Source organism: Strigops habroptila, chromosome 3 (assembly GCF_004027225.2).
Source record: "Strigops habroptila isolate Jane chromosome 3, bStrHab1.2.pri, whole genome shotgun sequence".
Lineage (NCBI taxonomy): Eukaryota > Metazoa > Chordata > Aves > Psittaciformes > Psittacidae > Strigops > Strigops habroptila.
In genome coordinates this window covers 56453663-56597841 of record NC_044279.2, presented here as the reverse complement: position 1 = coordinate 56597841, position 144179 = coordinate 56453663, and the positions used below count along the sequence as shown (strand labels likewise).

Genomic DNA, 144179 nt, shown 5'->3' with positions numbered 1-144179 from the left:
TATGTCGGCCACAATTGCATTCTGAGATCTCAGGACACAGCAGATCACATGCTGCGAGTTTCTTCTTCATTACAATTAAAGAAATTATGCTGCAGCACACATGAAGGCTCTCAGTACTTTCTTGGAGTGCCTGCCATCTTCCTGTGCCATTTGTATCCTTCTAACTTACTCCTTCCTCCTACATCCTGCTCCTTTTCAGGGATATTTTGAAGAATGCTGTCAGCGTACTACCACATTTGCAATGGCAACTGCGCATCAATGATTTCTAGGACAGATTTCATTCTAACTCAATATAAAAATAACATATGACTAAACAGAGTGAGCACATGAAATGTATCTGGGCTTCACAGCATGGCTGCTTCAGCATCTACTTAGAGCTATGCTTCCTCTAACCTCTAACCTCTAACAGGCATCGTCTTGTATATTGTAGTGTCAGAAAGAGGACAAGAAATACATTCCCATTTTTTTCAGGGCTACAAAGTTCACAACAGTAGTCAATAAGATGAGCATTTTACCTACATTCCCGCTGCACTGTGCTCTTAGTCATATACACTACATACCATTCCAAGATGAGATGTGTTCCAGAAGAGGGTAGATAGATGAAGCTTTTGTGATACTTCTGCATTTCTGCATGAAGTCAGGAAGCTTTCCAAAGCCAAACTTTATTTTTCCAGGGTTAGCAATGTTCATGTGTTTATGTATGTGTATTTTCCTCAATACGTTACCTTCAAACATGACGGGAGCAAAGGATTACCATTGCCTCATTCCCTGTTTTTTGTCCCACTGAAGAAAGAATGCCCCCATGCTGTGAGCAATGAGACATGGCTATTTATTGCCATTTTCACCAAGCTTGGAGGTCTAAATTGCACATATTCTCCTGAAGATGAAAAGGAGACCAATAGCTTGTATCTGTCTAAGGAACTTCCACTTTTGTGTGCTTATGGTTGGAAAGTTTAGCTGCAGTCCCTAACGACAACTGACCCAAATTTTTCCAGACTGATTAGTAGATCATATCTACTCCTCTTTGACCCATTAATAATGATCAAATGAAGGTAAGCCTAACTTTTGCAGTGGGGAGAAGTCAAACCATGTGATGAAAGCAATCAGAGGAGGGTTGGAGTAAAGATGTGGTAGACTAATTAGACTCAGGTTTCCTGATGACAGATCTGCAAGCATATGTGATCTCATGTGTTGAGCTATGGTCTAGAATATGCATAAACAGGTTGGGATGGACAGGTGAGGTCCTGGGTCAGTATCTGTTCTTGCAGGATGTATTTGCAGTGATGCAGCTTCCACCAGAGTCTCTCATGAATGACATATTCATTCTGGTGCCAGGGTTTAGTCTTCCAGAGTGAAACTAGATCTGAGATTTTGTAGCCATTACTAATAGCAAGAATGTTAACATTAGCTACCTAAACACATAATAATAGCAAGGATGAATGTAATCTTCCTATATGCCTTCCCTTTTAAATTTCAATAGGACATGGTATTCTGCCTTTTCAGTAGATGGACTGTTGTATGACATTCAGAAAGCATGCCATATTCCAACCAAGAAATAGCTGTATTTAGCTCTACGGAATGTGTAAAGATTTTTATTGGTTCCTTATGAATTTCTTTAAGATGCTGAGGCATCTTATTGTTTACTGTTTGTGAAAGCCTGTTGAAATCCTGTAAGGAAAGACAATACAGAGAAGTGTTAATTTGTCACATTTGAAAAGATTTTGCTAAATTTAGAGAAAACTGCATCAGTTTGTTTTATTTTTTGTCAATTGCCTGTTTTCTTTAGTATTTATTCTTTCTACATTTCAGAAGAGTATTGTGATTGAATTTTACATATAAACTCACATTTTCTTTGTAAATGACAATCTAAAAAAAAAGAAAGGCAGGAGAAAGTATCTAGAATCTTTTTGGTCTCAATTTTTGGTTTGTTTTCTAGCGCTCTTATAAGAAGAGCTATATTAACAAATCATTCGGCTAGACTGCTTGTGCCAGCTATGTCACATCACTTGTGCAGCTGTGACAGATCTCTGACCATTAACATACATACAGTTCCTCTAGTATAATTTTTTCTTATCCGTGTTCCTAGATCATTTTGTTCATATGAAGCACATTATTTAAATTGTAAACTGTGATATACCTGAAGCAACAAATGGCTTTGCACTTATTAAAACTGGGACAAATTTCTAGCAGAAAGGGTGGGTTCATAGATTCATTGACTAAGAAAGGGTGGGTTCATAGATTCCAGTGAAGGCTACAAATTGTTTTCTCAGACTGCTGGTGCCACCTTGTTCCTATTCTTCCCTTGCCCTCTGTAAAAACATTGTGGATACAAGTGACAAAAGCTGCTGGAGACCCTGGGGAGATGCTGTAGCAGTGGCCTCCTCTGAATGCTGCATTGCTGCGACCAAACTTCTCTCAGAGCCAGAGGTCGATCAGTGTGAAGGTGTCTCCAGTATCTACAAGGTACTGCACGCACTGCGCAGTCATGTCCTTGGCACTGGAGCAGAGAGAAAAGTGTTCACACTGGAGAGAAGCCGTGAAGACCGAGAAGTGGCATGAGGCAGTAGCTCTAAAGAGAAAGTGGAAACATTCAGCTGAAGTTTCTGCAAAAGAAGAACTGTCTCTGCTGCAGATCATTACTACTCCATCTGGGTGAGATGGATGTGGTCTCTCTTTGGAATGCTCGCCGAGAAATACTCGTCTCTACAGCAGAGACAGCTATTTCGATGAGAAAACTGGCCTCTGAGCCACAAAAACCATGAGCATTCAGCAAAGGTGAAGAGGTGTTTCCATCCTAGAGAAGCAACTAAAAGGATGAAAAAATAATGGATTTTCTCATGAGCAATGGAGCCAAGCTAGTGTCACTGTTAAAACATGAAGCATTACAGTTTCTGACTTCCTCTTTTGTCTTGTGGAAAGTGTTCCAGCTGCAGCCACAAATTGGGAGACAAAATAAAGGGGCACAGAGCTTGCAGTATAGGCAAGGCTTAATAGGTCTTTGGGAGAAAAAAAAAAAAAAAAAGAATTCTGAGTGGTTTTTGTTTCAAAAAAAAAAACAAAAAATTTTTAATTGACAAACTTCTTAGTCAGAAATTTATAGATTTTAAATCTCCTTCCATTTTTGTGGATATTCAAAATCAGAGCATTTTACAATAGGGTTTTTTGTACCGTCATAACTCAGAACCACATGTGACTCTCAGAGTCTTCATCAGCAAATATCAGAACATTTTATGCTTGAAACCAGTGTAACTCCTTGGGTTAGAAATAGGCAACTCTCCAGGCTCCAACACAACAGTAGCAGAGCTGGGAAGATTATTGATGTGTCCAGTACCCTGGCCCAGCGCTCTAGGCAGTGTTACGAGTCAGAAAGAATTTTGCTCTGGTTTCATCTCTGGGCATTGCTTCCTTGTATGATGGAAGGCTGAAATAGGAATTGCATCTATGTGTTTGATCTGTAGTGACAGTTATGGGTAGCTGTGACACTCATGGGTAGTTGCCTATGCCCCAGTCATGGTAGGCATTCACAGCTCTCTAGTCCTTCAGTATTTGATCCTTGTATTTTCCTTCCTCTTTTTCTCTTCATTGCTTTCTAGTGGTTAGATTAAACTGAATGTATATTTCATGGATTGCAATAAGTGATAAGGTTAAACTGAATATATATTTCATGGATCATAAGATTTCTATTTATGCCTGTATACATAACTGAAAAGTAAGATTTTGGAGATATTTGCTCATCCATTAGCATACTATGTGCAGCACAGACCTCTTTGCTACTCTTCCCTGATAAGCAAGCCACCAAGGCCTCTTTAGTAACAATGCTCCTACAGGCCACAAGGTATTCATCAAACAATCTTCAATATTGGTCATCTTCCTAGAGGACATCAGCCTAAAGCTTTCTAAAATAAGGTCATTAAAACTGCCAGTTTAGTTTTGTTCTAGCCTTGTGACTGACAATGCCTTAGAGGTGAGAGGACATGACTTAACTCCTACATCCTAGAAAATACTACCCAAAAGCTGTCAGTCTGTCTGTCTTGCAAAACTCTACTGGTTGGCAATTACATCATGTAGGATATGTCGTTGCTTTGTCCACAATGAGTGAGCACTGTAGTAGTCATGGTCACTCCAAGTCCTGGTTCCCAGATATCGGAGAAGAAAAGTAGAGTAACTAAATCACTTGGGCAGTTTTCAGTGGAAAAGAACATTTCTGCTTTGCGTAAAGATCTGCTGAAGACACAGTTGGCCTGCATTTCCCCCACTAGGCTTTGTCTCCAGAATCTTGAATCATTATTTGCTTCTCAGGATATATTCTTCAACTCTAGAAACACTCTAAGGTGTCAAGAGTTATCAGTGCTTTGTCTTTCACAGCTCTTTTGTATGATTTTTGCCCTGTTTGCTTAATTTGTTTCAAACAGTCCAAGAACTCTTGAAAGACAAATAGGCATTTTGACCTACTGGCATGACATCCTGCGCATGAACTCATGAAAATCTGCATTTTAAATGATTCATTCTGACACCTGATATGAAAATGGCATATAACTGGCTTATTTAAGGTTACCAGATAAAACTTATCTTATGCCTCTACAACTGTGTTATTTCTGTGCTGCGTGTAGCTACTAGCAAGAAAGTGGCAATTCTTTTAAGTGGAACATTGACAGCTCAAGTATATACATCAAAGGCACTTGGTGGGAGATGGCTTTTATAAAATCGCTGAGTTATTTACAATAGCTGCTCCTTTCCTCAAATCACATCTTTGACATACTAGTCCGACTTTGGGTGTACAACTTTTTTACAGACACCTCTTTGCTATTTTGACTGGCTCTTCTGACAGCAGTGATCTACATGTATAATCTGCTCTCCTATGTGAGAGATGCCCCCTCTTGCTGAAGTCTTCTTCTTTAGCTTCTGATGAAATGATCTTGCCACCAGTTTGTTGCTATGACTAAGGGTTGCATTTATTTAAACTAATTACATCAGAGCACCTTCATCTGGCGGTTGCTTCAGTCATCACACTTATCTAAGAGACTGTGGAGATGTTGTCAGATAATTCACAAACTCCAACGATCTCTAACTGATTTAGTATCATTAGGTACAGAGAGCTGTTCTGCAGTTTTTAAACTGGGGGGAGAGGGAGAGGAACTAAAATACAACATGTAAAAGTGAGCCAGAATGGCTTTGTTATACATTTGATTGCAATTTTACCTCTTCAGCTGCTGGTTAGTTTCCCAAGCTCTTCTGTGGGAGAAGTTGTACTATGAGCATGACCTTTTGTAGTTTCTGCTCCTTCTTCCCACATTTTTAGACAAGAATGTGATAAATCATGATGCTGATATCTGTGAGACCTATTAACATACCTTCCTGGCAACTCCTGATAGTCTTCTGCTGGCCATTTGATCTCTAAACAACACTCTCAACCATCTGCATGTACTGAGTGGTGTCCAGATTTGATGATATAACACTCTTTGGCATAAACTCCTGGCAATATTCTGGTTTGAGCCAAGTTATGCAATACTCCTTTGACTTTTGGGTATGAGCAACTCAGAGTTGCTTGATCTTTGCAAAGGTGAAGCTTCCTGACCCCTCAATATCTAATATGCTGTTAACATGGGCCATAGCACTTTGGGAATATTTCTAATTATTCCACTGGCCTTATTACTCCCATTACTTTCTTCTTTGCATGTAATTGTTATTTTCAGCAGCAGCTGTTTAACCATCTGAATCATTTTATCCCAGCTGAAACATATTTGGAAACTATCTTCTTCATGCAAAAACATCCTGATAATCTTTTAGCAACTTCTGCAAGGATGTGACAGTGCATTGTCTATTGAGGGCACATGTTTTGGTTTCCCTTGTGCAACCGTTCTATGACTCATTTGTGCCAGTTTCAGTGCCACCAAATTAAAGAATTCACTTACTTCAGCTGTCATCACTAACTTCTGTGTTGTAAGCACTGAGTGAAATCTCAGCCTCTTTTCCAGGTAGTCTGTTTGCAATTTAAACTGCTGTAGGACTACTGGGAGCATTATTTTAGCTTGGTTTGACTTGGATACATTTAATTTTCGTTTGCATTGTGCTGGGGAAGTTTGCAGCTTGATGTGACTACATCTGGACTTTCAGCATCCTGCTTGTTTGCATGCTGCTTCACCATTTCAGCTGCTGAGTATCCCCTGTGCATCATTAGAATGGGCTAAAGGAACAAAGAGCTTTGCCATCTTTGCTATTTTTAACTATTTTTGAAAAATTCCTTTGATATGCTTCATGTAGTTAAAGTTTTTTTCTCTAAGCTGTATTCAGCAATGCACTTTCGTTGAGGGGTGTGCAGTGGGAAAGTCCTTTTGCCTTTCTCTAATTTGGTGCAAGGTTTTACAGCTAAGGGCAACTGCAGAAACCATCCATTTTTAATGTCTAGCATATCCAAGAGTTCAATCTCTCAGTCACTTTCTACCTTAGCATGGTTTGGTAAGCACATAAAGTTTGGAAAATAGTATTTTTAAAGGTATAATTTGCTAAAATACAAGTTTAAATATAAGTGATAAAATATTTGTTAAACTTAAGAAACATTTTATGTGAAATTGAGCTTTTGAAGACTACTTTAGGGAAGTGAAAACAGGAAGTTAGAATTACAGAGTATTTTGCAGTATTAACTATGATGCATTGTTTGTTAATAGCAAGAGTAATAAATCGTATTTGTTTATGAAAGCTTGGTGGTTTTCCAGATCTCATGAACTATGCGACTCTGTAATTTGCTTCAATTTTTACTGTAGTAGTTTAGATTTGGCTTTCAGTTCTGCTGCAATGAATACCTTTATGTAAGCAGAGTAATAGCTTTCTACTCAGCATGTAGTGGAAAGAAAATTTGTCAGAATACAAAGCCTGCTATACTTGAATGCTGTGGCATCAAGAAAATAATTCCTCATGGAAGCTCCTATTTGCTGGGTTACACTGCTCATAACCTTCCAGCTTGTCGTGTTCAAACCCAGTTATCCCCAGGAACTGAGTTTGCATTTTGTGTTTCTATGGAATATAGGAAGGAAAGGGAGGGTTTAGATGTGGAGCATCCTGAGGTTGCTGAGGTGAATTGAGCATTAAAATCATCAGTAGTTCTGAATTTCAGCTAAACAAGTGTTTTTGCTTGATTCATTTTCACAAGTTGTTTTTTTTAGAGCACTTCAAGTTTTCAGGTACATGTAAGTCCCAGAGCCGAAGAAACTGCTTCATGGGTGTGATCTACACTCAAGACATTGTAAAAGTCCGCAAATTCAAAGACGTTCTAGGCATGTTTAATACTTAGAAAGCATTAGTAATCAGTTTGCCACTGATTTTATAAAGGAACCATTTCAAGCTCGTATTTATCAATATATAATGTAAGAAGCAGAAAATGTTCTGTCAGCTCATTTGTAATACTAGACATAACTAGATTTGCAGGTTTACAGGTATGAGGTTTTTACATTGCTTCAGTGCTTTCTCTTAATTCTGTGATCCTGGATCCAAGCAGAAGCTGTTAATCAATCCACAGTAGGCCTGTAGGGAAATGCAGCTGTACCTCTATTCTTTCAGAATTAACATAGCAGAGGAACTGAACAGCTGCTCAAGTGCCCAGTGCTGTCAGGGGAAAAACACCCCTTGATAAGATTTGGAATTTCTTTCTTTTCTGAGCAGGAAGTTTTCTTCTTAGATTAAAAAATATATTCCTTTTTTTACAACATGCAGTCCTACATCAAGCAAGAAGCACAAGCAAATACTATACTAGTTAAACTCAGCAAAAGAATGATTTTGTAGACATCAGGAAGCTGAGGACTATAATGAACATTTTTGGGACAGCATTTTTATTTCTCCTAATTTGATTAATTTTGGCCGCAAGTACTTGAAATGTGGAAGACAGTATGTAATGAGATCCATCTGTCTAGCTTGAGAAAACATAACTTCCCAAAGAGCAATCAGATTGTTTGTGTGATTGTACTTTACTTTTGGGAGGGTGTCCTTATGTATCTAGTGGAGAGGGGGGAAGTAGGAAGAAGGATGGAAGGACAGATGTGGTATGTTCAATGGAACAATCAGCCTCCTTCATCCTATAAGCCACATGCCAAAATTCTCCAAATGGCTAATATCCCCAGGACCTGTGCCATGGACCTGCAAAACTACATCTAGGAGTAATGCACAGGTGGGCAATAGAGACGGCTCACAAAGCATCCTCTATGGAAGGGGGACAGACATGCTGCCCAAATATTTTCCCATTTTTTTCTTTTTCATTCATTTTTTTTTTTTCCTATTTGTACTGTTTTCATCTAAATACTGGTAACTAGTTTCCATCTCAAAACAGACTTTTTTCCCCCTTTGCAGGCTTTTCCCAGCCATACTGACTACTCCAGAAAACTGTTGTGAAGGATTTTATTTCAGCAGTACTAATCTGTCCCTAGTTTATCCATCTGATCCCTAGATCCTCACCATGTAGCATGCAACATCTTTCTGTACACAACAATAGCCATTTCAGCTGGCTGGAGTTGGGAACAATGAATTGAAGCATCAAAGTCTGCTTGCCTTAGAGCAGCATTTTTTTGAAAACCTGGACAAGTCAGATGCTCAGAAGCGTATGCACATTTACCAATTAAAATCATTAGCTGGTGTTATTTCAGAAATGAGTTTCCATAAACACACCAAAAAGTGGATTCTTCTGCCTCAAGGGGCATGAGCAGATATTTTCCATTTCATTCTCTTTATCATTGCATTGGTACTCAGAAGTCTCACCAGTGATGGGAGAAAGGAAATCCACAATTAAAAAGTCTGTGATTTCAAATAACTAATAATATAAAAGCTGGATTGTTTAGGAGAGGTGAATGAGTTGCATGGTGGGAAATGGCTTCACTCAAGTCTCTCAAGACTGGAGAAAGAAACATAATGTCTCCAACAAAAAGTCCCATGCTCTTGTTTCAGGACTATGATAAATGTGCATATGCTTCTGAGTTGCTAAACTTTGTCCCTCTTCCATTCATTTCCTGGTAGAGTCAACAACCATTTCTTCAGGACTGTGTTTGATGGCTGTTTACTGAGACCAGAACAACTGAGGTTTTCTCACTGAGTTTTTGACTAGTAAATAGGAGGTATCTTGAAACTATCTCAGTTTTCTGATTTCAGCAGTACTGTTTTTAGATGCTCTTGATTTAACTAGTTCTGCTACACTGTAATTACCCAACTGCATTGTTGATTTAGTTAGCTAAAAGAGCTATGATTAGTTAAACTCCTCTGAAAAGATGCTATCATCGATTGAAGTAGGAGTAGTGAAGCCAATATTTCATATGAAATAAATGTCACTTTTATTAGCCAGGAAAATACTTTTAAATTAAGCAGAAGCATGTAATACAAGAGTCTGGGTTCTTCAGGTGCCTGATTTATACTAAGAAAACAGAACTGATTTTGTATTTTGGGCTTTCCAAAAGCACACTGAGGGGGGTGAGGGTATGGCATGGCCTATGCTGCACTCAGCCTCTCACACCAAACTCCTCTCAGGGTTAATCCTCTGGCCTGTACCCATTCATGACTTTGGTCATGACTTTCAAGATAGTAGGGGATGCACCCTAAGCAAGAGCGCATGTCCCCCACAGGGGGGCTGGGAGCACTTTTCTGGTGCAGGAGCAGGCTTTCTAGGAGTGACATGGCCCAGGAGAAGGGTTCAGAGGCGGGAAGCCCTCAGCCCCCTCTCCCAGCAAAGGACACCCATAGGACAGAGGATGGTCTCATGGGGAAGGATTCCACTGGTGTTGGGGGATCAAGCCAGATATGACATCCTCAATGGCCTCCCTGTGTCACCAGTGACCTCACTGCCTGCTGTCCCAGAGCTGTTACCAGGGCCTGTGGTGAGAGAGGTCTTACACTACGAGCCAGACAAAGCAGGAGGAAGAGGGTAGATGGGAAAGCTGTCTGGGGCAGCTGTGCCACTCTCCTTGTGGCCACCACTGTCACCACAGAACACATGCACATGGACCTCCCTGAGGATGAGGACAAAGGCACCAGGGCAACCCTGTATCACTTGCTGGCCCACTCCTTGCAGCTCGGCTGCAACATCTACCCATGGGAGACAGAATTAGAGGCACGTCTCTGCCATGGCTCCCCTCCAGCTCCAGATGGGGACTGAGACATCACCCTGGAATGGCTCTCAACACCCATTGCTGCCTCAAAGCCATTTTAACAATTTACTGTATATATTATTATGGAGTAGTTACCAGTTTATGGCTGGTCATAGTTTTCTATGCGTATCACATGCATAGTAAGTTGTATTATTCTTAGCTTGTACTTACTTATTGTGTTCTGACAGCATGCTTGTTCAGGTACCTGCAAGCTAGACATTGTGTCCTGGAATTTGTTATGCACAACATGCATCTGACTTCAATGCGATGCAAGGACAGGTCTTCCCCTGAGGAAGAGTTAACAGCTTTAGAATGAAAGGAAAATGGACTTCAATTTATGGATCAAGTAAGTCTGCAAATACTGTTTGATTCTTTTTTAAATCAGATTGGCTGAGCAGTGGTGTAGAATTGTTTGTCCAGATCATAAGACATATGTGGGAGTGCACAGAAAAGAATGGGACTGCATGCACTGTAAGCACTTTTTGCATTTTAAGAAGCGTTGTTCAGAAGTTTGCAAACCCAAGAATAGATTTTATTATTGTGGATTGCTCTGTTACTAAAAGTGATGATCTTTACCATCAAAAACAATATTTTGTCTTTATATTAATAGTGATAGAGACTCACACTTTTCTCATCAGACCTCTGATAATATTTTTTCATCTTTTTAGTATATTTCCAGTCTGAATGGAATAAATATCCATTTACTTCTGATGTTCAGTAAATAAAAATACCCTGAAATGAATGACACTGGGCCAATTTGTATTGAGGTTGAGTCTTTTCATAATGTGTGACCCAGTCTGAATTAACACCATGTAAGAACTAGGCTTTGGGAATGAAAGGGCTTCCCCAGCCACAGTCATTCACGCCAGGCCACTTCATTGCATCACTTCAGAATAAGGGAAATTTGCAAAAAGGGCTTAAGCAGTATGTTGGTTTTTACCTTGCTGGGAAAAGATAGCCACACCTTGGCGAGAATGGCCCTTGCATGGTTACCCAGAGTGGCAGCCATCCAACACCTAGCTGTTCCAGTGCCTGCCTCTCACTCCAGCAGTAGATAGGCTTGGAAAGAGAGGGGTCCTGCTAGCCTAGTTCTCCTTTGGCCACAGCTCCTCAGCACTTGCTTCCTGACCATTAGGAAAACAGCTGTATGTTTGTGTCACTGCCAAAGGCAGCCCAAATTCAAAAGTCAGACTGCCTTCAGCTCTGCCCATCTTGAAAAATAAAACTGGGGCAGTAGGAAGGAAAAGGAGGAAGACAGAAAATTTAAAAGCACAAGCATATGTGACAAAATGAAATGGCCTGGAGTAATACGATGCTTCACACTGGAACTGGGCATCAGGGAAGGGAAGAAATACTCCTCCTCAGCATCAGGTGCCTTGGTGTCCATGAGCTAGGACGCACCACTGTTCGTCACCAAGCCACATGACCCAAGGCCTCATCCTAAAGAAGACCTTCTCATACCACCTCAGTGGGACTGAGGAAGAGGGACTGGAGCTTCTGGGTCTTTGTGCAGGCTGGTCTGTGTAAAGCAGAAGGCTGTACCATATTAAAGGAAGCCATCAATACCTGCATCAGGCTAAGTGTTCAATGCTTACCACTCAGTCCACCCTAACCTTAACATAAGTAGTCATATGTTTGCTTGTGTGGGGTGAGACATTCAGAGCATTTCTTTCCCTGGTTTTCTTATAATACTGTTACATCCTCTTAGAATCATAGATTCACAGAATAGTTAGGTTTGGAAAGGACCTTAAGATCATCTAGTTCCAACCCCCTTGCCATGGACAGGGACACCTCACACTAAACCATGTCGCCCAAGGCTCTGTCCAACCTCGCCTTGAACACTGCCAGGGATGGAGCATTCACAACTTTCTTGGGCAGCCTCTTCCAGTGCCTCACCACCCTCACTATAAAGAATTTCTTCCTTATACCTAACCTAAACTTCCCCAATTTAAGTTTGAACCCATTACCCCTTGTCCTACCACTACAGACCCTAAGGAAGAGTCCCGTCCAGCATCCTTATAGGCCCCCTTCAGATACTGGAAGGCTGCTATGAGGTCTCCATGCAGCCTTTTCTTCTCCAGGCTGAACAGCCACAACTTCCTCAGCCTGTCTTCACACAGGAGGTGCTCCAGCCCTCTTATCATCCTCGTGGCCCTCCTCTGGACTCGCTCCAACAGCTCCATGTCCTTTTTATGTTGAGGACACCAGAACTGTACACAATACTGCAAGTGGTGCCTCACGAGAGCAGAGTAGAGGGGCAGAATCACCTCCTTCAACATGCTGGTCACGCTTCTTTTGATGCAGCCCAGGGTACTGTTGGCTTTCTGGGCTGCAAGCGCACACTGCCGGCTCATGTTCAGTTTCTCATCAAACAACACCCCCAGGTCCTTCTCTGCAGGGCTGTTCTGAATCTCTTCTCCACCCAACCTGCAGCTGTGCCTGGGATTGCCCTGACCCAGGTGTAGGACCTTGCACTTGGCTTGGTTGAGCTTCATAAGGTTGGCATCGGCCCACCTCACAAGCATGTCCAGGTCCCTCTGGATGGCATCCCTTCCCTCCAGCGTATCAACCGAACCACATGGCTTGGCATTGTTGGCAAACTTGCTGAGGGCGCACTCAATCCCACTGTCCATGTCGCCAACAAAGATGTTGAACAAGACAGGTCCCAACACCGATCCCTGAGGGACACCACTCGTTACTCTTTTTCAACTAGACATCGAGCCATTTACCACAACTCTGCGTGCGGCCATTGAGACAGTTCTTTATCCACCGAGTGGTCCATCTATCAAATTGATGTCTCTCCAATTTAGAGACAAGGATGTCATGCGGGACAGTGTCGAATGCTTTGCACAAGTCCAGGTAGATGACGTCAACTGCTCTGCCGCTGTCCATCAGTTCCGTGGCTCCATCATAGAAGGCCACCAAATTGGTCAGGCAGGATTTGCCCTTAGTGAAGCCATGTTGGCTGTCACCAACCACCTCGTTGTTTTTCACGTGCCTTAGCATGCTTTCCAGGAGAATCTGCTCCAAGATTTTGCCAGGCACAGAGGTGAGACTGACTGCTCTGTAGTTCCCTGGGTCTTTCATTTTCCCCTTCTTGAAAATGGGGGTTATGTTACCCTTTTTCCAATGATCAGGAACTTCACCTGACTGCCATGATTTTTCGAATATGATGGACAGTGTCTTAGCAACTTCATTTGCCAGCTCCTTCAGGACCCACGGATGGATTTCATCAGGTCCCATGGACTTGTGCATGTTCAGGTTTTTAAGATGGTCTTGAACCTGATCCTCTCCTCCAGTGGGCCTAAGGTCTTCATTCTCACAGTCCCTGCAGCTGCCTTCCAAGACTTGGGTGGTGTGGTCAGAGCACTTGCCACTGAAGACTGAGGCAAAGAAGTCATTAAGAACCTCAGCCTTCTCCAAATCCAGGGTAGCCAGTTCTCCCAATAGCTTCCGGAGAGGGACCATGTTGTCCCTAGTCTGTCTTTTATTTGCTACGTACCTACAGAAGCCTTTCCTGTTATCTTTTACATCCCTTGCCAGATTTAATTCTAACTGGGCCTTAGCTTTCCTAACCTGGTCCCTAGCTTCCCAGACAATAGCCCTGTATTCTTCCCAGGCCACCTGTCCTTGCTTCCACTTTTTATAAGCTTCTTTTTTCCCTCTAAGTTTCCTCGGCAGCTCCTTATCCATCTATGGAGGTCTCCTGGCCCTTCTGCTGTACTTCCTTCTAGTTGGGACACAACACTCCTGAGCTTGTAGCAGGTGATCCTTGAATATCAACCAGTCGTCTTGGGCCCCCCTGCCCTCTAGCACTATATCCCAGGGAACCTTACTGAGCAGGCTCCTGAACAGGCCAAAGTCTGCTCTCTTGAAGTCCAGGGCAGTGAGCTTGCTGCATGCTCTTCTCACTGTCCTGAGGATCTGAAACTCGACCATCTCTTGATCGCTGCAGCCAAGGCTGCCCTGGAGCATCACATACCCCACCAGTCCCTCCCTGTTGGTGAGCACGAGGTCAAGCATGGCACCTCTCCTTGTTGGCTCCTCTATTACTTGCAAGACGAAGTTGTCTTCCACACAATTGAGGAACCTCCTGGATTGCTTGTGCTGGGTTGTACCGTCCCTCCAACAGATATCGGGGTGGTTGAAGTCCCCCATGAGGACAAGGGCCTGCAAGCGTGAAGCTGCTCCTACCTGTACATAGAGAGCTTCATCCACAGAGTCCTCTTGATCAAGCGGTCTGTAACAGATCCCTACAGTAATGTCCCCCATTGCTGTTCTCCCTTTGACCCTGACCCACAAGCTCTCTGTTGACTGATCACCTGCCCCCACACAAAGTTCCGTACTCTCCAGCCTATCACTGACATAAACAGCAACACCCCCTCCCCGTCTGCCTGGCCTGTCTTTTCTAAAAAGCCTGTAACCTTCCATTCCAACACTCCAGTCATAGGAGACATCCCACCATGTTTCTGTGATACCAATGATATCATATCCCTGTAGCAGTGCACACATCTTTAATTCCTCATTTTTTCCCCACACTGCAGGTGTTTGTATAGAGGCATCTGAGCAAAGCTCCAAATGAAGCCAAGTCAATGGCTGGAGTAGCTGAAATATCTCTGCATCACTCCAAGCACTTATTACAGGTGCTGGCAACTGACTGGAAGTGTTGGGATGGATTGATGCCCTCCTCCCCCAACACATCTAGTTTAAAGCTTTCTTGACCAGCCTGGCAAGCCTCCTACCAAAACAGCTCTTCCCCTTCGTCGGATCAGCTGCACCAGCCTCCAGTAGACCTGGCCTCCCAAATTGAGTTCCAAGTTCTAAATAGCCAAACCCCTGACTATGGCATCTAACCATTTATTAACCTGCAAAATGCACCTAGCTTTTTTAAGGTCCTCCCCTTTATCCTGGAGAACTGATGAAAAAACTATTTGAGCTCGAGTCCCTAACCACTTCTTACAGGGCTCTGTAGTCCTTCTTAATGTTCTCCAGGCTACTGCTATCTATATCTCTAGCACCCACATGGACCACTAGAAGGGGATAATAGTCAGCAGGACTTACTAGACCAGGCAGCCTCTCTGCAACATCCCTGATCCGAGCCCTTGGCAGGCAACACACCTCCCTCGAGACTGGGTCAGGCCGGCAGATGCGTGCCTCTATGCCCTTCAAAGTAGATTCACCCACTACTATGACCAGCCGCTTTGTTCTGGAAGCACTAATAGTGATCCTCTTTACTGGTGCATCAGCTGGTTGTTCATTTGGTGAGGTGCGTGTTTCCTCATTAGCCCCCTGCAGAACTGCGAAGCCGTTCTGGGTGGGGACATCGGATTTAGGAGGAAGCCCCTTGCTGTCAATTGTCCTCTTCCTCCCCCCCCCCCCCTGTGTTTTGGGGGGGGGGGGGGGGGTTGGGTTTTTTTTTTGTGGTTTTTTTTTTTTTTTTTTTTTTGTTACTAGTTCCCAGCTGCCTGGGTTAATGCCCTCCTTCTCTCCTGTACATGCTATGATGGACGTTTGTGGCCCCTGCACAGTTTGGGGCTGGAGCAAGCAGTGCAGCTCCTTCTCAGCTTCCCTGACAGCTTTTAGCTACTGACAGTGTCCCGCAACTCAGCCCCTGCCGCCGCAGGACCTCCACCAGGGCGCACCGAGTGCGTTTTGTACCCTCACCTCAAGAGACCAGTCCAGGCACTTCCTACACTCCGGGCTCTGCGCTACAGCCTTCCCTCCCCTCGGCTCCGTGTGGTGCCGCTGCTGCCACCGGCGGAGCAGCCAGAGCAGAGCTCCCAGGCCCTAGCCCTGAGGTCGCTCGCGCTCCCTGGGGTGGGTTTTTTCCCCACTGAGGGCTGGTGCCTCCCTCCCGGCGCCGCCCCCGGTGAGTCCCTGCTCACGTCAGCGGAGCTGCGGCTCCTGGGCAAGGCCTGTCGAGGGCTTGAGGCTCCTTCGGTGGCTCCCGCCGCTCCGAACTGAGGCTCCGGGGCGCTGTGCTTTCCCCCGCTCCGGTGGTGAAGGCTCCTCTCTGGAGATACTCACCTCGGCAATTCGAACTCTTTTCCTCTAAGGATTTGCACTGGTTGTCTGTGCAGCTGCAGCAAGTGAGGCAGCTCTGCAGAGGTTTGTACCCTGTCTAATTCACAGTGTTCTTGCCCTGACTTTGCTGTAGTCTCTGCTCTGCTCTGTCCTCTGTTTGAGTTGTGGGTGGACATGGCTCAAGAAGGACCTGAAAGTAACCCAGCTGGTGTGTTGGGCTCTTGTCATGTGCTAAGTCGATGCATTCACCTCCCTGTGTAATAATCAGGACTCAAAGCTGAGGTCTCAGGCTTGGTATGGCCATGAGGCCAGGTGGCTGGCTACATGAGAACAGATGGGCTTGCTGGGGCCATGGCTGGGAAGTATTTCAAACACGAGAGCTGGGCAGTGTCAGCAGTGCATGTTGGGCCAAGGAAAGATGATCCCCAGCCAAGGACAAGGGCTGACATGGGCAGGGGAGTAATAACTAAGAGAAGACCTCAGGAGAGTCTGGACCCCAGTCATAACTGTCCATGATGGCATTCAGCCTGCGGTAGCAACCCATGTGAGATGCTGCCTTGGTTTCCTCTATAGCATGGCAGTTGCCTCACAGTATGGCAGATTGTGCCCTATATTTCCTTAAAGGTAAAAAATCAAAGCTGGGTAGGATGCTGGTGTATTTCAGAGATAACAAAAGGGCCTTAAGAGAACAACATAAGTACTTGGCACGGATGAAGAAACCCATCTCAGTGACAACAGATTTTTGTAGAAAATTGATCAATTTAAGTTAATTTTGGTTTAAAGTCTGGCGATAGTGCACAGAATGGGACAGATTACACCTCCATCCCTGGAGAAAATATTATGGGATTGTTTTATTTTTCCTCTTTTTGTTGGTGTTTGATAGCAAACAGTTCCTTTTGGTTGCTCTCAGCTAGTCTTTCATTTGCTTAACCATGGCAGCCTGTGACTATCATGCTTATTTCTTTTCCTTTGCAGCAAGCAGTGTGTTTTGTAGCTCCCTGGTACTCTGCAGTACCTTGTATTTGTTCAGCAGCATTAGCTATCACACGTAGCAGCTGCGAGTTTATTTCGGACACTGGAAGGGATTTCAAAATGTCTAAGACCTCAAGCCAGAAAGCTGTAAGGTTTTCCCTACTGGCTATATTGTTTCAGTGTTACATCCTGGAGACAGCTATGATACCCTGGTTGACAAAGGCAGGATTTTCACAATGGGATAGGATGGCATGAGCTTGAACCTTACGCATTATGAGATCAAAGATGGGTTTAGGCTGTTGCAGAAGGTACCTCTGTAAAATTGTAATGACAATAGCTCATATTTCTGTCTTTGGCACTAGCACTTGCTTTCTTATGTTTACATTGTAATAGCTTGTGCAGGTGAGTTATCCCAAGGCAAATACAGCTAAGACAATCCTGGTTTTATTCAATACTGCTTCCAGAAAAATAGAATCAAGGCAAAGGCACAGACTGATGTCAAAGATTTGTCTTGTATCACAGTGAGGCAATGGTCTTCCCAGGACGGGAGGGAGAACCCCACCTGATGATTCTCTGTGATCAGTTATTCCTGAACCCTTTAACCCATCACATAAAGTGACAAAAGAAGCCATGCCAAGAGCCAAACTCTTCCACACATTTATGCTCAACCTTCTGTTCCTTCCAGTTTGTAGTGCGTGAGAACAAGCTCAATAAGAGTGACCACATTTAAAAGCATACACATGACCCAGACCCTTGTTTGGTACTTAAGGAAAATCCAGAAAAAAATTAACATTCCTGTGGATCTTTTATGGTCTATAATGACTGTCACTTCCTAAGCCTTTGTTTTAATATTTCCACTTCCGGACAGAAAGCACTTCTGAACCCATGAATAGATTATCCATCTTTCCCTGGAAATCACCTTTATTCTCCTTACAATCCTATTAGGCATTTCAGTGGAGTGCTACCTTCAGCAATGTGTTTGCTGAGTTTGTTTAGTAAATGGTTTGAGCTCTGTGACCTGATCTTTCTGACATCCTTTTTCAAGTATGTTTAACATTCCTAGGAGTGAAATTATTCCTCTTCACTGCCTTTCTCATTCATTTGCTTTTTCCCAGTTTGCTGAAACACTTCAGTCTGGACCAAAGACTTGATTTTCTTACTTCAGTGCCCTATTTTTACATTTAAGCGTGGCTGTACCTATTTTGGTCAAATATAGACTATAAAAGATCTTGGGAAAAACTCAGCATTCCTCACCATTGAACCATGATGTCTTTTTCAGGTATAGACCCTCCTTCCTTTTTCTCACTTTCAGTAATTCTTTCACTTTTCCTGAAAGGACAGGCTTGCACATCTAACTGTGCCCAGAAGAACCATCTGAGAAGCCTAGATCTCAGCAGCTAAGGTAAAGGAGATCATAGCTCCTCAAGATACTAGAGAGGAAAAATGTGTTGGTTAGGACAGAACCACAAAGTCAGGACCAGTGAACAAAATTAGAGAGGTCAGACTTGAGTATACAGACTGAATGCACCAGAATCACACCTGATAGCTGAAGGTAAGCAGACCTAGATCTTGAATGAAAGACCTTCCCTCGAAATCTTTGGACCCAGAGCGTTAGCTAAGAAACTTGGCAAATGCCACACCACACAAATAAAATCTGTTGGACCAGTATTGAGCTGCTGTGGTAAAAAGGCGAGGGGACTTCTTGACTGCCTACCTTCAGCTGGGAAAAGTAGATCTAATCCAGAGTTATATAATGATATACATCCGGTTTTGTCACAGCCATATATCTTTGGCTGCTTTGCATCTGAGTTACTTTCATCACCAGTAGGAATTCATTTGGTACTTCTCATGGCCCTTGCCTACAAAATAATACACTCAACATTTCAATGACTGTTAAACTGTTGTTTGAAATTTGGTATAAAAATAGCAATTGGAATTAAACAAAACTTTGAAGTAGAATTCCAATGAGACAAAAAAAAATGGGTAATCCTTTTGGTAAGAAGTTGAATACTTTCGCTTACTAGCTCTGCTGCTCCCTTTAGCTTCAATTAGCTTTCATTCCAAAGCTTTTTATGCAATTCCATATGAATGGCAAAAATTCATATTAAAAGATCTCAGGCTTCTCCTTCCACTCACCTGGACCTCAACCCACAGACTGGCTTCTCCTGGCTTGACCTGGGACCTGCCTTGTCTCTGTGGATCTGCCACTGGAGATGCTCCTGGGAGAGATGGGCTAGCAGAATAAGGAGTGAGCAGCACAGAAGAAACAGCTCACACCACCAGACCTCGGATCAGGTCTCAATACCAACTGACACTTGATAGTCCCAGCCTGTAGAGCAGTTCCCACAGGTAGAATTGGGAAAGAAAACTTCTTGATCACAGCAGCTGTCTTTCCAGAGAAAAGAGCTCTGGGACACTTACAGCTGCACTTGAGAAATTAAGTGTTGTGCATCAGCCTGTTTGGTCTCTCTGAGGGCATGAGGGATAGGACTGGCTCTTGAATAAAAAGTGAAATCACTAGAAGTAGAACGTTTAGTTTAGCTTCTCCAGATCTCTGGATGCGACTTGAGCCAGTGTCGTATTAGTGATACTTTAAAACCTGATCTGCAGCTGTTGCCTCTAATGAAGTGCTGGCAAAAAGCCTGTAGAAGTGTACTAAGAGAGCATCTTAAAAAACTTAATCTACAATTGACTTTCCTTCAGGGGAAGTATTTAAAGAGTGACTGTTGTAAGTTTTCAAAAAATTTATATAGGAAAGCATGGCCAGAGGTGTTAAGGGTGGTTAGATGCCAGACATCTCAGGGGCAATAAAGCAAATGCAAATTGAGTATATAGCCCCTACTTATCTCTTATAAACTCTCCAGCTGATGGTACTGTGTTCTAACCAGCCTGTGTTCTCTTTCTGCAACTAATTCCTACCTTTGTGTAGGGAAAGGCTGTGGAGAATCAGCCAATGTGATACTCCTGATGTTTATGCAGAGTGATGGATTTGTCAGGTGTTTTCACTGTTATAGCTTCATCTTGCTCCCTTCCCACACCTATTTCTTCTCCAGCCAACTCTACTGAGTAGTGCTGACTAACTCTTATATGGGTGACTCAGAAGAACTCATTCTGGTTCAATATTTCCCTGTGTAATTATAGGGTACCAGAGTTGTTATTAATGTTGGTACAATGCAAAGATATTATCTTCATTCTCCATATGTTCTGTCAGAACAAATGTTATTGCTTCAAATGACATTTCCGTACCAACTCATGCAAACGTAGCTGTTTTCTTCTGCTACTGCTGTTCATTTTTACCTTCCAAATAACTGTTTATACTTTAGAAGATGAATTGAATCCATCTGTGTTTTGCAAGTAACAGGACCATGTGTCTGGTAGAGGTCAGCTGTAGACATTATGTGAAATCATGGGAATCAAGAAAAGCAGTTAAAACAGCAGCCACCGCACTGTCTTAACGATGACAGACGTCTAATTTGATGTTTAGCCAAATGCTTGTTCCAGACATTTTTGGAAGGAAGTGCCAATGACTGCCAGAGACCTCCTCAGAAAGGCAGAATGCTCCATTCAGCCAAATGCTGGGAACATTTGATTACTTGCTGTAAATATGTGAGTAAAGGGAGTGCTAAAGGAGGTAAGTGAAATGAGCAAAAGGATGAGGCAGAACCACTGCTTTGACACTTGTGCTGTGTTGCAGGACTCTAAATTTGGCACCAATAAAGTCCAGATTTTCTTCTCCTCTCCTCTAGACAGAAGTCTATTTTCATTTAGTAGGACTATAACTGAACTTCTCCATTCCTCACTTTCTCCAAGTTGAGTCAGGCATCTTGATTCAATCATCCATTCATGATCCAAGTGTTGCATTTCTTTTGGCTTTTGTCTTAGGGGCTTACTGAGCCTATGGCCAAACTTTCAGTTCTAATATCTTTGTTCTGTGCTTCCAAACAGGGGGGCTAAATGATTTTTAGCCCACTGTTCCTTTACACAGTACAAAGTAACATTTGCAACTTCAACAGGGGGCTACATGCCACCAGCTGACTCTAACACTTCCATCCGCAGCCTGATTGTCTTCACTGAGCATCTAGAAACTGCAAAATATTTGAGGTAAAAATGAGAATTTGAGGTCTCTTGAGTACGAATCACTAGTCAAAATGCAATGCATCAGGTTTACCCTCAGAACATCTCATATATAATCTACGGCCTTTTCATATTGCCATGGTGGTTCTAGCAGTTCTGGTATTCACAGCCAACTCCTTTTCATGGATACAGACACAGGAAAGATGTGTCAGTGGTAATCTCATGTACTTGATGCAATCACAGCTATGCTGACATGCTATTCATACCTTACCATGTCCTTATGGTGTAGTATCATCATGGTGTGGCATGCAGGCAGACCACCGATTTCAAAATTCATCTGAATTTCAGCCAAGGCAGTAAAATTGAATTACTCATGGATACTTGTCACCAGAGTTGCTTTTTTCTCATAGGTGGGGTTTGGGGTTTTTTTTGGTTTGTTTTGTTTGGTTTTGGTTGTTTGGATTTCTTTTGGAAGAAAAGAGGATGAAGTCTCTTTGTCTTCTTCAGAGCTCTAACTTTGGGCAGCTCGAAATCTTCCAGAGCAAATCAACAACGGCCAATGCAAAGTGAATTAGTGCAAGTCACAGATTAGTTAATCACGCAGAATTTATTAGGTACATATGGGTGTTTATTGTTAGGTGCCTCTGTGCTTATATAAGAATTTCCAGACTGTCCTGATATGAACTGTTAGAAAAATCAGTCTGAAAAGAAAAAGGCATTTCTAGAAAGGTTTTTAATAAAAGAAAAATAACTGCATATATTACATGCAAGTCACTCATAAAACAGGTATAGCAATTCATTTTTAATGCACCTCTTTGGAAATGGACTGAACACATAATTCTGCATTTCAGTTTATAGATGAATGATGAAGAAATTTATCCTCAATAATACAGATTTGTTACAACCATTATTTCTGCAACCCAAAACAGGGTATTGGTCTTCATTGGTGTATTTGCTAGGCGTGCTGTAGCTCAGAGTAGCAGCCTGCTGAACACTGGTTTTGATCACAGACTGCAGTTTAACAAAAAACCTTCATAATATGTGTATCAGCAAGTACATGCATACATGTATCCCTATTCACCGTGGCCCCTGCCAAATCAAGGTTGCGTAAAGTATATCTCTTTTCTTTTTAGAGAGCACATTGTATGAAATCCAGATTTTATATAGAATTTCATCCCAAGCAGGGAACAGAAGACTTTCTTCATGTTGTAGAAAGTGATCCTTTCTTTTGCAATTCTTGAAAGTTTTGTATCAGCAAGTGTTATTGTTGCTGTTATAATCTAGACTCGTACCTAGATTTCATTTATCTCAAAAACTTTCCTCTCTTCAGATAAGTAGGTATACCCTCAAGTCATCTAAGTGTTCCCGAGGGATGAACAGTGCAACCTTGCAAGCAGATCAAAGTCAGTGTTCCCATTCACGATCATATTTCTTCTTTGCTTTTCTTGGTTTGTTTTTTGCTTAGTGTAGTGACAAACAGCTCAGGTGAAGAATACATTGACTTAGCAGAGCTTGGAGGAGCCCTGTATGAAGTGATGTAAGTCTCCTAAAAATATATCTTCTTCCTTTCATCTACAAATCTTTCTAAAAGAGGCAAGTTGGAAATGAGGCTGCCTCAGAGAGAAATCCTATGAACACAAGAAAAAGCAAAAAAGCTGGCACATGTAAAAGGCTAGTAAGTGTAGCAAAGATTTAGGAATGTCACTTGCCGTATGTGTGTGCTGAGTAAAGAAACACAGTGAAGTGCTTCAGCCTCGTTAGCTATGGGGTTTTTTTGGGACAAATACCTTTATTGTCTTCTCTTCTGGTGCATTTGTGTTTTCAACCATGTCAATTTTTTTTCTGTAGCAAATGATTTATGAAGCCCATTGCCCTCACTGATTACTTGTCTCCTTCCTTAGCAGAAACAAATGCAGGTAACTGTGGAGCAAACAATTATTATTTCGCTGAAATATCGTTAGAATTTCTACTCTGGCTGCAGATGGTTTCAGGTCTTGCAGCCAAGCAGAATAGCCTATTTTTTTTACAATAAGAGGACGGATCAAAAGGCCTCACTATTTTTCAAGTTCACAGTTACTATTTATATAACCTACAGCTGCTTCTCCTATTTATTTTTTTTTCAGTTTGTGAAAAGCATGCTGTCCTCAGACTAGCAGAAGGAAAAAACGTAGCAAACCTACCCCGTACATGCAACACGATTCTTTCTGAGGCCAAAAAGATGTAAAGATTACATGTTATGAATCCCAGCCAGGAATGTGTCTTCATCTTGTGCCCAGAATTCCCTGATGAGCTAAAGATGTTGCTTCTTGGCTAGGCTCATGTTTGCCCTAGGAATATTTCTGAATGAGCCTGGCCCTCCCTGTGCTATTCAACTAGGCAAGGCTCCAGGCCTGCCCTGGTTACCCCCTTCCCTCCCAGTTTCCCATTTATTTTTCTGACATGCTTTCTGTGTTCTCCCCCCCTGCACTCCCCATTATTGTTCTATTTTTACATGTGTGTTAGTGTGGTGCCTATGTAGCTTTCTTCCGCTGTAAGCCTAATTAAATCTAATTGCATTGCTTGGGTAGCCTTCTACAGAGCTTTTTCTGCAACATCCCATTTGGTTTAGCGCAAATGTTAACTAAATGTGCACATGTCTTTCTTAAAGCATGTCAAATGAGACAGAGCCTAGGCTATATAAAGCAAGCGTGGTTCTAGCATGTTCAGCTTAATAGCAGATAACAAGGAATAAAATGGAACACCATAGCTGCTCCCTCTTTAACCTCTCCTTAGCTGGGAATTGTAAATGCAAGCAAATATTTTGCAATTTTAGTATGTTTGTCAGAGTTTTTTTACTGTGTAGGGACTCACGTAGATTCCTGAAGGGAGGTGGGGGCTATGATGAAGTGAGAGAAAAAGCCCTTCAGAGTTCAAGAGGTGAGGATTAAAAGGTTGCAAGTGCTGGAGCAAGGTGAGAGCTCAGTTAATGCTACAGGACATGGGGCAAGCTCCAGGAAAGCTGCACCCTTCAGCATGTCTCTTTACTTATGGGGAGAGGCTCATGCACAGTGTTCACCATCCATTTAGGCCTGGACAATGCTGTGGTGGATTTATGAGCTTACTAGTATCTCTACTAGTAACATTAATCTTTGAACTAAGATAATGGTTTTTTATGCTAAGATACAATGAATAGTTTAAACTGGTTTGATGTTCTTGCCTGTTTTACAGGGACAAGGTGCATGCAAAGTTTGCAGTAGGTATTAAGATAATATTAATCCAAATTATCTAGCTGACCAGAGCAAGGGGTGGAGTGTATAACAAATAGATTTATGTTCAGATTGTGCCCACCCCTAGAAAGAAGAGAAGGTCTTAAGTGTTGACACTCCTTTTTCCCTCTCAAATTAATTACATAAATTAATGATCTGAAGTTTGTGTTAATAGGCAATACATAGAATGAAATAAAAATTCCCTGAGTTGAGACTTTTGCCTGTGACCTCTCTGAAGGACGAGATATACTTAAGTGAAATGGAAGAACAATCAAAGGGTCACAAGAAAAGCTTTGAGTAGGAGGCCCTGGCTATCCAGGGGCCCTAGGTCCAAACTAAAGAACACATGAGAGAGCAAAGTTGAGGCAAGGACATTTACTGAGCTTACTCTTTTGCTTAGACCATTTCTTGTATTCCTTGGCTAGAGTCTAGAAAAGCAGTAGTCTTGTGAGATTCACGTGGCATTTCTGTGTATGTGCCTATGTGACTGCGTGCGTATGTTTACACCTATAACACATCCAGAAAGTTAATTGTAGGCCAAACAAATCACATCTCAGTCATGTGTTTGGGGTTGGAGTATGCTCTGGTCACTGCACAGTGGGGACCTGGGAGGTGATGTCAATGCAGTAGTTCCCTAATTGGTCACCATTTTACTGGTGTGATATGTCAAAAAAAGACAAATGTCTTTTGTTTGGCTCTGAACTTTTTTAGCTTCCAATCAATGCATCTTGTAGCACTATTTGCTACTAGTTTAATTATCCTTCTAGTATCACAAATCTTTTCTGTATGGAGCTTGTTAGGAGATCATTATCAGGTCTCTTCAAGTGTTTATCTTGTGTAATGGAACGAAGGCAGGCTTTCCAGCCCTTAAGCCATCCATCTTATCCTTACACCTTCTGTTTTGACTTTTCTAAAATATGGACACTGGCAGATAATCTGCTGACATGTACTTTGGAAAGGGAAAAGTCAAGACACACTGATCTTTGAGCCTTTTCATTTTTTGCCATTGAATTTGTCTTTTCCTTTCACACAGGAATCTGGGTAATTGGATAATACCAGAGTTAGGCTAGAAATATCCATGGTTCTTAGATTTACTTGTGTCTCTGTGTGATACAATGCAGATATGTTTTTCTAAGAACATTTCTGATAGTGGATAAGTTCTTCCTCCAAATGCCAGGACCTGTCTATATCTATTCAGTGTCATGAAAGATCCTGGTCCTTCACAGAACTTTAGTTAAATGTTTTTGGGAAAGGCTAACCAAATCACCTCCTTTTGGCATTAAACCTCAGTGCTTTGAATCATCCCTTCCCCCCACCAGGAAATATAGCTTCTGTTACTCAGTAGCTACACGGGCAGCATAAGCATTACTCTGAAAATGAAGGAACTTAAGCTAAATGCCTAAAGAAGCTGGTGTGAATTTTCCCTTTGGCTATATCTGCAAGGCATGGTGCAGTGCTGCATAGATATTCTTATTTCCATGCAGAGTCCCATTGAAGTCGGTGGTTCTGTATTTACAGACTGTTTGCAGCATCAGGTCCTCAGTTTTGGTTGTTAAAATGTATAGATAAGGCACTGTAGCCTAGGCTGAAACGAGATTGATATTTTTGATATGTGCATAATGATGCAGCTACAGTTCACTCTTCTGAATTCTTCTACGTGTAGACATTTCTTTGTCAGTATGACCTACAACAGAAACACACTGAAGTGACTGCAGAGCATGAAAATATTACAGATATATGTCAAATAATACATTTCTATCACAAAGCTTTAATACATTACGTGGTGTGTAATTGGGGGAAGAAAAGTACTGTGGTATTGTGATTTAAGGCCTATCCCATTGAAGTTAAATTGCTGGGGGAAAGAAGAAAAGAATTGAGAATGCAGAATTAAAATTGCTTTTGTGGAGCTCTTCTGAGTTGGAATGTGTATCAGCAATATGATACCTGGAGCACAGAATTGCTATGATCTTCCTTGTTGAAGGAGAGAAGCTTCATCCAAAATATCTCTCATGAATGTCACAAAAGTCGCATTTACTATTCTGGTATATTGTCATGGATGTGTCTTAGATGCAAAAATTATATTTGATCTCTCTACTTTCTCTGCAGATTCACTGTAGTGGGAGTAGGATCAGGCTTTCGTTAGATATGTTGTTCTGCACTCTGTCTATCTGTCTGCACCTCCCTCTCTTGCACTCTCTTTAATCTTTCTGAGCAATTTTCTCTCTTCCTGCAGGGGTGATTGAAATGATCCTTTGAAGCAACCAGCTTTGACATTTGGAAAAAAAAAGAATAAAAAATGAAAGAATGCTCTGATTAGGCAAAACATCAGTTAAAGCTCAAGTAAAAATATAAGATTCTGCTCAGTCCTTTCATGTATGCTTAAACCACATTGGTTAGCAGAGGGGCTCATTAGAGAGTGCTTCCAGAAAGTCCAGATGATTGAGCACACACACGAGTGTCCAAGACTACATAGGAAAATTAAATATTCACCACCCTTCACATAAGACGTTGTGACCTACTGCCCAAGCAGCTCAGGAAGAGAAACCTTTTGTTTACACTGAGGCTATTATATACTGTTCTAGAAGTGAAAAGAGGCTCAGAAGGATGTGTATATTCTCCACTGTTGGTTTCACTGAGAACTGAGCCCTCTGGGTCCAGGCGCTTGCACATGTGTGTGCTTAATTGTACCTGTGTGATTTAGCAAATATATGGCAAGATTGAGAAAAAGATCTTTTTAAGGCCATGGTCTTTTGTTCTTCTACAGTGTTGTCCCCATCGTAGGTGCGTGATAGGTTGAGAAAGTTCTGAGAGTAAAGCTTCACCTTGTATCCCCATGTCTTATGGCCTTCTGATATAAAAAGCTGAATTTGGATGTTGTGAGAGCTGACGCTGGCACTTCTGCACACAAAGCACCCACAGGTCATTGTTTCAGTTGTAATGCCGTTGATAAGACAGCGGTTCCTTTTGTTGTGAAAATCACACACACAATACAATGAGATGTTCTGAGTTTAACCTCAGAAGAGACTCTCAGTGAGGCAGGGCTGGGGAGGATGTCGGGGGCCAGCAGGTTCAGCCTCACAGTGCCAGTTCGCAGAATCCACTTCATAACAGTAGTGAGATACAGCTTAAAAATGAATAATTGTGGCATGCCCACACACCGCCCTTTGAAAAGCTGTTTAAGTGGAGCGATATAAATCGTTCACATTGTTTTACTCACTTTCCTTTTCTTTTTTTGCTGAGCAAGGAATAATTTTCTGCAGTGAGGTTGTGTGCTGCTGAGGTTTTTCCCAAAGCTTTCTCAACTCATTTAGTGTTGTTGGGTGAAAATGCTGGAGGAACAAGATGTGGAACTCACAAAAGCCCCCAGTTTCAGCTTCCCTGAGTTTCAGGTGTGCCCAGTTCCTGGTATGGATGGTTTTCATTTAGTTATGGAGGTTTTTGCTCCAGGCCTGCAGACTGTTGAATGGCTTCTTAAAAGTACCACCACAGGTCCTCCCGTTGGAAAGCTGTACACCCACAGGAGGCAAAATGCATGAAATGGGCACAGTGGCAGGAGGAAGGTCACATCACTTTGGCAGGACTGGGTGTTTACTGCCTGCATTAATAACACTCTAGCACAGGAGAAATAAATTTTGCGAACTGACTGCATGTGGAGGTGCTGCTATGGTGTGAAGACTTTTCCCTCAAGAATCTACAGCCTTTACCTTGCAGTGGCCACTTGTCACCAAACACTGTCCTACGGGACTGGGCACCTTTAGCCTGTCTGCTTCAGGTGATATTCTCCAGACTTTGCTGATGTTTCATGGCTATCAGCATGGGTATAATGCTCTTTTCCCATGGTCTGCAGAAGGAGCCTACTCAGCTTAGAAAGGCATCCAAGCATTAGGGGGGCAGTCCATGCAAGGATGCTAACAGGTTCTTGTGTCTTGTTGCTCTCCCAAGAGCATCTTGCAGGAGTCTCACTGCTGGCACTGGGCAAGAACCTCTTCCCTCAGGCAACAAGAACTGTTTATGAACAGGGTTTACTGAGGGACAGGGGTGCTTTTCTAGGGCCAACAGACTAGAGAGTTCCTGACCACTCTGGTCAGTCTCAGTTTCAACATGAGACAACACAGTGCTTGTGTATGTGGATCTGCTTCTACACGCTTTGCAGTCATCATGGTGGTGCTCCAGAGATCTTTGTAGTGTAGTTAAGAGTTGGCAAAGAGGTGGATGCCTGGGTGGGAATTACTTCCTCATGCACAAGTACAGTATAGGTTAAAAAGAAAAAAAGTGCTTTTTGGAAAAAATGGGCTCAGAAGTACTAAAATCTTGAACTGTTGTCAGAACAAGGAAGAGCCTGTTCTTTACTCCTTCAGTCATCAGACTTTTGTTGACAATTATTTTGGCATGCATAACACACACACACAACATTTGACCATACATTTATGCAACCTCCTGAAAAAAAAAAGACGATTGTGCTGGTGTTTGGTTCTGCAGCCTTCTCTTAACGTCCAATGTGACAGAAAATAACATCTAATAGAATAAGTCTTGTATTTCTTTACATTTAAATACATGTATTTTCGTTTTCTATCACTCTCTGAGAACACTTACTGGCAACAGATATGGTGCTACCATTTTAAAGTTGACTCCTTTGATAGCTTCAATCAGATCTGACAAGGAGTCTGTTCCCAACAGATATTTGTTGGGGCTTCTTGGCTAAAGCATCTTCCCAATCTTTTGACAAATTCAGTGTCTCAACACTGTGAATCTCACACCCACCACCCCCAAAATACTGTCAGAGCAAGCGGCTTTCTTTAGAAATGTCCTCTTTCCAAGTTTCGCATGCTGAAAGTTCCTCTTCAGATTTACGAAGTCTAGCTTGTGGGAGGATCTGATGACGTCTTCTCTTTTTATCTTCATCTGCATCATATCCGTTGTTCCTGCCCTGCAGACTTGAGGGCTGATTCCGAACCACATGCACCCCACTAGCCTGCCTGAGTGTAGTAAAGAGGCTAGAAAGCACAGTTCTCGGTGCTGGTCCTTGGAGCAGGTCCTTTGTGCTGAGGCACCTTTAGGTGCTACCACAAGCAAAGGCCAGAAAGTGAAGTCGTGCCACCAGATCACCCAGCACAGTTCAGAGAGTAACAAATATTGATTGCCATCTGCTGACTAACAGTGACAGCTATTCATGATGGACAGTATCTATTTTTCTTGCTCTTGCTTCATAGATTATCTCCCTGTAAGAGACCTCTGGGAGCAGAAAGGACGCTCCTTCCCTTAGGGAGCAATTTAATCTGCCCAGAGGAAGGAGACATCTGGATTATGGGGTGGATCAGAGGGAGCAGCAGCAAGGCTTTAGCAAGGCAGCAATTTGCAGCACAGCAAGGAAGCAAGAGAGCACTGAGGGACACAGCGAGCACACTTTGAGCTCCATGCGTATGTAAGAGAAAACTTCTTAGAGAGCTGAGGAGGCTCGGCAGATAGTTGCAACCCACCAAAAAGCTCCAAAAGATATCTTGAGAGCAATGGCCTAACTTTCTGGGATACAATGGGCAGGGGCAGATTTGTTTATAAATCTTTTAAACTATTCCTCTGTTTAACTATCTTACCTAGTCATTTGGCATTTTCTATTCTAACAGGTTTTTGGTCTAATAAAGACTGTCTTTTTCTAAATTTTAATGCCTTCTAGGTTGTCTTTGAGCTCCCTGTGAAAGAAAAGATCTTGAGATTCGTATCAAAGCTTGGACTATTCTGGGATTCCATCACACAATATGGTGGTTTTCATAGAATGAGTTAGCAATCTGACCTGATTTGAATCGAATCACATAGTAGTAAATGACACTTTGTTCTCATGTTACCAGACTTAACAGAAAATCCTGAGACTGAATCATCAGATCACCATGAGATAAGGTGCTTTTCCATCTGCTGTGCCTGGTCTCTGCAGATCTGCTCTGAGGTGCATGGTCGGGCTGCCTCTGCCTGGCTGCAGGGACTTAACCTTTGCAGAGTAGTGGATGTTTCAATTCCCTCCTTCATCAGGGTATTGTACATCTCTAACACTGAGAAACTGCCTCCCCAATATGTATCTTCAAATTTTGCAATGCTCTGGAGTAGGTTGTGCCTTCCTCTGTCCTGGGGGTAGAGGGCACTGGCAGGGGCCAGGAGTAGATTTAAAAATAACACTCCCTTGCATGGCTTTTTTTCTGCCCACCTCTGTTCAGCTGTCATCCCTTGGGGCAGGAACTGTCTGACCCTGCATGACTGTACGAAGCACCTTGATGGTTTTGCATCTTTGCTGGAAGATGCTCTGAAGAGGAAAAAGGAGCGATTCTTTTCTCTGACTTTGGCAGATCAGGTGAACTGCTGTTGTGCTGCCCCGGGTAGGCCAGGTGGATGCATTAGTCGTATTGCCTCTCTCAGATGCTCACCAGCAAATCAACCCTGTGCGGCAGGAATGAATGTTAAACCTCTCCGAAGGCTGGTTCAGCAGCTCTGTTCTCCCCTTCTCCACAGTTCTATATGAACTGAACCTGCCCTCTCTGGGTTTAGGCTTATGCTTTGGCAAAGGCAGAGGAAAATTTCCTGGGGAGGAGCAAGTTCTTTTCTGCCCAATATTCACCAACATGCAGGTGTGTATTAAGTCCATACTGTCCATGTGACAAAGAAGCACATTAAAAAGAGAATAGGTACCTTCCACAGGAAAAAAAAGCATCATCAGCGTGCATCTGAACTTGAAAAAAAGGTTATACGATACCACTCTGAAACTCTTCAGTAGGTTTGCAGCTGGTCTAACCAGTCTTTTACATCATGGAATCTTCCCCTACATATTATTCATTAAACGAAGGTATTTATTAGAGCAGAAACTGCAGCACATAGCATAGATAACATCTCTAATGCAAGGGGAAAAAAGCTCTAATCATTCTTTAGAACACACCTTGCTTTTGCATGAATGGCAGGTAATGCTCCTTCAGTGGCAGGCATAACATATTCCTGAGCAGTACATGGAGGATTTACACTGTCAGAGCAGTTGGGAGCCAGCAAATACCCTACTACTGCTTCCACCCACCTCGTTCATCTAAGACTGTTGCTTTTAGTATGCTTTTCTACCTTGTTTTTCTGCGTGTTCCATGCAGCAAGATTCCAGCTGCTCCTAAGGGGCAGCCTTTTTAATTGGTGCCTTTTGTTTTTTCTGTGTGTGTGCATGTGCTTATGAGAGTCTCTGATTTTAAGGGGTCCACCCAAAGGTACAAGCAAAAAAGCCATCCTGCTGGCAAGTGGGCTTACATTTGGCACGTAGGAGGCTGTAGAGTCACTTGGAAGGCTTTACAATTGCACAGCTAAAAGGAGATTGAAAATCCCAGTTTAGATAAAAGCAGAAAGGATTATTATACTTGTACCCATGTATGTTTTGGCTACCTGATAAGGGCTGAACTAGAGCGAAGGCCTTCTCCAAATAAATTGAAATACACAGGCAGTGTTTACCATCCTGGTGGCACACAAGCCTTTCTTCCAGTTGTTTGCATGGGTTGTTCATCTTTCTGTATCAATAAATGTTTTTCTCTGTTAAATTTCCTTGAACTGGAACTCTCTCTCTTCAAGGTATCAACAATAAAACCTCCTTAATGACTGCACATTGCTCCATAATCAAGGATATTTCTCTTTCCGCAGAGTTGTTCTTCAGAAATGTCATGCTGTTTTGACAAGGGAGCTGAGTTGGTTGTGACAGAAAAGCTCTCCTTTAAATGCAGGAACCTACATACCTATGTATGTACCTATCTACGTGGATATGCCACTTGACCTTTGAAAATATAAAGGTGATCAGACTTTGGATCTTGACTGAGTAGCAGACTACCTTCTGACATTGTTTTATGCAATTCCCAAAGTCTTCAGCCATTCCCCAAAAGAGATAATGCTCATGAACAGCTGGAATTTTCTCAGTGTACCTTTATTGCTTCTCTCCCTGAAGTGAGCTGTATAAAGGCATCTGTAATGATACCTCGCTGCCTTATGCAGCCAGTAGAGGCCAGCAGCTTAAACTCAAACTCCTAACCCACAAATAGATAAGATTTGAGTAAATTTGTATTTGCTACTGGAGAGAGGTGAGCTACGATTGCTGCTGCAAACAGGTGTTAGCCAAAGTATAAATGAGATGGAGCGGATCTAAACAGTCCTGGGTAGACAGTCATTGTGCAATGTATCTGGATACATTAAGAGAGATCAAACACTTCTTTATTTGGAAACAGCAGTGGCTGTGCAAAGGCAAATATGATATGTTGTTGGAGTCTTACTGAATTTCAGATCTTTTTATGGTAATGTTTCTGAAAGAGCTGTTAGAACAGTGGGCATAAGGGAGCAAATATGTATGAATTAAGATTTTGTTACTTTTAGTCTAGCACCAGATTTGTAATGTTATTTGTTAAAGTCATTTTAGTATATATATTTTAAAGAAGATATTATTATTCCCTACGGCATTACTAGTGTGCTGCTATTAATATTTCAAATCTGTTACATAGGACAACTGCGAGTTTGATCTTCAGGGTAGTAAAAACACTACTTAAAAAGGAAAACAGACTCTCTTAAGGAAGAATCTCGGAAGTGTAATAAACAAATAGTTTAAACACATCAGAAAATATGAAGTGAAAAACATTAAAATTAAAATATTTTTGTAAAACCCCGAAATCACTGTAAATGATACATATGCGTTCTTTAGCCAAACATTTTTTCTTAAAGCCTCTGTGTCGTTTCATACTTGCTTCTGATTGTTTCATTGTCCTGGGAAATTTAATTGTGATAATTACATACCATTTCTTCTTTGACAAAGACCATTAGCACTTAACAAACTTTTAATGATAAGAGGTGTAAGAATCACTTTTGCAGTCAGGGAAACACAGCCAGCACTGGCATGGTGTGTGGTAACCGCTCAGTAGCAAGGCAGACGTGCTACATGACATCACTACATATGGTAGTGGAAGAAGTAGTTGAATTTGATCCACTGGTGAAATAAACAGTGGTCGCAACTTATTGATCACCTAAAATCCTGGAAAGGATGGCAAGAGAAATCCTATAACCTAGTTCCCTGGACCAGAGCGAGTTACTGATTCAGAAGCATGACAGCAACAAACCACCTGCAGCATTCTCTGCAGTACGTGCAGCAGAGCTGTGCAGAAACAGTTCTTATTTCCTGCAACACTTTTTAAGATTCAAAATATTATCTTTTGTTGTTGTTATTGTTGTTAGAGCTATTCTGCTTTGAGGAAGTCATCAGTACCTGCCAGCCAGTGAGAGGCAGAGGCAGTCTAGACCTACATGGAGCACAAGGGAGGTTTGAGAAATGGAGAGACAGAGGGGACAGCAGTGTCTGCAGCCCTATTGCATGGTAAGGGAGAATTAACCATTCCGCAGCCCTTGCCAACAGGGGTGGGAATAGCTTCTTGGATAGATTCCCTTTGCTGGCAGTTCTTATGTGCTAGGGGTGGAGGTCATCACTGTGCAGTTCCCTGATGTCCAACCAGAAGTCCAGTGGGCAGAAGCCTGTTTCTTCACCCACTTCATAGCAAATGATTCACACTAAATTGAATACTTCCAAAGACAAGACAGAGACAGGTCCTCCCTCAAGCATCCAAAGTCACAATTGTAATTTTACTCCTACAGAAGCTGTGGGAGACCCGCCTGCAAATTCAACAGTTGAAGCAAAGCAGGAACTTGGGTCTCTGGCATCCTGGACAAGTGTTTTCAGTCCTCAGGTGCACCGGGTATTCTCAGGGCACCCTCACTAATTTGGATCAAAAGTTTCAGTCTGGATTTGAGACTCTTTCCTAACGAAAGCTTCATTTGAAAATTACCCAATCCTGGTTAGCAATATAAGATAAAAGCAGATGGAAGGGTAGTCTCTCTCTTTTCCCTCTGTGGTTCATAGCCATCTCATATCTGGGATGGAAGATTTGGGATTGCGGGCTCCTGCCAGGCTTCACCCAAGCGTGTATTTAAGCAATGCTAAGTGTAAAAAAGCTGAGATCCCAGCCAGCATCTTTGCAGAGCACTGCAGTACCACTACCAGTAATTGTGCTCAGGGCTGACATTGCACTGAACTGCATCATCAAAGATGCTCTTTTTTGAAATGTCAGCTGAACTATGGTTCTTTTTCCTTCTCTGCTGACTCTCAAGATGAAATTTCTGGTTCATTTCATATATGCCCCAATGTTGGCCAAAAGAACTCCAAAATAAGATACGGTTCTAGTGTTCAAACCTGTTTGTTTATGCTGAATCCTTGGTGGCAGCCATCTACCCCTCTACTTACATTTAACTTAGCAGAACACTTTGAGGTATCTTGAGGTTGGAAAGCTCCTGGACCACTGAGATGGGATGTAGGATGTCTAAGACACATATCAGTGGTACATCGCTGATTTGCTGTGTGCCCTTCAGCAGCTCACGCCTGGTTTTGCATCTGTTTTGATGTAAGTGCGCTTAAATGTATTTTAGTGTTTTACCTATTGCAGCTATTTCGCAAAATAGTTATCAGTGCCTCAACAGAATGCTTTGAAAGAGCTAATTAATGTTAGTAAAGCATTTGGTATTCTTGCATCAAAGACAGTACAAAACCCCAAATTGTTATCCCTTATGTTGTAAATCAGATTTCACTCTGTTCCTAAATACTTGCTTTTTTATCTAAGGCTGAGAGCAAAAACCAACAAGCTCATAAAAAAAAAAAAAAAAAGGTAAAATGGAGCTGCCTGAGGGCATTCTTAACCAGAGAGGGTCTTTCCTTTTCAGATGAAAAAGACATCTACAGTGAACAACTTCACTAGCCAAGGAACAATAAAGAAAAGGCTTCCCATGCTAAGTTAAATAGGTGGTAATTACTCTGCAGCTAGAGAAGGGGTGGGGGAAGAAGGCCGAGACAGGTATCCCACTTTTGAGTTGCTTAGGCTATGAAGGAAGCCAAAGTCCTATGGCTCCATTAAGAATCGGAAGTTAGAGGTCTTTATCCCTGCTGTCCCATAGCTGAGAAAGTTATTTACTCGCCTCCTTGCACCTTGGTTGCCTAGGTAGGTTTCCTTTTCCACTCTCTGCAACTGTATCGTTGTGCTACAAGCCTTATCTAAAATGTTGTGATTATGGTTCATCTTCACTTCCCCCGAGCTTCCCATCCTCAGCTCCTCTGACAACAAACCCTTGTGTAATATGAGGAGATAAAACAGCAGGGACATGTAAAACAAGTGTGCACACAAAGCCCGTAACTGTGAGCAATAAAGTAAATCCGGCCTTGTATTAATTTTAACCAGCTGGTGAAAACTCAGCTTTCTTCATGCTCTTACTTCATTGTTTAGAAAAATGGTTGGCGAGGTATTGTTCTTGCAGATGGAGGGAAATTTCTGCCTTCAGTAATATCTGTGGAATGAAGTTGCCTGGAGTGGGCATGCTACGGCTTAACTGAGGACACTCTCTGGCAGTCATACGCTTCAACAGTGTGAGCTGGTAGTTTTCCACAGCCTTTACACAGTATCAGGACATCAACCTTTTTTCCATTAACTCATCCTTTCTGCAGCTCTGTGGTTTCCTGTGCTTGTTCTAGTGCGAATTTCCTTCCATCCAGAAGTTTGTTGTACAGTTTTACTTCGGGAGGCAAGAGGTTTGCCCTTGTTTTTATAATTGTGAACTGCTGAGGGCACCAAAAAAAAAAATGCTAAAACAGCTAACACCCTAGATTTCCCAAAGGCCTACATATTCTTTCTGCTGCCATAGCTGAGACATCTAAAAAACGTGCCACCTCAGTGTACTAGGCACCAGGAAATGTCTGCTTAACATTAGCTTTACCAGTCTACTGTCTCTTTTGTCAGCCTGAGAATATGAGCACCAGTCTCCAACAACACGTGGGTGACCATGTTGCTTGCAGACCTGTCTCAGAGCTTGGCAGCCCAGCTCAGTGTGGCTTATATAGATGCTTTTGCTGATTGCCTCAGCCTTTACTGCTGCCAGTCAGGCTGCCCCAGTGATCAACATGAATGGCAGCGGTGGCCGTGCTCCTGGCAAATATTCCAGTTGACTTTTACCATCTAATCAAGCCTCCTTGGTGACATAACCCAGAGGAGGGAAAAGGAGCTCATGAACCTGGTGGTCTAACTTAAAAGCTGCTGCTGTCTCTGTCCGCATCTCAGGCTATTTGTGTGTGATGCTGCTGCTCCCTTTGGTCATTTAGTGCAGGAAAACAAAGTGAGATGGAGTTAGGCGAGGGCCTGTCAGTAGGACAGCCCCCGAGACCTGGCCCCTCCTGTGAGCTATAATTACCTTACTGCTTTGCACAAGCTCCCTCAGGTAGAGAAACCTCCTGCTGTGCCTGTACAAACTCCTGCCTCCCTTGACAGCCCATTGAGAGTGCACCCGCACGTGCAAGGCAGCAGTGTGGGCTTTGGCAGTGTGAGCGTGCCCTGACTGCTCTTGCACACAGCCTGCTAGCAAAGCCATCTTTGCGAAGAGGTGAAGAGCAGCGAGGGGATCCTCCTGCATCACCACCCAGCTGGCTGGCTCCACACACCTCCTGCTTTGCTGGAAGCACAATTTTGGACAGGAATATAAAAGTGACTCTGAGAAGGGAGGAACAGAAACACAGAGAATAGGGCTGAGCTGCCTGCTGATTTGGTTTTGCTACCTTCCTGGGCATGCTTTGGTTGGTCATTTCTAGTTTTATCCAGGTGCTGAAGAGGGCTTGCTTTCTTTCTGGCTGTGCCTCTTAAGACAGGGGAAAAAATTGAGAATTGGTTCCTATGTACTGATAACTATACACAAGTTTTGCTGCTCAGGACACCTGGGCTGACTAGTTCTAACACTCCTAGTCTGCTTCTTGGGGTATTGGTATTGAACTGATGGGGAGCAATAAAATTATGCTTTCTCTGAACTTTTGCTGTCTCCATGTTAGAACTATTATCAGTGTAGCTATGCTGTGCTAAACTCTGCACATCATTTGTACTCACACTTGTAAAGGGTGTATGTATACAGATCAGACCTTAGGAGGAAGATGTTGCTAGTGATGGGGGTTTTTTTCTGAAGCAACTGGATGCAGTTGGCTGTTAGCAAAGGATCTGAGCGTATTCTGACTGGTGTTACTCCATCTGGCACTGAGATTAATTTGAATCCTTTGGTAATTTTTCCTGTTGTGAAATAAATATTTCTCACACCAACATCCCATATTGGAGTAGTATTTCACCTACCCAGAGTAATCCCAAATTAAAACTGCAAAACAAGTCTCTGATCCCATAAGACGTTCCCAACAAAAGGAGTTCTGTGGCCATGCTAGTTTTGGTGGAAGTCAGCTGGGCTCTGGAGGGTCACAGAGAGGTTGTTCATTCGGATGTAGCTTAAACCTGGTTGTCCTTGTTAAAATCATTGTAAGTACCAATTCTCTCATTGTTACTTGCTAGGGAGAATTTAGTTTTTAAAGCAAAGCTTTCAGAAAACTTCCACCTGGAAAACTGTGTGGTTTTGCTTTGTTAAATAAACAAATGAATGTATTTGATACATTGTTTCTGATGACAAATTCAGATACCAGTTCCTACTAAAAAAGCATCGTTTAATAGTGATTCTGTAACACTTACTTATGGATCAAAGACCCAACTCAGGTTCCTTTGCCTGTTAATTAACTGTGTTTTAATCATGTGGTTTAGATTTTCTAAAAAGGAGATAATTTAAAAGAAAGCAGATAGATAGAGATGAAAATGTCTCTTTCACAGGCTTCAGTTTGTCCTGGAGACCTACTGTTTGGAAAAAAAAAAAAAAAAAGCCAGATCTGGAGAAGAAACTGCTCCCCAGTCCTTCCTCAGATTAACTCTTTGCGTTTGGGGACAAAGGCAATCGGGGACACTCCTTTAATTCCTCCACTGCAGGTTTAGAAGGGCAAAGCTCTCTTCCCCAGATTTCTGGGTCAGTTAAGCTGATAAGAAATCATGGCTTGCTTCTGTGCAGGAGAATAGTTTTATAGATTACTGGAACTATGACTCTGGGACTATTTCGTCATGGACTTGACTGTTCAACCATTTAATCGCAAAAGGCACCACGAATTCTGTCTTTATATCCAGTGACAATTCATGCACTACTGTTGTTGTCTTTGCAGTCAGAAAACAGGCAATGGTGTACTTTATTAACAGCTTTTAAAGTGTAACAATTTGCCCTGAACAGCGCAAAGGAGGACTCGTTTGCGTGATGCTTACTTTTCCTCTATTAGATTCCTTCACCTAGTGTTACCATTCAAAGTCATTATAGTCTGAACGCAAACTGGATCAAGTCAATATACGAAGTCACTGATGTCCAGCTTCCTCTGAAAGGGGAAGAAATGAAGAGTGAACAGCCCCTTCTGAGAGCAGAAGACCATCTGTTTTGAAGCCTAAGGTGCTGTGACGTGATGTTGTGGCATTAACACCCCAACACAGCCATCATTCGAATCTGCTTCTTGGCACCATCATTCCCACAGGTAGGAAACCAAAGCAGCATGCCTGCTAGATACCCCAGATGAGCTGCAACTTGATGTGGCTGAAAGTTGTAGTGAAACTGATTTGTATAAAACTTCCTTTGGTTTAAATCCCTGCAGGGTGTACTTTAAATCCCATAACTCAGATCAAAACTACCAGCTACAGACCAGGCAAAACCACAAGTTTTGACAGGTACACAGCCACAAAGCAAACTTGAGCCTACCAGGGTTGTGCTGCTGTCCCTGCCTGGGACTACATGCTCCAGACCATGCTGGCCCAGGACCTCAGCACATGCGAGTGCTGATGGCACAAGGCCTGGTGCTTCCCCGTGGGCTTCCAGCTTCTTCAGCACCGAAGTGCCTGGAGCAGCGCCAACTTTCCTCGAGAAATGACACCTTCGCTTGACACCGGTGGAAAGGCTCACCTGCACTCCTGCCTCCATCAAACACCTGCCTCCACCTGCCCCTTCACCTTTGCTGCCTGCACACTGCTCCCCGTTTCCTTCCCGTCCAGCAGCCGCACCCCAGCACCTCGCTGGCGCAAGGACGGGGCTCACCAGCCGGGCTTCAGCCCCGCTGAGCACCTCGGCGGCTGAAAGAACAAGCTCGGTTTGGAGGTATCCCACACTGCTCGCCGCTCCCCTACCAGCCGCCGCTGGCCAAGCCCCGCTCCCGGCCGGTGGGAACCGGGAGCAGTTCCTGCCCACAGAGCCGCAGCGGGAAGGGGCTGCCCATCAGCACACCGGGGTGCGGCTGGTTGGGTTCGGGCTGGGTGGGTTTGAGGTCCCGCTTTCCCCGTGGCTCCCTCCTTCCCTCCCGCCGGCGAGGCGGGCGGACACCCCCCGCCCCAGCCCCGCTCGCCCCGCCCGGTCCCGCCCCGCCGGCGCGGCTCCCGCGGCCGCGCATTGTGCACCGCGCCGCTGCCCCGGGCGGCAGTACCGGCACCGGTACCTCTCCGCTGCGGAGCCGCCGGACACCCCATCCCACCACCCTCCCCGGCCTCCGGCTCCCTCCCCGGCGGCGCCGGCGGGGCTTGTGCACGGTGAGTGGGGGGCGGCGGGGAACGGACGCTGCTGCTGCCGCCCCAGCCCGGGGATCGCCCGGAAAGCTGGGGGAAGGGAAGGCGGGTCTGTCCCTGTGTCCCCGTCCCCCGCCGGCGGACGCAGCGGCTGCGGGGGGTGCGGTGGCGGGGGCTGGGGGGCGGCTCCGGGGACCCCCGTTGTCCCCCAAGGGCTGGGCGGCGGAGGGAGGTCGGAGGGTTGTAGTGAGAGGGGCGAGTCCGCAGGGGCACGGTCCGAGGGGGCTTTGTCTCTTCCTGCGAAGTGCAATGAAATAGCAGCCTTCGTAGATGTTTAGGGGTTCTCTGTTAATTCTAGACCTCGGGCTCGCAGCATCTGCACCCTGGGAGAATGTGAAATCAGCGTTCGTGCAGACACTCATCTCCTTTTTTTACAGTCTGAAATAGCTATCTCAGGTAACTGGAGTTGACTCTAAATGTGATTCCTGTGGGTTGACTGCTCTAAGCCTTATTCACGCAAGTAAGATCTGTGTGCATGAGTAAGATAATTTTTTTGCAGAATGATTTTGCATGTTTCCACCCTGAAGTGTATAATCTCTCATGGCTTTGGCAGAAGATGGGCTTGTCCGTATCAATGTGCGTGTGTGCAGTCGCTGTGAATTTTAGCAGCTTGTAAGTGATCGTCGGTAAAGGTCCGGTGTCTTCATTTTCTTCAAGAATACATAAAGTGGGATGTATGCCAGTGTTTTAATATTGTAGAAGCAGCAAGAGTCTCTCTTAGAGAAAGGATCGAGGAAATGATTTAGCTTTTGTGATGGTCGTTGTTTCCAGCCAGCATACTTTTAAGCATTTAATTTTAAATTACAGCAAACAATCAGGTTTTGTCTTTACCAGCATGTTGATTAATAGTGGAAACATAGGTCTGACATTAAATTTTGATGCTTCATGTAAAATAAACACTTTTCCTTCTATCTTGCATACCTATTAGCTTTTAGGAAGAAGATGACTATTAGGTGATTAGGCAGCTTTCTTCCAATTTGAATAAAAGAAATAGTTCAGTATAGGCCAGCTATAGAAAAATGGATACGCTTGGCATTGAGGGCATAGTTGGATGCGGAGCTGTGGTGCTGCCTTTCAAAACTGTTCTTTGTTCATAACTTCTCTTGTAGCCAAAGCATCGTGTCTTTAAAACTTAGTTCTTGGAGTCACATGAATACTGCATATAACTCTAGGTTCTCTGTGGTAGATTATTCATATGTGGCTTGCTATGAAACATGTATTGACAAGGATTTCATGTTTATGATACACACCATTGACTAAATGACTTAATGCTTCATCTTTCTTTTTCTCATTAATGATCTAATTAGGGGAAGACTCTGGAAGGAATATGGAATTGAGACATATTCCCAGTGGATACGCAGTAAAAAAGACACTGCAAAGCAGACAGTGTAAGAGGAATTTCCAGAAGTGCTCATCACCCAGGGCAGAGACACATTTTGAACACTCCTAGGCTTGTGTTTAGGCTCCAGAGTAAATTGTTAGGTTTTCAGGTCTGTCTTTTCAGTTCTCAGACTTCTGTATCTGGAGTTCTTTGGGGGACCTTGAGGGAAATGTATCTGTGAAAGCCAAGTTCTGAGTCTTCAGCACTTAAGAAAATCAAGCCCTGAGCACTTCAGAAAATCAGATCCTTGGGTTACATTGGTACCTCCCCCCATTTCCATTCTAGAGGCACTGCCTTTTAATTTTTGCGGCAGATAGAATTATAGCTGTAAAATGTAGCCACAATAAAGCAAGCAAGTAAAATTACTTTAATTGGGTATTTTTTTTTTAATGTAGGAGCCAGCGGGATTAATGAACAGCTCCATAAATACACATGATAAAATGCAAGATTGGTAATAGAACTGTAAGGGGTGCTTAATCTTTGGACAAAAATGATAGGTAATGGCTAAAAATAGTATTTCCTGCTTCAACAATAGAGTTAAATATTGTAATGGATATTAACTGCAACAAGGTAGATTGGTCCAGAGCTAGAGGCTTTGACCATTTGTACCTGCTAACCTCATAGCCTACTTCTTTCTTTTCCTTTAAAGTATCACTCTTGCATGTGTATTTTACAATAAACCACAAACGCAAACCAAAAAGCTGTTCTTTAAAGGGAAAATTAGAGCACAGTGGAACTATAATTCCTAGAATGTATCCTGATCTCTCATAGCTTGGTGCAAGCTGCTGAGCTGTATTCAGGTTGTGCCTAGATTTACACAAGTGGCTGGTCTCACACATGGGCAAGAGCATCCCTGTACTACAAGGAAAAGGATTAGGTCTGGTTCTGATCCTTTAACAGTGTTTGAAGTGTTTCAACATCACTGATAAATACCTTCATATTAAGGTCAATGAAGATTTTGCCTCTCTGATAGCCCTGGCTATGGCCTCTCAAGGAGCTGTTGAATTATTTGAGCTGGTAATTATTTATCTGCCTACATCTGTGCCCAGGACACTGAGCACAAAAGAGAGAAGAACATGACAAATGCTTGTCCAGAAGCATGTCTTGGTGATGTTTTCTTTCCCCCTGGTTTATTAGGGCAAGACTGGCAAGTTTGGGGTGTGGAGAAAACAGTGATTAATTAGCTAGTGCACATCTAGCCCTTGGAAGATGGAAAATACTGTATGGGGATCATTTGAATTAAGTGGTGTTACTCCCTGCTATTAAAGAAATTGCTTGCCTGCTCTACATCTCAAGTTGGAGTCGTAGGCAATTATAAAGCATTATTTAAACTGTGCTTTAGGTCTGTTTAAGCAAAAGGGTTAGGGAAAGTCTTAGGAAGGAATAAGAGGTAAAGATTTTCTTGGTTTAGTCTTTTTTTTTTTTTAGTGGTTGCAAAATCTGTGTGTATGAGAGGGAGGAAAAAGGAGTCAAATGGAGCTGAGTGAGAAGCTGTGGTGTGAGGTAAAATTCTGATATTGTTCTCTCGTGCCATCCTGCAAATAAATTTGCATTTAAAATTTCCAAGTGAGCCAAACTGTAGGACCAGTGCAGAATGCTAAACAAAACCTGACAGCTAGCTTGGGAAACTCCACATAATGATGCCAGGCATTCCCTTGCTTGGACAACTGCGTTGAAGATTATTTCTTGTAATGATTATGGATCTGAAACAAAGACACGTACAGCAAAAAAAAAAGGACATTGGTTTCATTCCAAGCTATTTTCACTTGAAAAATGTTTACTTTCTGTCACATTACTCTGTGACTGCTGGAAGACTCACAGGAACTGTAAACCCCAAATCCTTCCTGCCCATCAGCTAGCCACAATATACTCCTTTGTGTTGCTTAGGCTGAAATTCAATCTGCTGAGGAGGCTGTTGAGTCGTTCGGGGCACAGTTGTGATCTGAAAGATATTGGGTATCACCACAGAGGTACCCTTTATGCTGCTTTTGCAAGCAGACAAGGCAGCGGCTCCTTTGGAGAACTTGGTGATGCATCTCCTTTACAAGAATAAAACGTATTTATGCTCAGTGATGGTGTGATGTAGGAGCCAGGATGATCACAACTGAGGGAGGAACATGAAAGGCATTAGAAGAGCTCGGTGGGTTTTACCTTTTCATCTGCTTAATATACCTATATTCTGGTCTGGTTTCGGTTTAGTTCTCGCTGCCATCTTTAAACCTCATAATTCACAGTGTTAAGTGAGGTGCAAGCCTGTTAGCACTGATATTTGAGCTGAATTCCTGGGCCTGTGATACTTGAATGGAACAAAAATTGGGAAAAAATATTCAACCATAGTTCAAATAGCAGTAAGGGCCACTGAAGTTGACAGCACAACACTGGTAGGGTGCAGAGATCAGAAGCAATATTCAAGGAGCATCTGGACGATGCTTTTGGTTGTATGTTTTAGTTTCAGGTTGTCCTGAGAGAGGCAGGGAGTTGGACTTGATGATCCATATGGGTCCCTTCCAACTTGATATATTCTACAATTCTATGTATAAAACTTGGGTGTCTGCAGTTACTGGCAATGAACTGTCCCACTGCAGACAGACCTGACAGTGCAGAACAATCTGAGGATACTGAGGGATGGAAGCAGGAAAATAAAATGAATGATAGGTTAACGTGTGTACTGGGTGTGAAAGAGCACATGCAGAGTCACAGGACTGGAACAGATCAAGGGTCTGTGGTCAGGCCTTGCTGCTGCAGTGAAGCAGTGAAACAAGGCAGCTGGGTTATCTGTGATATCCTGGTTACGAATGGAAGAATAAGAGGCTTTACATGTGCAGCATGGATGCATCTGACTCCCTGGCTTAAATATAGGACACCTGCCCTTTGAAAGTTTGAGAGTGAAGGGAGAGCCATTTAGGAGAGCAAAGGGACTGATTTCTAAGGAATTATTAAAAATGCTGAATATAGATAGGTTACCAAGAAGAAAAGATACCAAAAATTTCAGGTGGGGGATGCTCAAGAGATAATCACTTGGCATTTGCAAGAGGGTGCAACTATAGTTTTAAAGGGCTGCAAAAGAGAAGATAGCTTGAACATCAAAAAAAGCATCCTGATGTAATGAAGCTAAAGAATCTTTCATGAAAAAATGCTGGTAGCATTGTTGGTTGGGGGTTTGTACAGCTCATAGAGAGCTCTGGAAAATGTTCTGTAAGGCTGGCAGCTCAGGGTCACATCTCCTCTGGCTGAACTGTGCCTGGTGATTAGGGTGGAGGTTTTGGAAATGAGGCTCTTTAGTTAGCAGGCCAGCTCCTCTGCTGGGAATCAACTTCTCAACAACCCTGTGTGGTCTGCTGGAAGGGACAGAGTCATCCTCTGCTAGCTTGGATTAGATGCCTGTAGGGAGAGAGATGGACTGGATGAATTCAGAGATCTTTTTCCATCTATAGCATGTGATCCAGGAAATAACTGAATGCTTATCTTGCCGGCAACTGTCATGGGTGCAGTTATGCTGTAAAACAAATGCTATAGCATCTCGTATGCCTTTCTGATCATGCAGAGAGGGAGGATGGGAGGAGGGAAGTGATGGAAGATGTCTCCTGTGGTGAGCACAGCAGGTCGGGTTACAAATATTCCTCAGTTTACGTTGACTCTGTTCATGTGAGTCTTTGGACCCATGTTGAATTCTCCTTTTGAGGAAAAGCTAGAAAGCAACAGGCTTGGAGTGTTTTCCTGCTTTAAGTTCCAGCCATTATCAGCAAAAATGAATGTTCTTTGACAGTAGTTACCTTTTCCTTTGCTGACTCCTGTAGTAGACACAACACTGTACTTGCCAAAATGTGAAGAGCAACTTCAAAAGTGTGCACAGCTATGCTGAAGTGGTAGGTGATGGACAAAAAGATTAGAAGGGCCGAGGGCTGTGATCCAGAATGCACCGCAGTCAGAGCCTGCTGCTTTGGATCAGCTCCAGCAGTTCCTCAGTCCAAGAGCTCATGTTTGCTTATGTTTGGATTTAGTCAATTTCTTTGGGATTAAGGTATTTTTTTTAGAATGTGGTTCCAAGAATATAAAGAGGTTGCAATTTTGAACTTAATTAGTTTTATGGTGTTACTGTCTACTCTGTTCCTCTCTTCGGATACATGGTGGGTCAGTTCATGAGGAGTCTGATTAAAGAGACCACTGAATAGTGTGAAGTAGAATAGTACAATAACGTACCTCTCCTGCGTAGTTGGATGTTTTAGCATATAATTTTTCCTCCACTGGATTTCTTGTTGTTTCCCAGAATAAACCAAAGTTTGTATAAATTAGACATGCTTTTACTGCAGAACAGGTGGAGTTATAAGTGCTCCAAGATGATGGTATGTTGTTGCTGGATAGGGAGGAATATTTTTATTCTGATTCATGGTGGCTGCTTTAAAAATTGGAGACAGTTTGACTGCCTTCAGCATGAATGGTTTATTGGAAGGCAGGCAGGGAAAACATTGACAAACATTTATAACACTGGCTTAAGGATGACTCTCCTTTAATTAAGTGTAACCTGAGTCCCAGAATTGCCTCATCTGGTGACTTGGTACCAGGTTTTTACTTCCCGCATTGTCCATTTGAAGTGGAAAGTCAGAAGAAAAGAAACTATGAAATTTTGTTGTCTTGGTTGCAAAGGAAATCAGAAAGCTGAGAGAAGTTAAGCGTTCTTCCAGAAAGTGCATTAACCCGGCTTGAACGTGCTCATCCAGCCCCTCTGTAAGCCAGTACTGCTGGTTTTCTTTTCACCACTGTATTCATTTTTCTTTCTGTAAAATATTCTGTTAAGTTTCTCTCCAGGAAGAATGGAGGGCCACTTCTTTTCCTCTGATAAAGCACTTATATCCTGATCCAGAGAAATACCAGCAAACTGGTTGAATTTGGTGATGTTCATTTATTCTAACAAGTGAGTAAACTTCACAGCCAATTGTCCCTGTAAGAGGAACACACACTGTTGTCTGCACTGATTCATAGGTATGACTTGGGTTTATAATATCAATTACTTTTTAAAGTGCAGGCATTACAGACTACATCTGTAGTCTTGATTTGTTCCTGACTGCTGCACTGGTGGTTGCCATGACTTTGTGGTCATGGTTTTGCTTGTTTGTCTTGCTGTCCTTGTGGTGGGGTGGTGGGGTTTTGTGGTTTGTTTGTTTTGTTTTGTTTAAATTTATGTTCATTTTTGCTCTGGAGGATAAGGCAAAGGCCTCTGTCAGCATGTTATCAGATTTAACAGATGATTTGGTTGGCTTGGCATAACAAAACTTCTACTCCTAAATAAAGTGTTGTTCCTGGTATAAATTATCCTGTAGTGTATCCTGTCAGTGAGATCTGAATCAGTCCAATTCAAAGTGCCAGGAAAAAGACATTCTTGTGGTAATTCTGGCATCCCTGAAGGTAGAAAGTATTGGAAAATTTGAGAAAGAGTTTGTTCTCAATAAAATATCCAAGGCAATTTTGTATAACTGAGAAGCAGCTTGGAAAGTTCAGATAAGAAGTCAGATGTTGGCCCAAACTTGGGAGATTTGCTTGCATGGATCAAATTTGGCATTACAGCATGCTTCCCAGATTAATTCTGCAATGTGTAATTCCAGCATGAGTCGATTATCCATTTTATTCTGCATGACTTTTGTGCATTTATCATTATTAAACAATTTCCTGGAGATACTCAGGCTTAAGTATGTGTTTGTATGACTACCAGGATCGTCTGTGGCTATACAGACAGGACAGAAAACATTAATTCAGGTTGGAGAATAATTTTTTGCCATCTACAGCACTGTGTAGACCTTGTTACAGCCATCAAAGATTTCTCAAAATTTATCAGAAGATTTAATATGAAGAACATATTATTCCCAGCCAGGAACAAGATGCAAGGTTTATATTTGACATACTCATGTGTAGTAAATTACTCTTTCTGTTTTTAGGGTCAAGTTTTTAACATTGGCTATAAACTACTGGCATCACCCCTTTTTACTCTTTTGCTGGGAAAAGAGTATCCAAAAGAATATTTATTAGCTGATTTAAATTCAATTAACTTCATCTCCCTTTCATGGAGTTTTTAACAATGTTTAGTGAGAGATGCAACTGAATTGCAGAGCTGTTCTTTCCCCCTGAATACACTGAGATCTTGAATTCCCGTGAAGGTTTTTCGATCATTCACATTTTAATCCTGGCCCTCATAATTATTTTGTAGCATATGGAAAGCCCTGTAGATGCTAATTCTGGTAGCTTTTGTCATTCTTACTTAACAAGTAGTTCCAGTCCCTCATTTAAGTGCCTTAGTATCGATTGTTTATTAGTGATTTTATTATTTTCTTTGCCTTTAAACCCTTGGGTTGGGGATCTAAGACCACCCTAGAGGACAAACACAAACCTAAGTGCAGCCCCTGCCCTGCACGGTGATGTTTTCTTTTTTTGACTAAATGAGGGAGACTCCTCTGAACCGGTCTGTACTCAGACCTTTCCAGACGCTCGATTGCCACCTTAGCAGCATTTAGATATCCTAGAAAGTAAATCTCTACCTTATGGAAAACAATTTAAAACTGAGCACCACTGATGCAAAAACAAGCCTTGTTTTTGTTGGAAGCTGTAAAAACATAAGTTTATAAAGCCTCTCTGTCATCTGTGTGCTTAGTCAAAAATGCGTTGCTCTTTACTCTCTTCTTTGCCTTGCTTTCTCCTCTCATTCAAGTAAATGGGCTGATGAATGCTTAGGCGCAATGTGCCCCTCCTGTTGTCTGTCTTGTTTGCTTGCCGCCTTTCAACAGCTTCTTTATTCAGTGTTAAACAATAGGAGAAGAAAAACACTACTAAAAATTAAGATATTCTATTACTGCGTAATCCTGAAGAAGGATGTTCTGCTTCATTCAGAAATGGTCAAACTAGAAAGGTTCCTTGCTGGCCCTTAAATTTGTGATGGCAATAAGAATGGTAAAAGCACACTGAAATGACAAATCCATTGCATTGCTGAGTGCAAACTCTTTCTTGTATGTGGAGCACTCTGTACCCTGGGAAGACTACAGCCTGGAGTGTGATCCTGTAGGCAGCAGAGGTTCAAAGGCAGAGCTTTGGGATGTCAGGGCAGTTAACTGAACTAGGTTCTTTTCTAAGTATTCCTTGGCTTTCTTTTGGTTTTTCATACAGATGCTTATACGTACACAGACATACATACATAGACCTGCAGACGCACCATGTTTAACAGACCAAGCATGAAGGCTGACATACTCTTAAAACAGAAGGCACCACTCTGCAGGTTTTGCGGTGTGTCCTCCCCAGTGCCCTGTGTAACCTTGTTTGGGGAATTAACTGGAATAGGACTCCCAGAAAGATACATTGTGTATCTAGATGCCTTTCTCGTACTGTCGCAGCTGGTGGAAAAAGTGTCTGAGGCTTGCCATCCTTTTGATCCAGGAGAAGCCACATCCAGACAGGCCTGGGACAGCTTCTGTGTGGTGATACTGTCACCAGCAGGTACTCTGAAGGATGGATGTGGCTTTATGCTGCTAGGATGTACCCTTGAATGCTCCATGTTTCATGCTTTTACAGGGAATGTGGGGAATACTACGTAGTTGTGAAGACCAGTAGAACAGCTGACACCTCTGTTGGGATTCCTGCTCTTTCAACCTGAGTTTTCCAATGTCTGGTGCCAAAGAGCTCAGAATAGCTTTTTATCCATGAGTCCTACTGAGCAATATTTACATAACTTGGGGCAGGATCCCCTGTGGATTGATCTTTGGGTATGGCCCAATGCTTTACCACTGTATGATCCCATGTAAAGTCTAGAGGTGTGTTGTGGTTTGGGATGGCCACAGTGATTAGGAGAATTCTTCCTGGAAGAGCATGGGGAGCTTAGGCAACTACTACCACTGCTTTGGCTGGCCCCAGCAGCTCCATGCGTGCATTCAGAGATCCCAGGTATAAGGAAATAAAAGCCATTTGCTTAAGTTCCCCCGTGCCTTTTTTTTTTTTTTTAACTCCTGCATCTGCTGTGTTGCACAGTCTCCTGCCTGCCTCTACAAATGGTATCCTAACGGAGCAGATTTATTAAACTGATAGATTAGAGAACAGGAAATAACAGTGGATTTAATGGAATTTGAAGACGGTGCTGACCTCTGAGGAGCACAGCATGGTGTGCTGGAATAAAACTGAAAGATGGTGCCCTTAGTCAGGGTGTCCAAAGTCATTTAAGAGCCATTCACTTTGCTTATGTTTTAAAAACACTTTGTTGTTGAAAACACTTTTTGCTGACTTTACAGCAAAGTCCCTATCTTCCTACTTTGGAAACAAAGAACAAAACCTTTAGCATGCTAGTGATGCAGGTCCCCCTCAGACCAACACTCAGTTTAGTTTTTAATTTATCATGGCTTTTTGCTTACCAAGAGGAGGTTGAATGGATTGTGGCACTTTGGGTGGTGGCAAGAGGTGTCTGGGAGTGGTGAGTCCAGTGCTGTTGCTAACAAATCTGGGTGCTCACAGCTTGCTTTGTATCTGCTGAGTGGGGCTTACACTGTTGTGTCACAGAGTTAGGCAAATTCTGGGAGAGCACTCGAGTAACAAATCCAAATGCAGGGTTTATGTGAACCAGTGTGGAGAAGTAGAGTAATTCCCATGCGTTTAGAGTAATTAAAGGTAGCAATTAATTTTGCATTGAGTTTTCAGTTATGAATCCTGTCTATAAGCAGCACCATGTGCCCTCTTCCTTGGAGCTTTTTCACGCAAACAGTGCTGTCTTGTGCTGTAGCTGATGCCTGCAGCACTGACAGCCAAGTCTTGGTGCTGTCCTATTTCCCATCCTTCCCTCTTCACCACCTCCTCCAATGGCTTTTTGGTTTCTTTAATTTAGGACTGAAAATTAATCCAATAAACCTATTACTCTCTGCAGTTATGTTTCTGTTGCTGATTTTACTGAATGAAACTGTGCAACAGCCTAAGAGATAAGACCATGTGAATCAGGATACTAGGTCATGTCATGGTCTTCTAGTTTCTACTAAGTGGAAGAGCAGATACTGCAAGCTTGAAAAAATACAAGGGAAATACTTACTGCAGCCTCTATGCATGGAATAACTTCAGGGGAGGATGCAGATTTGCCAGCCCTACTGTATCTCGGTACACCTAAGTGAAATGCAGCGCAGCACCCTAGTACCTAAGTGGAAGATGGACATTTGCCAGAGCACAGCTTCATGGAGCTGTGACCTTGTGCCTTGTCCCAAGTTGCAAGTCTGTGCAACAGGGGACAGTGGCAACAGGGAATGAGGACAGCAGAGAAGCAACCTTCCAGTTTTCTCCTGTGCTTCCCAGGAAAATCTGAGCCTTGTGAAGTCACCCTGAAGCTAAAAAAACCTCACCACATCAACCCACCACTCCTACTGGAGAGCAGAAATATGGTCTTCATTTCAGTTAAATCTTGTCCAGCCACCACAGCCCCTTTGTATTTGGCCCTTAGGGTGATATTTGAGCTGTATTTTAAAAAGCCAGCCTGGCTAATGCCTTTTTGAGGGGGAAGAGCCTTCCTCTTACAGGGAATACCAAGCCTGGAGAGCCCTCTGCCTGCATAGAGGACATCTATATTCCAATAAAAACAAGCAGAGCTTTTACTGAATCCAAAATCCCTGTCTCCAATGTGTTTGCCGGCTGACTGCTGCAGCATCTTATTTGCTGTACTCTCGTGGCTCCCTGGCAGTGCTCTCCACTGTCGCATTTCATTGTATGTTTTCGGTGAACACAAAGGCATCTGTGTTAATCTCTCATTTTCCAGGCGATTTGGCATTCTCTTGAACCTCTGGCTGCCTCCCCTCAGCCTTTTTCCCAAGGTGGAAGTCAAATTTGGTAAAAATGAGTAAAAATATGTATAAGGGGGATTGACCCAAGATTTCAAGTCTTGAAAATTACTATGAAAGAAAACTAAGTAGGCTTATGCCCTTATTAATTTCTGTTTATTTTTTTTAATAGAAAGTCAGATCCAGCCCAGCAGAACCTGTAGATTTCTGGTCAAATCCTACCAATTAGAAAGGCAGCAGATTATATCAGCTCTTGAAGCAGTCTGCCTGCAGACTGCTCCATCACTGAAGAAAATACTTGTGGAGGGGCTTGGGGAGAGAGAGTGTTCTCTTGTCTTTGATTTTTGTTTTTCACTTTTGAGAGCTATTTTTGTTTGCGGGTTTGGTTTTGGGGTTTTTTTTCATTTCTTTGAGCATCACTATCATGTCAGAAACTAACTTCCTAGAAACTAGCCTGGGCTTTAATTAGTGGATAAGAGCTACCAAACATCATCTGAAGAATATTTTGGCAAAACCAAGACGTTCCTGATGTATATGTAAGGTAAACTGAAGGAAAAAAACCCCAGGATTTTATAGCAGCCATATGTATTAATAGTAGGCTTTCAACTTCTTCTGAGGCTTCAGAATTAATTTTGAGGCAGGGAAGTAATTTTTTAATTACCTTTAAATAAAGCGCTGAGGATTGAAAAAGTCTGTGTTGACTCTGCATGGGGAATGGAGCACCAACAATCCAGACCATCTTTCCCTGGGGACTGCTACCTTATAGTCATGTTAGTGAGGTCTTCAGTATTCAGTCACATACTGTCTTGGTGAGAAAGAAATGGCATCCGACAGCCTTTTGTGGTGTCTTGTAAAGCTTTTTACTCCCTCAGCATTTGAAAATGAAGGGAAACAGGGAGGAATCTTAGGGTTTGTTTTTAAGTTGTCTGGCTTGCTGCTGTGAGATTATGTGGAAACACTTTCACTGCTCTTTAGTTAACCATGAACGATTGTGCCTAGAACATATCCCGAGAGAACATATGCTTCTGCTCTTGCTTCTGCTTAATTATCCTTTTCTGTGCTGCCTTCCCACAGCACCTACCTCAGTCAGATTTTGGTCCAAGGCTCCAGAGTTTGGCAACAATGCAAAAACCCCCCAACAAATACAAATTAAAAATCTTTAAATTCAGCTACTTTTATGCTATTTTGTAGATGCTTAGGAGCCTGCTTGATAATGCTTGGAGGAAAAATTGCCTTACTATAGTTAATTTTTATTGAGGTGCGATTGCCCTTGAAGCTCGGAGTGACTTTCCCTCTGAGTCTGAGAAAGGATTCTTAGGCTAGTGCAGTCTCTCGAACAGCTTTCAGCATTGGGGTTTGGTTCTTGGGGGTTTCCCCCTCTATTCTCTTTGTGTCTGAACCCCTGGCAGCTTTCCAGCATTGTTCTCCGACCTGCTGTGAAGAAGTGTCAGAGCGGTGCTCTCCTGCCCCTCATTCAGCAGAGACTGAGCGATAGCATTTGGTAAAGGTTAGAGACGCCAGCTGAGGGTAGGTTCAGAGTCGCCCACCCACTCACGTGCCTTAGCTTGTGTTTTCCCACTGTTATATGTGCCTGTTTCTTACTCTCTTTTTAGCTACCAAAGCTAGCCATCGCCCTTCAGGATCTCTCTTCTGATTCACCTTCTTCTTCTTCATATTATTTCTTTTTTTTGTTGCATAAGTGGAATAACTGATGCTCCAGTGTAAATACTGTGGCCCTGGCAAAAGCCTCTCTCTCTCCCTTCATTATGAAAGCTATATAGATGGTTGTGTCTCTGTATAATGCAGAACAGTGACAAACAAGACTTCAGGGAAATTTGTCATCAAAGCACTTACTAGCCAGTATTGTCCACCAGCACAGACTGAACAAGCTCCACAGTATGCCTTGATTCCCAGATTCTTCCTTCTCTTTGATTAACACCTAACTTTAGCTATTGTAATTTCATAAGATTTCCCAATGTTTGGTTTCATGTATAGCAAGATCTTCTGGTTGGGTTGTGCTGCTGGATCTGAAATCAAAATCATCTTGCCCTTCAACTACTTGTGATACCAGATCTCTGGTGTTTCCTCTGTTTTCATGGAAGCTTGAAAATTCTCCAACTGTATCATCTTTTGTTGAATAAGCAGTTTTGTTCAGGTTTTAAATGACTCCTGCTTGCATAGGTTGTTACCTGCTTACAAAAGGGTTGTGGAAATAGCGTTGGGAAAGTTTGTGGGTTTGTGTTCTCCTTGCACCAGAAGAAAATTGCATTGAGACTTTTGCTGGATGACTGAGATAAAGCACAGCGAAAACGCTGCACTGCCATCCACTTTGCAAACAGCTGTTTCCAGTTAAAATGTGGAGAGGCCCCCTTTGTCCCAGCTGTTTGATACAGCTCCTGCCCCTCTGCCAGCAGTTAGTCTTGCTTGTGTCTGCTTAGCAGAACAGACCGTGGGAGCACTGCAGGCACGGAGAGCTCAGGTTAAAATGCGGATAGGGGATGCTTAAATGAGGATGGCTGTCTTAGTGCTGGTGGCTGCTCCTTCTCTGCCCGAGGCAGGAGAGATCCTTGGGCTGGCGACTGCTTTAACCCTCCCACTTGCATCCACAAAGGGATCTGTTTGCACAGTGTGACAGTATCTAAGCAGAAGCTTAGACTGGTTTAAGTAAATCCATTTAACACCAGTGCAGCAATCATGTTTTGGCAGAACCAGAGTGTTCCTGTGAGCCTGCATAACATGTTAGTTTTGACTTTAAATTGCCCAGTATTATTTTTTCTAGCAGCTCTTTTCTCTCCTCTGCCTGGTGAGAGGCTAACACTTGGCACTTTCATTTATGAGTGGGTTTTTTGTCCATGTATCTTGCTACGTGCTCCCAAAGCACATGGAGAGCAGTGCAGGTAGCAGGCTGCCTTTGGTCTCTCAGCAGGTGGTAACTCTTCCTTTGCTGGATACAAAGGAAGGAAGGAGGCTGTAGTATCCTTCAGGCTGGATCAGGACGAATTTTTCTCTGATTAACCACCAGCCATCCTGCAGGAACAGCTTCCAAATCATGCTCTCCTTGGCTGATAGGTAGGGTTTTCTTCCTTGATTTCTTTGCAGCTGGTGAGCCAAACCAGCATCACACCTGCCTGCCGTACATCCGCCGGCTTTGCCGGTGCCAGACCAGCTGTGCAGCAGCAGTTGCCATCTGTCTGGGGTGAGGGCAGATTGCTAGTACAGAGACTCAGGAAGTAATTAGAAGGCAAATTTAATTTGCTCCTAGAGCGCGTGGAGGTCCAAGTAGCTCCGCTTTCCCATGCTGAAAGAACCTGGGGTTTGGGGAAAGGCAGAGAAGGAAGGAAAAATTATAGGAGGGAAATACAGGGAGGAAAGAATTGAGCTGCATCCTCGCCATCTGTCCACTTGGACTTGTGCAGCTGCTCTGCCATTGACAGGTTGCTGTCTCTCCACCCAGTGCAGACGGCTAAATGACTTGCATCGTGAACACAAATCACTGAAGATTAATGCTAGTAAATAGCCTGGTCAGAATAAATTGTACCTTGAGGCAGAGCCCCTAGTTGCTCAAAATCCTTAGCTATCCTCTCCCTTTCCTCATTTCTCTGTTCTCTCCATGGAAGATTTTCCCAGAATTTGGAAGCCAAACATAATTTCAGTACACATGCTTTTTCTGGATCAAGTCCCATGCCTCTGAATGCAGCACCATCAGTTTTGGAACGTTAAAAGGTTGTGTAGAAGCAAAGGGGAATGGCCAGTTAGAGCTATAGCAGGAGTACTTCTGTGCTTATAATTAGTTAAGGATGTGCTTAAATGCTTCATTAGCTTAGGGCTTGCATTTGCTACCTGAGGCTGCGCAGTTTCTGACAGTCCCAGCTCCAGGGGCATGTGGAAGATGCCTTCTTTTATTTGAGAAGAATATATATTTTGCGTCAATAGCTGTGGAAATGTGAAAAACAGGCAAGCATGGACTTAGGGGCAGCACATTCTCAAAAGTAAACAGCAATATCAAGGGTGTAGTGTGCTTTTCTGAATGGCTTTAGGTATCTTTCTGGAAATTTCAGTTGGGTGCTTCAAGACGGGTCTAAGGAGTTCCCCCAGGGCAAGGTACCCAGAGTCCACCTCTCCTCTCAGGAGCCGCAAGCTCTTCATGTGGTCTCATAGCCACCTGAGTCCTGATCAGTGGCTGTTGTCATCAATAGAAAAATACCTTGTGTACCCAATATAAAAAAAAATCCACTGTTCTGTTGTTTGTTTTCCTCTCCTGATATTATTAAGGATCATAGAGATTTTCCAGAGAAAACTTGCCTTGTCACAGGCAAATGTCCCTTCCTGAGCCTGAAGGACCATTCAGGCGGTTGTTAATCCCCAAGTATAGCTCTGCACTTGAGGCATTACTGAAAAATTGGATATTGCTTAGAGGCTTAAGGTGTATCTCACAACTGTTCAGAGAGGTGATGATGGGATGACAGTTTTTGCATGCCTAGTATTTGCAATGTAGGACTTTAAATTATTGGTGGCAGGAGTGCAAAACAGATAGCTGAGTTGAATCGAGATGCTTTTTTGTGATAGTTCTGCAATTGCTGCTCCTTCTATTTACCTCTTCTTTTTGAAGTCAGTTTATTTTCCACAAAACCCTTCCCTACTTAGTGCCTCCAGTGTACCGAGTCCTGATGTTGCTGCACAGTCTATCTAGCCTCTGGCTGGCTTCAGTGATGGAGGATTGATGGAGCCATGAACATGCCGACTTCTGTTTAAGCCTAACATTTACATCTCCTTGAACTTTGGCAACTGAGAGATCAGAGACCTGGTCTGTCTTCTCTGAAGAGCACTTTATCCTCTGTTATCCAGGCATATCATCCTCACTAGAGAGGAGTCAAAAACTTTTATATCCTTTTCTCCTTTCATTCTCAAAGGGTTCAGGCAGTAGTACCTGCTTTGAGAATGGCAGCAGATGTTAGGCGGTGGAGCTATATATTCTCGTGTTACTGAGTTTCCTCAGGAAGCTTTTGACTAAGCAGCTGCTGTCTCATGCGTAGTCAGAAGCTGAGTCTAAGAGTAGTAGAAACGTCAAAGGAAATATAAGAAGTCACTGCCTCCAGCTATTTGCTACTTTTCTTCAAAATCTGCAAGGCTGGTAGAGCAGAAAGTATCTCTGTATTGCATCTGGCAGCTTGACCGGCACCTCACCTTCCTTGGCAGCGGAGCTGACACCACTGGATTTTGCACAGAAAGAGAGTGTAATTTATCCCCTCTGCCAGCTTCCCTTTGGTAGAGCAGGAGAAGGGGCAGAAGGGGTAGTAATGACATAATTTCTTTCATTTCTCTCTGCAGACTTGGAAACCATCTGTAATGAGCTTAGGATGAACTGCCTACTTACTGTTCTTACTGGTTTTGGGGTTTTTTTTTCCTTTTCCCTCATGTTATGAAATGCAAGTGGCAGTTACTTTTGTTCTCAGGATGCATGACAGTAGAGTGCTACCCGTGTAAGGATTAGATTCTTTTCCTTTATTCTTTTTCCTTTTCTTCCCCCTGCAGTCATAGGGGTCCTGTAAATGGAGAATTATGATGTTTCACATTCTTTTTGCCCAACCCATGCCACCCAATCAAAATTTTCTTCTGCAGCCAGAACCTTGTGAGCATCTCTTCCAAAGCTCCACTACAGGTCTTTGCATATGTCTCTAATCTGGTGCCAGCGCTGGCATTGTTAGGCTTAGTTATCCCTGCTGTGGCCATAAGTAACCCCAGCTCTGCTCCAAAAACAGAGAAATCTGAGTGGGTTTTTGCTCTGGTGTATGCTGAAAGGTGCTGAGCCAGAAGCTTGGTGGTTTCAGTGGAGATGTCCACCTTAATGTTGGGCCTTGGAGCATGTTCAAACTCTACAGATTTGTGAAGAGAGACAGATAAAGCTGCCAAGGGGGCTTGTGGGTTGTGACCTTGTCATTCCTTTTTGCCATTCAGACTTTAAATTCTTGCTGCACTAGAATCACTTTTGGCTCCGCTCTGCTGTCAAATGCCTCTCTCCCCCTCTTCTGTTGCTTTTTCCAAAGCTTGCTTATCGCTGTCTGTGCCAGGAGCGATGGATCAGATGAGAAGGGTGTGATTTGTTTCTCTAAGATGGCTATGAGTCTCAGTTGCCCAGGATCCATCAGTCTCTTAATCTCTCCATAGACGGTTGCTGCTGTTCTTAATAGGAAGCTACGGTTCACGGCAGATGTTTTTCACATAGGCTTCAGAAGCTGCTGCCTTAAATGTGGTCTGGCACCTCTGCAGACAGAGGCTGAGCGCTGGGCTTGGAGAGGGGCTGGCGTGAGGATGGCTGTGGGCAGTACCTTCCCGCAGTGCAGGAATTACTTATAAATAGGAGAACAAATTGAAATGTTCCCTTTTTGTTTTTCCACCTCCCACAGTTCTTGGGAATGAGGAAGGAGGCCAATAAGAAATGTTGGCATTTTAGTCAAAAGCAAAGGCAGCTGAAGGGGAAGGCCTCTTATTTTTTTTTCTTTTTTTTATTATATTTTTGAGAAATGTTGCTGCAGATACAGTGCCAGGCTGCTGTACAGAAGATCCTGCCTGGATTTGCTCAGTTTTCAAATACAGGAGGAAAGCAGTTGACAGTCCCTGTCCGTGAGATTGCCAGAAGTGACTAACCCAGCAAAGGAGACCCAGCAGGTGCTTAAGTGAAATTCTTCCAAAATGCCCTCATTTACACTCACTGCATCCTTTCCCAGTAAAAGCCTTCAAATGCTGCTTCAAAAATTCATATGTTTGAGTGCTTTAATGGAAGCAAAGGAAAGACTTTTTTGTTTTGTCCTGAAAGAGCCTGTGGAAAGTTCAAAGGGAACTTTAAGTATTTAGTTATGCTGCATTTACCTACCCAAGAACTTTTCTCCCTGAGTTACCTAAAGCTTTAGTTTTTAACTGAAATCACTGTAGGATATTAACTTTTATGTGAGGCCCGTAAATGGGCAACCTGTAAAACCAAGGCACTAATGCATCAAATATGAATTTAGCTGAAGATGATGCACGTTATGAATAGGATTTTCCAGTCTTTTCCTGCTGAAATTGTAATCTGTGTGCCATTTGGTCTTGTGATCCTTACATTTAAGATTTGGTCTGTGGGAAATGAAGAATGAGAGAGGTTTATAATATGAATTGTTGGAGTTTAGAGTGTGGGGAAAGTCATAATCTGAGACAAGAGGGGAGATCTTTTGGTGCTTTTAGACTATGTTAAACTTGTCATTAGTGTCTTAAAGTTACATGTTTGGTTTTGGAAGGTTCTAGCTTTTTCTCTGTCTCCATGGAGTTAAATTTGACACCTTTTAATGTAGAGCTTTCTGTAACTTTTGCATCCAACTTCTTTCAAGAGTAACACCAAGGATTTTCAGGAGAAATTATCACCTTTGGGTTTCTATCTTTGTAAATTTATGTCCCCAGAGATATAAAAGCAGATTAAATGTCACTACTGCAGCAGAAAAGAAACAGCAATACATGCAACAGAAACAGACTGTCAGGAAAAAAAGATCAGCTATGAGAAGTCAGCATTAAAAACGATCTTATTTGTCTGAGGTACAATGTTGCCTCAGGCAAAGTCAACAGGGGCTTTCCTATCCATTTCTGCAGACAGAATTTATCAGAATTCATCCTTTGGTTATAATTTAATTTAAAGTATGAGCTTTAATTTGATTAAAGTGAAATATTTTTCTAAATGAGGAAGATCAGGGTCATACAGCCCAGAAGACATACTGCCATCTTTTTATCTCTGGCAAAATAAAAAGAAGAAAAAATGTTTTATACCTGCAAATCTTTTACAGGTTTGAAAGAAAAGTGAACCAAGGTGCTTGGGAAGCCAGGTATAATATAGGCTGAACCCCATGGTTTTGCTTGTTGGGACCAGTTGTAGAATGGCTTGTTAAATGGTTGGGGAGGGGAAGGGCAAGAGCCCTAAAGGCCACTTACTTCATAGGCTGAAATAAGGCTAGCCTGCCCAAAGGAAATTCTACACATGTGTAACTCAAGGAATAAAGCCAAGAATATAGATGGTGCATTTTATATTGATGTCTTCTCACGTCATTCTTCACATGCACTTTTTTCCACACTTCTGGTTGATTGAGCTGAGCTAGCAAAACTCAAAAAGTAGTGATGAAGCCTTTGCAATTTCCAGCCATGAGTATGCTTCTCAGTCATTTCTGTCCCAAATTAAAATCTTCCAGTAGAAAAACGTCTGTAGTGGTGCTGCTGTGGGTTTTCACACAACAGATCTTGATCACGTCAGCCTGCCAGGCTGATTGCAGTTTAATTGCAATCACCATTTCCAGCCACTGTGTTGATTTTTGGCTTGTACCTTTGTAGATGGCAGTCACTGAAATGATAGAGCTTATTTGCCGGCCACTCACGGCTGAATTGAAAGACATGGGCAGTAATACCCAAAATTAGAGTCCGTGTGGCTGATTTCTCTGGCCATAGCTGTCTGAGCTGTAGGTTTAAGTGGGGCAACTGTGTCAGTTCCACTTGAATACTGATTTACAGCAGCTTTCATTGTCAGTCCTGAGGAGGAACTGTCATTCCCTTTGATGAGCAAGTTCATGCTGTATGAGAAATTAATTTCACCCACACTCACAAATAATTTTAAAGTACAGTCACTTAGAAAAAGAGGGCAGTTGCATTAATATATTATTTATAATGCATTTGCGATAGCATGATCCTGTGATTTACCCTAGGTTTCTGAATAGTCTCTCACATTTGGACAACTAGCCTTTCTGTCAGAAGTGACATTCTAGTTTTGAACAAATTCCAAAATACCTGTTTCTAAAAGCAGCATCACCAGCCATGATACATCTTTCCCTCCTCTGCCTCACATGCAGAATATATCTGGAAAGCATACTGCCCTGCAGCTCAGAGCAGTTTGAGCTGAATCTGAATTTGTGGCAGCTTTGGGGTCCAAAAACTTGTGGAGTCATGTTTTGTATCATGCTGCTGAGGAGGTCTCTAAAGCTGCAGTGTGACCATTATGTCCGCAAAAGTGTTTTGCGTTGTTCACAGTGATTCTCCTCATAGACTTGCACTGCTGCTTTCCCTGTTGGCAAGGCGGAGGGATGGGTAAGTAGTATGTGCCTGAGAAACAGTAAAGCAGTTCTGAAATTCTGTCTCTGGAAAATGCCTTGTTTAAAGCATGGTATCAATATTTTAAAACAAAAGGCTATATGACTTCTTGATTTGCTTCACCTGCTAAAATAGCAAACTGATTGCTCAGCTGGTGTGAGGAATATGCTTAATTAGTGTCTCCTGGAACTTCTGTACAACAGCATCATGAGTTGTTGGGTTTTTTTCAGGCATTCTCTTTATTCCTTTACCCCTGAACCTATAAATAGTTTAAGATATACAGGATATTAGATGAAAGCAAGATAAATGTAATTCAGAAGTTTTAAAAAATTATAATTTATACTTCATGCATGCATTGACAAAATAGCTGAGCTTTGATCATCAAAGTTATGTCGATTTAAGTAAAAAAGGCAGTGGAAATTTATTGTGAAGTAACCCCCTTAAATCCTGAAGAACAGCTCTGTGATGTTGGTTTATTATCCCAGCTAATCAAATTATCACAGGTTATAGGCAAAATGGGGGTTGTTTTTATTTTTTATCTGCTAAGATAGAAATGTCAAAGCTTGATCTCCAAGCAAAACACTGTTTTCATACCCATAATCTTTTGAGAACCAAATAGCTATTATTACATTTTCTGCTCATAATATGTCTAAAGTCAGTGGGACTTCTCATATACTTTACATTAGAAGATTAAGAATCTTCTTCAATGTGCCTTTTAAACAGGGAAAGGAAAAAAGCCAGAATTTGTGACAAGTCCTATTATTTTAGATATGTATTCTAATAGTATACACTTCCGGCTGAGCTCAGTTGGTCATAGCTTTTGGAAGACCTCAGTGTCCTGACCACTCTAGCAGTTTTGTCAGACACTTTTAATATAAACCCAGCTATATCAGGAAAGCTGTACTCTGATACTGCTTGCTTTGCTTAGAGCGGTTTTTCATATAGGAGTACAACATCTAGCTGTGTCCATGGGAGTTTTTCTTGGTATATCCAGTGTCCTGTGCTCATATCCTGTGGTTTTGCTATACATCCCTCACTTCACATTTGCTTATGTGTCATCTCCTAGATGCACGTGTGTTGGTGAAAAGGCCGCTTTCCCTGCCTTGTACTCAAAATACCAGTTCGTGGCTCTGTAGCCTACAAGCTGCAGGTAATTTCTCCCATTCTGCAGGCTGTCTGCTGAGCTGCTTATGTGTGCTCTCCTTAACACATTGCAGTCAAAATGCATTGACTTCGCACCACACTGTTATTTAAACTAACACCTCTGACTTTGACTAAAATAAGTGGTAACAGAATGAAGCTCACACCCATACAGCAGACAAAAGGTGGGAGTAAAAGGGGATTATTTAGTTCTGTCAAACACAGGAAAGATTAACCTTAAAATGTGTATTTTTAAACACATGCAGTTATTTGCATCCTTGCAAAGTGAGTATGAAATGCCACAAAACAAAAACAAGAGCAGTTTGTACCCAGGATAAACTGAGCCAAAAAGGACATCTATATATTTCTAGTTAAATTTAGCAGTGTGTTAGAGCTGGTACTAATGACTCTGCAAAGTGCAAGGCATGAAGAACCATTCTTAGAATGTGAATGCGGATGTATGTGAATACCACTGTGTGTCCATCTGTATGTGTGTGTATATATATATTCCTAATATTGTTTTATATTTATTGACAAGTGGTTTAAAAAAATAATAATAAAATCTTTAAATTATGAAGATGTTTGTATTGGGGTTAGAAGTCACATAAATTCTGTGCTGCACCAAGATATTCACTCTGGGGTTGTTTATTGTATTAATAGTCATCTTGGAGAGGCACTTTAAGAGCTTATCAGGACAGGCAATGATATTATGGCCATCATTCGAAGCCCCAAAGAAAGAATTTCCAGTATTTGTAAATTATGCATTTCAGACTTTTCTGGGCCTTACAGGACAGCTGCTCTCCAAAGGTCATCACTGCAGATCATGCAGCATATTTCAAACTTTTTTCTGTCATCTCTTTAGTGCTGAACACAGAACTGCTTTCTCTGTGTCTGCTCATGGAAACTCTCGTAGACTCTTTAGTGGTAAGTGTAGCTCTTGGTGTTGGTGTTGCTCCCCCTAAAGAAAATAAAATAGTAATTGGAAATGTTCAAGAAGAAATGTTTAATTCTGTCAGTGATGAGGTAGAACAGCACTTATTACTGTGCTTATTTTACTTCTGCCTGTGTCATGTATGGGTTTATTAGTTCACTCTTAAGAAACAATTGCTAGAATAGCAATATTTGCAATGCTACTTTTTGTTCATCTTCTGTTGCAGAGGTGCTTTATTTGCGAAGGCTGGCTTTTTTCAACCAAATTGTATCGCCTGTCAAGAATGTTCATGTGACTCTTGGAAACCTGCCGCAGAGTCTTCCCTATTTGCTATTCAGTCCTGTTTTCTTCTCCCTATAGCAGGTAAGCACATGTTTCTGCAATGCTATTTGCAACTGGAAAATGTGTCCAATTTCAGATACCTGGTGAGTTCATTTTATTGGACTCGGTAGGATTAACATTGCTCTTCCAAAATTTCCCACAGAACCTACTGTATTTTCTGCCATAGAAAAATATCTGAATAACAGTGCAGTACTTTGGGAATTTTAACATCAGCTCATGTCAGTCTACATCCCTCTAGCTTTAGTGCAGCTTAAAAAATCGTATGCGGGAACTTTCAGCTGTGAATCTATTTACAGCTGAATCAGGGTTGTGCGCATGCAATATAGAAAATTGCTTGAATTTCTGTTCTCTGAGAGAAGTCTCTAAATAACTTTATGTCCTTGGGGAGAAAAAAAAAAAAAAGCCCTGAAGCAGGGAGCCAGAATGGGTGATGGATGTCACCCATCATGGCGACCTCAAGCTGAATGAGAGGGTTCAGATAATGTTCACCAAGATCATAGTCAGGCAACCACTGCAGAAACAGATTAAGCTGCCCTGGCTAACTGTGTATTGAAGCATATAAGGAATTCTGAAATGACCTATATATGATTGATGTGTATGTGGGTGTGGCAAGAAGTGGCACTGGACAGCTGAGTTCCTCCTCAGTATTCATTGCTAGAGCTGGATCCATGGATTCATGTTTGAGATACAAGGTTTTTAGGAAAGAGGAGATTTATACAGATTTCTTGAAATCACTTTCAGTAAATGCTAGTCATTAAAGGAGAGTGTGTATGGGGGTGTGTGTGTGCATTTATGTGAAAGTAATGTGCTTAATCTTTGATGTTGTTCGGGTTTTCTTTTAACATTATCATGGCATGTAGTAGCTCATTTTTTCAAAGCAACTTCGAAATTTTCTCAGAAGACAATTGGCAGTTTCCTCCTCTAAAAGAATTTTCTTTCTGAACATACTAAGATACTTATTTTCTCTTAAAAATTTATGAACTTTATCACTAAGCTGCAGATTCTAACCTCTGCCATGGCTTCATTTTTTTTTTTTCCTGTGGTTTTTAAGCAAGTAAGTTTTTCTAAAGTGTTTGCTCTTAAAAACTTCTGTTTTGATTTACTTGGCAGTAACACATGATTTGTTCCCAATTTGTATCAAGTGGTAAATGATGGCAATGCCTATTCCATCCTGCTTCATTGCAGTGGTAGCTGGATTTTGCTTACAGTTAGGTTACTGAGTTTCATCTCAGGCTGCAGGGGGAAATGGTTGCTTGTAATCTACAGCTCCCACTGGGGCCTTGCACCGTAATCCAATGCAAGGCTGGGACCTCCAGCAGAATTTAGGTTGTTTTGTAAGCTGGGCACAGATGTTTAACAGTGAGAGAAATCATTTTCACTTGCACTGCACTCTTTCCCTAAGGATTTCTAGGGTGGTGTTAGCTACTGCCTCTGTGGATTCCCTGAGAAGTGAGTTAGTGGTATCAGTAGCAGAGAAGGGGGTATTGTAAAATGGGAACTTGATAATTCCAAGTCATGAAGAGAGTATGGGTATGGGCATCGCTTTTCTCTGTATAAGCAATTCCTCTGGAAAAGTTGAGGGGAGAATCTGCTTATAACTCAGGAAATCCCTGCTACCTCTGCCTATGTTATTTCAAGCATACACAGAAAATTTCAGCTCCTGAACCTTCCATAAAACAAATACTCGCACCTGCTGTTAACTAAGTTAGTCTGCCAACTAATCTGTTACCAAACATGAGTTCTGTCAGCAGCAGCTCGAAATACAGCTGCTAGGAGGATTCAGCCACTGCCAGCAGAACTAAAAACTGCTCTAATGCTTCACTGAAATACTTTGAAAAGTTCACTGTGAACACTCTGTTCATTAAACTTTTTATTCTTGGTATTCTAAATAATTGCCCCTCAGAGTAAACAGAGACACGTGCATGCCTTCAGTTTCTAGCAGAGCATTTGCAAACTATCCCACTGTAAACTGGTTATAGATTACTATGTATCTGTAACCTTACTGTGATGGACAGTCAGGTCAGAGTTCCCACCGCACGAGAAGGCTAAACAGAGTAGGCCTTGAGGAACTTGCTGCCACACTGGCTTGGGGTTTGCTGACTGGAAATACTAATGAATGAAATGAAAAAACATTGTGTGGCTGCTCCAAACCCAGCATTTTATAGCCACTTGTGTTTTTTCATGGCAAAAGCCATAACTTGCTGGTAATATAATAGACTTTAAATTATGCTTATGATTTTATTGTATTCAAATTTTATATTGAAACAATGTGCATATTTTCACAGTTATATTTATTATTTGCTGTTCATTGTGGTATGATATAATTTAAATGTCTTAGGAGTTTAGTCCTACTCTAACAGCGACCATAGAAAACACATCTTGAAGGTTTCAGGTCCCCATTAGTTTACATTTGCAGGCCACGGCCTTTGTAAACAGTTTTACACAGGTTTTACTTCCTGGATGTGTCCCCTGTTATTCCACGGAAATGTCACAGGTTTCAAACCCAGCGCATACAGAAGCCTTGGCATGGCAGGGGCCTAATCAGAAGCAGCAAAGTAATATGTTTGCTGCACTTACAGGGAGACAGAAGTCAGTAGGAGAGTGTTGAGATAATAAAGGAGGTTAGCGATGTTTACTGTGTCACAGCTGATAAGCACTCAATCGTTTTGTAATCAGCATTACAGAAGTTCCTGGCAAAGTTGTAACTCTTTGTTTGCTCCCGTTTTTCTCCTCCAATACAAACAGGAGAACCTGACTATTTTTATTTATTAATTCTCCTTGTCCACTGGTGAAGCGGGTGTTAGTCTCAACTCATCTCTTCCCTAAAACTTCAGCTGATTCCCTAGCCAGAGGATGCTCTTACCCAGCAAATCTCATTTGCCTTTCTGTTGAGGCTGTCCTATGAAGGCTGCAAACTTTGTCCTTTTCTCTTTCCTTTCCCTTAATGCCTTTGATCAGCAGCAGACTGTCCCAGAAATACTCCTAATTTAATATCTCCCTACTTGAAATACCAACTGAGCTTGTAAACCAAAGATAGTTCCCAAAGGTCTCTTCATCTAAGGTCAGAGCGTGTACTTGAGGAAATGAAACGTTCATTAGTTGGATGCCAGATTATTTACATTTGTATCATGATCAATAAGGCAATCAGAGACTGGAGATGACATTCATCTCATCTAATTTTAGATATGTGCAGCTTGGAATACCATATCCATATCTGAACTACTCACATTATGTTCTCTTTATAGTCAGTGGAGAGAACAGGCACATTCCCAGCATGACTTTCATGATCAGGTTTAAATATCCCTTACAGGATGTGATGAAGTGCACCTTGGATGTGCCCAGGATTCTCCAGCAACTGTGGAATGAGGTCCAGGTTTTCCTGTACATCTCTGCTTGTGAGACGTATATACCCTGCTCCTGATGTCCATTATCTCATTTCTAAGATATATTTCCAAGATTTTCTAAGATACCTAGTATCTAGGTACCTAGTAGGTAGTGCTGAATGAGCTTAAAAATGGAAGGCCAAGCTAGAGTGAACTTTATCACAAGAGTGTCTTAATTGCACCTTCCAGTTCAGACCTCCCAGGTCACTATGCTGCTGCTATAGCTTTGGGTTTTTTTAAACACCACTGGGTACCAGTAGTAGAGTTGGAAAGCCTTTTGCCTTTAGAAAAATTACTTCAAAACATTTGAACCAAGAAGATTTTGTGTTGAAAGCATTAGGTAGGAAGCAATAGACTACAGTAAACAAACACTGAAACTTTCCATTTTATTCCAGCAGAATAAGTTTAGATGTGTTTACGTTTCATATGAGACAGTAAATTCTTGTACTAAACAAAGCAAGGAAACCCAAATGGAGTTAATGAGCCAAAAACCTGGATTCAAAAAGCCATTTATCTTTATGCCAGTCTGAGTCAAAAGTTCTGGATACTCTCCTTCCTCAAAGTGTTCAAATCTGGATCTAAAACTTTCTGGTGAAGCCAATCATCCAATCTCTAAAACAGATGACTAATAAAACTAACATAATGACACACACATATATACACATGCATCTCTCCTTTTTAACATGCGGAGTATTAGCTGAGGGGCAGGATTGGCTTAGATCTATTTCATGTATAGAGTGATTCAACTCTCCCTTCCCTGTCCTCCTCCCTTGTCCCAGTCTGGCCAAATGTTTGTGCTGGCTCCTACTGTTGCATAGCCAAAAACTGCAGAAAAGAAAAGAGTTTGGTTTTCTTTTTTCTCTTTTTTTTTTTTTTTTTTCCTTAGCAGAAAGGTAAAAGTTTTGGTTTATTTCCCTCCCCCCATTTATGCAAGCAAATGGCATCCAAAGTGCCATTGTGCATTTTATAATTGTAACCGGCTGTGATTACAGTCCCACAGAATATATTTTTGCATTTTCTTTTCTTTCGCTACGCTTCACTCGTGATTCACTCCCTAGAAGGGATTCACCCCTTTTAGGAGAAAGAGAATTCACTAGTTTCATGACCTTTTATTTCTGCAGTAGAAATGGGTGAACTCATTTGGAATAAATACAGACCAAGCCAAAACATTACACAGGATGAAGTTAATTCCAAATCTGACCTTTGAGAGTCTTAGAGGGAGGAAGAAAAGAAAAAAGGTTGTGTGTCTCTATCTTTCCATGGTGCCCTACAATTTGCAAGCACCAAAATATCACAGCAGGGACTAAGGCTTTATGGATGTGTGTTCTGGTGAAAAGCAGAACAGGGGCAAAACCGGAAGACGCGCAGGGCTATGGCCGCTTCATAGGTACACCCCAGGACAGTGGTGATGGAGCTCCTGCGTCTGTCTGGGAATGCCTAGGTGTTGGTTTGAAGCTGCTGGGATGCTGTGCTGCTCCAACCCACCTCACCACCACGGCTTGCGGGTGAGGCTCAAAAGAGCAGGAAAGGGCAACGCTTAGAAACATCATGCTCTTTTGCCCCCCATTTGATGCTGGGCTGTGGAGAACAGAGCAAAAGTGCAAGGCAAGGAGGTTCCATTTGCCTCACACCCCAGAGAGGGGTACTGGCCTAAGGTTGTTGTCCCCTTCTAAACAGGGGGTGACATTCCACTGCTCCTGCAAGCTGCCTGAGGGAATAGGGGACCAGGGATGGACCCTGCCCTGTTGCATTACGCTGCTGCCGCTGCCCCTTTCATGCCATCTGGAAAACCAAAAGTTGGGCATCTTTTAAAAAAAACTCACACACGATGGACCCCACCTGCAGTACTGCGCTCAGCTCTGCGGCCCCAACATAAGAGGGATGTGGACCTGTTGGAGCAAGTCCAGAGGAGGGTCACGAAGATGATCATAGGGCTGGAGCACCTCTCTTACAGAAACAGACTGAGAGAGTTGGGCTTGTTCAGCCTGGAGAAGAAAAAGCTCCAGGGAGACCTTAGAGCAGTGTTCCAATACCTGAAGGGGCCTACAAGAAATCTGGAGAGGGACTTTTTACAAGGACATGTTGGGACAGGACAAGGGAGAATGGCTTTAAACTGAGATGGGAGATTTAGATTAGATATTAGGGAAATATTCTTTACTGTAAGAGTGGTGAGGCACTGGCACAGGCTGCCCAGAGAAGCTGTGGCTGCCCCATTCCTGGCAGTGTTCAAGGCCAGGTCGGATGGGGCTTGGAGCAACCTGGTCTGGTGGAAGGTGTCCCTGCCCATGGCAGGGGGGTTGGAACTGGATGGTCTTTAGGGTCCCTTCCAGCCCAGATCACTCTGTGATTCTATGAATGGGCGGGCGGTTTCTAAATGTTTGCAGGAGTGAAGCTGTTTCAGCCGGCGGCCGGCCGGGTCTCAACCCCCCACCTTGGCTGCCATTTTGTGTCGCCTTCCCTGAGGCCGGCGCGGGCGGCAGGGGGCGCAGCAGCGGCCGGCACTCCCCGGTGCGGGTTCCCGGTGGAGGAGCGGGGCTGGGCAGTCGCCTCCGGCGGGCGGTGGTGACACCGCTCCCTTGGCAGCTTCTCCTCAGGTCGGGCTGCCGTAACGTGCATCCCGCCCGAAGGAGGCGTGACAAGTCGTGAGAGGCTCTGTCAGAAAGTTAAAATCTGGTTAAAAGCAACGTCCTGGGAGCACGCCTGCACTATGGTGCATTTCTGTGTGTGTGTTTTACATGGCTGTTTTCAAGGCTTCCTCCCTGTGCACCCTGAAGGGTGCATCTGAGGGGGACACCCAAGCCCAGCCCCGCCTGGCTGCCCTCCCAGGTATCCTCGTCACCTCAGGTCTTCAGCCCCTCAGGTATCATCAGGGTGAAACGTGGCATGTGGCTCAGATGCGCTTGAAATAAATAAATAATTACCAAAACCAGCTGGCTGACACAAACAGGTTTGTCAGATTTTAAGGGTCAGGTGAGCAAAGGCTGCAGTTTCTCCATGAGGCCGAGCTTTGTCCATCCTCCTGTGATCCTCCCTTCAGCAGTCACCCTGTCTTACCACAAGAGCATCAAGTTGGTGAAGTTTGGTATCGACCTATTCATAAAGACTAAAGAATCTTAAAAGGACATGAGACAGAGATTTGAACACAGAGCTCAGCACAGTCCAAGCTTCCCTACTCACAAGAGGTTTGACATTAATTTTTTTTCCCCAATGGCGTTTCCCAAATGGAGTGTGCTCTGCAGGGAGTGATTTAAGGAAGCACCGGCTGCAAGCCTGGGTCTAGCTGGCCTGGGCTTTCTCTATGAAGGAGCCATGCATCCTAGAAACAGGGCCCAGGGCTTTCGATACCAAGATCCCAGTGGTCCAGCAGAGCATCTGCGAGCCTTCCTCGAGATAAGTCCTTCAACCTTTCAGCTTTGGCGTGGGGGAGCTCAGTCTGCATAGTCTTTCAAACTGCTGGCCCAAGGGCAGTAAACCTGAAAGATCATGATGGCTCATGGCTCTCAATGCCATGAAGCCTAAAACTGAAACCTTTATTGTCCCAGCAGTTTTCTGAGGATGGGTGTGGAGGAATTTTAGTTTTCCATACGTGTAGAGTTTGAATTATTTTGCAATATAGCCTGAGTTTGGAGAACAGATCATTTGAAATGACTAAAGGAAAGCATGGTGAACAAGAAAGCTGGAACAGCAGGACTCATCAGGAAAGGGAGACAGGAAAGATGCCACAAAGCTGCTGAAGGTGCATAAACCTTCTGAATGACATCTCTGTTCTTCCACCACATCTCTCGGTAGCTTGAGGAGGCTGTTGTTTATGCTGACTTAGGTAGGGAGGAGTACCTCCTCTAGTTATCTAGTTGTTGCTACCTTGTGGGGGAAAGAAAATGTTTTCTGGAAGGAAATGTAATGGAATTTGCCTGATGTCCTTGATAATGAGGCATTCCTTCCAGGTGATAACTCAAGTGGTGATGTCATGTTGATGTCCGATTGAAGATTGAGAATGGCTAATGAGCTGGAGTGAGAGTGAAGGTTTTTCCAAACCTTGCTGTGGAGTCTAAAAAATTCCAGCACTCTGCCCTTTTAGATAAGTTATTTCCCAGAGCATCCTGAGAAAACACTGGCATGATACATACTGAGAAGTCATAGCACTGGACCTGCTGACCTGGTGAAATGAAGATTGAAAGGTACAAGGGTAAAATAATTTGTGTGATGAAGGCTTTTTTTATCCTTGCTGTTTCCACTGCCTGGTATCTCAGACTGCAGGGAGTGTCTCAGCATGTGTGTATGACAAGATGGCAAAAGGTCCCCACTTTTAAGTTCCTAACGAAAGTTCCACCATGCTGAATGCTACAGAGTCCAACTACACTGTTAGATGTTGCAATTTTGGATTATCTTTAAAATCCCTCTGGCAGTTTTTCCATTCAGGAAATTACCCTTGTAATACAAAGGGAGAATGATAAGTTTTCTGAAAGAATCCAGGCCAGGCTTTTGTGACTTCTACAGGACTACAGGATTGTGCCAGAGAGCTCTAGTACCATTTGAAGTAACAGCAGCATAGTACCACCAGAGTAAAGGATGCCCCAAATTTGCAGAGCTGTCCCTCGCATTGCATTTTTCAGTACTGAAGTGACCTCCTCGACTTATACAGAGGAGGTGGCAGTAATCTCAAGACATGGTTCATGTTTCCAGCCATGCTCACATTGTTAGAGAGAATATCACCCAAGTAATATACTGGGATTGAGAGTAAAGCCAAGATATCACTCGTAACTAACAGCTGGCCACCAGCGCGGTTTATTAGAAACTCAAGCGAGTTACCAAAGTGGGTTCTTTATCTTGGTGACCTTCCAAGGCAATCAGAGCCTTCTTGGAAGACCTTGAATCAGAAATATTTGGATGTAAAAAAAATAGCATTGCGCAGAACGCAATTGTGATCTCCCAGGGTTCACAGATTTGGAAGGCGCTGTACCATGTATAACTGTAGAAGACAGCATTGAGATACTGTAGCTGCTGTATCAAGGTCATGGTGTACTGGGATCCAATTAAAATTATGCAAGATAGGCAATTTAAGAAAGAATTCACATAGAGCTCAGGAAGGAAAAAAAATTGTATGCGTTATGAGCTCAGTTACTTTGTAAGATTAATTTTCTACTATCTCATGATCTTGCAGTAAGAGCACAAAGCACTTTAAACGTTTGATTTGCTTATTGATCAGAACGCTTGAGACCTTACTTTCTAAATCACAGTTATAGGTTTGACTTCCATTTAACAGCAAAGTTGTGGGCTTGCCTTGGAGTATATGCTGGTTGCAATGGGTTGTGAATTCAGTGGGTGGCCAACAATGAAACGTGCAACAGGCATGTCTGATGCTCAGAAAGCCACCTCCTTCCCTGGAGGTGATATGAATGGAGGGTGGTAATGCTGCAGGTCCTGTAATCGAGAGCATTGATCCTCTCCTCCTCTAACGTAACCATCATGCTTATTCAGATCACTGCTCATTCCCAGAACCTGTGAGGAGAAAATGAGGAATGATACTGCAAGCTAGGGGAATTGCCAGTTGATGGAAAGCTTGATGTTTTGGATGGGGGTGTAACAGGCCTATTCCCATCCTAATTCTCTCCTAATTTCAAGGACAAAAGATTTAGCTGTATACTGTATTTTAAGAACTGCTTATATTGTTATGCTCTGTAGACCAAAACCTGCTGCTCACAAACAGGACAGGATTTCATGGATGTTTTGAGCAAAGGCTTCTTTACAGGTATTGCTAGATTTATGACCTGTATTATATTAGGCTGGTGACTGGGGAGTTGTTCTGAGCTCAGGGCCTTGTTTTGCTAGTTGGAATACAAACACCAAGTAGAAAGGGTAAAGAAGAGCTGAAGAAGAGCTCACAGTCCAAACCAGCAAGGCAAAGACTTGATTCCCTTAGAGCCAGCTGAAGAGTGGTTTGCAAACACTGCTAGCACCAGCATTTTTATCTCCCCTTTCTTTTGCCTTTCCCTTTCCTTTATATTTAAAAACTTTGCCTGAGGAAGAATTAGCTGACCAAGAAAAACAAAAAAGGAAGAGCAAGCAGAAGAGCAAAGGGCAATTGAGAAGCAGGAGGGGAGACTGAGAAGCTTAAACAGCCATTGAACAGATAAGAAGTGTCATCCAGCAAAAAACTGTAAAAAGAAACTAGACACGGGTGGTTGCTGCAGACTGGGTGGTCCTTTTGCTCCGATGCTGGTTTCTCTTTCTGCTGAGAAGGGCTCCTAGGCATATACATGCTGTTCTGCCTCTCTTCTAGTAGTAGGGTGGTAGTCAAAGAACTCTTCTTAGGTGTCACCTTCTGCTTGCTTGGGAAGGAGATACTATCTTGAGCATTTCTTCTTTTTGACAATATAAAAGACAAACCCCATCTGAGAGTTCTACATGCAGTTGAAGGAGCAGAAAGCCCAGCTCTGTCTAAAGGGAGGCACATGCAGACACAGGGTTCAGAGGTACAGGAAGTACACAGAAGGTGTTTAAGAGGTTGGGGAGATGGCCTAGGAAGCCCACGTCCCCTCCTATAAATCAGTGCTTGGCTGCGGTGAGGGCAGAAATAAAGCAAAGGACTAGCAAAACCAAGGCTGTCCTGTGACCAGCCTCAATAAATGACAGTCAGAAACTGTCCTTGAGAGTGCCTTTATCTCCAGAGGTTGCAGTCAGTCAGTGGGATGGAGGGGGAAGGGTGTAAATAGTGCCTGTTTAGTTTCATGCTTTCTTCATTCTCTTTATTCTTTGTTTTCTGATGATAAAGGAGCTCTATGTAGATATTGTAGCAAAAGAATTGGTGAGTCATAAGGTTTGCAACTTCAGTTCCCTCTCTGCTCTTTCTATTTTTCTCCTGATAGTTGCATCTCCTTCTTCCTTTCCGCCTTGCCCCTCCTCTGCTGGCACAGCAGGACGTGCTGTGCCTTTAAGAAGTGTGGTTTCTCAGAAGACTAATTCCTGAGCTTTGGCATGTGTCAAGGCATGCCCTAAGTTTTGTGGTGTGGTTATGAAAAACTGAAGTGCATTTGTCTAAGGAGGTTTTTAACTCCTTTCTGCCATAGATACACTTTATTTCTTTGTTCTTTGCTTGCAGAGTGCTCACCATTCAGCATTTCCATAGGGACTTCTGCTCTCTTCTCCAAAAGAGGAGGGGAGATAAAGTGAAGTAGCGGGCTTTTTTTCCTATTATTCCTTTAATTAAAGTTTATATTTATTGAGTTATTTTTTTACATAGCAAAGCTCTGGTGAATAAAGCTGAGAAAGCAAATTCTCTGGCTGATTATATCCTCCCGCTGGCACCAATAACTCTGCAGTGTTAACCTGTCATTGCAGCAGCAGCGCAGTGTAGCCAAAGGCACGTTGACCCGTAGCAGTCACAGCAATGGCAGTTTTATTACAAATTTTATATATTGTGAATTTCTTAATGTTCCCATTCATGAACATTACTTTTTGCTTCCTTTCCTCTCTTATCATGGTCAGAAAGAAACTTGTAAGAAGACAATATGATTGTCTGTCAAAATTAACATAGCATTACGTAGATAAAATTTAGGGTGTTGGTTTGTTGTTGTTTTGGTTTTGGTTGGGTTTTTTTTCTTAGCAAATCTCATTCTTTTGAAACCAAGTGTATGCTTGGGGAAATCTGCCTGTTTTTTTTTTTTTTTTGACATTTAGCAGGGGCAGCAACATGATCTTTAAACCACAGCTCCCAGCGAGAACGTGGCAGGCATTACCAGCATACTAGGAGGTAACTACGGAATTACCCTTGGTGATTGTTTTAAAAGCCGTGTTTGCTATGAGGTCCTGGATCTGTATGCTAACGTTTTCTTGTAATAACAGCATAAATCCTCTTGGGCTGTCAGCCTATTTTCATGTACCTGTACTTTGGTTTAGGCTTCAAGATAGCAAGTAAGCCTAGGTGAGAAGAATTGCCGTGGCGGCTCCAGGACTTACCATGCAGTCACCCGCAGGATGTCGGCCCCACAGATGAAAGAACGATGTCTAGTAGAGACAGGCCTGGTTTTATGAGGAGAGATGTTGGAGGGTAGGGAGGAGCAGGAGCTAGGGCTGGTTGTGCCTTCTGCATTGAGGTGGTTGTGTGGCTTTGATTAAATCACTTAACCTTTGAGCTGCAGGTTTCGAGTGAGTGAAACAGCGGTATTAGCACCGTGTATGGCATGCTGGGATTAAATGAATTAACGTAACAGTACTTTACAGTCTCAGCTCTGTAAATGCGCTGAGTGCAGCTGTTCTATTTAAGAACCTTGTAGTGCTCGTTATTGAGCCTACAGCCCCTGCCAATCCCCTGTCCTCCCCACCCTCCCAATTAGTTCGGTCAGTGCTCTTATTCCCTCTCCATGACCAATAGTGAGCAATCTCTGCCGCTTAGCCTCTAGATCCTCAAGCAGTGCTGTATTGTGACAACCGTCTTCACAAGTGGCTACAGAGGAGCAGCTGCACCGCAAGCCCTGGTGAGGGGCTCTGTCTTCTGCATCACCCTGCAGCTGCCCAGGCCCAGGGAGTCCCCAGCTACCCAGTCCCTGCAGCATCCCCTCAGTAGTGTGCTGGAACGGGAGGTAGAGGTCCTGGGATCTCTTGACATCTCTGCCACCTGCTCATGGGGTGGCCTTCGCAAGTCACATCACTTTTCTCTTCTTCACGGTTAACGCTGAAGTGTGGATCGTATCTTTTACCTTCATACCCAACAACTCAAGCTGAATTAATGAATGCTGTGAAGTCAGGGATGCCAGTGGATGCGCAGGACAATGTAAATGTGAAGTATTACTCTGCAATTATGGGCGGAGGGGTGGTAACCCTTGTTGAAAATTATTTATTTTATCATAAATCAACATTCGATCAGGTGGAATCATAGGAAGGAGGAAGAAGTGTAGAGAAAGCCTGTTCTCTCTTACCTCAATCTGAAATTTTTCAGGAAGCTGGAATGCTGCCTCTCCCACATGTTTCGTTCATGTGTCGACTCTGAATCTAGTACTGGTTGCTGAGATTGATGGAGTGGCATAAAAATAGTCTGATTTCTAAAGGTGTAATATTTCAACGTACAGATGGAAAGAGATCCTTTTTTTCTTCATCTTTTGGTATTTGGCATTTTATGAGGAAGTGAAGTACTGCTTTTTGCAGCATTGTCTGGCATATCCAAGGCTCGTACAGCAGCTCCTTGGGTTCAGTCAAGTAGCTAGTTGAGGATTTTAGGAAAAAAGGCAGATGAAATGTTATTATGTAGCTGCTGACATACTGGCATCATCAGGGTACAGTTTGTAAAGTGTCCAGTGCTGATGAGAGATCAAAGAGTTAAAAATTCCAAGGATTTAATCCAGTATGATAATATTTTGTGAGGTCTATCAAATTCGCAGTGAGAAGCAGAGAAGCAACTGAGCTAGTTGGAGAATGAAACTAGATGGAATTATATTGCCACAGGTTTATCTAACTAGTTGTTTCACTTAACAGGCTAGATGCACATTTATCTGAGCCCTCAGCAGAAGCTCAGACCCAGTTGTGCTCCCCTGCTCTCCTGGGCTGTATTATCCTCAGAAATGGAGTGCCCTTCATCCGATTTGAACAAAGCAGTGTTCTGCTGTATCTATTTTTGGGCACTGATTTGTATGCTGTAGCAGCCATCTCATTCCTTAGAATACAGCCATATATTGTTGTGTTTGTTTTCCTTTTGCTGCTGTGTACATAGTGGATTGTTGTTCGTTTGTTTGAAGGATTTAAACATCTGGAAGAGACCGGGGATAGCGATGTCTTTGTACATAGGTTAGATGTGGAGCTGCAGGTCCCTTCCAAAGTGACACATTTATGTGCCATCTACTGTGATGCTTATTTGTGTACTTGAGGGTTTTGGTGTGGGAAGGACAATCAATATAATGCTAATCCAAGGCGCCAGATAAAATTACTACTGCTGAAACTAGCACAAGCTTAAAATGCATCTAGTTCCTGGGTAGTTCTGCAGCTGGTTCCCACAGAGGTAATACCAGTTATAAATTTTGGAAGTAAATTTTTTATATGCAGTAAGCTTAAGTGGGTTTGGGTGAGTAGTGAGAGGAATCAGTTTTCACTAAAGATGTGTCAGTAAATGATGCACATAGGGCAGATCTCGCTGTGAGAAATTCAGTTCTCCTGTAATGTAAGCTTTGCCATATTATTTGGACACAAACAAATCCAATTATAGCCTGAATCTAGACAATAGGTCATCAGAGATGAAAATAGTAAGTAGAAAGTGGGGAAAAAAAGAAAGTGTAAGTTCTTCTGTATTGCAGCCCCATTTCCAGTGACTGCAAGGTTACTCTGCAGGGAGCCCTGGTGGCTTTTACCAGACTATTTGCAGACCAATGAAGTAGTAACAGAAGAGCAGTTCTTATGCACTGGCTCAGTCTATTGCAAACATTTTTGTTTCTGAGAAAGCTAATCGCTGTTTTGTTGCATTACACCCCAGCAGATGAGCCAGGCAATCCTGAATTTAAAACAGAACCGCAAGTGAGTGACAGCGAGCTAAGCACAGGCTGGAGTCTTGTAGCAGCATATCCTTCAGCTCCAGTGCTGCAGTCAGAGAGAGAAAGATTTTTCCTTTGAAGATAAGACACCTGGGGCTTTTGTAGAAACTAAGTATGCCCCGAGTTGTGCAGCTGTTATCTTGATTTAAAAATAAAGAGGCAGAGAAAGACAAAGCATCTGGCTCTTCTGTGCATCACCAAAAATTCCTCAAATGCTAAAACCCGAACCAGCACTTTTCATTCTGCACTTGTGACGCTTGCGAATACTTCCCATCTCGTGGCTTATGTGACACTTCCAGCGGAAGCAGGCTCCCAGGCGAGCCGTGAGGCTGTGCTGAGTGCGTACGGGAGAGCGGGAGTGTGCCTATGTATATGTATGAGTGAGGGAGCGAGAGCGCGTGTGTGCAGTGTCGTAACGTGGCAGGGCACAGGCAGTTATGAAACTTTCCAATAGTCTCAGTGCGTCAGTATTGGTTGCTTGGGTGTTGGGGTTTTTTTTTTCCTGTCCGTTGCCCTCCAGTTTCATTTCCGAGTGCAGAGAGAGGGAGGGAGAGGGTGAGAAATGCTCGCAGAGCCCCCCACGCTGCTGGAGGAGCCGAGCAGTTCCCACGACAGGTGGAGCACGCCACCGCGGCGCTGAGCGAGATTCCCAGGTCATGGTGCCTGGGGACAGGGGGAGGGCAAGCCCTCGCACTTGGGGCAGCTGCAGTTGCAAGGGGCCCCTTCCAAGTGCTGCAGCAGCAGCCAGAAGTTTGACTTTTATTTTTTGAAAGGACTGGAGAAATTATTAACCACAGTTGATGACGTCAGAGTTGATCTGATTAAAGGTTTGTTTTCTTGCTGGCAGAGGTGTGCTCCGTAGAGACTGGTTCTCTCTTCTTTTTTTTTTAAGTTTCTTTTTTGAACAGCAAACGGAGGGAACTGCTCGTACTGCTGCCACTACTGCTGCTCCAGCTGCGTGTGTGTGTGTGTAAACAGGATGGTGTATCTGTAGCTGCCACGCTCAAACACACATTTGACCATGAGGACTCTTCGCAGGTTGAAGTTCATGAGTTCGCCCAGCCTCAGTGATCTGGGCAAGAGAGAGCAGGCAGCCTTGGATGAGCGGGGGACCCAGCAGCGACGGGCCTGCTCCAACGCTACCTGGAACAGGTAAGGTCTCGCACGATGTGCCGACTCCCCTGCAGCCTCTCCGTGATTATTTGGGCTGCTTTGCCCCCAGCTCGGCAAGATTACAGTACGTCGGGCTTCTTCGTTCGCGTGTTCCACAGATCAGAGTTTGCGTTCAAGTAAAAGACGGGAGCGGCTTTTCTCTCCCTTGCTGTTAACCTTCCTCTTGAAGGCTGATAGCAGAGAGCCCTTCCTGCAGATGGCTCAGCCTGCTCTTCCTTGTGATGGACAAGGACTTAATTCAAAGGGCCCTGCTACAAATAGTCTTTGTGTCACTCTAAGTACTCTCATTTGAGGTTGATTTGGTTTATTTTAGTTATAAAAGATTTAAATATGCACAACTATTAAACTACATTATCTTTAGCTGCATAACTATATATATTGCTGTTGTTGATACGCATATGACAAAGTCTACTGAATTTGCTCACATTAATACAAATATGTGCGTATGTCCGCACGCAAGCACACACACTTTGGACAGAGAGAAATTGTGTTTATACATTTGAATTTTATTACTGTTTGACAAAAAAATCCCACTCAAACATTTTGTTGTGAATGTCACTTAGCACAGATATTCAGAAAGCGTCTTAATGACCATTTTGGTGACACTCTTAAAGATGAGTCTGAGTCATTAGGAATTATATTCTTATGTCCTTTTTGAAAATGAAATGTCATCTCCCCTTGGTCACCGCTCAAAAAGTGTCTTTTGTAATATTTTATAGTTGTATGTTGGTAAAGCTGTAGTAAGAAAACCACCAGTGAACTATAGACACATTTGTTAAAGATATTTCAGTTTTGAGGGGAAAAAAGAATTGTAAAATAATCACCTCTCTGGCCCTCTCACCACTCAATTTGTGGTTTTATGTCAGCATTATGAATTAGTTGTTGAATGCAGGCAGCACACCAAGCACTGAAACTGTACTGGTCACAAAAGAGAGTTGGTTTCTGCTCAAATATCATGCAATTTATATGACCTGGAGTTACACCCGAGGTCTGGATGGTGGTGCTAATTAACGGCTAGACTGGGCCACCTTGGCTCGTGCCAGTTGCGACTTCACTTAGTCAGTAGTCCCATGGGAAGCAGCACTGAGTAAGATATTCCTTAGTGTGAACCAAGGTGACAGAATACAGTCCTCAAAGCCTTTTTGTGATGGTATGCTGACAGCTTTTGTCGGCACGGATTAGCGTTTCCAGGTCTTGCTTGCGGGGAGGGAGCTGTGGAGGCAGATGCGAATGGTGAGCAGGTCAGTTATCGGGCTTGCTGGGAGGGGGAAGAACTCCAGGCAGTCAAACCAGAGGGTTTTCCTAAGTGAGCTGGAGCAAGAGGTTGTTACTTTTTACTCAAACAGGACAGGTGTAGCTCTGGCGAGATATAGTTGGCAGTTAGTAAGCTAGACATCTGCAGGTTTCATCCAAACGATTAGACAACTGTCCTGTTGCCTTTTCCTGGTATAGGTGTCCACAAGCCATCCTGTCACTGTTCTGTATGAACTTGGGCCTAACCGTGCTTTCCTGCCGTGGATTGCCTTTTGCCTGTGCAGGGATTGCTGGGCCATCCCTGCTGTTTGGTGGCACAGGCCTCCAAGACGCCTCGAGAGTGCTGGCAGGGTAGGCTGGTGCTACCTGCAGTGGCAAGTCAAGTGGGCATTGTGTACTTAGGCACTAACAGCTGCCTAAAGCTATGACGAGGACAGCAGATTACGAGCAAGATGCATTGCATGGGCATGGACAAAGGCAAGGCCCTTTATTTCTTATTTAAGAGTGCAAGGCTTTGTCCTGAGTGGAAGAGAGAGTGAGAGTAATTCTTTCAGGCGCAAAAAGACCTGTATCCTCTATTGGTTTTAAGAAACTCAGATATTCTACAGTCTGTAAAACTGGAGCTTATCCTCAGGAAAGCTGGGGCTTAAGTGATGTTGGATTAGTTGTATTAAGAAGTTATCCACTGTAGCTCCTGTCTATCACCAGTGCATGCCCATCTTGGCACATGTAACAGGGTCTGGTCTTGAGGAGAGTTAGTGTTCAGCTCTCCTGGTGAGACCACAATGTCAGTGTCGGAAACTGGGTGTCTAAGCTTTGATTCACCAGAAATCTTGGGTGGGTTTTGGAAATCTTGGGCTGTGGAAGGTTTTTTTATTTTCACCGTGCAAAATTAAAGCTTCCCAAGAGAGGACTAGCATACTGTACTTCGGTTTATGGGAACATTTGTTCTTCCAAATTAAAGAATTGCCTGTGCTGTTTCATTCTGTGCGATATCGAGCACAAGAGCTTTCTGATCAAGGAAGTCAAGATGCACCAGCAGAGCTCTTCCCTCTCACCAAGCCTGGCTGTTCTATATTTAAATGTCTGCTGGTTTCTTGCTTAATGTTAGCAGCTGTGCCTGGGTGTGGTGTGTGTGTATCTGCTTTGAAAGAGGCTTTGAACCAAATTCACCAAAACTGACTTGAGGAGAGTTAAAGCACAACCTCGTGGCAGGCCCTGCCCCACATGAGACTGCCGATCCCGTGCTCAAATGTGAGGTTGAGTGAGGGTGAGCAAGGATGCTGCCTCAGCCCTGCAGGGGACTGTGCTGAGATGCTGCGGAGCCAGAGTTTTGCTCTGGTGGGGTCTTCTCTAAGGTGGCAGCTCTGTCACTGTGAGCTTTGTCTGAGAAGGATGTGCGGCTCCCCTTCTGCAGTTGGTTTGTGTGTGTCTGCAGTCTGGCTGCCCAGCAGTGTCCTCACTGCCACCTCAGCTCTGTTCAGACCGGTCTCAGCCCACAGATTGTTTATAGCAGAGGATGCCTGCTGCTTTCTGACAGCAGGGGAGGGCAGACTGCAGGGGCTTAATTGCAGGGTTCAGTGTGAAGGAGACACGTAGCACACAGTGCTAGCAAGGAAGGTCTCTTCCCCCCAATTCCTTTTCTTCACCTCCAAACTAAATTGCTGTGAAACTTCTTGACACTGTTAGATCAAAGAGAAATCAGTGCCAAGCTGCTGTCTGCTACTATGCAAATTAGATTTTATATCACAGCTTTTTCTGAGCTTGCTTTCCCATGAACCCCAAAAGATCTGTACAGCAACACACCAGCAGAGCACATTAACTAGCAACCAACAGCAACATAGTGGAACAATAGTTTCGTTACAGCTCACAGAATTTGCATTGGATTAAAATAGCTTAGATTTTTTCACTAGCATTGTCTTCAATTCCTTTTCTCCCCCCCCTTTTCTGCTTCAGGCAAAAAATGAGGGCTGAATGCTGACTAAACCAATTGGACTGAGAAACCCAGGGTTTTTAATCTTGAGCTTGCAAGCCAGGGGGGCCCTTCTCAGGGCAAATAAAATCCATCGTGAGGTTTTCATTCTGACTGAGCTAGCACAGAATGCCTAATCGGGAGCTGATACTGTCTGAGTTGTGCTGTGGAAAAGCCTCTAGTCAAAGGCGCTTAGATCCTCTTTGGTGTAAGAAAGTGGGGAAAATTCACAGAAACATGAAGGAGTAGGAGACAGCAAAGAAAAGGTAAAGATGAGATGCCTGTGACATTAGTGAGATCAGCAGGAAATCCAAGGAGACATATGGATTTATGGTTTGGGCTAATTTTTACAGGGTTGTAATAAGCAAAACAACTTGCTGTAAAGTAAGTTTTACAGTCGTGGGAGCCACATTTCATCTTCTAATTAAAAATGAATGTTTCTTTAGATCGCAGGGAGGCTTTTCTAGTGGAAAAAAACATTCCAGACGAACATATTTATCTATGATTTCTCCTCAGAAATTTTCTTTCTTCCAATATTTAGTTTTTATTTAGATGATCTTAAAGGTCTTTTCCAACCTAGTTGATTCTATTATTCTATGATTCTAAATATTTTGAAGTACTTCTGCCTGTTTGAGGATCACATTCTTTTTCGTAACCCTTAATTTGGCTCCCTTTTTAGAGAATTTCGCTCTGTGTGTGCATGGGGGGCAGACAGAGCTGAGCTTTTGGTGGCGTGAAGGGGATTTACCAGCTGGTCAAGCCGCCACTGGAGCATGTCAGCCCTGACTGCAGTAATAGAAAGTGGTGGTGGTGGTGGTGGAGAATTGCTGCTCCCCATAGCCCTCCAGACATATTTGTACTTGCTTGAATGCAGGTATAATCGGAAGCCAAAATCTCCTTAGTCCTACGCTCTGTAGAGATACTAGCTCTTGAGTAACACCTCAGGGAAGTCCCTTCACCTGTCTTTCTCAACTTCTTCATATGCAAGAGTAGTGTTTATAGTTGGTGAAGTTAGTGAACTAATGCCTCTCAAACTCTTTGAAGACGGAGTTTTGCAGACCAGCCTATTTTCACTTGTATGATCCAGTGCATAATTGCAGCTTATCCCTCATTGCAGGTTGCTTTACCTTGGGTAGAAATTTCAGAAACATAAGTGAACTAGCAGCTGCAAGCTGATTTTGGAAGGGTCAGGGCCTCATGGGAAGCCTGTGGAGTTGCAGCTGGACCAAAGCTGTGCTGGAAATGGGCTCTTCCCGATTGGATTAAGCTAATTCAAAAAAATAAGGTTTTATTCTGGAGCAGAGTGCCTTCAAGGACGTTTTAATGCAAGTATATCAGGTTAATTATTGTTAATTAGCTATTCCCATAACTGTTCAGAGGAAATGAGGCCTAAGCCACTTAGTCCCTTTTGAAAATGAAAATGTTGCCGTTAACTATCCAGTACTTGCAGGGTGTGACTATTCACACAACATTGTTTTTGCTCATGGACTTCACCTGGAGCTCTGGAAAGGGGAGAATTTGCAAACAGTAAATAAAAAACACTGTGATATTTTCACCCATGTTGTTTGCATACAAAGGTAGTGACTGCTTTAGAGAACCTAAATTACCTGTGTGTTGTGCACAAATTAAAATGTGGGCTGCTCCTCCTACTTTGCCAGGAAGTACTGAGCTGGGAGGACCATGGCCATGGTCAAAGCAAACCAGAAGGTCAGGATTCAGACAGAGACTTGTGAGCCCAACTTTGTAGTCATTCCTCTACTCTGTGGACAAACTGATTCTGACCTGGCAGAAAACAGTGGTTTATGCGCAACAGTTTTTCCTTCTTGGCTTCTTCAAAAAGTCAATGAAGAGCTGGGGGGGGTGGTAATTCAGTGCTGGAGGGAGCCAGCTTCCCACCCACCGAAGACAGCGGTGTCCAGATGTACAATTAGACACTCATGAGGAATGTATGTTTTGGTGGTACTGAGCTACATAGGCAGTAGTTTTCTGTTATGCAAATACCAGAATAATAACCCTCACCCTCCTTATCTTGGTGTTCATGCTCTTAGGTTGGTTGGGAGTGCCATCAGTGAGCACCCAACTTTGTGCTCTGGGGATTTACACCTTCCAGATCCCTTAATGCTGAAACAAACAGTGGGGAAGGTCTGCACTGCGTGTGCTGGAGTTCCATTCCCCATTTTTCAGGCAGCTGAATAGTAAGTCCTAGAGCCACCACCTCGTCTGGACTATCAGACAAATCTGTAATGAGTGTCCAAAGAGGTGAAGTTTCGTAGGCTGCTGGATTGATTTTTGTTGCTCTGAGTGCCTTCTTGGTTGTACATAGTTTTCTTCTGGCCATCTGTGGACACTGTGGGATGGATAAATACAATACATCGCTGGAGCCAGCTGGCATTTTGTCTTCATTCTAAAGGCAACCCCCCCAAAAAAACCCCTAATGTCTGCAGTTTTCCAATCCTGATTTCCCTTCCTACAGCCAGCCTGCTTTAGCTGTGCTGTCTCTCCCCTGCCTACCCACTGATCTGTGGAAGCCTCCTCAAAAGCTGCTGGTCTATCAAAATGTCTTCTTCTAGCTATAGTCTACAGACCAAGAGTGACCTGTGGCATAGGTTTTTATGGAAAGATGCCTGCACAATGTATCTTTTGCTTGGACTCAGGTTAAATAATACCTCCATAGCAACTTACCCTTATTCATACCAGTTGAGGAGCTGGCTAATGAATTGGTGCTGTGCTTTCAAGAAACAGCATAATCCCATAACTGAAAGGTTTACCTTTTCTTGCAGTGTGAGGGTGGCTGTATCTTGTTTCAAAGGTGCACTGCTCAGGTGCTCATTTCTTCCCAGGATGCCTTGTTCCAGCAGAAGATACTGGTGGGGGAACATTAGAAACTGCTCGTTTTCTTAAGTAGGAGAAACTCCAGCACTGCAGGAGTAGGAGGTTACATCTGCGCTTCTGTGGAAAACATGTCTGTTGGTACAATACAGCAAACCTTAGACATACAGTGTGAGGTCTGGTCTTGAGTGGAGACTTGTTCAGTACTGCGTATGGGCAATTCAGGAACTGATGGGGGGGGTGGTGGTGTTTCTTTTGGGCTTTTTATTTGTTTCCTCTGAAGTGCTGTGTTCATGTACACACATTTACACACACAGCAGTTACAGGGAAGTTGTTCAGCCTAATATCAATGCATGAGTGCACCCATTATTAACTTTCATGCTGTAAAAGAGTTACAAAAGGGAGTTTACAAGGCATTTTTTGTTAACTATTAAAATATAAGTTTAATTACACACATTATTGACTTAAGCCTCAGTGGAGGATGGTCGCAGGCACAAGTAAAGGCGATCCACCCACCTCAAGCATCTTGCAGGACTTCTGTGTGTAAGCAGCAGCTCAGATTTTCTTTACAACAAAAGGTTTTACCTTTCTGACTAAACCCTTTTAAACAATCACTCATTATAGAAACCATAGCATTACTTTGATTTAAGCAAGGGTTGGGTTTGGTTTTTTCATTAGCTTAAGGTAACTAGGAAGATTTAATCTAGCTTTTTATTACCCTAACACCAGTTTATGCCACCGATGCATTCTGGTTATTCTGATTCCTCTTTGTTGCCTCTTCAGCAAGTGTGGAGGGCCAGATTACAGTGGCATTCCCACGTCACCTGCACCCTGGGACTGCATGCCTGCACCCTGCATATGAGCGCTGCTGTCTGCAATGAGAAGGAAAGAAAGGCGGTCAGTGTTGCAGAGCCAAGGCTTGTTTTCCAGACGAGGAAGTTGTCCCTCACTACAAGGGAGATCCCAGGCAGATTAAAAGATCACCGTGAGGATGTTTATGTAGGTGCAGTTCTGCTACACAGGCAATAACTTAAATGCTCACAACCTGTCCCCCTTTGTTCTTGTTAAAAAAGCTTGCTCTCTCTTACTTCTTCAAGGAATAATAATGGACCTGTTAAGCTGAAAAGAGAAAACCTCCCCCTTGTTTAGAAAGGAGTGCCAGAGAAAAGGAGAGAGAGCATGTTGGCTTTTAGGAGAGATGTTTAGTCATTCTTTTCTGCAGAAGGCTGGCAGGGAACATTGCAAAGTTCATTTCCGAACCAGAAGAGCGTGTAAAGACTGCTTGTTTTATTCACTACATTAATCGTACTTCACATATTACTCATAATACTAAAATACCCAAATCGCTTCACTGTATACCAGAGACATTTAGCTGCCAATTTTCAAATAATCGTAAATTGAGTGTGTCTGAACCAGCCAAAATAAGCTGGGTTAGATCACGAGTGTATGTCTGTGTATGCAAGTGTGGGCGGAAAGAGGGACCACCGTGGCAGAAAGAGTCCTTAATGCCTTGGAAATGTGGTCAAAGGAGCAAAAAAGAGGATAATGGTTCCTATTTTTATCTGCTTGTGCATTTCTCTTCAGCGGGTCATATCCTTCACCTGCCACTTTTAATTTCCTTTTTCCACAGATGAATGTGACTGAGCTTTTCTAACAGTGCATCTGTTTGCTCTTCAGCATTGTTGTGTGCCTGCATTTCACATCTCTCAGTGCATAGCATCAGGTTTACCTTCCAGCCCAGTCTTCTGCTCCCAGCAAGCATTGAAAGGAGTTGTCTTACCGTGGACCTGGGAAGGTTTAACGTGGGCACCTGAGGTTCCCAGGCACACTCTACTGCTGCCTGGCATAGTGCCTGCAATGACATTCCCTTGCAGTGGGAGCAGCCGCTTGTGGCTGGATCTGGCGCTGGAGCTGACACCAGGCAGAGCTGACCAAGATCATTCACCGGGAGGAATCAGGCTTCCTTCCTCTGGAGACCTTATAAACAGATGCAACCTTTAGCTCTTCTTCACAAGACTGGACAACCCAAATCCTGGTACCTCCAGGATGAGCAAATCTGGTCCTTTCCATTGCTCCAAAGTTGGTTGCTGCTTCATTGCACTTCATTACTCCAGTGCGGTGTGAGCAGAGGGAGGTCAGATCAAAGCTCAGAAAAAAGGTACTGTGGCGTCACTGGTAAAACCACATCCCCAGGAGGCATATGCATGCTGTAGCTTCTCATTCTTGGAAGATCTTTTCAGTAGATGTTCTAGAGGTGAGATTTAATTCAGTGACTCCTAAGTACATCTCCTGAGCATCCCTGAGGCTTCTTGTTGCTGTTCCTTGCTATTGTGGAGTACAGGCTGGGAGGAGGCATGCAGAATGAGAGACACGCAGAATGAGAAATGGCACAGAGCAGGAAGACTTCTTCCCTGTGTTTTCTGTAATATGCCGTAAGATATTATGTCCTCTTCTCAGTTGCAACCTTGAATAGGAAGAGCCACATGCCAAAAATGTGTATTTTCCCTTTGCAGGTAGTAGGACTGTGAGGGAAGAAGAAAAAACAGTGACAACAATGGCATGTAATACTGCTATTGATAATCACACTCATTGCTTTTGTTATGATTTTCATGAATACATCTTAAAATACCCTTTAGTGGTCAGTGTCGTCATCTTTATTTTATACATGGGGTAACTGATTTAGATAGAAATGAAATAACTTGCGGTCACTGCCAGCAGTGGGAATGGTCATTTTAGTAAAGGCTGTCATATTGGAAATTGAGTAGCAGTAGTATGAACAGTAGAGTGGACAAATGCTGGGTGCTATCATCAGGAAGCTAAAACATCTGTGTACATGTTGAATAAAGGCTGAGCTTATACTGCAGTATGTTCTTGGTCACTGAAAGATGCTCCTCTACCCCAGCTGAAACCTTAAAGACCTTAACATTTTGGGGACTTCCATTCCATAGTTATAGAATCATAGAATAGTAAGAGTTGGAAAGGACCTTAAGATCATAGTTAAATGTGATAGAAGTTCCCAGGCTGTTCCAAGAGTGAAGAAGTGGGGATGGGCTGACAGATGGAGGGACCACATGAATCTTCTTTCATTTTGGAGTCAAAACTGTGAGACTATGAAAGGTGGCACTGCGTTGGGGAAGCGGAGTAAGACTTCTGCTCCATTCTGCTAATGCTGGAAACAGGTTTGGTCTCACCTTTCGCTAGCATTTCTTTACCTTTGTCATCAGACCTAAGCTTAGTGATTTAGGCTGGTGTGTCATCACACTAATTGTGTCACATGCTCATTTCAGTAATCCTTTGAGGTGCAGCCTTGTTCAATTCATGGGACTGGTAAGCATCCCTGTTAAGCATGTGGATTGCGAAGTACCTGCAGTACCTTGAAGATTTTTGCCATTCAGCATCCTTGAATTTACAGGGCTGGTGACCAAGTGCCCCAGGAATAGGCAGCATTGGGTGCGTGACTTTCTGTTGAGCTAGAGAATTTTGTGGTTTCAATCCTGGCTTTGGTTGCATCTGATTGCAGAAGAAAGTCATCACCTCTAACCAACATCTGCTTGCAGAACAGTTAAAAATGGCATTGTAAATGAGGGAGCGTTTTTGTAGGGCAGATGGTTGGCCTGTGCTGAGCGTATCACTGCCTCTTGCTGTCTGCCTTTAGAAACTCTAGACTTGTTCTTTTAGCACAGCCTTAGTTTTCGTTTAGCTGAAGCAAGAGTGTGCATCTTTGAAAAATGAGTAAGTGGTGATAGGAATCAGTCTTTGTAACCAATTGCCCATTCTCTTTTGTTTCATTTTTGAAAATAAATGAGAGATTGGTTAAATTGACTTAAAATTCATTATTGTCCAGTGTTTCTTTTATTATTCTTTTTTTAAGAACTAACCATTTTTGAGATTGCATTCTAGTAAGTTGATTCTGTATTGTGGGTTAAACTTCAGGTATAGTGTCTAGCCTGGATAAATGCTGATTGGTTGATAAAGAAATCAAATAACCATAGCTCAGACAAATATATGCCAATAATTGCAGGAATATCATCACCGATCTTATGGTGAAGCTGTTACTTGTCTCTGTAGTGAGCCATAGGGACAAAAATATACTTTAAAATACTTAACATATACTTAATATAAGAATATATAAAAAGTTTACTTAATGTACTTAAAGTACCTGAAATATGTAAACTTAAGTTTTTGAAATTGGTGATTTCAGATGTGCAATTGTTGAAGTTGGAACAAATCAAAAAGAACTGATTTTCAAAGATGCCATATATTTTCTAGGCAGTAATTCCTTTTAAGGCATCTAAGGTGGGGTACCAGTAGTCATCTATGACTTTGAAAAGGTCTTGAAGTGGCTAGGCAGAGACGTTAGACTTATTGTGGAAGTGGTACCCTTCTAAAATGTGATCAGGTCCTAATGATTCCTAATGTCCTTTTTCAGTATCCACAATGGAGTAATATCGGTGTTCCAGCGTAAGGGTCTCCCAGACCATGAACTTTACAACCTCAATGAAGGAGTCAGGTAAGAGACTTGCGTTACACAAGGTGTCATTAGCCATTGTGCACAGAACTGTCTGCTAGCACTTGCACTTGAAAGCTCCTACAGCAGTATTACGGGGTTTTTTTCCCAGTGGTAGTTTCAACCAGTATTGCCAATTTGGCCTCAGGGCATAGTTGTTGCTGATGTGTGTGTCAACACCTCATTGTATAGTGGGAGCTGAGTTCCTCCTTCTGCAAGGGAGATACTCAGCTGTGAGGAGGATGGATTATTTCAGTCTGTCTTGACATACCAGATTGAAACTAAGGAAGGGAAAATGAGGACCCCTTTAGTAATGCAGCCCTGTTCCGCTGCAACAACGCTGCCCTTTCCATAGGTGTCAGGCCTAGCTCTGAGGTGCTTCCCTTGCATCTGCAGAGGATGTAAAGCTGGTGATCCCTTATATCTAACTGCTCCTTCTGCACAAGCTGAATATGCTGCAGATGTTGTAAAGCTGTCTGTTCAGCACAATGACCTTAGTAACACAGTTTAAGGTTCCTATTTCTTTCTCATACTGTGATGATCTGTTTGCAACAGACTAAATATGAGTGAGATGTATAATGGAAACTCTTCTTCCTGAAAAAATAAACCAACAAAAAAAACCCCACCAAACCCAACAGCAAGAGAGAAGCTGAAAATCTTACCATTCAAATTATTTAAGTTATAGTTGTAAAGATAGGTTTACCAAGAGGTAAGCTGATATCTGGATTTACAACATTTTACTTTTTACTACATTTTCTAGCACTTACTGTTGTTTACTAAACCCTCTCTCCTTGACAAGGGCAAGGTGTAGCAGATTTCCTTTTACAAATTTGTCCCAATGCCTAACACCATAGAATAAGCGGTGGGAAAGAAGCTGCACTTCCAAAAACCAGACAGCTTATTATCTGCCTAGCTGTTTCAGATAAGAGCCTCAGTGATTCCCTTTCCCTTACTGCTTATTCCCACTTGATCCATGTTCCAGAATCTGATAATATCCACAGAATATCCAGATATTCTGGGATTATCTCTCCCTGTTTGGTTCCCAGTCTGGGATAGCTGGCCCAGTGTGGTTCCTTTATTTGTAGAAGTATACAGGCGAATGAGATTTGGTCTGTGATTTCTCTTTTTCCTGCTCCCTCTGTCTTTTTGAGATTAAAAGAAACTTATTCTCCAGCTATTTCTTGCTTCTCTGGGGAGAAAATGACATATAAAGAATAGCTTTTCTAGGATGGCTGTCAGTTAGCACAATCCATCAATCATTTCAAGTTAGTTATTGGAATAATGGTTAATCATTATTACTGGAAGTGCAGTTAGGATTCTTTAGCTTTATCTGAATGACAATAAAAGATGGTTCTGGGCTGAAATTTCCTGGCCCAATGCATTTGCCTCAGGATGCTCATTTGCTGGTGAGGGTCAGAAGAGGAAAAATTATCTGCCGATGTGACAGAGACGAATACAGTCTTATATGAACCAACAGATAGAAGACAGACATTACAAATAGGCTGATCTTTTTTCCATTTTATGATGGGCTTTGCTGCCACATGATAGACCCATTTCTTTTTGTTAGGGTAAGGATAACACTGCTTTGTTGTTACCTCAGCTGATCACTCATTCTGGGGGGAATGCCTGGTGACTTTTACCTGAGCTGATGGACAAAATACTGTGAAATCTACACTGAGCTAGCAAGCTGCTGTCATAAATGAGGCACCAGCAGCACAGCTATCCTGGGATGAGTGAGTGTTTGGCGAGATGCAGCATGGCTTTCAGGACTGGTTGTTGTCTACTTTTGCTTTGAGGTTGTTCCCTCTTGCGTCCAACTTGGCCTGAACAGCCTTCTAATTTATTGCCAAAAGCTGTCCATCCTCTCAGAGACAATTCTGAGTTTGTTTTTGTGTTCTCGTGTGTGTCCTGCTTGCTTCATTCATAGAAAAGTTAAGCTGAGAAAACTGCGAGTGAGCAAACAGGATGCAACAGCCAGAAGATCTGTCTCTCAATGAGAGCATGGTAGTGGTATTTTCTAAGCATGCCTGTTTCACATGCCCAGCCATGGCCTGTTTCCAGAAGCTACTGCACTCCTGGTGTTTGCTTCATTTTACTGCCGATCACCATCAATAACATTTTAGGGCCTCCTGACTATTTGCATACAAAGCCCTTTTGTCTCACTTAAATTCAGCTCAAAATGTAACTAAGAAATTACTGATTTGACACAAGCCAAAAATATCTGGCTGACTGCTATTGTTACTTAATTAAAAATAACTTTCTTTGGGTTAGTGTTATTATTGAATGCAAAAATATCTGATTGATAAACATGACTTCAGAAGTGGAACAAGTGTATTTTGCCTTATGATTGCCTTAGATGCATTTTCCTCACAAGTACATAAATACAAAGAAACAAATAGCCATTATTTCCACTGGGCAGAACTTGAGTGTGGAAGCATTCAGGTAAAAGGTTAGTAACTTTTCCAACAGTTACAGGACAGTAAAAGAAGTTATTTTATTTTACCACTTTAATTACAGCATATTCTGGGATACTTTCGTAATTAAACCATGAATATCCAAGTTAAGTCACAGACCAAGTGCAAATATTTTAACAGTTAGCTTAAGCCTGCAATATTTGCACATCATCGTGACTCAGGAATGTCACGTATATTCAACTACTGCATGTCACATACGTGCAAACAAGTATGTATAACTTCCTTTTCTGAACACATATCTCGAGGATTTGAACCCTGATTATGTATGCACTGATTATTTAAGAAAACATCAGTGGGTACAAATCTGTGCAGTACCGTTTACTTTTCTAGGTTTGGCTCATAAAAGGTGCTACTCATGTACACCAATGCCTTTTGACACCCTTCTTGCACTCTTCTGGCATTAGAAAGTGGCGTTAAATATGGAGTTTCATAGCGCTCAGAAGCCCTATCACCAAAAAAATCCAGTGTGTGATTTGTGTCTCTCTCGTATTCTGTAACTCTTGAATAACTGCTAAAGCTAATGAAGTACAGTGAAGCGATGAGAAGATACTCCAGTAACTGTGAGTATCACCAGTGTATGGCCTATACATTACTTCTTATGAGCCCTTACTAGGTGATATAATAGGGGATTGATTCAAAAGTCATGCAATAAAAATCTATATGCGTATACTTACTGTTCAGTGTTTCTCTTGGTGCATGTGTGTAATTGTAATTGTATAGTAATTGTATAGTGTTTTTTCCTTTTTCATTTCATGTACCATATGTCATCTCAAAGTGTTTATTTACATCACTTGTAAATCAAGGAAGAAAAAGAAAGAAAGGGAAACACAGTGGAAGCCGGATGTCCTGTATTAAAGCTAATGCATATTTATAGCTGCCTCTTTTTTGAGTTTCAGGATACTGATTTGATGCAAACAAAGCACATTTTAGTGGCATTTCCTCTTTCGCAGCAAGAGTGCAAATCTAGTAAAATCACTTGTTTCCATTTGCTTCATTTAATTTTATTTAACAGATATTATGCAGTGTTAAGACTTTCTATTCTGAGTAATGTTGCAAGAGTTAATTTCAAAATGAACCAAAGAAGCAGCAACAGGAGGATACAAAAAAGCTCAAGAGCTATTTTATCATATTTTATGTGAATTTATATTATCATCTTAATTTATGAAGTCATTAAACTTCAGGCAATGAAGACCTGATACCAATGATAGACAAGCTTCGTAAGAGCCCTTGATTGGCTTCAGAATCAGATGTGCTTGAAGTGAGGTCTTCTATCTGATCAGGGATCTCATTTAGGTTTAATCAGATTTTTACCTGGATTCTATCATGATGCCCACATATCTATGGTTATTCAGTAATCTGAATTATCCAGGATCCAACAGGTGACAACCTAGCTGATTTTTGTTGAAGGAAATTAAACAAGGATGAAAAAAAAATTGCAAGCAATGTCTTGAATCCAGTTTTGTTGTAGATCTCTTTTAAATGAATCTGAAATGAATCTGGGTACAGAGAACATCAAACACCAGTGTTCTGATGTGGCCTGAGGGCCTCAGTATTTCATGAGAAATTAATTAAGCAGCATGAAGTATCTGTATTATTAGGGATTCACAAAGCAAGGCACATTAATTGTGCTGTCAGTTCTTCCTCTACCCTGTAAACAGAGATGCTAATGTAGCCAAGTACTGCTTGGTGCGATGCAGTCCAGTGCATATAATTAACTACAAGGTGGTTGTTTAGTTCAGTCACAGTTGAAAAAATGGAAATGTGGTGGGATTTTATCAAAGGACTAGTTATTGGATAAGTAGAACATAATTTTATATTTCCTGCCCTAAATGCCAGGAATTATCAGTGGAACCTAAAATATGAAAACAGAAGGTATTTGCAAATCGCCTGTTCAAGACAATGAGGAATCCAGGACTAGGCTTCAATGAGCTGCTAGCTTGCAGAGAGGGTAGAAGATTAAGCAAAACTTGTCAGCATAAAGTATCATGATTTTTTTGAATCAGTGGCACAAAGAGATATTTGGGAATGAATTGTCTTTATCATAGGAGAATTCAAAACTGCAACTTTCTTGTTATTTTAACCTAAAAATAGTTGGTATTCATGTTAAAAGTGAGAAAAGCCTTCAGTGCTGTTGCTTGTGATCCAGAAAAAAAATCACACCACTTGGACAGTAAATTTCACTTTGAGCAAGCATGCCACAATTCGCCTGTAGCATCCTTGTACTCGCTGACATGCTCTTAAGGCTTTAAGACTTTAACGGTGTTTGGGGGAGGTGAGTTTTAACCCCTGCCAAGGGCTTGTCAGTGGGTACCATTGAGGATGCAGTCTGAGGACACTGCAGGGGTTGTCCTCTCCTATGTGTTGCAAGAGCAGGCCAAGGGGGCTAGCCATACAATGGCCATTCGTGGAGAGACCTATGGCTAAAGCCTGAGCGGCCTTTGAAAATTTTGGTCTGCAGATAGTTTGCCTGAATTAATCAGGTTTCTAGCTGAAAGGGATTTTGATGCTTAGGAGCATCTGAAAAACTCCTTCCTTTTGTTTATTTTCTATTTCATTTATGCTTGGAATGTTTCCATAGGGTGCTACGAGGTCAGTATAGATAAATAAGATACTGTATTTCAGCCTCCTAAAGACTGACCTGCTCCTCCTTACCCTGAATTTTCAGAAGATCTCAAGAGGCTGTGCTGAAGCATATGGTGTTAAAAACATCAGATCCAGCTCCTGCAGACTTTTTCATGGAGCATAGGGATATGCTGGACTCATTAAGCCACGTGTATTTGTTTACTACTTAAAAAATTTGATTAATTAGTTATTTGTTAGTTAAAGACATAACCCAAAGAGATAGATGATAACATGCTACTGAATCTATAATTTACATAACTACCCTAATTGAAGTAGGTATTTAGATTTTAGGTTGAATTTGATCTCATTCTTCCTGGGACCTGAGGTGGTCACACAGAGACAAGTTTTCAAAGGAGCTCCAGGCCAGATTTGCATGTGTTCAGAAAACCCAGCTGGGGCTACACTACTATAAAGTCCAAGCTCTCATTTATGCGTCTAAATAGCAACCTGAGTACAGAGAAATATATCTAGCATCCAACGTCTGAGACACAAATACAGCTTTTTAGCAATGTGTAGTAAGTTTTAGCTGGATACAAACATTGGACTTGGGAATCTGAATTGAATTCTGTTTCCAAATTTGAGGGTTGTTTGTGAGATTTTTTTTGCCCATGAGTTTGGTTTGCTTACTGAGATTGCTTTGTAGGTTTTAGTGTAAAAGAGTCATAAAAGGCAGAGCTAAGCTGTTAAATTCCTACCTGCTTTTTGACTGAAACTGTATGAAACTTAAGCTGTCATGAGTCTCCTGAGTGGAAAATCATGACCCTTTCAATGGAAACTGGCTAAGTTTCACACCTGCAACAAAACCCACAGAATTGTCATCCTGCTTTGGGTTTCTCTCTAAATATTTAGGCACAGCTCTTTTTTTCAACCTTAAGCAGGACAGGGATGATTTGGCTCTGAACCTGCCAGCCAAGTCACGTGCTCAGTTTTTCGCTCAGGCTCACAGATGGGCAAAGAGCACCAGGAGTTCTCCCACGTCTGCAATGCCAGGCACCAGTGAAACCCTAGCACAGCAGGAAAACAATTCCAGCATTTGTAAAAGGATTAGATGTAGGAGGGAAACCATCCTCTTTTCATCAAATTGTAGTTTCCTTTCATATATATTTGTGCAACTGAGCCATCTAAAAGCACAGCAGATGTTTTTGATCACACAGAAATGCTGGGTGGGAGTCTTGGTATTGTTGAACCTGTTTGCTCTATTTGTAGTTAGGCATTGTTGACAGGCTTTGTGCTCATATGAAAATATTTTGCTATTAGTGACCTCACCTTTTCCATGCAGTGCATAGCAAATACAATTTGCCGATTACGCAGAACCTTTTCTTATTCTTTTAATACAGGCAATTATTGAAAACAGAACTGGGATCCTTCTTCACTGAATATCTACAGGTGGGCATGTGTCTTCTTTCATTTAAATCAGATTTCCTAATATGCTACTGAGCAAAATCATTTCACCCACTCTAAATGCTGATCTGGAGATCCTTGAAACCATTCAGAGATGTCCACCGACTTCTCTCTCTTCTGTCATGTATGGACTAGTGAGATTTGGATTTTATATATATGTATATGTAGTTAGATAGTGGAAGCCCAAGCCATGGAATAGATCTGTGCAGTCACTGTGTTGCTGTATGAATTGCTGTTTTTCAGTAGACTTTCAGACATTCTCTTTTAGCTTAAAATTGTAAGTTCTTGAGTAAATCAGTTAAGTTCCTTGTAGTATAGTTAATAGACATTTAGCAGTAAGTACACTCCATCTGTTGAAGCAGTATTTTTCTGCTTCTCTAAGACAGTACATGCTTTGTAGGTAAGCCATTTGAAGTTTGAGAAGCACTTTGTACTGCACAGAATATGTGCTGTATCCTGAAATCAGTAGGTGATTATATCAATGTTTGACAAGTATCCCTAGTGATTTAAGCAAGATGGACACAGGAGGAGTCCTTTGATGAGTGATCATTAAAACAAAAGACCCCCTTCACTGTCAAGAGTTAAGAATGAACAAAATGTGAAATGTGATGGCTGTAGGGAAGTACGGAATTGAGTAAAGGTAGTCTGTATTTTATTTTACAGAATCAGCTGCTCACAAAAGGCATGGTGATTCTAAGGGACAAGATCCGGTTTTATGAAGGTAACTTGGATTTTGGCGTGGCTGTCTATATCTGTCACAGGAGTTCCAGCAAATGCATTTTGGAGGTAGTGTGATGCTATCCACTATCTTCCTGGGACTATGGATTAGTTTGTATCATTTTGTTCCTGCAGTTTTTTGCGTCCTGCCTTGCTGTTCCCATTGGTTTTCATCAGGGAGAGGTGTTTGCCTAGAGGAGCAGAAAGGAAGTAAAGGAAAGATTAACTCCAGCGTGGACACTTCCTTCTCCTTCAGTTATAGCCTGCTTAGTATTAAGGAAAAGTGGAAAAATAGACTGAGATTTCTTAATAAACAAAAAACTAAGCACTAAGATCCCAGTTAGTCAAAGTGTCTGGCTACATCCAAAATAATGTTGTAGGTTGTTTTAAGAGTCACTCTGGAGTCATGTTTACATAATGGAGTTAGACAAGTCAAGGAGTCGTTTGTCTGTCTGCACCTTCTGGAAGTGTCACATCAAGGAGAGGGCTGGAGCTCCTCTCTTGTGAAGACAGGCTGAGAGAGTTGGGCTTGTTCAGCCTGGAGAAGGGAAGGCTCCAGGGAGACCTTATAACAGTTTTCCAATACCTAAAGGGGGCCTACAAGAAATCTGGAGAGGGACTTTTTACTAGGACTTGTTGGGATAGGACAAGGGGGAATGGCTTTAAACTGACAGAGGGGGGATTTAGATCAGATATTAGGAAAAAGTTCTTTACGCTGAGGGTGGTGAGACACTGGCACAAGTTGCCCAGAGAAGTTGTGGCTGCCCCATCCCTGGAAGTGTCCAAGGCCAGGTTGGGTGGGGCTTTGAGCAACCCGGTCTAGTGGAAGGGGTTGGAACTAGATGACCTTTAGGTCCCTTCCAACCAAAACCATTCTGTGATAACCTCCACCTGAAGTGTCATTTTGCAGTCACCCTCACTTCATGTCTTATGCTATTGTACGGCATTTAGATGTGCTCTTAAATATGCTGTTGTGTCCTAGATGTAGGCATACAAGTTACACCAAGGGGGTTTTAGATTGGATATTAGGAAAAACTTCTTCACCAGAAAGGTTGTCAAGCACTGGAACAGGCTGCCCAGGGAAGTGGTTGAGTCACCATCCCTGGAGATATGTAAAAGATGTGTAGATGTGGCACTTACTTAGGGACATGGTTTAATGGTGGACTTGGCAGTTCTGGGCTAACAGTCGGACTCATTGATCTTAAAGGTCTTTTCCAACCAAAATGATTCTTTGATTCTGTGCAACATCAGAGGATGAAATGGTTTTGGAATATCTTGAAGAATTATTGCTATGTAAACAGTCTGAAATGGTTTGGGGAGTCTTGAGGCAATTTTAAAGAAGTGCATCTTTTCTTTTCCAAAGCTGCAGTCATAATGCCACTTAGTCTAAATATGCTGTTTAAGCAGTATATTTATTCTGGAGACAACTATTTCCATTAGTTTCAGCTATCTGTAAATTCTAGATGTGACCTTACATTACTGACAGTTCAGTTCATCAGATTAAGATGGTGCTATGGGACCCAGCTTTTCTGATGAGAAGACAGTAGCCCTAAACACCACAGAAAGACAAGTTTCACATTAAAAGAATACTCCCAAAAAAGTACCCAAACTCTTTAGCTGAACACAGAAGTCTTCAGTTATATAAAATATCAGCTTGGAGACCACAAGGGGAGCTGTAAGGATGTTAAGGCCTTCATAGCTGCTTTGTATAAATCACAAAGGAAGTTGGGTTTTAAGTGTCAAATCAGCAAATTAGATGTAGAGACCTACCAAAGTCCAACCCCTTTTTCTTCCGTTTTTACTAGCTTGAAAATCAAAAATATACTATCTCTGAAGTTTGAGATCAAAGCTGAGATGAAAAATTAAAATATGAGACCACTAAATAGCTTTCAAATGTAGGAACATGTTTAGCAAATAAAAAATTTCAGCAAGCTGTTACGTTTATTTTGGTTTTTAATTTGGTATATCATTTTGTGGTTGCCCCTTAAAATATGGTCTGAAATTCTGGTAAGGTGACGGTTAAATCAGTCATGTTTTTTCAAAGTCCACCCTCAGAAATGTGAGCTCGCTAAAACTGGCAAGTTTCAGGAGGGTAGCTGTAATGTAGGAATCTCATTCAGAGGCAGAGGTCTGACAGCTCTCTGTTAGCTTGCTTGGGGAGCTGTGGATGGATTTGAGTTTCCAGGGCTGAACTTGGGGTTCTTGGCAGCAGAGGCAGCAGCACCCCAGAGTCCATCCTGTAGTCAGTGACTCCATGGCTTCCAAAACACCCAAGACAAAATTGGGAGTGCGGAAATCTTGGGGGCTCCCATTCGGAGCAGAGCTCCCTTCCTAGGTCAGCAGCAGCAGCAGTCCTGCCCTCGAATCTCAGGTTGTCCCACATCCCATGGTTTGAGGTTCCCTATCCGGTTGGTGTTGAAGTTTTCAAAAGTGAAAAACTTTGGAAAAACTTCAGAGCACACTTCAGAGGGTTTTTGTCCTGTGGTGCGTTTTGAAACCATGATTTTTTTTTATTCTTGTATTTCTTCCAGGAGTTTCAGTTAGCTTTTAGAAGCACTGTGAAAAGTACTGCATGTATTTTTATGTCATACAAAATTGACTATATCGTGCTTCATTGAAATGAGCATTTAGAGTTACTCAGCTTCCTAAAATCTGGCAAATGCTTATGGTAAATGTAGGGATCTTTGCCTGATGGCAAAACAAACACATCCTTGAATGGGCACGAAAGTCATGTTCCTCTGTGTGAAAGATGCTCATCATCAACAAACCATAGGAATTCTTCCAGAGCCCCCAGTAAAAGGCCTGCCTTGCAAAGGTAGTTCACGCAGCAGCCTTTCTGAGCTGCTGTACAGAAATCCATCACTTCACAAAGCAAGCTGCCCACAAGATGAAAGGAGTGTATGATAGTAAAGACATGTTTATCTCAACAGGGTAATTCGATTTCATGCAATTCTAGCAGCAAGATTTGAAAAGGACTGATATTCAGCACCCACATCTAGAGCCAGATTTGTAAGGGCTTAGTTTCCACTTAACCTTAGCATGTGGGTAACTAGCACATTTAACTCTTTTTAAAACTCTGCCCTCAAGGCATAGAGGGATTTCGCTTCTCCTTCCTGATCAGATTTACCTCTTGGGAACACCTTCGTATTTGAGATGCTAGTATATGGAGGTTATAATGCAACAGCATTGTTGTGGTTTAACCCCAGCTGGCACTAAGCACATCACAGCCACTTGCTCACTCCCCCCCCGGTGGTCTGGGGGAGAGAACTGGAAAGGTAAAAGTGAGGAAAGACAGTTTATTAGGTAAAGCAAAAGCTCTGCATGCAAGCGAAGCAAACCAAGGAATTCATTCACCACTTCCCATCACAGGCAGGTGTTCAGCCATCCACAGGACAGCGGCGCTCCATCATGCGTAACAGTTACTTGGAAAGGCAAACGCCATCATTCCGAACGTCCCCCCCTTCCTCCCTCTTTCCCCAGCTTTGTATGCTGAGCATGACATGTTATGGTCTGGGATATCCTTTGGGTCGGTTGGGGTCAGCTGTCCCGGCTGTGTCCCCTCCCAGCTTCTTGTGCACCCCCAGCCTGCTCGCTGGTGGGGTGGGAAGCAGAAAAAAGGCCTTGGCTCTGTGCAAGCACAGCTTGGCAATAACTAAAACATCCCTGTGTTATCAACACTGTTTCCAGCACAAACCCAAAACACAGCCCCGTACAAGCAACTAAGAAGAAAATTAACTCTATCCTAGCCCAAACCAGCACAGGTATTTATTATTATTATTACTGCTACAGTTGCTAGGAAATTTTGGACCAGATTCCCTACCGTGTTTCACTGGAATTAATGCAAGACAAATTTAGGAAAAAATTGAAACCAAGAACGCCCTTTTCGGTCTTGTGTACAAGTGTGTAGGACAGAGAGAACTCCTGCCTGGTGGTACAGAAACAAAGACCTTGGCGTGGTTCACGCGCCAGCAGCTGCAGTATAGCATGGTGATCCACATTTGTCACTGAAAGCACTTAAAGTCATTAACCCAGGAATAATTCAGGAGTTGCAGATGGGCCAGAGCTGGTGCTATTTGTCATGTACTTAAAAAATGCAGGGAGATCAAGTATCCCATAATAAAGATTGGCGCTTGGCTAACTTTGAGTAGGAGATGCTTTCATGCAGAATTTCTTTGTGATATGTGTATAATTCTGGGCAAAATGTTCCTTGGCTGAGTCCCTAAGTAATGCTGTAATACAGAAATTAAGAATAGTATCTGATTCTGACACCAATAGTAATATTGATTGGTTGCTATTGAATTTGCTTCCTGATAAGCCATATTGTCTTCTCTGAATGCCTCATAATCATTGATGCATTTATCTCCATAATACTTGGTGGAGGTGCAGTAGCATTGCTCTCCTTTCACAGTTGGATTAGGGGAACAGTGATGCTAAAGAGCTTGCCCAAGGTCACACAGGCTGTTTTGGGGAACAGGGATTTGAAGCCAGGATCCTGGTTTTGACTGCATCCTTTGATAGTTACAGTAAAAAAAAGAGCCGCCATACACTGTCTTTTTCCATAGATCTTGGGGAGATTTTCTACTTAACTAGAGATACAGAGAAGCTAAGGGGTTGATTTGAGGGGTTGCTTTGTGGAGCATCTCCACAGAGCATGGTTTGCTCTGCTGCCTTGCAGCTTGGAGGACAGAGGGTAGAGTGGTGGGGGAGGGATTTCTCTGCAGGAACGCTTCCATGTTTAACCTCCTGTATCCTCCCCCTGCTGCTCTCCTTGTCCAGTAGGTATTAACTGCAAGAAGAGAAGGAGGAGGCAACCTAGGCTTTTACTCTTTGTTCTTCACGGGGTTTTTCTGAGTAAGCTCTAACTTCAGAGTCTCTGAGTTTACTAAAAACATCAGATGTGTCAACTGAAAAGACACAAATACTGAATGATCTGATACATGCAAGGAATACTATTTCCATACTGCTAATAGTAGCTGTTACATGATTCATCTTTGTGTATAGTAGCAGATTCACATTGTTTCCTACATGTCTTAGCCTTTGCAGTTAACTTATTACAACTTAAACAGTTCACTGTTTTGTGTTTTTGCAGGGCAGAAACTACTGGATACCTTAGCTGAAACCTGGGATTTTTTCTTCAGTGATGTCCTGCCCATGCTTCAGGCTATTTTCTATCCTGTGCAGGTGAAAAATGACTCTGTTACTATAGAATCTTGAAAAACTGGAAAAAGCAACTTTACTGGTTCATCAACAGGTTGATGCAATCCTTAACTCTCTCTCCTTGGGCCAGCCTCCCAGTGCAGCTGTTCTGTATAGTCGTGTCATGCAAATAAGTTACTTATGCAAATGGGTTTGAAGTGCTTGGGTAAAAAAGTTGAAGGGGAACTTTGAAAACAAAAGTGGACTGCAGAGAGGATGGTGATTCCTTCTGCCAACTCACACTAAAAGTCAAAAAAGTTTATGAATGATAAAGTGGAATATGCACACAGTGAAGTAAGTGGAGCTGCGTTGACTTAAATATATGCATATGAATTTGTATCCAAAGTATCTCCACTTTTGAAAAGGAATTGTGTTTCCGAGATATAGAATTCTATGCTATTGTAAGTGCACAGCAATAGTCAGTGGAGTTAGACCAATATACATGAGCACAGAATTTGACCCCAGTAATTTTAGATCCACAATAGGTAGTTGATCTGATTCGGATGAAGGATCAATCTTCTAATTTAGTGATGGCCATAGAGTGTTGTTTCTCACTTAAATCCCAAGGAAATCTGTACCAGATAGGTACAAATGACCTTCTGGAGCTGCTTCTAGATGCCTGCAGATTTTAGTAGGAGCTTGGTGCCTAAACGTGTTTGAGGAAACTTCTGAAACCTCCCATTTTTCCAAGTGGACTTTATGCCTAAAATGATTGTGCAAATGTTAATGGTATTACCATTTGCGGATAATACAGGCATGAATTCAGTGGAAAAGCTTCAACTTTACACAGAACTCGATTCTGAAAGGGAAGAGCTCTAAAAACATAGAGGGCTACTTCACTCATTCACTTGTGTCTAACTAATAGAAACTTTAAAAATTATAGAAATAAGGTGGTATTAAAAACCTATTAGAACACAATAGGAGATTTTGTGTTCCACATAATTTAAATGCAAGGTATTTGGACACCTAGAGATATAGGTAGGCTCTCAACCTGGTTTTCCAAAGCACTTGACTAAATTAGAACTCACTCAGATGTTTCTAAAAAATGCATCAAATACTCCTTTTCACTGTTATGTTCCTGAGGCCTTTGAAAATAATTTAGCAACACAAGTTTCCTCACCTTTGAGATGGAAATAATTGCTTCAATTTTCAAAGGAGCCTAGAGGGGGTAAGAACCTTAAATCCCATGCAGTTTCAGATAGATCTGGATGCCTGATGTTCTGAGGTTATTTCCAAGAGCCCAGCTGGTGCTCTTGTGAATTCAGTTCATTAGCAATTGAAACAAATTTGCAGCCTTTAGTATAAATAACTAACAAAGTGAAAATGAATGGGTGAGGTGGAGTGGGATTGGGTCAGGCTTCTTTATTCCAGACTAAGATAAATCAGTACTAGCTGCGTACCAGACCTTCTGGAAGTGTTAATATTTGGCTAGCAGCACTCATAACTGCAGGCAAGAATATGTACATACAGCCATATATACCCAAGTTAAAAACCCTCTTGCCAGACTCTGGAACAGTTTTACAGCCCCACATAAGACACTCAGTGTTAATATCTGCAGGCAGGCCTACTGTTATATTCTTAGGTGAGATTTTCTTCAATGAGAATGTATTCTTGAACTGCAAAAAGATGTCTTTGAAAATGCATTACGAAACTTCAGCTTTGCTTGTGCCTTATAGTGAAGTCTCCCAAACTGTAGAGAAAAAGTGGGTTGAGTTGGGATTCCCACCGTAATTTGAAGACACTACCCAGACAGCACTAAAAAATCTTGAGAAGTAATGGAAATTCTACTCTTTTTCAACCCTGCTTTTTAAAAAAAACAAAACAAAAGCCAAACCAACAAACACAAAAAACCCTAACAAAAACAAAAACCAACCAACCAAAAAACAACCTCCCCCCAAAAAACCTCCCAAAACCAAAAACATATTATACTTTTCATTGCTGTTAAAATACAAAACATTCATATGTATCCTGTGCTCAGATATGATCCCCCACACCCCACCCCATCATTTTCACACACAGTCAGGCTCAGTCATTGTGTGCCGCATTCATTACTGCCAAATCAAATTCACTGTTCAGACTTGTGGGCTGCTCTGTGTCCTTTGTATGTTTCCTTTGCTTTTCATTTAGGTTTACCATTCTTGTAATCCCTCAGAAGTGGAGGAAGGAATTTTGACAGGGGATTTTGAAACTCATTTTCATGCTGCTCATAATCTGTCTTGCTTTGTTTCTGTTTCTAAGGGGAAGGAGCCCTCGGTTCGGCAGCTGGCTCTTCTGCACTTTAGGAATATAATTACCCTTAACATTAAATTGGAAGATGCATTATCACGTTCCCGGGCCAGAGTTCCACCTTCTATTATTCAGATGCTGCTAATACTCCAGGTAAATTGGCTACTTTTCTCAGTCTGTTTTCTTTATCTTTTCGTACTGTATTGCTGAAGCCTTCTTAAGCAGTCTCTGATTTTGCTTATTCATTGAAAACTTCTTACCCGGAATTCCAGAGATTCTGTGCAATTAACTGTGGTCCTAATATCTAAAAGTAGAGACCACAGAGGTTCAGATCTTATGCCTTAAGATCCAGAGGGCCTGAGAGTAAAGACTTGTTTTGAAGCTGGGCCTTGAAATATGAAGTTTTGCAAGCAGATCACTGTATGTGGTAATAACGTGACTTCCATTAAATGCTGTGTGTTACTGCATTAGCAGTTCTGGATATGAAGCTTCACATCTGGAGTAGGCAGTTTATGGTTGAATCATGGTCATATTTGGTCACTAGAACCAAATTCTGTCAAAGCTGTTGATACAAAACCATTAAGACCAGATACTGATATTTGCCGTAAGTGTTAGATTTATTTTTTTTTTTCAGTAGTAGTAGTGAGGAGAAACAAAATGAGGAATTCCAGGCAAGAGGCAAGTTTAAGATTTTTTTTGTTTAATTAAAGAAAAGCGTGAATTTGTGTTGAGGAGAAGAAAGATTGAGGCAGAAGGGAGGGAGAAAGCCAGGAGCAGATTCTTAGAGGATGGGGAAGTTGAGATTTTCTTGGCTGCTGATTTTTTTAATAAACAGTTGGATTTACAGCAAACAAAAGGATATAGTTTCTCACACTTAAAATGTTTCTTTGCTCTACATCACCATATGAATTAGTTCTGTGTTTGAAATTGTTTTAAAGAGCAGGATGAAATGAAGGCCAGTGATGAAAATGGAGCAAGGAGTAAGATTCTCTTTGCTGGGTCAAGAAATGGTATTTCACTCCTGCTATCACAGTGTACGTTTGTTGGAGTGTGTTTAATGGTGTGTTGTATAATGGTGTGTTGAACCTAGTTTTCTCAGAAAAAGATACTTATGTGATAGGACTGCCAGCTTGCCCTGTCTCGCTTCTCTCTAGCCTACATCTTGCCAAATGCTTCTTGAAACTGCTGGCTGATTGTGGCACAATGACAGTAGTATCAGAGATATTAAGATTCCTAGGAGCTTCATGGAAATTAGTATCTGGAGAGAGGAGAGGAGCCTCAGGGTAAAACTGGAGCATGGTCTTAACTGCATAATGAGACATCAAAGGATTCACATAATTGAACTGTGAACCCAGCTGTGTTGATAGACACCAGAGACTCCACATGAGAGAGAGCACCATCGCGAAAAACTTAATCACAGGAGGGTTGTCTATCAGGCCTCATCCCTTCTTAGATGCATTCTAAACCAGGCTTGAGCAGTGTTGCTACTAACAGATCTGCAAGCTTTTTTGTGGTTTCTTCATTAGAGAGTCTGTGTTGGCTGTGGGCAGGATCCGGCTTCAAATGAATTCAGTGGTGAGATGGGAACTGAATAACATCCTGATTTAGAAAGTTCATAGGAGGTGATATGGAGTCATTTGCTAGGATCAGTGCTACAAGAAACTGTTGCTTTGTAAATCTGCTTTCTTCAACAACGAGAAGTGTTAACAAGACAGATGCCTGTTAAGGGTAAAAGGCCAAATCCATTCTTATTGCAAAGATGTTGATGGAAATCAATAATGAAGTGAGAGGGAGTTTGCCCCTGGGCGTTTATTTCTGCATGTTACCTACAGTTGTGTGGTGGGGATGGTGAACGTCCTTTCTTGGCAATAGCTCTGCCAAACTTGTGGTTTAAAATCTAATGGAAATTACAGGAAAAAGTCAGAAGATCTGGGAATGAGCTGTTTACATGCTTAGCAGTGTTAGTCAATAATTGGATTTCAGAGCAAAGGCTTTTTCCCAGGCTCAAATGTCACATTAAACAAAAGCAAGTTTTATACATTTATGGCATAATAATGGAATTTTCTTGACTTAGTTTAACTCAACATGTGAATAGGGCTGGAAGAGAGATAACAATTCAGCTGTCCAAAGAGCGTATGGTGGAATTATGTGTGGGGATTTTCCAGACTGGGAGATGGTGTCTTGGCATGGACATTGTCTAATCCCTATTTCTATCTACCTTGTATATCCCTTCCATTAGAATCTCAGTGGCACTGGACTGGACTCCTGTGGCTAGAAGATGAGTCTAGCGATGTCAACTCTGGACCAAGTGTTGAACTTGGTGCTAAGTTGAAGTATTTTTGTCCTGGACAGCCTCGTGCAGCTGTGTTACCTAATTAAGGAGTAGGCCATGTTCTTCAAGACAGCAGCTGTAATGTCAGCTGAAGGTCACAGGTTGAGAAAGGCCCATGCTGATATGCACCAGTCTGTCCTGCTAGACTGGATTAAAGTGACAGAGGTTTGGTAACTAATGCAGCATGCATCTGGTACTGCTCATGTTTTAGCTTGTTTAGTGTAGCGGAAAAGCTCTGTCAGTTTGTCAGGTAAAGACAATTTCCTTGTGGAGGGGAAGCTTTTTAAAGAGGAAATAGAAGCTGCAGCAATCCTTGGACTTTATTCAGGAGGTAGTTGCTGATTTGGCAAAGCTCAGTAAGCACACTGAGCACAAGCACAAGTTTTACCTGAGCTTGGGTTAGCTTCACTGGCTTCAGCGTGTGAGCAATTTCATTGACTTCTGTGAAGTTGCTGACCTATTGCAAGTTGCACACATTCCTTGCTTGCTCAGCGGGCTGCACTCTGGCAAGGAGAATAAAACAGTCCCTGCCAAAGACCTCCTGAATAGAAGGACCTGAAATGAAGCTGCATCTCTTACTTCATTGTTTGAGTGAATGTTTTTCCTTCTTTGTATCTAATCTTTTTTGTTGTCCACAGTAAACGGGCCAGCACAGCCTGACCCAATTACAGTGCACAAACTGAAATTTTAATCCTTTGTGGCAGCTTTATAGGCAACATAAGCTGAAGTGCCTTCAGCATGCTCCTGTTTTAAGTTGCAGGGTCTTCAAGAGCAGAGTCATGGCTGAGGAAAGTAAAAGAATCGTAGAATCATAGAATGGTTTGGGTTGGAAAGGACCTTAAGATCATCTAGTTCCACCCCCCTGCCATGGGCAGGGACACCTCACCCTAGACCATGTTGCCCAAGGCTCTAGATAGAGCTCATATAACCACACCAAGTTGTCAGTCTTGCCTTGATGACTTTTCTCTTTGGGTGAAATTAGGAAGCTGAAGGGAGATGAATAAACAGAAGTAGAGATTGGAAAAGAATTTTCTCCTTTATGCTTTCTCCTCTTTTGGGAACCAAAGAGAGCAAAACTACCACTAGAGGGTAAACAATCTGACTTATTTCCCAAAGCATGTTGTCAAAGACAACCTTTGCCACTGAAACTGGAACATCTTATCTCCAGGTATCTCTCCTGAGGTCTGAGAAAGTTGGAGGAGAAGCATTAAAGAGTGTTTATCTGCATCTTTCAGTTGACATCAGGATTATTTGCATTCACAGAGTCTCTCTGGGTGACCCGTGATATTTAAAAACCCTAGAAGAGCACAGCATAGTATCTTTCGTGCTGAGGGATGAGGCCTCACTAAACATAAGCTCTGAAGAGAAAAATAAAACCTGTGGTTTCCTTTTTGGCTTCTCTGAGCTTCGTTTGAACTCCTTTGTCTGTTTTCTTTCTCTGTAAAAGAAGACAAAATAAATACATAAAACTGCCCAGTGGGACCTATTTGTTATCTCTGAAAAGTTCCTAAATTTAAGTTCAGCTCCTTGCACTTTAAAAGGGTGGAAAAACACATTGCAAGGCTGAAAGCAAAATCCGGAGTTCTGGTTTTCCATCTCAGCAGCCACATAGCAAACTGAAGACAGCGAAGTGGTTAAAAACAAAACACCTTTTGCTATCAAAAAACTGCAGGGTCCTGCCTGTGAACAGCAGATTTGCTGTAACACTGCAGTGTGTGTCAGCTCGGGTCAATTTTTTATGGCCATAGGTTTTTGAGTTTGGTGGTTGCTTTTGAGAGGTTGTCTTACTAAGTCTCTTAGACCTGAAGCACAGGTTGAACAAAACAGTGTGGGCATGAGGTTTCAACATGCTTTTAATTTCTCTTTACCTTTTTCTGAATTCGTGGTTTATAAGACACAAACTAGAAACCAATAAATTTATTGTAGACTCTATTTAAAAATAAATCCCCATAAACCACATGTGCTTCTCCTGGGTTGTGCATGACTGTGTTTTCTTCCTTCCTGGTGAGAGGGTGGCTTGTCTGTGTCCTTTGCATCAGCCCCATAGGCATGTGAGGAGTCAAGTAAGAAATCTTAACGCTGGGATGCTGCCTGACACAGAAAGAAGATTGTTTCATTGCTTTGTGTTGACATACATGAAACTGAGAATCTGGTCCTCAAGATTTACACCTTAGAGTATTTTGTAGAAACAACTCTCACTTCTAAGCGATATCGTCTTTCTTATTCTGCCTTAATACCAGCAAGTATCTGTCTCTACCAGCAAGTGCAGTTTGCAATAATTAAATTGACACAGGTTTGTTATCCTGGAATGAATTTGTATTGCCATGACTTTTAACAAGGCATAACATTCATTTGTGGTAAGGAAAAGAGCTTTCTGAAAGAAAATCTTGACTTTTTTGGTATTGAGTATTCATCATATTTGATTTTTAATTTCTTCATATGTTTTTTATTATTGTGCTAGTTTTCTGGTGCTGGGAATCACATCTGCATGGAAGCAGCAAAAATTCTGGAACTGTTTCATGTACATTGTGGAATATTGCCTTGAGCAGGTTAGGATGTGCTGTGTTACTGAGTAGGAGACAAGAAGCTGGGAACTGACCAGAAAGTTCAAAAAAGTGGCAGCAGCAGTAGCCAGAATGCAACACAGAGGAACAAGTGTCAACCATCAGCTGACACTTTGATTGGCCGATGGTGCCAGGTGGGTGTGCTAAATACACTATTTGTACTAACCAAAGTAGTAACTGGCTTGCTTGGTTGTCAGTCAAGAGTAATTCACCTGCCATGGCTGAGGACCTTGGTGTAAGCGGTAAGAACGTGAGTCTTTGACAGTCGGTGGCTATCCGTTTTCCATGTACAAGCTGTACGCTTATAGTTAAGGGGGGAAACCACATCAGAAGTGTTTTCCCTCTGTAATGCTCTTAGCTCTGCTTCCACCTGGCACTTATTTCATGGCTCACCACAAGTATGTTTTCTCTAGGGGCAGTGATGGGGAGAGTGTGGTTGCTCTTAACCATTCTGTAAGCCTGACTGACAGGGGCTTTTTCAGTATTAATTCCAACACAGCCTCCATTTCTGCACCACAGAGGTTGGAAGATCTGCACTCGTGGATCCTATTTGTAACTAAGACCAATGGAAGTCCATTGCCATGTGAAAAGAGCAGATTTCATTTTGAAATCAAGCACCCTCAAAAACTAGCTCTCAGCATATTTGACAACACTATGTGTTGCCACTTCTGTAATCTTAAGCAGCGGGAAAACAGAAAAGCAATATAAAAATGTTGTAGTTATTCTGCTTTGTTACATAGGAACCAGTCTCATGAACACAATGGTGTAGTAATTCAAATGTGTGCCTTGTCCTTCCTCTTTAACAGAAAGAGTTCAATGGAACATGAGCATAACTTTGTCCATGTCAATTAAACACAATTATTTTAGAAAGCAGTTTGCATTGTGCAAACTCCCTTTGGGCCTACACTAACATTGCATTTTAAGAGTACCTCACTTTAAGTATGAAGGATACCGAAGGTGTGGCTTCACATGGAGTTGGTCAAACAACAGACCAGATTGGTCAAAGAACTCCACCTGCAGCAATTGTCTAGACTGCCATGCCTTATGATCCATCAGGTCTTCTGCAGTTGCTGCTCATTTGCTGTCTTGCACTTTGGTAGGTGAGAAGTGCTTGCTTGTTGTCCTTCAAATTACTCAACACTTGCCCTGGGGCTAGAGTGGGCATGCATGGAGTTACGGTGTAACTGCGGCACCTGAGACTACCTTATCCCATAATGATTTACTTGTGCAACCTAAGTGTAAGTTGTTTCAGCTCAAGTCAGTTAGATGCGTGTTGAACCCCAGCTAAACCGGGTTATCTATACTAAAATATATGTCTGTCTCCTGGAATTTGCCGCCATTAGTGAAACTGGCCTATTAAAACCACTACAAGTTCATTGGTAGGCAAATCCTTAATCCTTAACAAAATAGTATTAAATCAGTAAAATAATTCTTAACTTGAATTAGAATGTCCCTGCAGAACCTGTAATTTTATCAAGTAAAGAGGGAGAAGGTTTTAACTAATTGCATTAATTTGTACAAATTTAAAACAAAGTTAATCTAAGCTACCTTTTAAAGAAGATTAATTAAACCTCATTAAAACTCTGTATGGACACTCATTCTGAGAATTAAAGGGGTAGGAAGGGAGACAAGTTAAATTAATGACACTTCAGTTCTACATCAGAAGCCTAAGCACAATTTATCTAAACAGCTTTCTGTTCTTAATTTAGTGAATATAATCTCCTTTTCTTGAGTGTCCCCAGGTAGGCAAAGCCACAGGGGGATCGTGGCTGTTATGTTGCCGAGGGCATTACAGTGTTGGTTCCCAAGAAGTCGCAGTCACTTCTTGGCTGTTACATCCAGCCACAGACCTGGGAGCCACCCCAGGTGCCAGCAGCACCCTGGGTGGTATCTACCAGCTGTGGCAGTGGTGGCACCCAGCACAAAAGGGGAGGACCTTTTGCTTTCTGTGACTTGTGTTGTGTCCATGCAGGTAGCCAGGTGAGCTGATGCTGTGGTTGGGGTCACTGGTGCAGTATCTCCTGTTCTTCATGCTAGCTTTCACCTGTCCCTGCTCACGAGAAGAAAAGCAAAAGTAATGTCCAACAGAAGGACTGCAAGGTTGTTTCGTAGTTTTGCATGCATGGGCTTCCCAATGGTTTTTGGAGACAGGTCAGCATCAGTTTCCAGTCGGATCTGTACTGAGCTGCAGCTGGGTGTGGAGTGGTTTGGATAGTCCCCTGTGCAGGTGCCACTTTGCCCGTGTCTTCTTATTGCCTAAAGCTTTCTGGCTGAGCACATAGCTGGCAGAGAAACTTCCCGCCAGGAGATTTCAGAGGCAGCCCATGTGCTTGTTCTCCTGCTCCTTGAGCCTTTCCTGTAGCAGACATGGGACTCCAAAGTGCTCACTGCATTTTGAACACCGATGCTTGCTGGTAGCACAGCTTTTTCCATCATCTTGCAGGCTGCTGTGTCACCTTTTACCTTACCATACATTGCCTTCTGACTCTTTTCCTCTCCCAACACCATCTTGTTTTCTCATGGGGCAGAAGGGAGGAAGGCAGAGAAGGCAGTAGCTGACATGTTTGTCACAAGGAGGACTTACTAGATGAGCTGGAAGCTCATCCTTGCAGACAGGTCTTTCTCTGGTCTCAGTTTCCACCTCCTGTTTTCTATTATGCCCATGAAACAGGTCAAGACCCAGTAGCAGGTGGTTGCAGAGTGCCAGGACACACAATGGGGGAAGCTCCCTGTGCCACAGGCCTGTTAGTCTCAACTGGCAAGCATCGCTCAGTGATGCCCAAACTGTGGAGTCCTCCTGCAGACAGTGATGACCTGAGCAAGTTATGGGGACCTGGACAGCAGCTGTTGGAAATGCAGATGCTGTGATGCTCCATTTGTCATGTAGGCAGTGGGAGCTGAAGCTGGTCTGGCAAGCAGCGATGTGCCCATCTAGTCTGGGGACAGATGAGGGCACAGCCAGAGGTCCTTTCCCTAGAAAGGAGGTGTCCCCCAGCAGCAGGCACAGAGCAGTTTACCCACACTGATGCGAATGGCAACTTCATGGAAGAGTCCCCTGTAATTAGAGAGGAGCGAAATGAATAATTTCCTGTATGAATTGTTTGTAAGCAACTCTGGCAGGTGTTTGCTTTCCGTCAGGAGTGATTTCTCCTGGGGTTTTGGTGTTTGCCCGTTTCTCTGTCTATACTATAGAATTTTATTGTTATAGAAAGATGTGTTTCTATTTAAGCTGACAGGGTGATTAAACCAAATTACAATAAAATGCCCTAGCCTCTGCTTTCTCCCCAGAAGGTGCACTGAGAAGGAAAGGAGTTGTGAAAGGTATGGAAGCTCCTGCTCTGCAGTGCCACCCAAGCCCACCCCCAAGCCATTCCTCTCCTGGTCTGTGGTTGCTAGTGGCAGAACCAGCAGCCCACAGGGACAGCGTGTACCATGCTGGTGGCATGGGGACTTGTGCAGAGGAATTTGTGGTTTATTTATTCCAAAAATAAAAAGGCTGTGCGTTGCAGCCTGCAAAAGATAGGGGAGTGATTGAATGAGTCTCTTGGAGGCATCTTTTCTCCCATGGTGAGTGGACAGGGTTAATTGTCTTCTATCAGTAATTTCACAGTCTTACCCTTAGCTCTGCTGCAGCTGCGGAAGAAACAACTATGTGGCACAGTGATATGTGACACGTACTGTGAAATTCATTAACTTGCCACTACCCAATTATTACAAGCAATTAAAAGGTAAACAGTTAATCATGTGACAGAGCAGGATTCAGATTACATTATTTGATTTAAACTGTTATCTGTTGGCAGCCTTCTCCTGTTTCTGATGAGCTACTGGGTGGTTACAGCAAAACTTTTGCAGCGCAAGGTGACAGCGATGTGACAGGTCATGCCTGCAAGTCAGCTGTGTGGGTAGTCGTGCCGAGCATCCCCAGTACATCATGGCTTTGCTGTGAGAGAGCCAGCTGGCCATGGTGGTGTGGTTTTCTGAGAAGCAACCACCCATGAGAAGGAGAGTGAGAGCTGTGGTGAGGCAAGCCGGGGGCGCAGTGAGGGGAGGGGACCACTCCTCATTCATGTGGTCTTCAAAATGGATCCAAAGGCCTCCAATTTTAGGTCGTTAGGCATGGGATTGCTATGCTCTTGATTCAAATGCAAAGCAAAAAGCAGGCATGCTGCAATCAAGCAGATGCTGCTGGCAAGAGGAAAAGCCGTTGTTTAGCCTGGCTGAAATCTGTCAGAAAGGTATTTTGCAAAATACAGCTGCTGGAGTGGCTGTTACATAAAACCAATTAAATTTTTTCTCCTTGGGGAGCTAAGAGCTGTCAGCTGCTTCTGTTGCTGGCCATCATGTATCTCCAAGCCTCTCTTCTTGCTAGTGTGGGTAGACAAGAGCCTTCATGCACTGAGCACTGTATAAACACAATGAAAATATAGTCTCTGCACTAAAGTTTGTGTGGCCTGATGCCAGAGATGGTAGATGTATCTGGACAGACAAATAGGGAACAGAAGGAAACAAGGACACAAACATGCTAAAAGTGATTTTATGACAAATAATACGTTGTTTGCCTTAGTGGTCTAGATGTCCTCTAGAAACAATGTGGTCATTCTTGTCCTCTTGTTGTAGGTTGCCTGTTGGGCTTGAAGAAAAAAAATAATCCTTCATTCCTCCTGTATCACTCATGAGCCTTTCTTGTGGTTTTCTTGTTTAAATGAAGAGAACAAAACCTTGGAAGAAGCATCGGGGTATTTCCATTGTTTCTCAAAATGTCTGAGTGATATGAGGACAGATGTTTAGGCAGCATGAGGCGAATGTAGCTGTACTAAAGCCTGTGTATAGTAGACAAGGAATCGCGTCGTAGTTTTGCCTGGAAAGCTCTAGAACATGGTTACGTATGTAGCTGTGTTGTTAACATTTAAAACAGAACCAAGGAGAAGGCTTGCTCCGAGGAGGTGGTTGTGTGGTATTCTGTGAATTAGATTAAAGCACCAGCCAGCGCTGAGGGGGAAAAAAAAGGGATTTTCATTTCAGTAGTAGGGTTAGCAGATGCCCTGAGGTAGGTCAGGGCATCTGCTGGTTTCAACCACACAGGTTTCCATTACATGTAGGCCTAGCACAGTTGTTGCAAGAATTGCTGAATGCTGCTGAATTTTGCCAGAGCATGGAGTTGCCAGAGTTCATGTCCCTGATGGGTGGTGGGGACGAAGGAGGGAAGGTCAGTCCTTCAGAGCCACTCCTGTGATCACATCCCTAATCCATGTACTGTTTGCAATTGGGGAGTACTCTGCTTAGTGCTCTCTGGCTGCAAACTCAGATTTCGTGTGCTTGTATTTTGTTTCCTTTCATCCTCTACACATTGGGTTGCTGAGAGAGGGTGTCTGCTCTAAATCCAGTCAGTTATTTTCCAAGTATTCTGAATTGGCAAAGACATTTTTATTGAAATTAAATAATTCTGTAGAAATGTGTTGCTTTCAGCAAAGCTTTTGCTGCAAGCCAGGAGGGCTCCCTCAGGCCCAGGCTGCCAGGCATCTGGGCTCCAAAACTTAGGTGATGCGGATTGATGGAAGCTCTACCTCCTTGTGCAAGAGAATCACCACAAAGCACTGCTCACTTGCCAGTTATCCTGGTGGGTTACTCCCCACACAAGCAGCAGGCTGAGGGCAAGCAGCTATCCTGAGAGGCTGGTTGCCCGAGCAGATAGCTGCTCGTGGTTGGTGTCTGAGCCATGCACCTTCTTAAGCCGGGAGAGATAGGTGATCTGGAGGTGATCTGCTGCTTTCTGTCTCACGGGGATGAGTTGTTGGTGATGAAAATGGTGTCGCTGCCAGAAATAGCAAATACTTTAAAAATCCAGAAAGCAGAGCTGACACATCTGCTCAGTCTATTCAAGGGTATTTCAGAAAAGAAGAAAACTCGTGGAGTAGATTCAGTCTCCTGTAAAGGATGAAGCAGCAAGGAGGATGCTGAGGGATGAATTGTCATTAGTGATTTAAAAGGGGAGTGTGGCTGTGAAAGGCAGTATCAGAAATCCTCACAAGTAGGAAACAGCAGTCAATATTTGCAGCTCTTCAAAAGCATTTCCTGAGTGTCTCCTCAAAAGAGCCTGAATGCACTGAGGGAGGGTTCTGCCATCCTTTTTTCTGTGTGAGTACCCACCTCAAAATAGATGCAAGATGGATTTTCTTGTAATAAATTGTAAATGAGACAACACTCAGATCCAAGAGTAGGTCAAAGACTTGAATGCTCAGAGTTAAAAGTCATCAATTCCCCAGCAAGCTTAGATGTGCTTAATGTGTATAGATCAGCAAGAACTTCAGGAGGGAGCCTAAAAAGAAATGAGAAGCTTTATTCTCTTGGACATTAAACATCACATCTAATTATTTGGTAACTCGTAGGGTGATCTCTGCATGGGGCTGCACAAGCATTTCCGTGCACGTGTGTACTTGCCTGTGAGTGCAATGTGGCAGTGCTAAAGCATTTGTAAATGCAGATAAACTAACTCCAGCTCAAATTTATTCCATAAACTGCTCTTCAGAGACACTCACCTCTGCATAGATTCATTTGGTGGGTTGTTTCAAAGTCGCATTAGCTTATTTGACTGAGATGATTGCAGCTCTCATCTGTGCCCAGAGGAGTCATTTAGCTGGGAAGCAGACAACCTGTAGCCCTAAAACTGTGAGAGACAAAAATGCATACCATTATTTTTGTTGGATCTTTATTAGCAGACTGGCTGTTCAGCTTCTGCAGGATCCTAAGCACTATACTGAAGTCCTCAAAGTAACTTCCTTACTTTTAATCATTTCATATCTTTTACTTATCTTCAGTCTTCATCTTCTGCTTTGTCTTTTGCAGTCTCATATAAAATGTCTAGTAATGGTTTAAAGGGAGATAAGACATTGGATTTCTGTGGGTCAGGGGAAGACTAGCCTGTTCTTAGTCTTTGATCCTTTCTGGAAAGAAAAATCTTATTGCTATCTTTCTGCAGCCAAGCCGTTTGCAAAAACTCTCTCACCAGCTGAACACAAACCGTGTCTGGGTGTTTTGTCTTCCTTATCTTTTGTCTGTCTCAGTGCCACCAGTGAAAGAAAGAGAGAGACAGAGCAGCTTCTCACACTGACATTGACATAACTTGGCACTTGCTGGAGATTAAAGTGAATATGACAAGATCTTTGTTTCTGAGGCAGTCGCAAGGATCTGAAGTGCTGACTTCTGTCAATATGGCAATGGCAAGCTTCTCTGCCTCTCCCTCCTGTGAACACTGTTGCTATGAGAAAAACAAGAGGCAGAGATGAGACAAGACATGATTTAACCCTTCAAATATTCTAGGCTTTACCAGTGTGCCAGTGGCTTAGGATAAAATAAAGAGAGGAAAAAATAATGTGAGGCAACGCTACTAAGGGCTCATAAAAATACAGCCATGAATTGTGCAGCTGCATCTGTCCACATTGTGCAAAAAGGATACTGATGCCTAGGAATGGACACGTAATACATAGAGCACAGCCTCCTGTGGTTGTAAATCAGTGTAAAATTGTTAGCCTAACAGGGATTATTCTGCCTAAAAGCAATTGAGAATTTGATGTACAAGTCCTGCTTCTCACATTTCCTCCCACCATAAGATATACCTGTTTGTGAACACACATAGAGTAGTCTTAGAGGTTTACTGAAAATATGTCCATTATGAATTCTTAGCCCCCTCCATTGGGCTGAGATGACCCTCTGAGAGGGGAAACTGCTTTCTTCCAGCTTGTTCCAGTCTGCAAAGAAGTGGCTTCCATTTCCCCCCAGCCCAGGCACGTTCTCTCATTCTGCTTTGGACTGCCGCAAAGAAACCCTCCACAGGAAAGAGGGCACACATAGTTTAAGCAGATCAGGTTTAGCTTAGTCAACAGAGGCTTGGACAAAGCAAAATTTAGTCCCTGCTTGAAGCAGTTTTGATTCTGTTTTATTCTGTTTCCTAAAGGCTAAAAAAATGACCAAGTTGTCTGCTTGGGATAAAAGTGGTATGAATCACCAGGGAAACCCAGGAGGAAGTACCTGAAATTGTCTGTCCTGGCAAACACTGATAAGTGGTCTGGAAGCAGGAGCAGGAACAGTCCTTGCCCCCTTTCTGCTCCCAATTACTTTGATGGAGCGTGTTTCTTTTGACCCAGATGTCTCTTCAAAATGGATCGACTGATCTTGTAGTCCCTCTCAGTGAGCTGCCAGAGTTTACTCAATGTTTTTGTGGGACTTGAAGCTCTCAGTTGGAGAGTCCTCCAGAAATGCTGAGCCTCATTGGAGCTAGTAGAAGAACATGGGCTAACAATGTGCTCTTGCTGTAAAAAAAGGCTAATGATATCCAGGTCTGCATTAGACAAAGTATTGTCAGCAGGTTGAGGGAGATGATCTTTTCCCTCAGTACTCTTGAGGCCACACCTGGAGTGCTATGTCCAGTTCTGGGCTCCTCAGTATGAGACATGGACATGCTGGAGAGAGACCAACAAAGGATCGTGAAGATGATAAAGGGACAGGAGCATCTCTCATGAGAAAGCTGGGACTGTTCATCTGGAGAAGAGAAGGCTCAGGAGGATCTTATCAATCAAACAAATGCCTGAAAGGGGAACGTAAAGATGAAGCAAAGCTCTTCTCAGTGGTGCTCAGTGACAGGACCACAAGAAATAGGTTGAAAATAAATACAGGAGGATGTGCCTGAACATAAGGAAACACAGTCTTACTGTGAGGGCAACTGAGCACTGGCACAAGTTGCCCAGAGAGGTGAAGTCTCCATCCTTGGAGACATTCAGAAGCCACCTTGACATGGTTCTGGGCAACTGCTCTGGGTGGCTCTGCTAGAGCAGCGGGGTTGGACCAGGTGACTCCAGGGGTCCCTTACAGCCTCAGCCATTCTGTGATACTGTGAACATCAGGATTTCATCAATATAAGTCGAAAAATTCATCACTCTCTCCTAGGACCTGTTTGCATCCAATTTCCACCCTTGCTGGCTTGGGCTGGACTGCCAGTTGATGTCAGTCAGCATAGGTCCACTTAACTGCAATTAGCATTCAGAGTTAAGCTGAATAGTTGTTGCTAACAGCCTGGTCCTTCTCTGTCAGACAGCAGAAGGGTTCAGCATTGCACTCACCTGGAAAGCTGCAACTGCACAAGAAAAGCACTTAGTGAAAGTACCAAAGAAATCCATCCTCTCCCCTGTTCAGAGGGCTAAGTAGTTACATTGGTTCCTTATTTCTGGAAGCTAGTTATTCTATCAATTATTGACCATCTTCATCTTGTTGGTTAAAGAATTTCTAGCACATATTGTTTATGCTTAAGGGCTACTGCAAAGTCCCATGCAGCAAGTTTTTACATCACTGTTTGCCAGAAGCACAAATGTATTCTACAGGAAATCCCACATGGAGTGTGCCTTATTTCCTTTTTTTGTCTGTGCACTTCTCCTGCTATCACTGTTAGCAGGAAAATGTTGAATTTAGTTAACTTTTGGTCTGACACCGCACAGCTGATTCTTTGCACTGGGTTACCACTGGTGTCAAGATTGCAAAGACTGAGAAGAATCTGTCATCACATCTGGTACCTCCATGAGTTTACTCTGCTGCTCTATAAATGTAATTCATTTGTATAATACTGGGGGATTCGCTTTGCAGGGCTGGCTCCCAGGGAACTTGGTGGGCAGTTGTGAGTGAGAGAGTCCAATATTTCCACCTATTTGGGCTTCCTGATTTTGTGTTGCAGCTCAGTAGATTCCTGCAGGGGGTATGAAAGCAAGATCTTTGAGTTTTTCAGTAGAGTGTTGTGCATGTCAGCTGAAGATGGAGTAAATGTGAGTGGAAGACCCCCACGATGATGCTCCATGGTGCAGTAAGAGCAGCAGCTCGAAACAGCACTGTGGTCTCCTCCAAAGCATGAGGCTGGGTGGGTTTGATCAATGAAAGTGCCACAGTGCTGTAGAGAAAACAAAACTTCTACACACCTGGGGACCACTCCTGAAGCCTTTTCTCAACGAAGCAAACTGTAACATAACTTCACTGCCTTAGGTTTGTGTCTGAGCATTGCAATATCAGTAAAGATTAGATGGTTGGCTATTAGATGATATTAAGTATGTGCAAAGGAAGATGAGGGATGCAGACCTCAGTCCAGAATATGCACATGTATCAAAACCAGGAGCACATGCTGTGCCGTTAGTGGTGCACATGGCAAGGACTGGTAGCCCATATGTCCTCAATTCCTCCGCACAGTGATTTCATGCCTGATCTGTGACCAGGTTGCTTAAGTTTTAGGCGGCTAGATGTGATGCAGTGAAAGGTGTTACACGCACCAAAATGGGATAGTGATGGCCTGTAAGGACGCTGTCTTCCAAATCTCTTACAAGCAAGGCTGCTGCTATCCCTTTGACTGAAATAAGAAGCAGATCTTGCTGTTTATGTGATCACCAGGGTGTGCTCTTGCCAATTCTCCACCAGCAGTGTCGGCTGAATAACGTATGTTTTCACTATAGATATTATTCTGTGTCTGCCTTGCGGTGTGTCTTGTGACTTTTAATTTCAGTTTTCCCTGGGATTAGTTGGGCAACTATTATTATCTAGTATCTGTTGGTTTAACACCACTGCATGTGTGTTTCATTCGGATGTATTGATCTGACCTATTGCCAGTTAAAGGAAGAAATGTGGTTCTTAATGAATTTTCCTTTCCTCCAAGGAATCTGCTGCTTTTAAGCAGGAAGTAGTTACATTTCTTAGCTGTTTTCCTGTGTGGTTAAGACAGGGCAGTACATGAGGCCAGGACCTCACTTTGCATTTGGGCCTGACCCTGTAAACTCTTCTGGCAGCGTGTTTCCTTTCTCATAGAACTAGGTCAGGACTGCTTCAGCAGGTGGTAGGTCACACCTTTTTGTTGGTAGACTATGGTGGAGGCCAGCCATCAAGGATGCCACAGCACACCCAGGCTGAGGACGCTCCAGCAGACTGAGATTCAGGGTGTGTTATTTGGCCATGAGCTGAGTCGTACGCAGCCACTTCCTTTCCCATGGGCAGAGGACTTCACTCTTCTGGGCCATCAAGTCACTAAGAGTCATCATTGCTGAAATGACTTAACTAAATAATCCAGAAGTCTGGCTTTTACTCCTTTCTTCCCTGAGTCTAGAAGTTGGGAACACAGGATCTAGCTCACAGCTGTTCCTGCTTGGTGTCCCCTGTGGTAGAGCTACTCCCATGTAAAGCACCAAGACATGCTGTGCCTCCCCCAGTGCCATATCCACTGCTGGCAGGGTGCTAGGCTTGAGTCCTGCTTCCTTTGCCCACCCTGACCTCAGGGAAGAGAGATTTTGTTTATGTTTTATCTTATTCACATTGTATTATATTTTATTTTTCATTTAAAAGCCATCCAGCACTTTGTCAGTTGAAATAGAAGGCAGTCTCGTGCAGGAATACTTACTCATGTAAACATGCTGATCAGCTGAAGCATCAAAGCTAAAGTTGAGTGCTACATCATTTGACCAATGACCAGTGTATACTTCAGCACACCTACATTTGCAGGTGGGCATGAAGTAGTTCCCACTGTTACATCCAGTTGTTACGGTACACTTAAAAATGGGAGATATCTTTTAATGCATAATTTATTAGATAAATGGTCCTATAACATTCTGTGTTAAAGAGGCAAGTGAAAAGAAACTGGGTGATAGCATCATTTCTAGATGTTACTAGTGGTAACATAGAAATAACATTAGTCATAACTGGAAACTGTTATATAGGAGTAAACTGTAGAGGACCTATGACCTTTTCTAAGTACTCAGCAAAACCCTAAGTTACTGCTGGTCAGTTAAAAGCAGTTTGGTGTTTAATAGAGGTTTATGATTATTTTCAGACACAGATGACTGGGGAGTTACCTGGGGCAACTTGCAGTTGTCCCGGCAGAATTGAAGCAGCCTGTGGTAAAGATGAGTACAGGGAGGCTCATACAGCAGAGGAGCTCAGCATATGATGGAGAGCTTGCTAAGGGCATGAAAGAGGAGTTCAGGGTGGATGTGGGGTATTATGAAACAGCAGATGTCAAGGGGACAAAGCAGAGGGTAAAAACAAAAGGAGTCAGGCATGAGAGAGTGATGGCCATGTGGAAATCCAGCTATGACACCAAAGTAGAATAACATGAGCCAAGCATCAGCGGAAAGCAGGTAGGTAGCAAAAAGAACAGCCAACAGTTAGGTTTATTTCTAGCCTCTAGGCCTGCATGAGACATCACCCTTGAGGTGTGCCTGACAAACAGAGGACGTGACAGCTTTAGCTGTAGCTCTTTTGTATCCAACTGTTGTGATTTATATGCTCAGTTCTCTGGTCTGGTGCCTTGCCTGCTGTCAAGAGGGTGATACATTTCAGGATTTTTTTGGTAAATCATCCTGAAGTCAATGTAACCCACCAATTCCCAAGATTTCAAGACTTGTTGGATGCAGTGGTGAATGTACCATTGTTCTCCCGGCTGCTCTGCCCACTTGGGAAGAAAATTTCATCTTTGTTCTACTTAGTGCTGTGCTAGCAAGCACTTCTGAGCAGGCTGTAATTTGCAGAGCAATGGGACAGAAACTGAAGCAGCCTGCTCCATGGCCCAAGAGCAGTCTCTGCTCCTGGGGCTGTATTTTGTGATTTGATCTCCCTGGGTAGGCTATTAACAGTGGGGATTTGCCGCTGAAACAGCGAGGGTTTGCCACCTCTTTGCTTCCTAATGCAGGTGAAAAGGAGATGTTCAGCTTTGCATCCAGTTTTTGGGTGAGAAGCGAGAGGCATAAGCAGCAAACGATATACAAGCTCCCTTTCTGCCACATGCCAGGGTTTCACGAGCCAGGTCTTTTCTGTAAGATGTCCTTACATCTTACATATTGCAGGAGCATGGGAAGCCTACAACTCTGGGTTCTAATTTAGCTGGGCTGTCTAATGAGACATACCAGAACATCAGCAGCCTAAACAGTTTTTCATAGCTGTGACTGTCTTTGGGGGTTGCTTCATGTCTGGGTTTTTTACCAGAGCCTGAGGAAGTGAAGTAGCCAACACCAGATGAAAAGTGGTGGAAGGCAGATGATTAATTTCTGCAATCCTTTGCAACTCACAGTCTGAATTCCTTCCCAATGGGCTGGGCTCAGTGCAGCCCAGTTTATGGTAATTTCAGAGCATTTGTCTGGAAGTGCTGATACTACCCAGTTACATTTTAGGTGTCTTCATTTTTTTTTTTTTTTTTTTTTTTTTACCAAAAATTAAGGGATTTCAGTTATGGTGATGAATAAAAAAACAGAGACAGAGCCTTGGGGGTTGTGTAGCAATGCCTATCTCATTGCAGAGGGACAGAGGCAGCAGGCAGGCTTGCATCTTACACTGAGTTGGATCGATGGCAATTCTACCTTCTACTATCACTGTTCACTCCCTGTGAAGAGAAGAGGGTGTTAAAAATTGATATAATAGAATATAGAAATAAAGGGTTATGATTGTGGTTGTTTCATTGCCATGGTAAAATAAAGGAAGGACATTTGATACTTTTTTTTCTTTTTTTATTTCTTCTTTAAGAAAAGTTGCAGCAAATGTTACCAAAATAGTTGAAGTTTCTGGCAGCTTTGCAAGCCAAGTACCCAGTGCTTAGATACAATGTTGATAATAGCTTAATAGTATTTTTTGTTAAAACATATGTTCATTAAAAAATGGTCAAAGCAATACATCTTTGTTGTATAGTATTCAAAGGCTAAAGTAATAAACCTTAGCTTCAGGGAAGGTTTAAGGTTATGCCTGAGGAGGGCTCTTCAAGTCCTTAAATGCTTGTCTAGAGTGGTCTCCACTTTAGGACCACTTTGAGGCTTAGAGAAGTGCTATATATTGAAAAAGGAGGCTGTGGCCTTTTGTGGGGTTACAAAAACCCCAGCTATTCTTCTGAACACATCTGTTTATTTTCAGTGCCAAAAGACAAATGTATTCTTTCCTCTGTGCTTTTATAAGAAGACTTGTGCCCTTTAAAAACTCAGTAGGAAGGAGCTTGTGGTTAACTGACGGAATTAACAGGGGTGGAAGCCTGAGTGCTTCAGTGTGTCCATTCTTGCTGGAATGACTTACAGTTTTGACTCATGGGGTTTTGTTCCCAAACACAAGCAATATTTGTTCCAGCAGCATACTCAAGTGCAGCAATGGGGGGTTTGCATGTGATTGGTGCTGCAGTTCAGCAGACAGGACAGTAACTTCACAGAGTAGTTACCTCAATAACCTACAGTCTTCAGGGTATAAGGCCCTTCTGGGAGTGTTTACAGATTTATACATCAAAAATAGTAGTGCATAGGGTCCTTTTAATGCTTTGGAACTACTACATAAAATTCTCTGTTTCTAAATTATTTAATTACAGGTTAATGAAGTAAAGAACTTGGATACTGTGTTACATGCAGAAATAACCTGTCTCTGTTCTTGATGCTGAGCATAGACCTTTTCCATTTGCAATGGTATTCACATACTCAGGACTCAAATCCTCATTATCCATGCCTTCAGAGTAGGGCAGACTCTTGTCATAATAGTACATTATAATCCTTCCAAAGATAATGAGGTGACTCTTGTTGCATTTCAAAACAGTGTGACCAAGATGAGCATTTGATCCAGCAGCTACGCTATTCTACAGAAGTACTAAGGTACTTGCACCTATTTGATATTGAGCTATTTTGTCCCTCAATTGAGAAATAAATAGGTCAGGCAAGGCCTTTGAAAGGAATTTAATAGATACATCTCACACTTGCAGAGAAGCATGAAACTCTACTGCTAAAATGAAATTGGGTTCATGGAAGGTCACGGTTATCTTTTAAAGTAAGTTTTTTGCATGTCTGAAGAGCAAATGTTGCATTAAAGGTAAGGTTAGAGTCTGTTTTGCTGGTAATGTTCCAAGTTTTCTTCTTTCCTCCAGATTATGATGTAGTTTCCTGTAAGCTGAGCAGCCAGCCTGCTTGATACGTTTTTTGCTTTATTGCTGTATAGTGACATACCAAACTAGTCAGGCATCAAGCAGTAAGTACGTGAAGAACCATGAGCTGCTAAAATAACAGGAAAATACTTTTTATTATTTTATTGGTGACTTTTAGGTCCTGCCATCAGTTTTTCAGAAACTATTGTGATGTGGATAACAATCACAAGTTGGCTATCCTCTGAAGCTGATTTGCCTTTGTAAGCACAATCACTTACAAATTTGAGAAAGAGTCTAAAAAAGACTTCATGTATCTTTAAATAGGTATAGATAACCACGTAGACAGATGTATGGATATCTATACCTGTATATCTAGGTATATTTACATATAGATATATGAAACATTTGTAACCATAATTTGCTCCATCCTAAACTTCCACTAGAAGTGCCTCCACTTGACTATGGTGTCACATGAACAAGTTGATTTTACATGTGGCACAATGGATGGGGTGGAAACCTCTGGTGGAGAGAAGAGTTTAAATGCACCCTTGGGGCTGCCAGCTAAAGCAAAGCAAAGCTTCCCCCAGCTTCCTACAGCTGATCTGCTTTAGGAGGTGTCCATCCTTCCCGTTGAAGCTCTTTGCCCCCCTCAGCCCCGTATGGTGCTGAATTATAGTATCCTCTGAAGTGAGGTTTGCATGCTGCAGTGGTAACAAGAATTGACAGGTCAGTCACTGTTTCAGCCACTTGCTGAAACTATGCCCCACTACCAGTTGGCTTAGGGGTGCTGGTGCCACAGCAAGCCCCTGCTCTGGCTGCCCTTTGGCTGCACCAAGGGCAGCCCAGCCACACCTGGGGTTCACTGAAGAAGTGACATTGAAAGAATTGTAAAGCCCCACATTCGCGATAGGGTTGTGGGGCACCCCTGACCCTGTTACTACCTTTGGTATATCTCAGCTAACCTGTTGTGAGCTGATGTGTGAACCTGCAGCTACCTTCTTCCTGGGCCATGATCTTAAGACCTCATCAAGAGGAGCAGGGGCTGCCTTACACACCGTGACCCAATCTTTGACAGCCTACAGCACAGACCCTGGGGTCAGGACACTTCCCAGATGTGTCATGTCAACACAGGTGCAGCAAGGACCAGCTGGCTCTGACTCAGGGGACATTTGGCTTCATGAGTGGCACGCGGTGATGGCAGCGTGGTGCTACTCTGCTCCTGGGCAGGGGCTGCAGCCAGGCAGAGGTGGCCCCAGCTTGCTCTGAGCCTGCAGACACCCCTCTGGGCCACTTCCACTGGGGTAATTCATAAAGAAGTGATGGTGTCATTCAGGTCATGTGGAAAGTTTAGGTTTGGAAAGCTGAGATAGCCCTTACTGAATATTGGCATGTGTTTGTATTTGGTTAAATAGAGGCCTGGAGGATGTTTGTCATTGAATAACACAGCAGAAAGGAATGCAGGAAAAACACTTTTACAAGTTCAGGACATAGTCTGTAGCCTGTTACATTCCTGCTCTCACAGGAGCTCCACACTGAGAAAATGGTTTAAGGGAACTGCCCCATTGGGCTCCTGCAGGAAGGTCTAGAACAATGGCCAACACAGGAAGGATGTCGCAGGTGGATACGGCACATCTGTGCCAAGGTGCAGAGGCAGAAGAGAAGTCACCATGGCTCCAGCAGACACCAGATGTTTTATGACTTTTCAGTATGTTTTGAAAAGCATCCCATGGATGAATGCAGAGCTGAGGAATAAGACTAATGGCAGGCTGTGTTAATACTTGGAGTTTTACACTGCAAAGGTGGTGTTTTGTAGCTTCTTCATTTCGAAGGTGGGAACTGAAAGAGGCTGAAGTGAAAAGTGGGGTAGGGATTAGCTCTGCTCTTGGCAGACCAGGATTGAAGGTTGGGGGCAAGGCTGAAGCAAAAGCTGATGCAAGTGGTTATGGAGTTGGGATTTTGGGAGAAGAGGATGTTTCTCAGGAGCACTGAGCTGATGGGCTCCCCAGACACAGCAACTGCAGGGCAGCAGTTGTGGGGGCGAGGCAGATCTGCCCTGTGATGGGAGTGTTTCAGCAGCTGGACCGTAGGGGTCAAGTTTCCATCCTCTAAGCTCACTCCAGGAGTGTACCCCAACCCAACAGAGCTGCTGAAAGCCTCCATGTATTCCTGCCAGAGCATCACTCAATGCAGAAAACAGCTTGGGCTTTTGAAGCATTCGTCAGAGAAACAAGATCGTGTAGCAGAAGAGATAAGTCACAGGCAAGAGGGAAACCAAAAGAACTTTTCAGGCATGTAAGGCTGATGGGAAATCAGCCTTGTGGCTGGGCAAGGACACTTTTATCACTCATACAGTGTCACAGTTCTGCTAGTGGTAAAACTCATTTTGTGGTACTGGTGACTTACTGGGCTTCATTCTGCACAGCTGATATTTAGTTATCCTATTTCACAAGTATCAAAAATACTTTAATGGCAGAAAAGTAAATAAAATCTTACCACAAAGGGTAGGCATGAGCAATGCTAAATATCACTGGCTTTTGCCACCACTATTATATATCACATTTAGGAGACTAGTTCCTGAGGTAATTAGTATGGGAGCCTGGAGCAGATGGCCTAACACACTGGCCTTTGCCAATGGGTTATGAGCTTGATGCAATCGTGAATATGTAGTGAGGTAGCAGGAATGTTGCCCTTCTGAGGGCTGAAAAGATCTTGGCTAAATCCCAGCAAGACATGAGGGAAAAACCAGGAACAATTCTCAACACGATAAAAATTGAGACCTTCCTCCTGTTCCTTAAAACATTTTCTCTGATATAGGCCAACAGTGACTTGGAAATAATACATGCATCTTTGCTAAGGGTTCTGAATTATTCCCATGTTATTTCTGTCTGGTTTAAATTGGCTGAATAGCTATGGGCTCATTGTGCTGTTACTTCGGTGTCTGCAAGCTTTTAGATTCACTGCATATGCCCTTGTGTTCATATTTGTGTTTGTGATTCTCCCAAAGTTTTACAGGACATAGCACATCTCCAAGGATTGTTACTCATTATTTAAAACCCACTGAACTGGAATCCAAACTCCATCCATTCACTGCTGGCTGTTATTTATTTTCCATTCATAAACTTTCATCAAGTAACGCCAGGCGGCATTCAGGCAGTGCAGCAGCCAAGAGGTGAAGTAAGCCATTCACAAACACATTGCAGGCTGATAGTCACCCGCAGACACTGGTTGGTGAATCATACTGAACAGTAAATACATCCTGAACACCAGGATCCTTTCACATGCTGAAGGAAGTGTTGCAATTTTACTCATCTGATCTGCATATTGCTCTGTGGAGGCTTTCGTCCCAGCTTGTTTCTTTTTACGGTAATTCAGGGACATATTATGAAAGCTGGAATTCTGCTAAATTCAAGTGAACTTCTTGCTGAGTATGACATTTAGGATTTTAATTCTGCAAGAAGATATGTCAAACATATGCCTACATAGCAACACACGAAAATGTGAATTTACTTCGGGTTGCAAGAAGAAGCCTACACAATTATACAGGGCTGTGCTCTGACAGTGCAGGAGCATGCACACTGCAGCTGTAAGTGGAAGGGAGACTGCAGCTCCACAGGGTTTTCCTGTCACCTCTGCAGCCTTATAAGCCCATTTGTGGGAAGTGAAGACCTAACACCTAAAGACAAAAGATGTTGCCTATGAGTGAATCTTACCATGGTAATTACAATGTGACTTTTGCCTGGATGATGGCAAGTGCCAGGGAGGGTGTAATGAAAGAGAGAGAAACCTCTTCACTGTAAATATTTCTTGTTGAAACTATCCTGGAAGAAATATTTCCAGTTGTCTCAGTTTAACCGTGTTGGTATTGCTTAGATGGCAGTGACACCCTGTGGTACCAACCGCTGGTGCAGCTCTCGGCGGTGGTTTGTTCAGGAAGTCGTTTTAAGAGTGCAGTAACAAAAGGTCCAGGGATGTTTTTAATTCATCTTCACAGACGACATCCTCCGTCGTCCCTGAGTGCCTTTGCACTAAGCAGGATCTACCTTTCTGGATTTAAATGTCCTGGAAGTAGCTACTGCCTCTTTCTGAGCATTTGTGTAGTGCCTGCGTGGTGAGTCTCTTTGTTTTGACTCACATCTCTTGGCTTTACAGTAAGAGGAATCAGCTGTAGTAACAAACCGTTATCACATCACGGTGCACCTTTGCTATACAACTCAGCAAAAATACCTGCTGCTGTTCCGTTTGCCCCGATGAGCAATGCATGGTGGTTGGAGGGGACAGTGCTCATCTGGGTATTTTCTCTCTTCCAGGGGGTTCACGAGTCCAAAGGTGTGACTGAAGATTATTTGAAACTGGAATCCCTAATCCAGAAAGTCGTTTCTCCTTACTTGGGCACATATGGTCTGTATTCCAGTGATGGACCCTTCACACACTCTTCCTGTATCTTGGGTAAGAATAACAGAGGATTGATTTGACACATCACAGAAGGCTTCACCAAAACCTTGGTCCACACAGGGCTGGGGCCCACACAAGTGGAGACTGCCAGTAATAACTTAGGGTTAAGCAAGAAGCCATTTCTAGAGTGCTGAGTAGTACTTGTTCATTAGTGCACAATGATCATACAAGGCTGTTTAAAACAGGAAAGAGAGTAGGAATTTGTCTTAGAGAAGACTAATGGATAAGCCTTCAAACATGTAAAAGCTTTCTCCAAAGCAGAAAGTAATAAGCTGTTCTTCATCCCACTGGAGATAAGAAAAATAAAGCGGACCACACATAGCAGGGGAAATTCAGATTACATGGAAGGAAAAATCTCTAATGTCACATAAAACCCATCTGGAGACTGTTAAATCTTCACTGCTAGAGGCGCTGTATACATGTCACATACGTAGGCATCTGTAAGGAGCAAGGTGGGTAAATGTGGTCCTGCCTGGTGGCAGAAACTGAGTGATGGACCCTCTTGAGTCCCTTCCAGCTTATTTTCCGTCATTCTTTGAGCTCTGAAGAATTCAGTGAAGGCAAGATTTGGCCAAGATGCAGGTTTTTTTGAATATCCCATGTAGTAATTCAGTCTGTTGAAAATGCGAGGGGGATGCTACCAGCGTAAATCAAAAAGGAAACATGATAGTCCCTGAGTAATTTAATGTAAATACTGTGATATCCTGCTTGAATAGAGAAAGCAGAGGGGAAAGTAAGTTCAGTTGTGTGTTTTCTGTGCAGTCAGTTTAATCTATTTGGTTGTCTGAAATGGTCAATAAGGTAGTTGATTTTCCCTTGAAGCTGAATGGAAAAATGGTTGTATTGCATTAGGTGTTAAAGAAACAAATCAGTTTTACGTGAGTAAATAGAGGCCAATTATTTATGGAAAATGGCTCAGGATTACTACTTTGTATTCAATGCTTGCCATTAAAAGGCCACAAGCATTTAAATGGAGCCCCAATTGACGTTTTCTGAATACCAGCTTTTGTATGTCAGGACAGAAAAAATGCACCCAAAAAGAATAAAATGCCAGTGAAATGGATTGTTAGAAAATATATGTAGTATTACATGACTGCGGAGTGCCTAAGTCTGCTGCTTGTAAACTAGCACATCTAGTTCTGTCCAACTATTTTGGTAGCATGATTTAAAGCTGTGACATACCATCCTTGGGACTGGTGAGGTTGCTGACCTCTTTTCTTCCCTGTCTGGCCAGCACACCCAGCCTTCCCTTACAGTCAAGCCTTAGTGTGACCAAAAAGCCAGAGTTCCTCTGGCAGGGCAGCCCCAGGGAACCTTTCCTGTTTGCCAGGTCAAACTCTTAACAAAGAAAAAGTCCAAAAGTGACCATGGCTCAGTTGATTTCACTACTGAGGCAGACACAACCGCAACATACAATCTTAAATATAGAAATTGGCTTTTTTAGTAGTACAGCATATGATTGGAATTTGTGTCCGGGTAATCACATAAATATACATAATTTTAGAGGAGACTGGCATTTGTAAAGGAAATTGCGGTTTTCATCCTGACTTAAAGCAGGCAGTTTATATGTAGTGGTTGTGGTTGTCTTCCAGAGTGTAATTTGGTTCCCTTCTCCAGCTATGCTCCTTTCATGGGGATGGCAAAGTGCGAATAGCAGGAAGAAAGCTTTAAAAATGAGACCTATTATTCACACCGCTTTTTTCTTTAGTACAAGTGAGTCTGCAGTAAGTTTGCATGATGGTCATTTTGATCTAGCTGCTGGAAAGCACTCCAGCCCTAAACCACCGGTGGAGGATCTCCGTGCTGACTTGCTGCCACCTGCTGCTCATTCTTGGGAAAGAGCTCACTTGTTTAACCGCGGTAGTCATACAGTCTGCCACACTGAGTGCAGGTTTGCTCCCAAAAAAAGTTGCTGTGGGCACCTCCCTCCAGTTAAGGTTTCCAGACACTCTTGGTGCTTTCTCCTTGTGTGGTCTCAGAATGATGCTTTGAATCTAAGTTTTTCCGGAATTGCTATTAAAAATGCCTGTATTAATCCTCATGCCTCAGATTTGAAGACGCCTGATTTTCCTAGGGTGGTGGAAAAGTTAACATTTCAGCTACTAGAAATTAGTCATGACCTTTTCAGCCTGAACAAGAACAGAATTGTACTTTCTGTTCTTGCCTAAAGAAAGTATTTGCAATTGTATATCAGGTCTCCCACAATAGTGATTTACTCCAGCTGCTGAAGTTGTATGAATATAAGGAAATATCAGCTATTATTTGTAAAGACAGGTTTGGGGTCTTCAATATGCTAAAGAAGGCTAGGAAATTGGAAGCCTATTGAGCTACTAAACCAGTAAAATGTATTCTCTTATAAAGGTTTCTGTCATATGGGAAAAGCTTGGGAATATGACTTTTCTTTTGAACACTTGTAATTATTAGTACCACAAAAACAGGAGACTTTGTAGATATTACTCTAGATCTTTCTTTGTTCACAGAGAAGCGGTTCTTCAGGCGTTCAAAATCAGGTGACATCCTTGCCAAGAACCCTGTGGTGCGATCGAAAAGCTACAACAATCCACTGCTGACGCCAGTGGCCGAGTATGAAACCGAGGGCATGGCTGCCAATGGAACAGGCATCCGAAGGCACTCTGTTTCAGAAATGACCTCCTGCCTGGAGCTTCAGGGGTACTCCAACCTCACCACCATCATGGACAACGGTTCCAAGAGCTCCATGACAACCACAAAAAGCTCGCTGTCAGGAGACCAGGAGAGGCCCAGCACCGGGTCAGTGCAATGCTCTAGCAAACTCAGCACAGTTGAGCAACAGAAAGGACTCTTCCACTCGATGGACGACCCACATAGGTCTTTTGAGCTGGACAGGGACCCTTCCTTGATTCCAGTTCCCTCTTCCAGCCCTGAGAACATAGTGGATCAGATTTTGGAGTCAATCGACTCTGATTCTGAAGGCATTTTTATTGATTTTGGCCGAGGCTGTTCCAATTCATCAGCATACAATGCGGACGTGAACAGACAGAGCATCATGTGAAGGACATTGGGAAACAAACCTTGGGTTTTAATATTATATATGAAAGTTACTAACACATTGAGTTGGACTATGGGCAAGCTATGTAGGTCTAGGGCAGAACCTCTGTTGTACGTCATCACATCTGTACTGAAGTATACAGACACAAGTTTACAGCAGGCAGGAATCTGCTGCAAGGGGGAAGAAACTCCAGCCATTTCTCCCTGTCCCTGTCACTTTGCAGTTGGATTTCCTGTTGTCTTTATAAGCATAGGGGTTCAGAAGCTGACAAGTGTCTGGTGAAATGCTATTAGTACAGCTGGCAGTGTTTGTTCAGTAAAACAGCCTAGCAAATAGCTGTGTTCACTTTTAATTTTCTCAAGAGATTTCCTGTAGATAGCAGGTTGTTCTCTGAACTGTAACACCTCAGCCAAAGTAAAAACATATCCTTCTAAAAAAATAAAAAAGCCCAGAGGCTGTGGGCCTTCATGCCACAGAATCCAGTGATAAAGAAGACTATTTTAATCTTTTTCTTGTACATCTTGTATGCACTCCTTTGCCTAATGGTGAGTTAGAGTTCTTGAAGAAAGGCAAATAAACAGAAATGTGCTACCTGATGTCACGCGATGCCTCGTGTCTCATGTTCTGTTTCACAGCCAATACCTTGTGTCTTGAAACTGGCTTTTAAGACCATGTTAATTTGCTCTGAATGTGGCACTTCGAAGAAATCCGTGCACTGTTAACTCCTGGAACATTCATTGTGTGGAGAGATTTCAGCAGGATTCAACTTGTTTCCTAAATAAATAAAAATATGGCCTCTTGGTGGAAATTCTCATTATATATTTATATTCTCAATGAAATACAGTAATGCATATACTGTCAATTATGTATTGATGCTTGGGGAGTGTGAACCTTGGAGCTCTTCCCATCCTGAGCACTCCCAGCTCTTTGATTCTTCCTCATAGTAACATGCTGTTGTAAGAGCTGTGTCAGTGGTTTTATAGAGGACTGATGTACATGATACTAAGGTGAAGTAGAAATCCTGATGCATGGTAGATTTTTGATCAGATGGTTTTCCAGTGAAAGAGGAGCTACTTCAGATTGCTCCGTCCTAGGCATCTCCTCTGGAGGAAAGAGTCAGCTGGTAACACCTGAGCTTCTCAGCAGAGACTCATCATCAGTTTGGTCTGGCAGCGCCTGGCACTTAGTTCAGATACTCAAGGACTCTCCAGCTTTGCTCTGCACTTACACTGCTGACCCCAACATTCGCCAAACCCTTCCCCAGGCTTTGATTACATTTTTAGGCTCAGGGCCCCACTTCTGATACATAATTTCCTTTGGCCTCACTACTTGATCGTTCGGAAAGTGTCAGCTCAATCTTTTGCAACCACCCTACTTCACTTCTGCAGATTTCAGCTTCCAGAGAGATGTGCAGGCTCCCCATAACACAGAGGTTTGAGAACCTCAGAAGCCAGCTGAGGAAGGAGCCCCATAAATGAGGCAGGAGGTTGGTGTCTGCTTTGTTTCTTTGTGTTTGGCATGTTCAGTTGGACAGCCTCCCCTACAGGTAGACACATAGGTCATATTTCATAGTTTCTTTTACACAGAGGTAAATAATTGCTTCCGTGCCCCAACAATCTCAAACCTAACAGCCAGGGAACACACTTGGATAAGACCACTGGATGTGGGACTTAACACCAACTGGCAGAAACACAGGTGCAGCAGAACATGCCCTTAGCAAGAGCAGCTCGGATGCCTGCATGGATCTTTGAGGTTAAATAAATGAAATGGGTTAGCATGTAGGCACCTAACTAGCCCTCTAAGTGTGTAGTTATCAGGTCACCTATTTGGCCACTTCCTGGCTATGGTGATGCCTGTACCACCCAGCAGTTGTGCACCAGGGCACACTCAGGAGTACTTCTGATGGGGCCAAGTATGTTGGCAGCTTGCTCACATCTGACATTTATTGGGTTCCTACCAACTGTTCGGTGCTACCAATGGCTGTTTGCCCACCCTTTCCTAGCTGGAGGGCATGATGAGCCCACAGTCTCAAGGCATATTTGATTTGGTGCCACATTTGGCCCCAAAACCACATGAGAGAAAGGAGGTCTCACTGAAAGTGAATCCAATATATGACAGGATTGATGATTTCCAAGAGTGTCCTGAAGTGGTACGAGCCCCTATGCTGGCACGCTCTGGTTCCACCCTTGTTCCTTCTGACAAATGCTTTTATTTTCTGAATTATTTAGATTGGAGAAAGAGTATCCACAGTCTTGTTCTAAGGACACAATGCAGGGGAGAAGATTCAACCCCCTCCAAGAAAATTTTAGAAATATAATGGATCAGGGCCTCTTATGTTAGAGAACATAAAATGAGGTAAGAGTCGTAAGCTTACTCAATTATTGGGGAATATTTAAACACAGTTTCAACTGGGAAGAGGACTGCTAGGACCCTTCCCAGCTGAGCTTTTGCATGGTTAGTGCCCTCCCCTGTGATAGGAGACCTTGAATCCTCTGGTATGCTGCAGTGAACTAACCTCTGACACCTTGCATGCATGGAGCTAGTGAATAAAAATCCTCGTCTAGCTGCTTTAGAAGGTTATTTAAAAATTGGGTTCAAGACAGTGACTGCATAAGAGGAGTATTCCTAACAGCCACCTCAGGAAACCCCAGAGAGGAGCAGTGTTTAGGAAATAGTCTTGTCTTCAGCATTTCCTCTTGGCGAGGGCAGGCAGCCTGATGCCTGTTGTGAAAGCTGGTTCTTGGACACATCACCTTCTCACAAGTGCTGCAGGGGTAACCGGCTATCCTGGAGCATTGCAGCCCAGAACTTCCAATCTAGCCTTCCGCTGTAAGTGGGCTCTTTAGGCTCAAAGCTCAAGCAGCAGAAAAATCTTCTGTAAGCTTTCAGCAGCAGCATGTAGACTCTTCAGAAGATAGATACAGACCAAGGCCCAGCACTACATTGGAGAAGGGCAGAACAGAACAGAAAAGAAAAGCAAAGCAAAGCGAAACCAAACCAAAGCAAACCCAGCCCAACTAGCCCTGCCTCACCTCACACCCAGAACTGTGACTACCAGCTGTGATAAGGCTGAATGAGTATTTAAGGAAGTTTAAGATTCATTACTTGATGTTGAAGTGTTCTGTGAGTGCTGCTGAGCTGAAGTAAAAGGCTTATATTTATATTTTTGGGGTGAAGAGGTTCTCAATTGACTTCAGTTAAAGTAAGTTAACCTCATAAGGGTGTAATGGAACAGGCTGAGCTCTGTTCTTGTTGTGGTTTAGAGATGAACTAAACTTGTCTTTGCTAGCAAATGTGGAATTCACAAAAGTGTTTGCTATGCTAAAGCTCTACTACTGAGATAATGACTAAAGAAGGAGCAAATGCATTCTAACTTAGGGGTTGCAGCTGCAGTTTTAGGGGTCTTTTTTAATTAAAGAAAACATTATAATCTAGGTGGGCTTGCTATAAAGAGCCTAACACTCTGAAGTGTTAAGTTCTTTACTGCAATGGTGATAGGGTGGCATTTTGTCTCTCCTTCAGGTTTATGTTAAAATATGTCGGCAGATACAATTGTAAATTGAAAAACTGGGTGTGATGGTGTAGCTGATTCCTGTGGAAGACACCATCTCCATTGTCCTCAGAGATGATGTTTCTCATCAACTTGTTCCCCAAGAAGTGGCATGACTGGGGGCAATACATTTTATGTAGGAAGATGCAAGTGGAGCTGTGCTTTACCTCTGGGCTTTGAGGTACGTCTGGTTTGTAGTTGCAAGAGCTCATGTGTGTGAATGTGCAAGGTGTGGAGAGGTGTAATCAGACCTGGCCCTGGGAGGACAGATCATGTGAGTGATGTTGAGCCAGGAGTGTGCAGGCAATCAAAGCCCAGTATTCAGCGACTTTAAACGCTGCACAGATGTAAGACTACCCTGATTGTGATTCATCTACTAGTAATACCAATGCAGACATGTCATGGATGCAGTCTTCTTAGGGGCAAATCATAGTCATTACAAAGGAAATATGTGCATCAAAGAATAGTGCAGGTTCTTGCCAAAATATATTTATGACGTGATGGGTTTCAGCTTTCAAATGCTGCTGCATGAAGTGTCCCAATGCACCAGCGGTACTCAAGCTTTGTCCCTAAGGGGGCATTCTCTGTATGCCAGTTATTCCTCTCCACCCTTTCTTTGTTATGATAAACTGTGGCATTTTGTATTCTAATCCAAAAATCAAAAGCTCTCTGCAATTTTCCTGGTTGGGACGGGTTCCAAAATCCTACGAGGGATAACACAGAGCAACAGACAGCACTTAAAGCTCCTGTCATCTGGCACTGCAGGGTGAGCATTATGCAAGCAAAAGGAACTGGGAGACTAACCTAATGAACAGCTGCTGAGCTCTGTGTAATACAGCTCCCTGGAGCACAACTGGAGATAACAGAATAATTGGCTGCAAATAGCGCTGCCCAAATACAGGGCTTTTTTTCCTAAGAAATGGGGAAAATGACTTTCCATTATTCAATTAGCTCCTGGCAAGCTGGTTTTGGTAGTGCTTTTGACTAAAACAAATGCACTTGTTGATACCATCTGAACCACTAAGCTGTGGTGATGGAAGACTATGGGCTGTGTTCTCCTAGGGCCACCATACAGACATGTGAGAATATGAAAATATCTGATACCTCTCTAAAGTTCTGGTTAGAGATGTATAGATTACCCCTTTATTAGACTAACATGCTGTAAGAACAGCTTGGAAATAAAGATGTCAGAAAGCTCTTAGTGTTATTTTTTAGCTCTGGTCTGCAGAGGTGTGACTGTCATTCCAGAACTTTTCTCAAAATACTAAAATTTGGAGATGGGGAGCAGAAACCCAGATATCAGTTGAGCTGGCACTGCTGCAAATGGCATACGCAGCCATCTTAATAACACAGAAACCCATGCTACCATGCTCTCCAGGAGTATAAAATGCTTGGTTTACAACTGGAGTCTTTTTTTGCACCTTTCCACCAAGGAAAATATGCTTCTAAAAAGGGAATAAATATATTTTGCCTTGAAGAGCTTTCTAACATCCCTTTCTCTTACCGTGGTGTGGTAGCAACAGCAGGAGATTGCTGTGCTCAGTGGTTTGCAGGTTCCTTGATTCTTCTTCCTGTTCAAAGGAAGGAGATGGTGCATTTCGAGCTGGGCTCAGGGTGGAAAGTGCCAAGGAAGCAGTGGTGCCATCGTGTCCCCTAAAATCCAACTTGGATTACAGCTGCTCAAGGCAGTTTGCCTTAACTGGCAGCAGTCTTCAGGAAACCACAGAGCACCTGCTATCTTTTGGGCTGCTGTGGCTCACTTGCCAGCCTACCCTTACCAGGAGGGTGATACAGAGAAGAGCTGCCAGGGAATAACTGCTGTAGGCATCCAAGGTGGCTTCTGGTCCCTCTGTATGGCCTAAAGGACCTCAGGCTCTTGTCTGTTTTCTGACAAAATTAGACAGATTAGTTATCTCTGAGGGATGGAGATTATACCAAATGATTGAACTCCCCAAGCTATTGAGAGAACTTCCAGAAAGTGGTTCAAATGTTTTGTATGGTCTCAGGATACTGCAAGCAAGTGGACACTAACTCTTCCAGATGCTGTATGTTGGCCCAGTTGCTCCATCAAAACTGATGTTTAAACTCAACTGGTTTCATCAGGCTCAAAGTTAGGCTAATGCATTGTTTCCCTGAATCCCATATCTGTTTTCAAGCTGCTGCTTACTCCTCTGTATCACCCTCAGAAGCCACTTTTTGGGGTGATCAGCAGAAAGGAGCTTGCTTTGGCCCAGTATCCTAATGTCATAATTACACTGGCATTTTAATATTCTTCAGGCAAGTAACTTGACTGGTAATTAAATAATGAAAATAGCTTATTCTTTCACAAAGGGTGCACCCCTCGGGTCTTGTGTTGCATAATTGGATTACCAAGTTGGCTGCTCGCCTGCTTATAGCAGCATTGCCTACCTGAGAGAGGAACTGCCAGGATGCTCTGCCAAAGCCAGAGGAGAGAGGGAAGGGAAAACTGAGTGTGTGAGCAGCCGTGAGACTGCTGGGGAAATAAGCTGACAGAGGTCTATTTTTTGTTAGTTGCCTTTGTAAAATGAGGTATTGGAGGCTAAACTTGTATTTCTATTACTGAGGGCCTGCATCAGCATTTTCACCTGAAGGTTGCTAACTGTTTCAGAATATATTTATTTCCTAATGATTTGGGATGAAATATTTTTTCTCTTCCCTTGCAAAAGCAAGTAGTCTTAGGCAGGGGTTTAGCTACATTTCAAAATGCATTCTCTTTATAAGTCCTAGCCCTCTGAGCTCTGGGTTTGGAAATCAGGATTTGAAGGGTGTTCTTAGGGCACTGTTGTTTTTACAATGAAGATCGGTCTTGGGATCAGGTTGCTGTGCTGGAACTCAGAAACTGAGATGGCTTAATTCCGTGTCCTCCACAGGCTTTTTGCATAGATTTAAGTCACTTAATAGCTCTATACCTCTTCAGAACATGGGGATAATGTTCTTATCCGTCTTTCCTACATTTTAAATTGCTGAGTGGATTGTCTGTTACTTGAAGGTTTCATGATAAAGCATGCATGACAAGAGGAGAGGAGGCAGTGTGTTAGAAAATGATTGAATAAATATTAGCAATGCAATCCTAACTCCTGTGTATTTAACTTTATTGCCATCATATTCTTTTAATAGCTGCATCACTGATTTAGGTCTATACATGATAATTAATTCTCGTTTATGATCCATTCCCTATATATCTGCATGCCTTGTTTGGCCTTTCTCCTCAGCAGCAATCTTTGCTGACATGTTTACAATGGCACTAGGCTCTGTTCCTTTAGCTGATGTTACCTCTAATACTCTGTGAGCTTTGAGCACCTTGTGGGGTTTTTCTCCTCAGTCCATGTTACTTTGCTCTTATCAGCATCAAGCTTCCTACTGCCCATTACTCTGAATAGTTTAGATCACTCTGAAATGCCTCATGTTCTGTCCTGAATATACTTAGCAATCCCCAGGAGCAAATATCTCGCCTTCACACTTCATCCATCTCTTTCAATCAAAAAACTGGAAGGCATTAGGCTTGATTTCGAAAGAGGAAAATTTATCTTCCCACTTGCGGTAGTTTTGTGGAAAATTGAGATCATAATGCTCTGTTCTTCATCATCACTTAAACTGTTTTTTCCCAGATACAGATGTAAAGGTTGCTAGTTTTAAGCATTTGTATGATACCCTCAGGCTTATGTTAAAATACAGGTATGGTACTTGCATTCCCTAGTTCTCTGCGACAATATCTGTCTTTCATAAATACTCCATTTGCTGTGAATTATTAAGCCACTTCATTCTTAAGCTTCATGGGGATGCAATCATCTCGGATGGTAACATGCTATAGGAGGCTGGAGAAGTTGGTAACCTCTTGGGGTATCCACAGGCAACCTCTTTGCGCGGTAAGATAGAGTAGTAATAGTAGAAATGGAAATGCTGCACCTAAAAACTGGTAGCAGAATGGCATGTGAGTGCTAGAGCAGACAAAAGATGTAAACTATTTAAAAGCAAAACTGAACTGACTTCAAATGCAGAGAAGATCTCGCCCCACCTCTATGCCAGCAGCTTTGTGATGTCCCTATTCTTTAACTTTCTTCAAGCCTCCCTGGAGGAGGAGATTGAACAGAAATTATTCTGAAGAAAAAAGCTGTATTCAGCTCTGAGCAGAGAATTTTGTAAGGCTTGTTGAGGGGAGGGATTTGTAAGGGTAAGAGTGGAAAACGTTTTCAGTTTCACTGGTTCAGTTTCAGTCCTGATTTGCCCCACAAATGTTCCCAATCTTTGGTAAAACTGGCTTTTAAAATTATTTTTAACTGCTTATTTGTTGTGTCACCCACTCCAGGAGTTAGGAGTGGTGGCAGTTGAGTACATTGTACTGCTAGCAAACCAAGCAGTACTCAGGTGGATAAAAGCTTTCTGAAGAAAGCTCCAGATTACCAGGGCAAGTTGTCTGAGAGAAGAAAGAAAGGGCTTTGTTGCACAAACATTCCTGCAACTCGCCAGTGCTTCTGTGCACAGCGAGGGGGAAGGCAATCAACTGCACTCCCTGGGATATCATGAACATTGCTGAGCAAAACCAAACTTGGGACATTAGTTCTTCTCCAGATCAACTTCTCCCCTCCTTGGGTCAAACACCAAGGACTCTGTTTATGCAGAAAATGGCATGTGGTTGCTAAGAGCCAAGGTGGCATTTGAAGTTTTACTCTGTCAGATCTAGACACAGACAAACATATCTGTAGCAGCTCTAGTTCCCCTGCCTCCTCTTTTTCTTCAACTTCCTATAAACAAGTAATTATTAGTTATTTACAAACTGCTCCAATATTTTCGAGTTGGTCTTGCATGGGTCAAGCCCTGGAAGGTACAACAGATGAATCTGCACTATATAGATCCATTCAGATACTTTAACTAAGCTCATCCATGGAGCACCACAGATCTTTCTGCAACCAGAGACTGCAAGCATCCAGAGCTGCTGAGGAGCTGGCCCTGTCAGTCTGGAGTTGGCAAATGATGAAAAAACAGTAAAACTGATCTCATGCTTAGCAGGGAAAGAAGCTGCACATCAAATGCCTCCTGTTTGCATGTGCAGTCTCAAAGGACCAAGCATGTGGTTACTGTGTGGATCCAAGTGAATCCAACTTTCTGTCAGCAGACTCACGTAATGATTTGCTCATGCTGAAGAACTAGTTTCATGCCCTGCCTTTTGCACCTTCCAAGAGTTGTTCCTTAAATGCTCTGTGTGGGCAGGGTTTCTTGGCTGATAATGCTGCAGTTCAAATGCCTCATTTTAAACACTCACAGCGAATGTATCAGTCTTGGTTCAGGTGGTAGGAGTATTCAAATATAGTACCTAGTCACTGCTGAACAGCCTCATACATACAAAGATATAGTGGGGGTTTTTTTTCCCCCCTTGCTCTTGAAACTGTCATATATTTTCCTCTTATTAGTTAAGTAGATCTTAGGGATTTACATGTGTGGTGGGTGGGTTTTTTACTTGTTTACACCTCAGTGGTATGCCAGTGGCCAAGGTGCATATTTAAGAAGGGAAATGTAACTGTAAACAGCACTGACTCAAAACAGTGATGCTAGTTACTCTTTCCACTGGAATTTCACTTCCCCTCATTAAGCTAACTGCTGTTGCTTTTCAGACCAATCTTGTTGACTCTACAAGCTACAAAGAAAAACACCACAATAATCTTCCTGGGGTTCAGGATCTGATTCTTAGGCTCCTTTTTGCATGACCAAGAAGCCTGTTGATGAGGGAGGTGAAGATGGCAAGGAGAGGCACCAGAGCCGAGCAGTTCCTTGGAGGTACTTTTGTTGTAGCCTGGCTTGCAGAAGACAATTTCTCACTTACACAGTCAAAAGTGAACAGCTTCCTTCAGTAACACCCCCTCCCCTCTCTTCTCCTGACCAAAGCATATGTAAAAACTACACAGAGTAAGGAGTCCACTCAACATAAACGCTCCCCCTTCCAGCAGAGGCTTTCCAGGAGGGCTGCACAGTGCAAGGTTTGTTCAAGTCACTGCCGTAAGCTGATGTTTTCTCAGTTCAGGAGTCTAAAGGCAATTCTCAGAGGGGAGATCCTTCCTCACAACTGGCTGGGTAGCAGTCAGTCTTCAGACTAAGATTTTCTACTGTCTATTCCTGCAGGATTTCTATGTCCTGGTGTCAGCATGCACAGCACCTGTGCTTGGCACCACAGGGACATAATATTCAGGGAAAAAATGTTAGTGAGAGTTGTACAGTTTTCTGAGGATGGGCCTTACTGCCCCTAAAGAATAACAGCCCCATTTATTGATTCGAACAGCTTGTTCCTGAGCCTTTCTTACCAAGAAACATGGATCTTCTATGCATTTCAAGATTGCTGATAAATAGGCATCACTGCTTCTCTGCAGGCTTAGTGGTATCACAGCTCCCTTTAGCTGCTTCCTGGTTTTGCAGTGGATTAGAGCTTGTACATGGTATTACTGTGTTACTATCCCAACTGGCCACTGGATTGCACCATTGCTCCAAATAAATGCATCTGAATGCAATGTAGCATCTGAGAGCAGAGACAGCTCTTTATAAAAACACCTTTTGTGTTCTCACTTTCCAAAGTCCCTCTGAGAGAATAGCAGCAACGTGCTGAGCTTGCTACAAGGTAATCAGTCTCTGATCAAACTCGTGCCTTCATTTGAGGGTGGTGAGACACTGGAACAGGTTGGCCAGAGAAGTTGTGGATGCCCCATCCACAGGTTGGATGGGGCTTTGAACAACCTGGTCTAGTGGAAGGTGTCCCTGCCTGTGGCGGCGAGGTTGGAACTAGATGATCTTTAAAGTCCCTTCTAACCTGAACCATTCTGTGAGTCTGTGATTTGAGGGCTGATGGGAACTGAGAAACACAACAACCTTAGCACCCTTTGATTTCCTCAGGACCTGGTTCCTGTGGCATACTCAGCCACACACAGTCTGGTGATGAGCTGGACAAAAGCTGCTGTGTGGCGTTTCAGAATACCCTTACATGGTCTCATCTCATGGTGAAGGTGAGAAGCTTGAGCAACTTGGAGAACTAATTGTGCTTTTGAAAGACATTGGTGAGAAGAAGGGATAGCAGGAGAGCAGCAGAAAGGCAGAGTCCAGGCTGCCCAACACAGCCAGTGCAGCAGCGCCATCTCCTTAGACGTGGAGAGCTGGGACGTGGAAGGCCTTTTAAATGAGCTGGAGCAAATGGCTCTTACAATAGCTGTGTTGCTTTCACCCCACCCATTAGGTCTTTAACCCCAGGCATGCCTGGAGTTGCTGATGTCTTCCCTATCCCCCAGCTCAGGAGCCAGCAGCCTGAGACTGGGGCACTACCACAGGGCTGCTGAAGCTTGGTAACTACAAGATCCATTTCTGCAGAGAAATCAGGTGACCCTCCTATAGATTTGGACCAGTGTTCCCACACACAGCAACTCTACCTCAGATACTCTGCAAGGCAGGGATCTCTACCATCAGCATCCGGGTCCACCAGTGGGTTTCCTCTGGGACCTTTGGGGGAGCTTCCCCAAACCTGATCTGCCACAGCTTGCGCTTATAGTGGAGATAGAATCATAGAATGGTTAGGGTTGGAAAGGACCTTAAGATCATCTAGTTCCAACCCCCCTGCCGTGGGCAGGGACACCTCGTGCTAAACCATGTGGTCCAAGGCTCTGTCCAACCTGGCGTTGAACACCACCAGGGATGGAGCATCTACCACTTCTTTGGGCAACTTGTGCCAGTACCTCACCACCCTCACTGTAAAGAACTTCTTCCTTATATCTAACCTGAACTTCCTCTGTTTAAGTTTGAACCCATTACCCCTTGTCCTATTGCTACAGTCCCTAATGAAGAGTCCCTCTCCAGCATCCTTGTAGGCCCCCTTCAGATACTGGAAGGCTGCTATAAGGTCTCCATGCAGCCTTCTCTTCTCCAGGCTGAACAGCCTCACTTGCTCCACCTGTCTTCGTACGGGAGGTGCTCCAGCCCCCTTATCATCCTCATGGCCCTCCTCTGGACTTGCTCCAGCAGCTCCATGTCCTTCTTATGTTGAGGACACCAGAACTGTACACAGTACTCCAAGTGGGGTCTCACGAGAGCAGAGGGGCAGGATCACCTGCTGGTTACGCTTCTTTTGATGCAGCCCAGGATACGGTCGGTTTTCTGGGCTGCGAGTGCACACTGAAGCCAGCTCATGTTGAGCTTCTCATCAACCAACACCCCCAAGTCCTTCTCCACAGGGCTGCTCTGAATCTCTTCTCTGCCCAACCTGTAGCTGTGCCTGGGATTGACCCAACCCAGGTGTAGGACCTTACACTTGGCTTGGTTGAACTTCATGGGGTTGGCATTGGCCCACTTCACAAGTGTGTCAGAGTCCCTCTGGATGGCATCCCTTCCCTCCAGCGTATCAACCGAACCACACAGCTTGGTGTCATCGGCAAACTTGCTGAGGGTGCATCAATCCCACTGTCCATGTCGCTGACAAAGATGTTGATCAGGATCAGTTCCAACACTGACCCCTGGGGGACACTACTCTTTACTGGTCTCCATTTGGACATTGAGCCATTGACTACAACTCGTTACGTGTGGCCATCCAGCCAATTCTTTATCCACTGGGTGGTCCATCTATCAAATTGGTGTCTCTCCAGGTCAGAGACAAGGATGTCATGCAGGACAGTGTTGAACACTTTGCACAAGTACAGATAGATGACGTCAACACAGAGGCATTTAACTCATGTCTAACAAGACATGTTCATTGCTTTATCACTGTGCCCCAAGACCTTGACTAAGTTAAGAAAGAACTTCAATAGAAGTCAGTGGGATACTTGTATGTATAAAGAATCCAGGAATTATTATCTGTACAAGATAGGCCAGCACTGTTATTTTAAGAAATAAGGGTAGAATATGTATTTATTTCACTGAAAACCAGATATACTGTAGGAACACAAAAGTTAAGCTTTGTAGTCATTGTTGAGCTGTAATTTGAGATGCCCTAAGGAAATGCTGAGTTCTGAAAGAATCTCTATCTTAATAATACATCCTCAAAGTAGGTAGGAAGTAACCCAGCTTTATGAGTTGCCAGATATCTGTGATTGTTTGAGACTCTTTGATGTAACTGTTCAGTCATTTTCAGGGATGCTTTGGGTGATTCAATTAGGCTCGCAAGAAGGTTTAACAGTTTGTTGTTGATAAAAGGTCTATGCTGTTATTCCTGGTTATGATATAAAGAAAGGTCTATGATATTTGTCTGACAAATGCCTGAATTTAATATATATCTTGGAGCATGAGATAACAGGTTTTGTGCTTTTATTTATATGCCACTAGTGTGGTAATATATTAAATTGTATAGTGGCTGTTTTGTTTTGCACACCTAGTTTAAAAAGCAAAGCTACAGTTAACTTGCTGATGTTATTGGATCAACATATTTATATACTAGAAAGGTGAATATTGTACTCAGTTTTTTTAAATCTTCAGGCATGGGGGGAAGGAAAGTATAGGTGAAGGAAAGGGTAGGTGTAGATCTCTGCTTTCATTTTACAGTATTGTCCTGGGTTACCTAGGACAGCATTCTTGTGGCCTAGGCTGTAGTATTACTCACGTCCTTTGGGAGTTTCTATTATTCTTCTTAGGTAACCAGCACAAATGATCCAGGAGTTCAAGGGCTTGTCCAAGGCTATAAAAAGAACTTATCTAAATTAATGATTGAGCAGATCATTTCATAGTCCAGTGAGCACACAGTCCACCAGGCTCAGGTATGCAGCAGAGAGCTGGGAGACACAAATGAGACCGAGAAGTTAAAGCCTGAGGACACTTGTAAGGGAATTGCATAGAGCTCCCATCAGTGGAGAGAGCCTAATTCCTAGAAAACCAGATCCTGGTCCTCTACCCTTTTGCAAGTCCTTATTTTTTTTTTTCTAGCTGTGCTGGAGGCTCACATCAAGGTAATACAAGGCAGCTGCATCAGATGGTGCCATATGCTTCTGTGACCTCCACAGGTTTGCGGTGCCTGGGTACCTCGGCTGACAGAGCTTATGTTGAGCATTGCTTGCACAGTTTCTGCTCTCAGAGCCAAGCAAAATGGTCCAAACCTGAAGTGGCCCATTCACTTTGCAGGCAGCCTGTGCCACAAGTGGATGACTAGGAAGAGTACAAGATGAAGCCTTTCACAAATGGCTATCACCAGCCTGGAGTAGCAGCCTGGTTTAACAGTCTCAGTTCAGGATGTGACATCATACTTCCCAATGAAGGCCTTCCTCTTCCAGGAGGACAGACTAACCTCCTGCAACCTTAAGTGAGAATGTCCGAAGATATCTCAGGAAAAGGTTTCCGCTCTCTTTGGAGGAGACACAGGTGGCTCTAAGTCCTCCTGGAGAAGGAGCATCAAAGCTGGGACATAGGACTGCAGGTATTTGCTTGTCTGGGTGACTGAACAGCCTGTTTTGAAAAGGGTGGAGTCCAGTCGTCCTTGAGGACTCCCCAAGGAGATA

General features: G+C 42.9%; 1 protein-coding gene across 9 annotated transcripts; it reads left to right on the top strand.

The window, feature by feature from the left end:
• The first annotated feature begins 39747 nt into the window (after positions 1-39747).
• PRR5 (proline rich 5) lies at positions 39748-130968 on the top strand. Of its 9 annotated transcripts, none has more exons than XM_030479027.1 (11): positions 39755-39915; positions 40250-40347; positions 62508-62644; positions 77413-77672; positions 88178-88258; positions 94689-94737; positions 95416-95473; positions 100559-100650; positions 102904-103044; positions 126988-127126; positions 129613-130968. In XM_030479027.1, exons 4-11 carry the CDS (start codon positions 77542-77544, stop codon positions 130161-130163), a joined length of 1242 nt encoding a protein of 413 aa, XP_030334887.1. In that variant the 5' UTR covers positions 39755-39915; positions 40250-40347; positions 62508-62644; positions 77413-77541; the 3' UTR covers positions 130164-130968. The 9 variants fall into 9 exon arrangements, with proteins under 9 accessions (XP_030334890.1, XP_030334887.1, XP_030334893.1 ...); XM_030479033.1 differs by lacking the exon at positions 40250-40347 and adding an exon at positions 84532-84747 and having other exon boundaries at positions 39761-39915; positions 77559-77672; XM_030479032.1 differs by having other exon boundaries at positions 39761-39915; positions 77559-77672.
• Positions 130969-144179: the final 13211 nt, after the last annotated feature.

What these genes read in the sequence shown, in the direction of transcription:
- PRR5 (XM_030479027.1), top strand. Translation starts at nt 77,542, where the DNA reads ATGAGGACTCTTCGCAGGTTGAAGTTCATGAGTTCGCCCAGCCTCAGT. An exon ending in TCCAACGCTACCTGGAACAG is followed by an intron (nt 77,673 to 88,177) that starts GTAAGGTCTCGC and finishes GTCCTTTTTCAG; the next exon opens with TATCCACAATGGAGTAATAT. An exon ending in AACCTCAATGAAGGAGTCAG is followed by an intron (nt 88,259 to 94,688) that starts GTAAGAGACTTG and finishes CTTTTAATACAG; the next exon opens with GCAATTATTGAAAACAGAAC.